Below are 117,207 nucleotides of genomic sequence, written 5' to 3'. Positions count from 1 at the left end.
AATGAGAGCAGGGTGATTGGATGTCAGAGGGAAAGTACGGTGCAGAAGGGTCGCAGGGATATTGGGGTGACTTCCTTGTCGACAATCCAACTCATACTCCCCTTTGAGACAGGAATGGAATCTCCTGAAACATTATTACTTGCCGCATTTTACCCCTGAATTTCTATGGAGATACTCCTGATCTGTTGCTGTAATCGGTTCAAACACTGAAGGAGTGGCTTTGGATATTTACTGTCTGTCACAGATAAAGGCTACTTTTAAAATATTAAAACATCAATTCACCTGTGCAAGAGCATACCTTGTGAAACTGCGGGGTCCCTACCTGCGATTTCCACCCATGAATTTAAAAAATATATTTTTATTAAGGCATTCATATAAACAGTAAATACAGGGGCAGCGGGTGGCACAGTGGTTAGCACTGAGCACTGAGGACCCGGGTTCAAATCCCGGCCCTGGGTCACTGTCCGTGTGGAGTTTGCACATTCTCCCCGGGTCTGCGTGGGTTTCACACCCACAACCCAAAGATGCGCAGGTTCGATGGATTGGCAAATTGCCCTTAATTGGAAAAAAAATAATTGGGTATTCTAAATTTATTTTAAAAACAGTAAGTACAAACCAACATGAGTAAGAACAAACAGGAACATCATAATAAATAACTAGCTAATCAACACCACAACCCCCTTTCCTTCTCCTCCTCCCATCCTGCCTTCCCTGTTTTACCCCCTTCATCCCCCTTTTGTCCTCCCCTCCTCCTCCCTCTGCTGACACCTCAATCCTCCTTGAAGAAGACGAACGGCTTCCATCTCCAGGCAAACCCATCGACCGACCCTCTGAAGACAAACATTATTTTTTCCAACCTCAGGAATTCTGCCAGGACGCTCACCATACCCCAGTTTTGGCGGCTCCGAGTCCCTCCACTCAAGCAAAATCTGTCTCTGGGCTATCAGAGGGGCAAAGGCCAGAACATCGGCCTCTCTTGCCCGCTGGACTCCCGGGTCTTCTGACACTCCAAATATCGCCATTCTAGGCTCGGGTCCACCTTCACCCTCAAAACCTCGGACATTACGTCCGCGAACCCCTTCAGTTTGGGACATGCCCAGAACATGTGAATATGGTTCGTGGGCCACCCCGCACACTGCCCACACCTGTCCTCCACCCCCTCAAAGAACCTGCTCATCCTAGCTTTACTCATTTTTACTTTTATACCTTTTTCAAATTGTGTGTGTCGGGGGGAAACTGAAGTGACATCACAGAAAAGCTGTGGCCTGAGTGGCTGGTTGGGATTCTACACTAAATTAAAAAAAATTGAGCATTGGTAACTAATTAAACATAATTACTTAATTATAATTTAGAGGGATATCTAAGCCAGAGATCGGAGAGTACTATATTTAGCTTTCGCATTTCTATTAGAAATCTAGTGCTAGGAAACAGATAGTTAACAGTAGCTTTGAAATTTAAAAAAAAATATTCAAAAAAAAATTACAAAATTTTTAATTTTAATTTTAATTAATTGACGCAATGTCAGTTAGAGGGGTGCTGTGCTCTGACTGTGAGATGTGGCAGGTCCGGGAGGCTTCCAGCGTCCCGGATGGCTTCATCTGCAGAAAGTGCACCCAACTGGAGCTCCTCACAGACCGCATGGTTCGGTTGGAGCAGCAATTGGATGCACTTAGGAGCATGCAGGTGGCGGAAAGCGTCATAGATCGCAGTTATGTAAATGTGGTCACACCCAAGGTGCAGGCAGAGAAATGGGTGACCACCAGAAAGGGCAGGCAGTCAGTGCAGGAATCCCCTGTGGTTGTCCCCCTCTCGAACAAATATACCCCTTTGGATACTGTCGGGGGGGATAGCCTATCAGGGGAAAACAGCAGCAGCCAGAGCAGTGGCACCACGGCTGGCTCTGATGTTCAGAAGGGAGGGTCAAAGCGCAGAAGAGTAATAGTAATAGGGGACTCTATAGTCAGGGGCACAGATAGGCGCTTCTGTGGACGTGAAAGAGACTCCAGGATAGTATGTTGCCTCCCTGGTGCCAGGGTCCAGGATGTCTCCGAACGGGTAGAGGGCATCCTGAAAGGGGAGGGCAAACAGGCAGAGGTCGTTGTACATATTGGTACTAACGACATAGGCAGGAAGGGGCATGAGGTCCTGCAGCAGGAGTTCAGGGAGCTAGGCAGAAAGTTAAAAGACAGGACCTCGAGGGTTGTAATCTCGGGATTACTCCCTGTGCCACGTGCCAGTGAGGCTAGAAATAGGAAGATAGAGCAGCTAAACACGTGGCTAAACAGCTGGTGTAGGAGGGAGGGTTTCCATTATCTGGACCACTGGGAGCTCTTCCGGGGCAGGTGTGACCTGTATAAGAAGGACGGGTTGCATCTAAACCGGAGAGGCATAAATATCCTGGCCGCGAGGTTTGCTAGTGTCACACGGGAGGGTTTAAACTAGTATGGCAGGGGGGTGGGCACGGGAGCAATAGGTCAGAAGGTGAGAGCATTGAGGGAGAACTAGGGAATAGGGACAGTGTGGCTCTGAGGCAGAGCAGACAGGGAGAAGTTGCTGAACACAGCGGGTCTGGTGGCCTGAAGTGCATATGTTTTAATGCAAGAAGTATTACGGGTAAGGCAGATGAACTTAGAGCTTGGATTAGTACTTGGAACTATGATGTTGTTGCCATTACAGAGACCTGGTTGAGGGAAGGGCAGGATTGGCAGCTAAATGTTCCAGGATTTAGATGTTTCAGGCGGGATAGAGGGGGATGTAAAAGGGGAGGCGGAGTTGCGCTACTGGTTCGGGAGAATATCACAGCTGTACTGCGAGAGGACACCTCAGAGGGCAGTGAGGCTATATGGGTAGAGATCAGGAATAAGAAGGGTGCAGTCACAATGTTGGGGGTATACTACAGGCCTCCCAACAGCCAGCGGGAGATAGAGGAGCAGATAGGTAGACAGATTTTGGAAAAGAGTAAAAACAACAGGGTTGTGGTGATGGGAGACTTCAACTTCCCCAATATTGACTGGGACTCACTTAGTGCCAGGGGCTTAGACGGGGCGGAGTTTGTAAGGAGCATCCAGGAGGGCTTCTTAAAACAATATGTAGACAATCCAACTAGGGAAGGGGCGGTACTGGACCTGGTATTGGGGAATGAGCCCGGCCAGGTGGTAGATGTTTCAGTAGGGGAGCATTTCGGTAACAGTGACCACAATTCAGTAAGTTTTAAAGTACTGGTGGACAAGGATAAGAGTGGTCCGAGGATGAATGTGCTAAATTGGGGGAAGGCTAATTATAACAATATTAGGCGGGAACTGAAGAACATAGATTGGGGGCAGATGTTTGAGGGCAAATCAACATCTGACATGTGGGAGGCTTTCAAGTGGCAGTTGAAAGGAATACAGGACCGGCATGTTCCTGTGAGGAAGAAGGATAAATACGGCAATTTTTGGGAACCTTGGATGACGAGTGATATTGTAGGCCTCGTCAAAAAGAAAAAGGAGGCATTTGTCAGGGCTAAAAGGCTGGGAACATACGAAGCCTGCGTGGAATATAAGGAAAGTAGGAAGGAACTTAAGCAAGGAGTCAGGAGGGCTAGAAGGGGTCACGAAAAGTCATTGGCAAATAGGGTTAAGGAAAATCCCAAGGCTTTTTACATGTACATAAAAAGCAAGAGGGTATCCAGGGAAAGGGTTGGCCCACTGAAGGATAGGCAAGGGAATCTATGTGTGGAGCCAGAGGAAATGGGCGAGGTACTAAATGAATACTTTGCATCAGTATTCACCAAAGAGAAGGAATTGGTAGCTGTTGAGTCTGGAGAAGGGGGTGTAGATAGCCTGGGTCACATTGTGATCCAAAAAGGACGAGGTGTTGGGTGTCTTAAAAAATATTAAGGTAGATAAGTCCCCAGGGCCTGATGGGATCTACCCGAGAATACTGAAGGAGGCTGGAGAGGAAATTGCTGAGGCCTTGACAGAAATCTTTGGATCCTCGCTGTCTTCAGGGGATGTCCCGGAGGACTGGAGAATAGCCAATGTTGTTCCTCTGTTTAAGAAGGGTAGCAAGGATAATCCCGGGTACTACAGGCCGGTGAGCCTTACTTCAGTGGTAGGGAAATTACTGGAGAGAATTCTTCGAGACAGGATCTACTCCCATTTGGAAGCAAATGGACGTATTAGTGAGAGGCAGCACGGTTTTGTGAAGGGGAGGTCGTGTCTCACTAACTTGATAGAGTTTTTCGAGGAGGTCACTAAGATGATTGATGCAGGTAGGGCAGTAGATGTTGTCTATATGGACTTCAGTAAGGCCTTTGACAAGGTCCCTCATGGTAGACTAGTACAAAAGGTGAAGTCACACGGGATCAGGGGTGAGCTGGCAAGGTGGATACAGAACTGGCTAGGCCATAGAAGGCAGAGAGTAGCAATGGAAGGATGCTTTTCTCATTGGAGGGCTGTGACCAGTGGTGTTCCACAGGGATCAGTGCTGGGACCTTTGCTCTTTGTAGTATATATAAATGATTTGGAGGAAAATGTAACTGGTCTGATTAGTAAGTTTGCAGACGACACAAAGGTTGGTGGAATTGCGGATAGCGATGAGGACTGTCGGAGGATACAGCAGGATTTAGATTGTTTGGAGACTTGGGCGGAGAGATGGCAGATGGAGTTTAATCCGGACAAATGTGAGGTAATGCATTTTGGAAGGTCTAATGCAGGTAGGGAATATACAGTGAATGGTAGAACCCTCAAGAGTATTGAAAGTCAAAGAGATCTAGGAGTACAGGTCCACAGGTCATTGAAAGGGGCAACACAGGTGGAGAAGGTAGTCAAGAAGGCATACGGCATGCTTGCCTTCATTGGTCGGGGCATTGAGTATAAGAATTGGCAAGTCATGTTGCAGCTGTATAGAACCTTAGTTAGGCCACACTTGGAGTATAGTGTTCAATTCTGGTCGCCACACTACCAGAAGGATGTGGAGGCTTTAGAGAGGGTGCAGAAGAGATTTACCAGAATGTTGCCTGGTATGGAGGGCATTAGCTATGAGGAGCGGTTGAATAAACTCGGTTTGTTCTCACTGGAACGAAGGAGGTTGAGGGGAGACCTGATAGAGGTATACAAAATTATGAGGGGCATAGACAGAGTGGATAGTCAGAGGCTTTTCCCCAGGGTAGAGGGGGTCAATTACTAGGGGGCATAGGTTTAAGGTGAGAGGGGCAAGGTTTAGAGTAGATGTACGAGGCAAGTTTTTTACGCAGAGGGTAGTGGTGCCTGGAACTCGCTACCGGAGGAGGTGGTGGAAGCAGGGACGGTAGTGACATTTAAGGGGCATCTTGACAAATACATGAATAGGATGGGAATAGAGGGATACGGACCCAGGAAGTGTAGAAGATTGTAGTTTAGTTGGGCAGCATGGTCGGCACGGGCTTGGAGGGCCGAAGGGCCTGTTCCTGTGCTGTACATTTCTTTGTTCTTTGTTCTAGCCACCGTCATGAGCGCTGTATCAACTACCTTGAACTGGAGAAGGCCGAGCCTCGCACACGATGAGGATGCATTCAACCTCCTCAGAGTGTCCTCTCACAACCCGGCCTCCATTTCCCCCCCCCCCCCCAGTTCGTCCTCCCATTTCCATTTGACTTCTCCTATCGGGGCTCCCTGCCAGTCCATTAGCTCCTTATCAATTTCAGACACCTTACCCTCACCCACTCCTTCACTCGATAGCACATTATCCTGCAATCCCACAGGCGGCCAACCGGGAAAGGACGGACCTGCTTCCCCACAAAATCACGAACCTGTAAGCATCTGAACCCGTTCCTGCTGGGCAGCTCATATTCTTTCTCCAAGTCCTCGAAGCTCTCAAAGCTGCCCCCAGAAACAAGTCCCCAAACCGCTCGATCCCTGCCTGTCGTCATCCCCGAAACCTCGGGTCCAACACCCCCGCCCCGGTGCAAATCTGTCATTGTCACAAATCGATCCCCACACTGAAACACATTCCAACCTCAAATGCTTTTCTTTTTTTTAAATAAATTCATAGTACCCAATTCATTTTTTCAATTAAGGGGCAATTTATGTGGCCAATCTACCTACCCTGCACATCTTTGGGTTGTGGGGGCAAAACCCACGCAAACACGGGGAGAATGTGCAAACTCCACACGAACAGTGACCCAGAGCCGGGATCAAACCTGGGACCTTGGCGCCGTGAGACTGCAGTGCTACCACTGCGCCACCATGCTGCCCTCCAACCTCAGATGCTGCCGATACTGCCCCCAAACTCTCAGGGCCGCCACCACCACTCGGCTTGTGGCACGCCTGGCCGGCGAGAATGGCAGAAGCGTCAATAACAGTGCTCCTAAACTCATTCCCCTACACTCCATCCGCCCCCAAGCTGACCCCTTCCCCACTACCCACTTCCTCACCGTTGCGATGTTCGCTGCCCAGTAATAATTCATTATATTTGGCAAAGGCTAGCCCGCCCCCTCACCCTCACCCCAATCCAAAAATGCCTTCTTAATCCGTGGGGTTTTCCTTGCCCACACAAACCCTAAAATCAAAGTATTGATTTCTTAAAAAAATGATTTTGGGACGAAGATCGGGAGGTTCTGAAAGACAAATATGAGCCTCGGCAGCACCGTCATTTTCACTGTCTGCACCCGCCCTGCCAGCGATAGTGGCAGTACATCCCACCTCTTAAAATCCCCCCCTCATCTGTTCCACCAGCCGAGCCAGATTCAGCGTATGCAGCTGCGCCATCCCCGCAGCACCTGATACCCAAGGACCTGGAGCTTGCCTCCACCACCTTGAACGGCAGCTTTGCCGACTTTCTCTCCTGTCCCCTGGTCTCAATCGGGAACACCTCACTCTTCTCCTTATTTAGCTTCTATCTGGAAAACCAGTCAAACTCCTCCAGAATACTCATGACTCCCCCAATACCCCCCAATGGGTCCGAAATATACAGCAATCGGTCGTCTGCTCCACCCATGAGTTTGAATCACCACAGTCAAAATCCCAGCATGAGTTTTCTCCAGCAAGCTTGCTGGTGAAAGATGGAATTAGAGCTGATCTTAAAACACTTTTATATTTATTTACAGTGTTACACATTACGAGTATACAACTCCTAATCCAGCAATTACTATTTTAGTCTGTGTCTATTTATTTGGCCCAAGTAAATGCTTGGTTGTTATTTATTTGATTTGATTTGGTGATTTGAAATAAACCTGTTGGGCTTTAACCTGGTGTTGTAAGACTTCTTACTGTGCTCACCCCAGTCCAACGCCGGCATCGCCACATCATGTTATTTATTTGTTCATGGGATGTGGGCATTAGTATCCCTAATTTTTTTAATTCATTCAAGAGATGTGGGGCTGGATTCTCCAGTCGGTGACGCCGAAATCACGTTTTGCGAACAGCCGGAGAATCCAAATTCGCGCCGACATCGGGGGTGGCGCCGCTTTCACGATGCTCTGAAGCGGCGTACCCGCGCCAGGTATCGATGGCCACAGGCCATTGCCTGAGGCCCGCCCCCCGATGCTCTGCCCCTGACTGGCCAAGTTCCCGATGGTGCGGGACATGTGTGGTCTCATTCGTCGGGAATTCGGCATGGCAGTTGCGGACGCAGTCCAGCGCCACCACAGTCGGGGGGGGGCTGATCCGTGGGCAGGGGGGGACATATTCGGGGCTGGGGGCACTAGGGTGGGGAAGTCTGGGGCGCGCGAGCCGGCCGAATGGGGGGACAATTTTGTGGGTCGGGTCTGCGAGCGGCCTCCGCCATGAAGCACGGCGCGGCCGCTGCAGGCCACCGCTGTGCGCATGCACAGCCACAGACCTGGCAATTCTCCAGGCCGTATCGGCAGCTAGAGCCTGGTGCTCTAGGCTGCCTCCCTGCTAGCCCCCCAGCAGAATGGGGAATCGGTGGCCGTTTTGGCCCAGTTTTCCAACTGTTCCCACGCCAGCGTGGGGACAAAGCCCCAGAATTGGAGAATCCAGCCCGCGGGCTTTTTTGACATGGCCAGCATTTATCGTCCATCCTGAATTGACTTTGAGAAGGTGGTGGTGAGCTGTCTTCTTGCACTGCTTAAATTTATGAGGTGCAGGTACACCCACAGTGCTGTTAGGGAGGGAGTTCCAGCATTTTGACCCAGAGACAGTGAAGAAATGACGAGATATAATTGCCCATGAGAAGGTGGTGGTGAGCCACTTTCTTGAACCACTGAAGTCCCTGGATGTAGAATTAACAGTATTTGTACCCATGTGAGGGAGAGTTTCCGCTGGGAGTCCCAATTTGATATATTTATCCTCTGTTTTTATAATGTCTGAAAACTCCATCCCCTCCCTCATTTGTTAGCACACGAGATGAGGAAATAAACACAAAACAGGTAGGTCAGTTAGCATCTATTGGGGTCTTAGTGTTCTTGGTTTCTCTTTGGATGCTAAGATTGTATAAACGGTGTGCAGCTGTTCGATTTGGCCATCAGGTTATCAAACCTCTCACCTGGGACGGGATTCTCCAATAACGGGGCTATGTCCCCACTCCAGCATCAAAACGCGGGCGTTTCACTGTGGACTTTCCTAAAGTCCAGAGTGATTCCCGGAGTACTCCTTGCAGCTCTGGATGCCGATAAGGGGCCCTGCACTTCCGATCGGGAGTCCGCTCATGCGCACGGCGGCAGCCGCCCTGTGCGACATGGCGCACACTGCGGACTGGCCCCGAAAATATAGGCACCCCCCCCCGAGATCGCGTGCGCCCGCAGATCGGTGGTCCCCGATCGCTAGCCTGACCATCCGTGAGGTCCCCACCCCCGGTGAACGGTTCCCCCGCCCCACACCAGGGCTCCACCCGAGGTTCCCGACGGCGTGGTTCTAACTTGACCAGCTGCACTCAGTGAATCGTGAGGGGGGGGCCTCTGTCAATGCCCCGCTACCCGCGTTGCGTGGACCGCGCACGATTCATGGCCATTCTCCGGGGACCGCGGAGAATCACGGGAACGGCGCCGGCCCCAATTTCCGGTTCGGCGCACCATTCTCCGTCCCCACGCCAAACGTGATTTCGGCACGGAGGCTCAGAGAATCCAGCCCTGGTTCCTCTTGGTTCCAAATTACAACCCCAGGCAGAGGACCTTGTCCAGAGAGTCAGACCGGGTTAATACTCTGCCTCCCCAATCACAATCCTTATCAGTTCATTCCACCTCAAGTGTTGGGTACTGTATAGCCCTTCCCCCGAACACACTTGCAATTTCAAACTGAAATTCATGTTTCCTAATAAAGGAATTGGAAATATTTGCGGAAACTTTGCTCAATATCTTTGAGGCAGTTGCCTAGGTTCTCTCATTACAAACAGGAACCCACTGGAAACAACAATTCTTATCTTGAGTGAGATACCAATAGAACTTCTCAGTCATTAGGATGCAGAATGACTGTGTGATCGAGGACAGACAGTTCTGGAACTTGCTCCATGCTACAAAATAGCTGAGCTAACATGAGGTAACTTTGTTTTACTGTGTGATGAATGCAGACATTGAACATGCGTTTATAGATGACCTTTCACAATCGCAGGAAGCCCCAATTAAGGAATTACTTCAAGTGTTGTCACTGCTGTAATGTAGAAAATGTTGCAGACAATTTGTGAAATAGACTTTTTACAGCAGGCTTTCCCTCGAGGTCTCACAAACCTACTATTTTTAAAATAAATTTAGCGCACCCAATTAATTTTTTTCCAATTAAGGGGCAATTTAGCGTGGCCAATCTACCTATCCTGCACATCTTTGGGTTGTGGGGGCGAAACCCACACAAACACGGGGAGAATGTGCAAACTCCACACGGACAGTGACCCAGAGCCGGGATCAAACCTGGGACCTCGGCGCCGTGAGGCAGCAGGGCTAACCCACTGCGCCACCGTGCTGCCCTAGAAAGCTGCTATTGAGGGCGGCATGTGGCACAGTGGTTACCACTGGGACTGCGGCGTGAGAATCCCGGCCCTGGGTCACTGTCTGTGTGGAGTTTGCACATTCTCCCCAAGTCTGCATGAGTCTCACCCCCACAACCCAAAAATGTGCCGGGTAGGTGGATTCACCACATTAAATTGCCCCTTAATTGGAAAAAAAAAGAATTGGGTACTTAAAATTTTTTTTTTTAATTTAAATTTAAATGTGTCCCCCCATGCGAGAAAATTTGACATACCTGCCCTAGAGTCTTTCTTTCTCATTGAAATGTATTTTTCTGAGGATTCTGAAATATATCCCATTATATATCTCCAGATATATCCCTTGAACCGAATTTCCCAGCTCATTTTAACCAGCTCATCTTTATGCCCTCATAATTGATCTTTGAAGTTACATTTTTGTCTCCACCTTGTGGGAATTTTGCAAACTGCTGTGCGAGGGGCGTGGGTTAGGTGACTGTTTTCTATGTGCCCACTATCAGGCACAGAAGGGCTGGATGCCCCTAAAGGCACTGAGCAGGATTCTCCGTCAGCTGACGGCGGAATTGGGAAACGCAATTTGGTGGAGAAACGGTTCTGACACCGAAATCACGGAGGATGCCGGTTTCATGACAAATCGCAATTCTCCAGTGCCTCGACAGCGGCGTCAATGCGTTCTACTCCGTTCATACAGTAAACACTGTTTGCATATCATTAGCGGGCCTGACCCGATATTCACCATTTCCACGGGGGGAATGTCCAACGGCAAGGTCACTTGTGCTTTCAAAAATCGAGATGAGGGAGCGAGAGGCTTGAGTCACTGTCTGCGGAGTCTGCACATCCTCCCCGTGTGTGCGTGGGTTTCCTCCGGGTGCTCCGGTTTCCTCCCACAGTCCAAAGATGTGCAGGTTAGGTGGATTGGCCATGATAAATTGCCCTTAGTGTCCAACATTGCTCTTAGTGTTGGGTGGGGTTACTGGGTTATGGGGATAGGGTGGAGTTGTTAACCTTGGGTAGGATGCTCTTTCCAAGAGCCGGTGCAGACTCGATGGACCAAATGGCCTCCTTCTGCACTGTAAATTCTATGATAAACACCCATTTCTATGAGATCTTTTTGACCAGTTCACTTACTCAAGGTTTTACCTAGGTGTCTTTCAATAGCGAGGAGAACAAAGCACAAACACAAATACACGTTCAATAATCTTTATTTAACATACAATTAACCCGTAAATTACCCACAAAATATTTCTAGAGGTATCCAAGGTCAGTGTATACTACCTGCAAAGATGGTTTGGTAGGCCTTTGGATCCAATCACTGAGTCCCTCTGGCCCGTCGTCACGAAGGTGGTTCTCGCTGGCAGTATCTTCTTTTTTCCTTCTTTGGTCTGGTCTAGCCAAGGTCACCTCCCACGTCGAGTCTTCGCTGACGAGATATCCGGAGTGTCTATTTTTATCCCCTCTTGGATTTGCGCCCTTTTCCCACTTCTTCTGGCCTTTTGCCAATGGGGTATCGAGAAGGGGTTTCAGTTTCCAATGATTGGATTGATGCCCGATAGACAGGGCACCTGGGTCTGCCCTAGGTGTCCATCTCCAGTGGCGTTATTTGCAAGTACACCTTTACCAAATATGGTGACGGCGGGAACTCTAGGCGCCCGAGAGTCTGTTCCAATCTGGATTTGCAACAATAGATTGCTGCACAACAATTGGATTGATTGACAGGGCAGGTCTGGACATGTCTTGGCAGCATGTCTGACCTCTAGTGTATTTGAACTTGACCAGTTCAAATTCCCATGGGGCTGTGCTGAAGTGACTGTGGCTTTATTCAAAGAGCCCAATTCTTTAATTTAAAATGGCCAATTTTAATCGGGCCTAATCGGGTCCTGGTAGGTCATCACACCTGAAAGGCAGGCATCTTGCTGAGCACCTCACTGACCATCCACCGTGGCCCCTGGTTCTGCAGAGTGACACCGGCCATATGGGTGCCACCACCCCACCTCCCCCACATCCCAGCCCCCACCCTCTACCCACCCATTGCCATACCACCCCTCCAACCGCCCACCACCTACTGGCGGGGCATCACGTGGCCCACAAAAGGGCAATGCCTACAGTAGCCCCGACATGGGGGGTGCCGGGCGGGAGTCGGGGAGCGTACCACTGGAATGGGCAGCGCCAGCCAATGGTACCTGCGGCAGAAGGGACGGGTGCTAGGGCCAAAGGCCCCCACATTGTCGGGCACCAACGGGGCTAGTGGTGCAGGGATGTGGGAGGGCGGACATGCCGGCGGCAGAGTCCGCAGTGCCAACTGGAGCCATTGTGTAGCCCGGTGAATCTGGTTGGGCACGGGGGTACGCACCTTTCAAACATGTTGGCCTTTCACCCCCTACAGACAATGGATATTGGAATACAACCAGCAATGGTGGCCTTCCTCCTAGTCAGCGCAGCCCTGGGGGATGCACTGAGGCTGTACGAGCTGGAGCTGCTCGAGGAGGAGGAAGCTGTAGCAGTGGAGTCTGCCCCAGAGGTACGGAGACAGCCGCTGAGATTAGAGAGCCAGCCGCCCAACAGACCAAGGAGGAGGATGAGAAGGAGGTGCAAAGAAGGAACCGCATGAGGCCTCGTGTATACGGGCAGCGCCTGTCATTCGAGACCCTGCCAGACCGGGCATGCCATTGAAGACTCTGGCTGAGCAGGGAGACAGTGCGACATATCTGCCATGTGATGGTGCACCTGGCACAGCGGGGGAATGGGAGAGGCAACCCGCTCCCGGTGGCCGTCAAGGTGACGGCCTCCCTGAACTTTTACGCTATGGGCTTTTTCCAGGTGCCAAGCGGGGACCTGTCCAGGATCTCACCGAGCTCGGTGCACAGGTGCTTCCGCGCCGTCAGGGAGGCCCTATATGCCCAGTGGGTACAATACATCCATTTCAATGTGGACTGACCCCACCAGGATGCCCAGGCAGCAGGGTTCGCCGAGATGTCCCGGGTCCAAGGGGTGACCGACGGGATGCATGTCGAACATCTGCAGATGACAGGCCGCTCTACACCAACCGAAAGGGGTTCCACTCAATGAACGTGCAGCTGGTGTGTGACCATCAGATGCGCATCATGCACGTCTGCGCCCGATACCCGGGCAGTGTGCACAACGTCTTCTGCAATGAGCTCTGGCTCCTGGCCACGGTAGCACTTTCCACCATCCACGTGGGTGATCCCTGCATGCGAGCTGGCCATTCCATCACATGGTCCCATCGATTCCCTGGGGTGGCGGAGGTGGGGACGGTGGGGAGGAGGTGGGGGACACCGGAGCAGCGAGCACCAGCTGAACTGTCCCCATCTGCCAATCCCCACCCCCACCCCGCGCCCCCTCTGCGGACGGCTCAGACCAGCCCAACCCCCACACCCATCTGACGGAGCACCGAGGCAGGTTAGAACATTATGTACAGATGTTTAATGTGAAAACATATATACAGATACGTGCCTAGCCTCTATCAGTAAATTGTGCCCTGCACCCGTGCCAACTTAACAGGTGTCTACTTTTCTGGCCTTACAGGCCCTAACGCTATGTCTAGGTCGACACCCAGATGGTACATCAAGAGTGGAGACGGCCTGTTGTGATTCCCACACTGCGGGCAGAGGCCCCATCACCTCCTTCTCCCTCGGGGTGCCCAATGGCCCCGGGCTATTCCATGGGACGGGAGCGTGAGTGGAGCTATACCCTGAGGCTTCCTTGCCACCCTGCGCTGCCAGTCCTGGAGGCCCGCAGCCGTCTCAACCATGGTGACTGTGCCACCACCTTCTGGGTCTGTGCCACATCAGGCAGTGAGTGTGCCATCTCCCTCTGGGATTGGGCCACCTCCCTCTGTGTCTGGGCAAAGCCCTCGCCGCTACCAGCCATGGCCCATAGGGTCTAGGCCACGCTCAGAAGCACCGCTGCAATGTCCAGGTGGCTCTGGCAGATGGTTGCCTGCGAGAGGGCAGCCGTGTCCTGGACCTCGTCCACTGCCTGTACAGATTGCCCCAGGCCTCGGATATGCTGATCCATAGTTGAAACCCTCACCTCCAAGGTCTCCACTGCGGACGCCATCAGTAAAGTGTTGGCCTGGGTGGCACGCATGGCCGGCACCACCTCCTGCTCCTGCATGCAGTTGAACTCCTCCACCAGTGCCTGCAGATGCTGGATGCTCGCTGACAACCCCTCATGCAGTCCCTGGCTCTGCGACTGCATCTCCACAGTCGATGGGACCGTCTGTTCCAGAAGCCCAAAACCCGTCATGATGGCAGCTAGGCCCCGGGGGCGGCCTGCCCTCCGACCGTCCGCCCCCTCGGGAGTTCCTACCTCCACCTGCTACACTGGAGCATGGGTGAGGTGCGCACCAGATAGTGTCCCTAAAGTGCCCAACTGGGGTGAGTGTCTCTAGGATAGTGGAGGGTGTTGGAGATAGCTGTGACGGCAAATCCGTGTCATCTTCGGACTCGAGCTCCGGGGTGTCCTGAGTCTCAGGTCTATGGCTCGTGTCTGTGTCGGTGTCCTCATCGCTGGTTGACACCTGGGGCTCTGGCTGGGGAACACCAGAAGGGCATGCAATATTGCATGCAATATCTCCAAATTTGCAGTGGCTGGGCGGCAGTGTGTGCTGTGAGGAGGTTGCATTGTGACTTGGACAGGCTGGCTAAGTGGACAAATACTTGGCAAATGCAATATAATGTGGGTAATTGTGAGGTTATCCACTTTGGTGACAAAAACAGGAAGGCAGATTATTGTCTGAATGGTGGCAGTTTAGGAAAAGGGGAAGTGCAACAAGACCTGGGTGTCATGGTGGAACAGTCGCTGAAGGTTGGCATACATGTACAGCAGGCGGGGAGGAAAGCTAATGGTATGCTGGCCTTCATAGCGAGGGGATTTGAGTATAAGAGTAGAGATGCCTTGCTGCGGTTATACAGGGCCTTGGTGAGGCCGCACCTTGAGTATTGTGTGCAGTTTTGGTCTCCTAGTTTGAGGAAGGACATTCTATAGGGGCGGCAAGGTGGTTAGCACTGTTGCTTCACAGCGCCAGGGACCTGGGTTCGATTCCCAGCTTGGGTCACTGACTGCGGCGTTCACACGTTCTCCCCGTGGGTTTCCTCTGGGTGCTCCGGTTTCCTCCCACAGGCCAAAGATATGTGGGTTCGGTAGATTGGTCATGCTAATTTGCCCTTAGTGTCCAAAAAGATTAGGCGGGGTTACCGGGTTATGTGGTTAGGGTGGAGGCGTGGGCTTAAGTAGGGTGCTCTTTCCAAGAGCCGGTGCAGACTCGATGGGTCGAATGGCCTCCTTCTGCACTGTAAGTTCTACGATTCTTGCTATTGAGGGTGTCCAGCGAAGGTTCACCAGATTAATTTCCGGGATGGCAGGACTGACATATGAGAAAGACTGGATCGACTGGGCTTGTACTCACTAGCAAGGAGCGATATAGGATCAGAAGGCACAGAATCTCTGTGGGTAGAGTTGAAGAATCGCAAAGGTAAAAAGACCCTGATGGGAGTTATGTACAGGTCCCCGAGCAGTAGTCAGGATGTAGGGCAGAAAATAAATCAGGAGATAGAACAAGCATGTAAAAAAGGCAATATCACAATAATCATGGGGAATTTCAATATGCAGACGGACTGGGAAAATCAGGTTGCTTGTGGATCCCAAGAAAAGGAATTTGTGGAATATTTAAGAGATTTCTTTTGGAACAGCTTGTGGTAGAGCCAACTTGGGAACAGGCAATTCTGGATTTGGTGATGTGTAATGAGGCAGACTTGATTAGGGATCTTAAGGTGAAGGAACCCTTAGGGAGCAGTGACCACAATATGATAGAATTTACCCTGCAGTTTGAGAGGGAAAAGCTCGAATCAGATAGTATTACAATTAAATAAGGGTAGCAACAAAGACATGAGGGAGGAGCTGGCCAGAGTTCAATGGAAAAGGAGCCGAGCAGGGAAGACAGTGGAACAGCATTGGCAGGGGTTTTTGGGGGTTATTCGGGAAGCACTGCAGAAATTCATCCCAAGGAGGAGGAAACATGCTAAGGGGAGGACAAGGCATCCATGGTTGACGAGGGAAGTCAAAGACAGCATAAAAGCAAAATAAAAAGCATACAAAGTGGCGAGAATTAGTGAGAAGCCAGAGGATTGGGAAGCCTTTAAAAGTGAGCAGAGGACAACTAAAAAAAAGAATAAGGGGAGAGAAGATGAAATATGAGTGCAAGCTAGCTAGTAATATAAAAGAAGATAGGAAGAATTTTTTCAATATATAAAAGGTAAGAGAGAGGCAAAAATAGATATTGGACCACTGGAAAACGTGGCTGGAGAAGTAATAATAGGAAACAATGAAATGTCAGATGAATTGAATAGTTACTCTGCATCAGTTTTCACGATGGAATACACCAGTGTGATGCCAGAGCTCCAGGAGAATCAGGGGTCAGAGGTGAGGGCAGTGGCCATCACTAAGGGAGAAGGTTCTGGGGAAACTGAAAGGTCTGAAGGTGGATAACTCACCTGGACCGGATGGACTACACTCCAGGGATCTAAAAGAGATGGCTCTTTAAAAAAAAATTTTAGAGTATCCAATTCATTTTTCCAATTAAGGGTCAATTTAGCGTGACCAATCCACCTAGCTTGCACATCTTTGTGTTGTGGGGGCGAAACCCACGCAAACACGGGGAGAATGTGCAAACTCCACACAGACAGTGACCCAGAGCCGGGATCGAACCTGGGACCTCAGCGCCGTGAGACTGCAGTGCTAACCCACTGCACCACCGTGCTGCCCTCTTTATAACAGAGATGAGGAGTAATTTCTTTAGCCAGAGGGTGGTGAATCTGTGGAACGCTTGGCCGCAGAAGGCTGTGGAGACCAAATCACTGAGTGTCTTTAAGACAGAGATAGATAGGTTCTTGATTAATAAGGGGATCAGGGGTTATGGGGAAAAGGCAGGAGAATGGAGGTGAGAGAAATATCTGCCATGATTGAATGGCGGAGCAGACTCGATGGGCCGAGTGGCCTAATTCTGCTCCTATAACTTATGGTCTTATGGAGTTTAGAAGAATGAGAGGGGATCTCAGAAACAAAATCCTGATGGGACTGGACAGGCCAAATGCAGGAAGGATATCCCCAATGTTGGGGGCATCCAGAACTAGGGGTCACAGTCCAAGATTAAAGGATAAACCATTCAGGACTGAGATGAGGAAGAACTTCTCTCGAGTTGTGAACTCGTGGAATTCTCTACCACAGAAAGCTGTTGGGGCCAGTTTGTTGGATATATTCAAGAGGGAGCTGAACGTGGCCCTTGCAGCTAAAGGGATCAAGGGGTATGGAGAGAAAGCAGGAGTAGGATACTGAATTTGCATGATCAGCCATGATCATATTGAATGGCAGTGCAGGCTCGAAGGGCCGAATGGCCCATTCTGCACCTATTTTCTATGTTTCTACGGCCCACCCCATAACCAACAGGCCCTGCCAGACACAAGCCAAGACACATGATCAGATCGTATGTCGGGTGGGATGGGTGTAAAGGGGGGGTGGGAGTGGTGTGGGTGTGGGGTGGTGTAGGCTGAGGGAGTGGTGTGAGGGTGAGGGTCGTGTGAGGGTGGTGTGGGGGTGAGGGTGGTGTGAGGGTGGTGTGGGGGTGAGGGTGGTGTGAGGGTGGTGTGGGGGTGAGGGTGGTGTGAGGGTGAGGGTGGTGTTGGCTGAGGGAGTGGTGTGGGGGTGAGGGTTGTGTGAGGGTGGTGTGGGGGTGAGGGTGGCGTAGGCTGAGGGAGTGGTGTGGGGGTGAGGGTCATGTGAGGGTGGTGTTGGCTGAGGGAGTAGTGCGGGGGTGAGGGTCATGCGAGGGTGGTGTGGGGGTGAAGGTGGTGTGGGGTTGAGGGTAGTGTGGGTGTTGTGTGGGTGTGGGGGTTGACACATGTGTCACGGGGAAGCACAACAGCGCGGTCTCACTTCCTCGCCCTCGGGAGACCTCCACCCCGATGATTGCCCTTTCCTCGGTCCCACCAACCACGCTACGGGCCCTCTGCTCTGCCACGGTGAGGGGCCGCAGGTCCGGTGGTCCCCCTCCAGTCTTTTCCCGCTCCCGGTGGTTATGGGCCAAGGGGGGTGGAGAGAGAGAAAGCGCAGTGTTAGACAGTCCAAGGCAGGCAGCCCAAGGGCCGGGTAGCTGGTGCCTTCATTGGCTAGGGCACCCAGCCATGGCGGCTGGTATGGGTGCCGGCATGTGGTGCAGGGTGGGGGTTAAGATGCCTGCTGGGTTGGGGGAGGGGAGTGGTAGGGTTATGAGTGTGTGGGATGGGGGTTGGTGCCAGGGACAAAGTGCTGCCTACTCACCCTGGCCGCCCTGAGGAGGTTGTGTGGTTTCTTACGGCACTGCTGGCTGGTCTGGACAGTGTTGCTCATGGCGCTTACAGCCTCTGCCACCTGTGCCCTAGCATGGCAAACGGCAGGCCTGGCAGCCTCCTTTCGGGGACAGGGTACAGGGTCACCCGCCTCTCCTCCACGGCATCCAGCAACGTCTCGAGCTTGGCGTCCATAAAACGGGGTGCTGCTCTCCTCGCTGCCTGCCATCTTGTTCACTGGCATGGTGTGTGTGGGGAGTGCAGTGTGTATATGCAACTGCAGCTTGTCAGCCTCCTGCGAATTCCGCACCATTTCCCATTGGGATCGATTATGTTCCACATGGAACCGGTGCTAACCTCATAACGGTCATTGAATCAGTCTAGGTGCGGTGCCAATTTTGCCGTCGGGGAAGTCCGTAAAACCTGCCCTGGTATTTCAGGAACGGAGAATGCTGCCGACTATTTTCATTCAGAACGTTTTTTAAAATATAAATTGAGAGTACCCAATTCATTTTTTCCAATTAAGGGGCAATTCAGCGTGGCCAATCCACCTACTCTGCACATCTTTGGATTGTGGGGGGCAGCACGGTGGCGCAGCGGTTAGTGCTGCCTCACGGCGCCGAGGTACCAGGTTCGATCCCGGCTCTGGGTCACTGTCTGTGTGGTGTTTGCACATTCTCCCCGTGTTTGCGTGGGTTTCGCCCCCACAACCAAAAATGTGCAAGCTAGGTGGATTGGCCACACTTAAATTGTCCCTTAATTGGAAAAAATGAATTGGGTACTCTAAATAAAAAATCTTTGGATTGTGGGGGCGAAACCCACGCAAACACGGGGAGAATGTGCAAATTCCACACGGACAGTGACCCAGAGCCGGGATCGAACCTGGGACCTCGGTGCCGTGAGGCTGCAATGCTAACCAATGCGCCACCGTGCTGCCCTTATTTTCATTCAGAACTAAGGGCCCATTCAGTCTCTGCTGGATCCTGGCTACAAAATGCCCAGGAAAATTCCAGCAAAGCTGCTGGCATGAGAAAAGTGTGAGGTGAAGCATTTTGGGAGGACTAACAATGTAAAGGAATATACAGTGAACAGTAGGACATGAGGAAGTACAGAGGACCAGAGAGACCTTGGGGTGCATGTCCAAAGATTCCTGAAGACAGGAAGACAAGTAGATCGGGTTGTTAAGCAGATATACAATTCCGCTCACTGTTATTTTCAGCCTTTTTTTTGGCTTGTTGCTCAATTTTCTGCACTGTAAATTCTATGATTCTTTGAATTGTTTGTTCCTTTAAATGAATATACGTAGTTCGAAACTAGGCAGAAAAGTCTACTCTAGAAGGTTTTCAAAGCAATGCTTCAAATCATTTGATGAGATCCTGTAATTTTCAGGACTGTAATATTGATCATTCCTTGTGACCATGTCACCCGTGACTGTAACTTGCTATGACACAAAAAAGCCCCATTCCCATAAACCCTTAAGACAAGCGCAATGGAAAGTGAGTGGCAAAACACTGGCTTGAGGCTCAGCAAGGAATACAGTCCAGGAATAAGGAGAAGCACCTGAGGCAGAAGAGAACAAGCATCTGCCAAGGGCTGAGATCAACAACAAAGTTGGGCAGTGGTTAGAGAGGGGAAATGTATTCAGCTCCAAGTGAGAAAATATGATGGTGGCTAATATTTCTTATCTTCTCTCAGCTTAAAACCGATGGAACCTTTTTGATTAATGTTTGGTCCTTCTGTTAATCAGTCAAAAACAATTAGCATCACCTGTCCATATGTTTGATCTTGCAAACTAACAATGTTGCCAATGTGTAATTGGTCCTGCTGTTCCACAATGGAAAACCGCGAGTACAGCCAAACTGCAATAGTCACTGCTAACAGTTGCTGCAATGGGTACTGGTCAGTCTGGCACTTTGGAAAGTAGATTTAAATCATTGCAGATCAGTACAAGCAGAGACCAGTGGAACAGGACACTACTGGACCCCAGGTATGTGAGGGAGTGGCAGGTGGAGAACAGTTAGAATTACCTCGTGTCGCGTGGCTGAGCAATAAAAAAATGTGGTAAGGCAGTAGAGTCAAAGCAGCTATCTGCTAGATTGGATTGAGCTGAATTTTAACTCTGAAAAGGCAGCAAATTTGGGCTGTGTCAGAGGTGAAAATGCAAGAAGTACTGCCTACTTAACAGGTGTAACGAGACACAGACCAAAGCATTTATGGATTGCTTTCAATTTAGCAGCCATTCTATCTTTAACCACTGACTGCCAGGTTTTCCAAGCCTTGGAAAACTTCATAGTTTAATGATGGTGAGAATCCTTCAGGTAAATGACCTTTACAGCACCACTTGTGGGCCAGGAGGATCTGGAGCATTTCATCCAATGCGCTAAACCACCCAGTAAACCCCCTCACTCCACCAAAGCATCCACTTGCCTTCGATATTGCCAAGCAGACTTGCAAAGTTTCCATTCAATCAGAGGGCCCGTGGCTCGGAATGCAACTTCAATGCACCCTGCAGTTTAACTCTGAAAGACGTTGAGCGACCCATTTTGCTAGTTTTCCAAACCTCACAACAGTTCCCCACAAACGCTACAGATAATTTAAATCCAGGGTAGAGAACCAGGGGCGTCATTCTCCGACCCCCCGCCGGGTCGGAGAATGGCCGTTGGGCGCCGTGAATCCCGCCCCCGCCCCCGCCGAAGTCTCCAGATTGGGCGGGGGCGGGAATCGGGCCGCGCCGGTTGGCGGGACCCCCCGCTGGATTCTCCGGCCCGGATGGGCCGAAGTCCCGCCCAGGAATTGCCTGTCCCGCCGGCGTAAATCAAAGCTGGTATTTACCGGCGGGACCAGGTGGCGTGGGCGGGCTCCGGGGTCCTGGGGGGGGCGCGGGGCGATCTGACCCCGGGGGTGGCCCCCACGGTGGCCTGGCCCGCGATCGGGGCCCACCGATCCGCGGGCGGGCCTGTGCCGTGGGGGCACTCTTTCCCTTCCGCCTCCGCTACGGCCTCCACCATGGCGGAGGCGGAAGAGACTCTCCCCACTGCGCATGCGCGGGAAACTGACAGCGGCCGCTGACGCTCCCGCGCATGCGCCGGGAAACTGACAGCGGCCGCTGACGCTCCCGCGCATGCGCCGCATTTCCGCGCCAGCTGGCGGGGCAACAAACGCCATTTCCGCCAGCTGGCGGGGCGGAAATCCCTCCGGCGTCGGCCTAGCCCCTCAATGTTGGGGCTAGGCCGCCAAAGATGCGGAGCATTCCGCACCTTTGGGCCGGCGCGATGCCCGTCTGATTGGCGCCGTCTTTGGCGCCAGTCGGCGGACATCCCGCCGTTGGGGGAGAATTTCGCCCCAGTTATCTGAGTTTGAGCAGCTTTTTCTCATCCTGGACTTCAGTTGTGAGAAGTATCAGATATAATTCACAATGGAAAAACATTCATTGAGATGTGTAGTAGGGTACACTTTGAAGGTTGGATTATGCTGCCTTCTAAGGACTTGAGTAACAGCAGAATTTCTTTTAAAAAGATGTGACAATATAATTCATCTTTTTTATTTGTACCTACAAAGCCCTTTACCGTGACACTTGACATTGAACTTTTCTGAAGGGACTACTGATGAACAAAATATTCAAGTAACAGCATTTACAATGGTCTGCAGTAAACTTTCAAAAAAACCTTGTTTTCTAATCAATGATGTCAGGTATTACTGTGATCATCAAGTCTTCATTTCCACGGCGCACAACAAGGGCCAGAGTGTCACTGTTTTTAATTGCTTCGCTCACTTGTTCTGAAGAAGTGATTGTTTGTCCATTGATGCTGATAATGATATCACGATCTCTTAAACCACCGCTGAAAATAAAGAATTTTGAAGAATTATGTAAGTGCGCTTGTATATAAATACACAAAGTTTGAAAAGTCAACAATAAGGGCAATGACAACAAATTGTGAAAAGGAACTGTATGCAGTACTGACAACATCATGGGTTTCAGTAGCCCTTTGGTTCCCTGGTAAGATTGCTGATTAACCTACTGTAAAAATCAGTTACTTTGGAAAACAAACCATTTCACCACAGAAATATAACCTCTGTCATTTTTGTGCAGAATTATAGTGCAGTGGTAATAGATCAATAGACCACTTAAAAGTAGAAGCTTGGATAGAAGAAGCTTGGGCAGCACGGTAGCATTGTGGATAGCACAATTGCTTCACAGCTTCAGGGTCCCAGGTTCGATTCCGGCTTGGGTCACTGTCTGTGCGGAGTCTGCACATCCTCCCCGTGTATGCGTGGGTTTCCTCCGGGTGCTCCGGTTTCCTCCCACAGTCCAAAGATGTGCAGGTTAGGTGGATTGGCCATGATAAATTGCCCTTAGTGTCCAAAATTGCCCTTAGTGTTGGGTGGGGGTGCTGGGTTATGGGGATAGGGTGGAGGTGTTGACCTTGGGTGGGGTGCTCTTTCCAAGAGCCAGTGCAGACTCGATGGGCCGAATGGCCTCCTTCTGCACTGTAAATTCTATGACATCTATGATATGGGATACTTGCCTTTATTAACCGAGGCATAGAATATAAGAGCAGAGAGGTGTTGATGGAGCTGTATAAAACACTGGTTATGCCACAGCTAGAGTACTGTGTGCAATTCTGGTCACCCCACTATAGGAAGGATGTGATTGTACTAGAAATGGTGCAGAGGAGATTCACCAGGATGTTGCCTGGGATGGAATGTTTCAGCTACGAAGAGAGGCTGGCTCGGCTGAGGTTATTTTCCTTAGAGCAGAGAAGGCTGAAGGGGGACCTGATTGGGGTGTACAAAATTATGAAAGGCATACATAGGGTAGATAGAAAGAAACTTTTCCCTTCGCAGAAGGGGCAATAACAAGGGGCCATTGATTTAAGGTAAGGGGCAGGAGATTTCGAGGGGATCTGAGAAAAACGTTTTCACCCAGAGGGTGGTGGGAATCTGGAACTCACTGCCTGGAAGGGGTTGGATTCGGATCTGGATTTGTTTATTGTCACATGTACCGAGGTACAGTGAAAAGTATTGTTCTGCGTACAGTCCAGACAGATCGTTCTGTACATGAGAAGAAAAAACATAGGACAAACATAAAATACACAATGTAAATACATAGACACAGGCATGGGGTGAAGCATACGGAGTGCAGTACTACTCAGTAGAGAAGATGTGTGAAGAGATCAGATCAGCCCATAAGAGGCCATTTAGGAGTCTGGTAACAGCGAAGAAGAAGCTGTTTTTGAGTCTGTTCGTGCGTGTTCTCAGACTTTTGTATCTCCTGTCCGATGGAAGACGTTGGAAGAGTGAGTAAGCCGGGTGGGAGGGGTCTTTGATTATGCTGGCTGCTTTCCCAAGGCAGCGGGAGGTGTACACAGAGTCAATGGATGGGAGGCAGGTGATCGACTGGGCGGTGTTCACGACTCTCTGAAATTTCTTACGGTCTTGGGCTGAGCAGTTGCCATATCAGGCTGTGATGCAGCCCAATAGGAGGCTTTCTATCGTGCATCTGTAAAAGTTGGTAAGAGTCAATGTGGACATGCCGAATTTCCGTTGTTTCCTGGGAAAGGCACTGTTGTGCTTTCCTGGTCGACGTGGGTGGATCGGACAGATTATTGGTGATGTGGCTGACCTAGGAATTTGAAGCTGTTAACCATCTCCACCTCTGCACCATTGTTGCAGACAGGGGTGTGTGCCATACTTTGCTCCTGAAGTCAATGACCAGCTCCTTAGTTTTGCTGACATTGAGGGAGAGATTGTTGTTGTTACACCACTCCACTAGGTTCTCTACCTCCCTCCTGTATTCTGATTCATCGTTCTTCAAGATCCGACGCACTACGAGATGAGTGTAGGGCCAGGGAGATAGCGTCTGCTGTGGACCGGTTGCGGCGGTATACGAATTGAAGTGGATTTAGGCATTCTGGGAGTTTGGAGTTGATGTACCTCATGATCAACCTCTTGAAGCACTTCATTACGATCGATGTTAAGGCCACAGGACGATAGTCATTGAGGCTCATTGAGGCACGTTGCCTGGTTCTTCTTTGGCACCGGTATGTTGGTGGTCTTCTTGAAGCAGGTGGGTACCTCGGAACTGAGTAGGGAGATACTGAAGATGTCCACGAACACATCTGCCAGCTGGTCCGGGCAGGATCTGGGTGCACGACCAGGGACCCCGTCCGGACCTGTCGTCTTCCGAGGGTTCACTTTCAAGAAGGCCGATCTGACTTTGGAAGTTGTGACAGTGGGTATGGGTGTGTCCAGGGCTGCTGGGGCAGTTGACAGCGGTTTGATGGTTTCCTGCTCAAACCGAGCATAGAATGCATTGAGTTCATCGGGGAGGGGTGCGCTGCTGCCGGAGATTCTGTTCGGCTTTGTAGCCCGTTATGATGTTTAAGCCTTGCCACAACCGACTAGAGTCTGTAACGCTAGTCTGTGGCTCTAGCTTGGTCTGATATTTCCTCTTGGCATCCCTGATGACTTTGCGGAGGTCGTACCTGGATTTCTTGTATAGGTCAGGGTCGCCTGACTTGAACGCCTCAGAGCTGGCCTTCAGTAGGAGTCAATCTGCCGATTAAGCCATGGTTTCCAGTTGGGGAACATATGTACTGCTTTCTTTGGCAAGCAGTCGTCTACATATTTGCTGATAAAGACTGTGACGGTGGTGGCATACTTGTTTAGGTCAGTCGCTGAGTTGTTAAATATGGAACAGTCCACTGACTCCAGGCAGTCATGTAGGAGCTCTTCTGTTGCCTCGGCCAAGTACAGCACGACCTTCTGAAACGGATTCTCCGCTTAGGATTCTGCTCTATGCCGGGAGAAGGAGCACCGTCTTATGGTTCGATTTTCCAAAGTGCGGTCGGGGGATGGATCGGTAGGCACCCGTGATTTTTGTGTAGCAGTGATCGAGAGTGTTGTCGTCCTGGTGGGATAGGAGATATATTGGTGGAATTTTGGCAGTACACTCTTGAGGTTGGCTTTGTTGAAGTCCCCGGCCACAATGAACAAGGCATCCGGGTGTTCTGTTTCATTGTTATTTACACCAGCAGCAACCAAGCCGCCCCCGGTACCACAGTAGAAAACAAAACAGGGAAATCTATTGTCAACTTGTTGGACTACACCCTTCAACCAGATGAAATGTTAAGTTGATTTGAATTACTATTTTTAAATTTGACTTAAATAACTATTTTGGGTTGATTTAAATTACTATTTTTAAGTTGATTTAAATAACTATTTTAATTTCAATTAAATAACTATTTTAAATTTGTTGTTAGATCAAGAGGGATAAATACTCAGTTTATCTAATTAAATGTGTACGGGGATTGGATTTAACCTGACTTAAAAACATCTTTCTAAAGTTCAATTTCAAAGGTTTAATTTAAAGGAATAATTCATGGCAGGACAGCTCCAAGGCGTGGTCTGCTCCTCTTGCCCCATGTGGCAGGCTGGGGACAGTTCCAGTCCCCAGGATCAGCATGTGTGCAGGAGGTGTCTCCAGTTACAGCTCCTGGAAGCTCGAGTTTCAGAGCTGGAGTGGCGGCTGGAGACATTGTGGAGCATCGCAAGTCGGAGAGTATTGTGGATAGCACATATAGAGTGGTGGTCACACCGCAGGCTCAGATTCCACGGGCAGGAAGGGAATGGGTGACCACCAGACAGAGCAAGAGAGCGAGGCAGGTAGTGCAGGAATCTCCTGTGGCCATTCCCCTGCAGAACAGATGTACGATTTTGGATACTGTTGAGAGGAATAACCTATCAGAGGAAAACAGCAACAGCCAAACTCATGGCACCACGGTTGGTTCTGCTGCAGACGGGAGGGGTGATAAGCGTGACAGTGCAATAGTTATAGGGGATTCAATTGTAAGGGGAATAGACAGGCGTTTCTGTGGCCGCAAACGAGACTCTAGGATGGTATGTTGCCTCCCTGGTGCTAGGGTCAAGGATGTCTCGGAGCGGGTACAGGACATTCTGGAGGGGGAGGGTGAACAGCCAGTGGTCGTGGTACACATCGGTACAAACGACATAGGTAAAAAAAGGGATGAGGTCCTAAAAGCAGAATACAGGGAGCTAGGAAGGAAGTTAAGAAATCGGACCTCCAAGGTAATGATCTCAGGATTACTACCGGTGCCACGTGCTAGTCAGAGTAGAAATGACAGGATATATAGGATGACACATGGCTGAAGAGATGGTGTCAAGGGGAGGGTTTCAGATTCCTGGGGCATTGGGGCCGGTTCTGGGAGAGGTGGGACCTGTACAAACTGGACGGGTTACACCTGGGCAGGATTGGAACTGATATCCTAGGGGGGCTATTTGCTAGAGCGGTTGGGGAGGGTTTCAACTAATATGCCAGGGGGGTGGGAACCTACGCAAGGAGTCAGAGAAAGAGGGAGCAAGGACAAAAATAAAAGGTAGAAAAGTGATAGGTGGAGAAACCAAGGACAAAATTCAAACAGGGCAGTAGAGAAAAATATTGGGGGCAAGACAAGCATTGTGAAAAAGACAAACTTAAAGGCTCTGTGCCTTAATGCACGGAGCATTTGCAATAAAGTGGATGAACTAATCGCGCAGATAGATATAAATGGGTATGATATAATTGGGAGTACGAAGACATGGCTGCAGGGTGAACAGGGATGGGAACTGAATGTCCCAGCGTTTTCAGTATTTAGGAAGGACAGGCATAAAAGAAAAGGTGGTGGCGTGGCACTGCTGGTTAAAGGGGAAATTCACACAGTAGTGAGAAAGGATATTAGCTCTGACAATGTGGAGTCTGTATGGGTAGAGTTGAGAAATACCAAGGGACAAAAAACATTAGTGGGTGTCACATATAGACCCCCAAACTATAGCGGTGAGGTTGGGAATGGCATTAAACAAGAAATTAGAGATGCATGTAATAAGGGAATATCGGTGACCATGGATGATTTTAATCTTCACATAGATTGGGCAAATCAAATTAGCCACAATGCTGTAGAGGAATTCCTGGAGTGTATACGGGATGGTTTTTTTGACCAATATGTAGAGGAATCAACTAGCGAGCAGGCCATCTTAGACTGGGTACTGTGTAATGAAAAGGGAATCATTGCCAATCTGGCTGTGCGAGACCCCTTGGGGATGAACGAACATAACATGATAGAATTTTTTATCAAGATGGAGAGTAAAGTAGTTGATTCGGAGACTAGTGTGCTGAATTTTAATAAAGGGAACTATGAGGATATGAGGTATGAGTTGGCCTTGATAGATTGGGGAGAGTTACTTAAAGGGAAGACAGTGGATAGAAAATGGCAAACATTCAAGGAACGCAAGGGGGAACTACAGCAACTGTTCATTCCTGTGGCACAAAGGCAAAGGGGGTAAGAGGGCCAATCCATGGCTTACAAAGGAAATTGGAAATAGTGCAAGGAAGAGGCGTACAGATTGGCCAAGAAAAATAATAGGTCTGAGGATTGGGAGCAGTTTAGAATTCAGCAAAGAAGGACAAAGGGATTGATTAAGAAGGGGAAAGTACAGATGCCCGGTGGCGGCTATGAAGAAGTAAGTCGCACATTTGGTGGCTCCCGCTCTGGTCGGACTTTTGGACATTTCCCCCATTTTTCTATCGAACTTGAATTGTAAAACGGATGTTAGTGGTAATTGTTTACTGAATTCCCACTTTGGTGCATGGAGAGAAGGACTAGAAGTGTTCGTAAGGGCAGAAACAAAAAGATAGAGAAGGCTTGGGCTGTAGCTGCAGCAGAAGACAGCATGGCGGAGGTTCAGACCTCGGGCTTGTCGACCCAGCAGTCTATGGAGCAGCTGATGCAAGTCATTCAGGAAGGCTTTACTACACAGAAACGGGATTGCTTGGACTCAATAAAAAAGAGTCGATTGAGCGGTTGGAGCATAGATTGGACGCCCAGGATCGGGCGATCCAGAAGGTGGAGAAGGCACTAGCTGAGCAGGAGGAACATCAGACTGCGGGGAGCTGGAGGTGGGGATGCTGAGGGACCAGCAGAAGAAGCTCCTGGAGAAGATGGAGGACCTAGAAAATAGATCCTGCCAGCAGAACCTAAGAATCGTTGGGCTCCCAGACATGTTTATGAAGCTGCTGGAGGATGGGGCATTCTCCTGGCCCTTGGAGGTGGATAGGGCTCACAGAGCACTCGCGAGGAAGCCGCGAATGGGAGACCCCCCCCCCCCCGAGGGCAATGGCGGTATGATTCCACAGGTTCTCGGATAAGGAGCGCATTTTACAGTGGGTCAAGCAGACACGGAGCTGTAAGTGGGACAATAGCATCCTGCGGGTTTACCAGACCTGAGTGTAGAGGTGGCCAGGAGGAGAGCAGGCTTCAACCAGATCAGGTCGATCCTTTTTAAGAAAAAGGTGAAGTTTGGACTGTTATACCCAGCCCGTCTCTGGGTCACGCATGAGGATCAGCACTTCTACTTCGAGTCGCCTGAGGACGCGTTGGACTTTGCGAAAAAGAAAGGGCTGGTGATGGATTGAGAACTTTTGAACTTGGCAGCAACGTTCATGTTTTTGTTTTTTCTTTTTGTTTCTCTGTTTTTGTAAAAAGTTTCCCATTTTGCATTTCATGGAAGATGTTTGTGATGCCGTTTGCTTGATTTGTAACCAGCGGTAGAGCTGAGTGAGTTAAGGTTTTCGTTTGCACTGTTGGGGGATGGAGGTGTGCTTGTTTTGATCTTGGTGTTTTTCTGTTGGGCAATTGTGTGGGGATTGTTTGATGTTGGAGTTTGTTTGTATGAGCGGGGTGGGGGTGGGAGGGAACAATAGGTGGGAGACTATCTGGCACCGGGGATGGTGGGGGCCACCAAGCTAGCTGGGTGAGCTAGCTCTCGGAAGCGCAGTGGGGGGTGTGCATATGTTTGGTTTAGTAAAGGGGTTGGATTTCTGGGTGTTGTTACCGGGGGGGGGGGGGGGGGGGTGTTCTGCTGATGAGGGAGGGACTTGGGCTGAGGGACAGAGAGGAGGTTGAGTGCGGGGGCTGCCTGGGGATGGACCGGTGGAGGTGCGGAGCACGGGCTGGAGGTGGGCCCCTAAAAAAGTGATGACTGATTGGCGGAGGGGGGAGGGAAATGAGCCCCCCAACTAGACTGATCACCTGGAATGTTTGAGGGTTAAATGGGTCGGTCAAAAGGGCACGTGTGTTCGCGCATCTTAGGGGATTGAAGGCGGACGTGGTAATGTTGCAGGAGACACACCTTAGAGTTACGGACCAGGTTAGATTGGGGAAAGGCTGGGTCAGTCAGGTCTTTTACTCGGGACTAGATTCAAAGACTAGAGGGGTCGCATCGCGATCCTGATCAATAAGCGGGTGGTGTTTGAGGCAGGTAGAATAGTCTTGGATGTGGGAGGTCGGTACATTATGGTCAGTGGGAAGCTAGAGGGGGTGCAGGTGGTATTAGTAAATGTGTATGCGCCAAATTGGGATGATGTGGAGTTTATAAAGAGGATGCTGGGGAAGATACCGGACCTGGACTCGCACAGATTGGTCATGGGCGGGGACTTCAACACAGTTATTGACTCTGGCTTGGACCGGTCAAGCTCAAAAACGGGCAGGGTGCCAGCAATGGCAAAGGAACTAAGAGGGTTCATGGAGCTGATGGGGGGGTGGATCCATGGAGATTTGGGCAGCCGAGGGTGAAGCAGTTGTCCTTCTACTCACATGTGCATAAAGTGTATTCCCGGATTGATTTCTTTATTTTGAGCAGGGCCTTACTGGCAGGGGTGGTGGACACGGGGTACTCGGCGATCACAATCTCAGACCATGCTCCGCACTGGGTTGACCTGCAGGGTAGTAAAAACAGTAACCAGCGCCCGCACTGGAGGTTAGATGTGGGACGTTTGGTGGATGAAGGGGTGTGCGAGCGGCTGAGGAAATGTATTCAGAACTACCTGCAGGTCAATGACACGGGGGAAATTTCAGCAGCGATGGCCTGGGAAGCACTGAAGGCGGTGGTCAGGGGGGGCTGATCTCGATCCGGGCCCATAGGGAGAAGGTGAACAGGGCGGAGGCGGACCGACTGGTAAAGGAGATACTACAGATTGATAGGTGGTATGCGGAGACCCCAGAGGCAGGGCTTTTAAGGGAACGACGGAGGCTACAGGTGGAGTTTAGCTTGCTGACCACAGGGAGGGCGGTGGAGGAGTTGAGAAAGGTGAGGGGGGGCGATCTATGAACATGGAGAGAAGGCCAGCAGAATTCTTGCACAGCAGCTTAGGAAGAAGGAGGCAGCGAGGGAGATAGGGAAAGTAAAGGATGGAAATGGGAACCTGGTTGGTGATTCAGTAGGGGTGAATAAGGCGTTTAGGGATTTCTACAGCAGGCTGTACAGGTCGGAACCCCCTACGGGGCCGGAGGGGATGAGGCACTTCTTGGAGGGGCTGAATTTCCCAAAGGTGAACAGGGAGCAGGTAAAAGGGCTGGGGGCCCCAATCAGGCTGGAAGAGATAGTGGAGGGCTTGAAGGCTATGCAGGCGGGTAAGACCCCGGGTCTGAACGGGTATCCAGTGGAGTTTTATAAAACGTTCTCGGGGATATTGCGGCCGGTGTTGTTGAGGATGTTCAATGAGGCAAAGGAAAGAGGGGTGTTGCCCCCGTCGATGTCACAGCCAACAATTTTGCTGATTCTTAAGCGGGACAAGAACCCGGAGCTGTGTGGGTCCTACAGGCCGAACCCCCTGTTGAATGTAGATGCCTAGTTGCTGGTCAAAATCCTGTCCTCCAGGATCGAGGATTGTGTTCCGGACGTTATTGGGGAGGACCAGATGGATTTGTTAAGGGCAGGCAGTTGGTGGCCAATGTAAGAAGGCTGTTAAATGTGATCATGATGCCCCCGGAAGGTAGGGAGGTGGAGGTAGTGATCGCAATGGATGCAGAAAAGGCTTTTGATCGGGTAGAATGGGACTATCTGTGGGAGATACTGGGACGGTTCGGATTTGGGCGGGGCTTTATTGACTGGGTCAGGTTACTGTATCAGGCTCCTGTGGCAAATGTACGGAATAGGACAACATCGGACTATTTTAGACTGCACTGGGGGACGAGACAGGGATGTCCCCCCCTCCCCACTATAGAGCCGTTGGCAATTGCTCTGAGAGCCTCGAGGGGCTGGACAGGACTGGTCCGGGGGGAGGGGGGTTTCACTCTATGCGGATGACCCGCTTCTGTACTTTTCGCACCCAATAGAGGGGGTGGAAGAAATCATGAGGACTCTAGGGGAATTTGGCCGGTTTTCGGGGTATAAGCTTAATATGGGAAAGAGTGAGATGTTTGTGGTCCAAGCGAGGGGACAGGAGAGGCGACTGGGAGAGCTGCTGTTTAGGTTAGTAGAGGGAAGCTTTAGGTACCTAGGCATCCAAATGGCGCGGGAATGGGACAAGCTGCATAAATTGAATCTGACCCGGCAGGTGGACCAAATGAAGGACGATTTTCGGAGATGGGACGCGCTTCCGTTGTCTCTGGCTGGGAGGGTGCAAACGGTGAAGATGACGGTCCTCCCGAGATTCCTATTTGTATTTCAGTGTCTCCCCATCTTTATCCTGCGGATCTTTTTTAAGCGGGTCACGGGCTTCGTCTGGGCGGGCAAGACCCCGCGAGTGAGGAAGGTAATGCTTGAGTGGAGTCGGGGAGAGGGCGGGCTGGCGCTGCCACATTTTAGCAACTATTACAAGGTGGCTAATATAGCCATGATCAGGCAGTGGGTGGTGGGGGAGGGGTCGGCATTGGTGCGTATGGAGGTGGCTTCATGTAAGGGCACCAGTTTGGGGACGTTGGTAACTGCGCCTCTGCCGTTCCCGCCGGCACGGTACTCCACCAGTCCAGTGGTGGTGGCAGCCCTGAGAGTTTGGGTCCAGTGGAGGCGGCATGTGGGAGCAGTAGGAGCATCGGTCTGGGCCCCAATTTGTGATAATCACCGGTTTGCCCCGGGAAGTATGGATGGGGGGTTCCAGTTGTGGCGTAGAGCAGGGATTGAGAGGCTGGGGGATATGTTCATAGAGGGGAGCTTTCCGAGTATGAGGGTGTTGGAGGAAGAGTTTGGGTTGGCTGGGGGAAACAAATTCAGGTATCTGCAGGTGTGGGACTTCCTTCGTAAACAGGTGTCAACCTTCCCGCTCCTACTGCTAAGGGGGATTCAGGACAGGGTAGTTTCCAGAGGGTGGGTAGGAGAAGGGAGCGTCTCAGACATTTATAAGAAGCTTATGGGGTCGGAGGAGACGCAGACCGAGGAGCTGAAGCGCAAGTGGGAGGAGGAGCTGGGAGGTGAGACAGAGGATGGTTTATGGGCGGACGCGTTGAGTAGAGTCAACGTGTCTGCAACATGTGCCAGGCTCAGCCTCATACAATTTAAGGTTGTTCACCGGGCTCACATGACAGTGGCCCGGATGAGCAGATTCTTTGGGGTGGAGGACAGGTGCGCAAAATGTGCGGGAGGACCGGCGAACCATGTCCACATGTTTTGGACATGTCCAAAGCTTAGGGGATTTTGGCAGGGGGTTGCGGACGTCATGCCAAGGTGTTAAAAACAAGGGTGGTGCTGAGTCCAGAGGGGGCGATTTTCGGGGTGTCAGAAGACCCGGGAATCCAGGAGGAGAAAGAGGCAGATGTTCTGGCCTTTGCTTCCCTGGTAGCCTGGAGACGGATACTATTGGCTTGGAGGGACTCAAAGTCCCCGAAGTCGGAGACCTAGCTATTGGACATGGCTAGCTTTCTCTGTTTGGAGAATATCAAGTTCGCCTTGAGAGGGTCACCGTTAGGGTTCACCTGGAGGTGGCAACCGTTCGTCGACTTCTTTGCAGGAAATTAATCGTCAGCAGACGTTCGGGGGGGGGGGGGGGGGGAGTTCTTTAGATTAGGGGGTCAATAAGGGTGGGACCTGTACGAGAGGTAAATGGCTTCTGCACTATGTTTATGGTTTCATGTATATTGTTTATTTTGTTGTTGTCACTATACCAAAAACACCTCAATAAAATGTTTATTTTAAAAAAAGAAGGGGAAAGTACAGTACGAAAGGAAGCTTGCAGGGAACATAAAGACTGACACTAAGAGTTTCTACAGATATGTGAAGAGAAAGAGATTGGTGAAGAGAAATGTAGGCCCACTACAGACAGAAACAGGGGAATGCATAATAAGGGACAAAGAAATGGCTGAGCAATTGAATACATACTTTGGTTCTGTCTTCACAAATGAGGACACAAATCAGATCCCAGAAATGTCGGAGAATGAAAGGTTTAGTGAGAGGAAAGAACTGAGGGAGATCAACATTAGTAGAGAAATGATGCTGGGAAAACTGATGGGATTGGAGGCGGATAAATCCCTAGGGCCTGAGAATCTGCATCCCAGAGTCCTTGAGGAGGTGGCTCTGGAAATAGTGGATGCATTGGTGGTCATCTTCTGGGATTCTATCGACTCTGGAACTGTCCCTGGAGGGTAGCTCATGTCACTCCAATATTCAAAAAGGGAGGTAGAGAGAAAGCAAGGAATTATAGACCAGTCAGCCTAACATCGGTAGTGGGGAAAATGCTTGAATCCATTATCAAGGACTTTATAGCGTAACAGTCAGAGTCAGCATGGATTTATGAAGGGAAGATCATGCTTGACAAATCTGTTGGAATTCCTTGAAGAGGTAACCAGTACAGTCGACAAGGGGGAGCCAGTCGATGTGGTATATTTGGACTTTCAGAAGGTGTTTGACAAAGTCCCGCATAAGAGATTATTGTGCAAAATTAAAGCGCATGGGATTGGGGGAAATGTATTACGGTGGATAGAAAACTGGCTGGCAGAGAGGAAACAAAGAGTAGGGATTAATGGGTCCTTTTCAAATTGGCAGGCAGTAACTAGTGGGGTGCCATAGGGGTCAGTGCTGGGAACCCATCTATTCACAATACATATTAATGATTTGGATGAGGGAACAAAATGTAACATCTCAAAGTTTTCAGATGATACCAACTTAGGTGGGAGGGTGAATTGTGACGGGGATGCAGGGATCCTACAGCAAGATCTGGACAGGTTGGGCGAGTGGGCAAACCAATAGCAGATGCAGTATAATTTGGATAAGTGTGAGGTTATTCATTTTGGAAGCAAAAACAGGAAGGCAGATTACAACCTGAATGGTTGTAAATTGGGAGAGGCGAGTGTGCAGCAGGACCTGGGTGTCCTTGTGCACCAGTAGCTGAAGGTCAGCATGTAGGTGCAGCAGGCGGTAAAAAAGGCTAATGGTATGTTGGCCTTCATTGCGAGGGTTTTCGAGTATAGAAGCAGGGATGTGTTGCTGCAATTGTACAGGGCCTTAGTGAGGCCACACTTGGAGTATTGTGTGCAGTTTTGATCTCCTCTGAGGAAGGATGTTCTTGCTCTCGAGGGAGTGCAGCGAATGTTTACCAGACTGATTCCAGGGATGGCGGGACTGTCATATCAGGAGAGATTGACTAGGTTGGGATTGTTCTCACTGGAGTTCAGAAGAATGAGGAGGGATCTCATAGAGACTTATAAAATTCTGACAGGACTAGACAGGGTCGATGCAGGGAAGATGTTACCAATGATGGGTGTGTCCAGAACCAGGGGTCACAGTCTGAGGATTCAGGGTAAACCATTTCGGACAGAGATAAGGAGACATTTCTTCACCCAAAGAGTGGTGAGCCTGTGGAATTCATCACCACAGGAAGTAGTTGATGCTAAAACTTTGAATATATTCAAGAGGTGGCTGGATGTAGCACTTGGGGAAATGGGATCAAAGCAGGATTAGGCTATTGAGTTGGATGATCAGCCATGATCGTGATGAATGGAGGAGCAGGCTCGAAGGGCCAAAAGGCCTCCTCCTGCTCCTATCTTCTATGTATCTATGTATCTGTGAAATCAGAGTCCTCAGCAGAGGGCTCAATTTCTGCACCACCACCAAAATGGACCCCATCAGTCTCACGGCAGACATGGAGGAATTAATCAGGCGAATGAGGCTCCAGGAATTCTTCCACAGACCCCAAGAGGCCGATTGCGAACCCAATGAGACAACCAATGAACCGGAACAGCAGACCGAGAGATCTGCGGTGCGGCAACCGAAGAGGAAAGAGTCGAATTGGGCCCCTCCAGAAGGCCGCTGCCCTAGACTTGATATGTATGCTCAAGCCGTCAGGAACAAAAGAACAAAGAACAAAGAAAAGTACAGCACAGGAACAGGCCCTTCGGTCCTCCAAGCCTGCGCCGACCATGCTGCTCGTCTAAACTAAAATCTTCTACACTTCCGGGGTCCGCATCCCTCTATTCCCATCCTATTCATGTATTTGTCAAGATGCCCCTTAAACGTCACTATCGTCCCTCCTTCCACCACCTCCTCCGGCAGCGAGTTCCAGGCACCCACTATCCTCTGTGTAAAAAGTTTGCCTCGTACATCTCCTCTAAACCTTGCCCCTCTCACCTTAAACCTATGCCCCCTAGTAATTGACACCTCTCTCTGGGAAAAAGTCTGGGAAAGAGTCGCGTCAATGCCAGATTCATCAGTCGCATTCAGACCCGAACGTCACCCAAGCACAACGCAACGCCATCCGCGCTCTCAAGACCAACCGCAACATCGTCATCAAACCAGCAGACAAAGGAGGGGCCACCGTCATACTGAACAGAACGGACTACTGCAAAGAAGTATACCGACAACTCAACTACCAGGAACACTACAGACAGTTACCCACAGATCCAACCAAGGAGCACACCCGCCAACCCAACAGACTGATCAAGACCTTGGATCCAGACCTTCAGAGCACCCTACGTGCTCTCATCCCACGTACTCCCCGCATTGGAGATCTCTACTGCCTCCCGAAAATACACAAGGCCAACACACCAGGCCATCCTATCATTTCAGGCAATGGGACTCTGTGTGAGAACCTCTCTGGCTACATTGAGGGCATCTTGAAACCCATCGTACAAGGAACGCCCAGCTTCTGTCGCGATACAACGGACTCCTTACAGAAACTCAGCACCCATGAACCAGTTGAACCAGGAACATTCCTCGTCACAATGGATGTCTCGCCACTGTACACCAGCATCCCCCATGATGACGGCATTGCTGCAACAGCCTTAGTACTCAACACCGACAACTGCCAATCTCCAGACGCAATTCTGGCAACTCATCCGCTTCATTCTGGATCATAACGTCTTCACCTTCGACATTCAAGCTCTTCATCCAGCCACAAGGAACAGCCATGGGGACCAAATTCGCACCTCAATATGCCAACATCTTCATGCACAAGTTTGAACAAGACCTCCTCACCACACAGAACCTTCAGCCGACATTATACACCAGATACATCGATGACATTTTTGTTGGTCTTTAACCTGGTGTTGTAAGACCTCTTACTGCTCACCCCAGTCCAACGCCGGCATCTCTGCATCATTGTTATTTGTAACTGTGTACAATTCGTCCAGCGCCTTCTTTGCTTTTGCCTGGGGTGGGATGTAGACCGCTGTGATAATGGCTGAAGTGAACTCCCTTGGAAGGGAGTACGGGAGGCACTGCACAGTCATGTATTCCAGGTCTGGGGAGCAGTCGGTTGCCTGGGTCACATCCGAGCACCAGGAGGTGTTGATGAGGAGGCAAACCACTCCACCCTTTGCTTTGCCTGATGACGCCGTGCGGTCCATCCGGTGCATTGGTGATAGAGGCAGGAACCCTCACAACATTTAAGAAGCAATTAGATGAGCACTTGAAACGCCAGAGCATACAAGGCTGCGGACCAAGGGCTAGAAAATAAGATTAGAACGGAGAGGTGCTTGATGGCCAGCACAGACATGATGGGCCGATGGGCCTCTTTCTGTGATTCTAACTGGGGAGACACCAGATAAGAAATATAATAATGCAATGCCCATGTTCACATTCAGTATCCTTTAGCTTTTAGAGAGAGGTGTTTTTAAAAAAAATATTTTATGAAGGCATATATAATTTTAACAATTTTCAAGATGGAAAAACAACCTAACGAATAACACCCACCCAACCAACAACCAAACCCAGCCAACATGGCTTACACACACAGTTCCCCACTCCCCCTTTCCCACTAACTATTTCCCACCTCAACCAGCCCCCATGCCTCCCTTTCCCTTTACCCTCCCCCTCCCTTCTATCTGCTGACAGGTTAATTTTCCCCAAAGAAGTCGATAAATGGCTGCCAACTCCAGGTGAACCCTAGCATCGATCCCCTCAGGGCGAACTTGATCTTCTCAAGCCTGAGAAAACCGGCCCTGGGGTAGCACAGTCGCGCAATGGTTAGCACTGGGACTACGGCGCTGAGGACCTGGGTTCAAATCGCGGCCCTGGGTCACTGTCCGTGTGGAGTTTGCACATTCTCCCCGTGTCTGCGAGGGTTTCGCCCCCACAACCCAAAGATGTGCAGGGTAGGTGAATTGGCAACGCTAAATTGCCCCTTAATTGGGAAAAAATATATAATTGGGTGCTCTAAATTTATGAAAAAGAAAGAAACCCGGCCATGTCACTGACCCATAGCCCCGATTTTGGGGATTCCGGGTCCCTCCACACAAATAAAATCCGTCTATGGGCTACCAAGGAAGCAAAAGCCAACACAGCGGCCTCTCTTGCCGCTGGACCCCCGGGTCTTCCAACACACCAAAAATCGCTGCCTCTGGACTCGGAACCACCCATGCCCGCAATACCGCCGACATGACATCGGCAAATCCTTGCCAGAATCCCCTAAGCTTCGGACATGCCCAAAACATGTGGACATGATTCGCGGGCCCACCCGCACACACCTATTCTCCACCCTTTCGAAGAACCTGCTCATACCGGCCACGGTCATAGGCGCCCTGTGGGCCACCTTAAATTGTATCAGACTGAGCCTGGCACACGACGAGGATGTATTGACTTTACTCAGGGCATCCTCCCATAACCGCGCCTCTAATTCCCTGTCCAATTCTTCTTCCCACTTTCACTTCACTTCCCCTATCTGGACTTGCTCCCACTCCATCAGCTCCTTATAAATTTCCTAGACCTTCCACTACCTTATCCTGTATCCCCTGGGGTGGTAGGTGCAGAAAGATCGAGACCTGCCTCTGTGCAAAGTCCTTCACCTGCAAGTATCGGAACCCATTCCCCCCCGGGCAGCTCAAACCCCTCCTCCAAATCCTCCAAGTAAGGAAGCTGCCATCAATAGACAGGTCCCCAAACCGCTCGATCCCAGCTAGCTGCCACCTCCGAAACTCCCCAGCCAGCCTCCCCGGCGCAAACCAATGGTTGCCACAAATAGGTGTCCATACCGACGTCCACTCCACTCCCATGTGCTTCCGCCACTGTCCCCACACCCTCAAGGCAGCCACTACCACCGGGCTTGTGGAATACCGAGCTGGCGAGAACGGCAGAGGTGCCATTACCAGTGCCCCTAAACTTGTGCCCCTACATGATGCCGCTCCCACACCGACCCCTCCCCCACTATCCACTTCCTAACCATTGCTATGTTCGCCGCCCAGTAGTAGTTTCTGAAAATTTGGTAGGGCCAGCCCCCCCTCCCCTCGAGCCCACTTCAGCAGCGCCTTCTTTACCTGCGAGGTTTTACCTGCCCACACAAACCCAGAGATCACCGCATTCACCCTCTTAAAGAAAGTCTTGGGGATAAAAATAGGCAGGCACTGAAATACAAACAAAAACCTCGGGAGAACCATCATCCCCGCCAGTGACAACAGGACGAATCCCACCTTCTGAAGTCCCCTTTCATCTGCTCCACCAACCGAGCCAGATTCAGCTTGTGCAGCTGCTCCCACTCCCGCGCCACCTGGATGCCTAAATACCGAAAGCTCCCTCCCACAACCTTGAACGGCATCCCCCTGTAGCCATGTAAAATGGCTGCGTTCCGATTAATCTGGCCAAAACCCAGTTTAAAACGGCTAACCCGAAAGACTGCTGGGAAAAGCAGCCAAGAAGACACAAGCAGGCAGCTGCAGACAGGTTTGCATATTCAGCTCTGGGAACGTAGCCCAGATCGATACTCAGGGCTATCAACAGCCCATCAACCCAGGTATCCGCAGTTGCATTCAGGACTGTTTACACCTAATCTACTCAGACATCCACAGTTAAATCGGCTATCCCCGGGAACAATTGCAATATATTAGCAATTGAATCCCGGGCCAGACCTGTCGGCGCCTGCAGTGGCCGAAACAAAGACAGGTGAGCGACCACCCCCCGATCGAGGAATCGCCTCACCATTGGACACATCGACCCCAGAGACTGGGTACAGAATTCAATCACTTGGGACTCAGGGTCAAGGGCCGCCCCGGGAGGCGGGAAGCCCCATGGCCCTATAAAAGTGAAGGTCCAAGTTCAGATCTCTCTCTCTCTCATCTTCGCCTGCTCGAGACCTTCGCAAGACCAGCCACCGTGTATAGTAAGTTTGAATCCAGCGATCGCTATCCGGTAGAGACACCTAGCCACCGACCTGTAGCAGCCTTTTGAATCCCGCGGGCCAGATCTGATTGGACAAGCCATTCGTTTCCCTGACCTGGTGGGCTCTTCCTAAGTTAAGTATTGGCCAGTAGTGATAGGTTTATTATATAGAAAGTAGTATTAGGGTATTAATATTGCTTGTTGTATATAATAAATGACCGTTGTTTTAATCCTTACTAAGTGGTGTGCTGTGTTATTAATCATAACCTGAACTTTAACCACGTGGCGGTATCATAAAGATACCTGGCGACTCATGAGCAAAGGTGACCTAAACAGAGCAAATAGACTAAGGTTAAAAAGAGCAACACCCCCCAATCTCCTCTCCTGTCCCCTTGCCAGAATCGCAAAGATCTCACTCTTGCCCATATTCAATTTGTACCCCTAAAAACGGCCGAATTCCCCTAGAATCCCCATAATCTCTCCAATCCCCCCCCCCCAAGCGGGTCAGAAATATACAAAAGTAGGTTGTCCACATATAGCGAGACCCAATGCTCCAACCCCCCCGGTACTACCCCCTGCCAGTCCTTTGCCACTCTCAGCACCATCGCCAGTGGCTCTATGGCCAAGGCAAACAACAGTGGGGAGAGTGGACATCCCTGCCTCGTCCCCCGGTACAGCCTGAAATAATCTGAGCCCACTTGGTTCATCCGCACGCTCACCCCCGGTGCCTGGTACAGCAGCTGGACCCAATCCACAAAACCCTGCCCAAACTCAAACCGCCCCAGGACCTCCCATAGGTATTCCCACTCCACTCAGTCAAAGGCCTTCTCCCCATCCATGGCGGCCACAACCTCCACCTCCTTACCCTCAGAGGGCATCATAATCACATTTAGCAGCCTTCTAATGTTCGCCGCTAAATGCCTCACCTTCACAAACCCCGTTTGGTCCTCCACTATCACCCCTGGCACACAATCCTCTATTCTCGAAGCCAAGGTCTTGGCCAGTAACTTGGCATCTACATTTAGAAGGGAGATTGGCCTGTAAGACCCGCATTGTTCCGGGTCCTTGTCCCGTGTCAGGATGAGGGAGATCGGGACCTGTGACATCATCGGAGGGAGTAGCTCTCGCTCCCTAGCCTCATTAAATGCCCTTACCAGCAAGGGCCCCAGCACTCCGGAAAACTTTTCATAAAACTCCACTAAATACCTGTGGTATTATCAGGTATTGCAGTACCTGAGAGGCTGAAGTTCCATGGGTTAAACCTGGGGGTTTACCATTGGCTGTATAGTATGTAGCTCCGCCCTGATAGGCGGGGTATAAGAAGCAGTGCCGTCCCAGCAGACCTCATTCTGTACCTGAGCTGCTGGGGAACAGTTCTAGTCTATTAAAGCCTTCAGTTGTGCTACAACCACGTTTTAGTAGTTATTGCATCAATTTAATAGACTACACTGAAGTAGAAAGGATGGATCTCCGAATCAAGTCAGAGTGTCTGCAACTCAGTCCCCACGCGACGAACTCAGCGGCGATTTTCAAGCACTGGCTGGCATGTTTCAAAGGCTACCTTGAGATGGCTGGCGGCACACCCTCGGGGGAGCAGAAACTGCATCTCCTGCACTCAAGGGTAAGCCCTGGGATTTACACCCTCATCGAGGAGGCGGAAGACTTTGATGCAGCAATCAAGCTTTTCAAAGGACATTATATCCGCCCAGTAAATCAGGTCTACGCACGTCACCTGCTTGCAACGAGACGACAAAGCCCCAGGGAATCGTTGGGCTACTGGTGATGGGCAGAAGCTGTGGCTGCCCACAAGTTTCGGCGAGCGATCACACGGAACACCTAGTCCGGGTTGCCTTTGTAGCAGGTATGAGCTCCTCAGAGATCCGCCAGCGTCTTTTAGAGCAAGACACCCTGGGACTTAGGGAGGCACGGGCCCTGGCAAGGTCCATGGACGTTGCCTCCAGGAACGTACAATCCTACGTGCCCGACCACGCGGCGGACCACTGGGCAGCGTGGAATCCCGCAGCGGCAACCCAAAGACCTTCCCCGTGTCCCCACAGGCCTGCGCTGTAAGACGGCCCGCCAACTCCAATGGGCCCCGCTGTTTCTTCTGCGGGCAGGAAAAGCACCCCCGCCAACGCTGCCCAGCCCGCACATCCACCTGCAAAGGGTTCGGCATTTTGTGGGGGTCTGCCAGGCACGAGCGGTGGCAGCGGTCTCCAGCGGCGACTCCGTATGCCACAGCGAACTTCTCCTCGGGCTCCAGGCGGCCAGCAGTCACCGCCACCCCCGCATCCTAGGGCCACGTGCGGCCCACGGGCGCCGCCATCTTGTTCCCCGGACACCGCGCTGGACGGATGGGCGCCGCCATTTTGTCCATTTCCGACCACCATGTGCGACCCATGGGAGACGCCATCTTGGATGGGGCCCCAGGACCCCAGCCCGGCCGACTACACACTGCCCAATCAAAATTCACAACTACTGCGTCTGGCCTCGGTGACTCTGGACCAAACTCAATATCGAACACTCTCAACAGCAACTTCAACGGTCTTCATCAAGGGCCATGAGATGTCCTGCCTGATCGACTCTGGGAGCACGGAGAGCTTTATGCACCCCGACATGGTAAGGCGCTGTTCACTTTTTACCCACCCTGTAAATCAAAGAATCTCCCTGATCTCCGGTTCCCACTCAGTGGAGATAAAGGGGTTCTGTCTAGCAAACCTCACAGTCCAAGGAAGGAAATTCAACAATTTCTGCCTTTATGTCCTTCCGCACCTCTGCGCGGCTACAGTCCTGGGGTTGGACTTCCAATGTAACCTGCAAAGTCTGACCTTCCAATTCGGCGGCCCTATACCCGCTCACTGTCCGCAGCCTCACGACCCTTAAAGTCGACCTGCCTTCCCTGTTTGCGAACCTCACCCCGGATTGCAAACCCATCGCCACCAGGAGCAGACGGTACAGAGCCAGGACCGGACCTTCATTAGGTCGGAGGTCCAAAGGCTACTGAGGGAAGGGGTCATTGAAGCAAGCAACAGTCCCTGGAGAGCTCAAGTAGTGGTGGTAAAGACCGGGGAGAAACATAGGATGGTCATTGACTACAGTCAGACCATCAAGAGGTTTACGCAGCTGGACGCATACCCTCTCCTCCGCATATCCGACCTGGTCAACAGGATCGCGCATTATAAGGTCTTCTCCACGGTGGATCTTAAGTCCGCCTACCAACAGCTACCCCTCTGCACTAGTGACCGCAAATACACTGCCTTTGAAGCAGATGGGCGGCTCTATCATTTTTTAAGGGTCCCTTTCGGTGTCACTAACGGGGTCTTGGTCTTCCAACGCGAGATGGACCGAATGGTTGACCGGTACGGCTTACGCGCAACGTTTCCGTATCTCGACAACGTCACCATCTGCGGCCATGACCAGCAGGACCACGACACCAATCTCTGAAAATTTCTCCAGACCGCTAAAATCCTTAACTTAACGTACAATGAGGATAAATGTGTGTTTAGCACCGACCGTCCAGCCATTCTCGGCTACGTAGTGCGAAATGGAGTTATAGGCCCCGACCCTGAACGCATGCGCCTCCTCATGGAGATCCCCCTCCCTCACTGCCCCAAAGCCCTGAAGCGCTGCCTCGGGTTTTTTTAGTTACTACGCCCAGTGGGTCCCTAACTACGCAGACAAAGCCCGTTCCCTGATCCAGTCCACAACCTTCCCCCTGTCGACGGAGGCCCGCCAGGCCTTCAGCCGCATCAAAGCAGACATTGCAAAGGCCACGATGCACGCCATCGACGAGTCCCTCCCCTTCCAGGTCGAGAGCGATGCGTCCGACGTAGCTCTGGCGGCAACCCTCAACCAAGCGGGCAGACCCGTGGCCTTCTTCTCCCGTACCCTCTATGCTTCCGAGATCCGCCACTCCTCAGTCGAAAAAGAGGCCCAAGCCATAGTAGAAGCTGTGCGGCATTGGAGGCATTACCTGGCCGGCAGGAGATTCACTCTCCTCACTGACCAACGGTCGGTGGCGTTCATGTTCGATAATGCACAGGGGGGCAAGATAAAAAACGACAAGATCTTGCGGTGGAGGATAGAACTCTCCACCTACAACTACGAGATCTTGTATCGTCCCGAGAAGCTGAACGAGCCTCCTGACGCCCTGTCCCGCGGCACATGTGCCACCGCACAAGTGGACCTTCTCCGAGCCCTCCACAAGGACCTCTGCCACCCGGGGGTCACTCGTTTCTTTCATTTCATTAAGACCCGCAGCCTGCCCTACTCCATCGAGGAGGTTAGGACAGCCACCAGGGACTGCCGAATGTGCGCAGAGTGCAAACCGCACTTCTACCGGCCAGGGAGGGCGCAACTGATAAAGGCTTCCCGTCCCTTTGAACGCCTCAGCATGGATTTCAAAGGCCCCCTCCCCTCCACCGACTGCAACACGTATTTCCTGAACGTGATTGACGAGTACTCCCGGTTCCCATTCGCCATCCCCTGCCCCGACATGACCGCAACCACCGTCATCAAGGCCCTCCATAGTATCTTTGCACTGTTCCGTTTCCCCGCTTACATACACAGTGATAGAGGGTCCTCCATTATGAGTGACGAACTGCATCAATTCCTGCTCAGCAAGGGCATCGCCTCAAGCAGGACGACCAGTTACAACCCCCGGGGAAACGGGCAGGTAGCGAGGGAGAACGGAACGGTCTGGAAGACCGTTCCACTGGCCCTACGGTCCAGGAACCTCCCAGTCTCCCGCTGGCAAGAAGTCCTCCAGGAGGCCCTCCACTTCATCCGGTCACTGCTCTGTACGAGCACCAATCAGACACCCCACGAACGTCTCCTTGTCTTCCCCAGGAAGTCCTCCTCCGGGACCTTGCTCCCGACCTGGCTAGCAACACCCGGACCCATCCTGCTCCGAAAACACGTGCGGGCGCACAAGTCGGACCCGTTGGTCGAGAAGGTCCATCTGCTCCATGCTAACCCCCAGTACGCCTACGTGGCGTTCCCTGACAGCCGACAAGATACGGTCTCCCTACGGGACCTGGCGCCCGCCGGAACCCCACGCGCACCCCAACCACCCCCCCCCCCCCACCCCCCCCTGGGCCCTCCCACCCACCGACGCCCCCTACAGGTGCCCCCCTCCCAGGTCAACCGCTTTCCCCACCAGTGCCGTCTAGGGGTGACAAAGCTGCCATGGAGGCCGAAGCCACGCTCCCGGAGTCGCAGACGCCTGGACCCCCACCGGAATCACCACCGAGGCTCAGACGATCCCAGAGGACGACCAGGGCACCCGACCGACTGATTGCTTCATTTTAACCGATCTGTAACTGTAAATAATAAACAGTGACGGTATATATCTGCCATGACTGTAAATATCCTCTAAACATGGTAAGGAGGTATCACGGTACCTCCATATTTGATCATACCATGTTGAATACAGTTGTAGCCGCTGGCCACCACCCCTGCTAGACTCCTTTTTTAACAGGGGGTGAATGTGGTATTATCAGGTATTGCAGTACACGAGAGGCTGAAGTTCTATTGGTTAAACCTGGGGGTTTACCATTGGCTGTATAGTATGTAGCTCCGCCCTGATAGGTGGGATATAAGAAGCAGTGCCGTCCCAGCAGCCCTCATTCTGTACCTGAGCTGCTGGGGAACAGTTCTAGTCTATTAAAGCCTTCAGTTGTGCTACAACCTCGTTTTAGTAGTTATTGATCGTGCATCAGTACCCGTCCGGCCCAGGGCTTTGCCAGATTGCATCGCCTCCAACCCCTCCACCACTTCAACCAGCCCCCCATAGGCCCTCCAGCAGCTCTTCTTCCACCCTCGGAAACGCCAGTGCCTAGATCCAATTCCCTCCTTCCTCGCTTCTCCTTATTTCAGACCTTCCACAAACCCCTCTCTTGATAAAGACTTTGACTGCGTCATCTAATCATTCCTTTTCTGGTATGGGTAAAATTGTCTCTGATTACACACCTGGTGCTTAAGGATGTTTTCTATCTTAAAAGTGTTATATAAATCTAATATAGATTGTTGAGTCCAACCCATGGAACCAGGTAGCAGGTGACAAGTAGTTGAAAGGTGTTTGACGCAGCCAGAAGTGGCGACTCTGTAATTACAGACATGCAGAAGACTTCTGGGCAGCAGGTACATATTCACAGTCTTTAACAGAGGTGTGACTGTCACTCTGCATGGTTTCTAAGTGCTGGTTCAAGTGACGTATCGGATAACTCATTAATTTACGGTCCAATGTACATATTCATTTCAATGTCATATTCTCAACCACAGTTGGAGAGCTTTCATCTGAAAAGCAAATGCCACGTTATTGACAACAATGCACCTCCAGCAAGAATGGTCCCCCTTTTCTCTCCCCCTCCTCCCCTCCACCCCGCTCCCCGTTCTCTCTCCTCCCCGTCCCTCTCCTCTCCCCCTCCCCCATCCTCTCTCCACATTCTCTCTTCCTTCTCTACAAATTGGAACCCATCCAGCTGGTTCCTTTAGCCTCTCTTTAGCAAACATCCTTTGTTTCAAGGGGTTGGAAATGCCATTGTTTGCTGCTTGTGTGGACCAATGACAGCACAGAGCCACAAAGATGTATCCAGACCAGTGATTGGGAGACACAGTAGGTGACGGGGTTGGTGTTCCAATCACTTATGCAGTCGGGACAGATATACAGGATGAGAGGTGAGTAAAACACAAAACATTGGGCAATTGCTAGATTTTCCAATGCAAGTTGAACAATATTTGAATGCATAAACATTAGGATTCAGTGTAATAAGGATGTAGAAAATGTTGAGGGTGACTGAGTGAGTAAAAGAAGAGAATGCAGCCGAGATTTGTCAGATTTAAATGGGCTTTAGATTTCTTGCCAGATCTTTAAACATTTTGACGAAGTTCACTTTGGGACAATACAGTAACTTTGTAAATCCACACTCACTCCTTCTGAAGAATCCAATAAATTAAACAGAAAGAACTTCGATCACAGATTATAAAGGGCCAAGGTTTAGGGATTTCAGAGTGTGGACAGAGAGGCTGGTGGCATTAAGCCGCTAAAACCATGCAGCTTATCAGCACAGGGTTATGACAAACCAGATTGTCCAGTTAGGAGAACTTGGGCCCTTGGCTTTAGGGATTGGAGTTGAGCCAGAAAACACCCAACTCCTCAGTAATCCATCTATCCTAATGGCTCACAGTAGTGAATCAGCCTGATTGGTTGATGTTCAGCCCTGCTGATCTGGTTAATCACCAGCACTGACCATGTGATCAAGATGTGACCTTTAGACTTAATTACCTGCTAAGACTGGCTTTCAAAGTATCGTCTTGCATCTTTGACTTTGTCTATATATATGTTTCTGGGACCCACCTCTTCATTCACCTGAGGAAGGAGCAGTGCTCCGAAAGTTAGTGATTCAAAACAAACCTGTTGGACTTTAACCTGGTGTTGTAAGACTTCTTACTTGCGTAGACTGGTCCAGCCTGCCTCAGATAACAAATTACACATTCAGTTGCAGAAGATTGACTTGCCTTTAATCTCCTCTGACTAAGTATTTCATCTTGGTGCCAATTTGACCCCAAAGAGACACCTCACTACTGAACAACAGTTTGCATTTATATAGCACCTTTAATGCAATGACATTCCCCAGGACATGCTTGGTACATCAAATTGTAGCACAGGAGACTGATGTAGAAGCTTCAGCGCCTGGTTTAGCACAGGGCTAAAGAGCTGGCTTTTAAAGCAGACCAAGGCAGGCCAGCAGCATGGTTCAATTCCCGTACCAGCCTCCCCGAACAGGCACCGGAATGTGGCGACTAGGGGCTTTTCACAGTAACTTCATTTGAAGCCTACTTGTGACAATAAGCGATTTTTATTTAATTTCATTAATTTTGTTAGACATATACAGGAACAATGTTTTAACTACAGAAATTCAGGAATGTTTGATTTGAATCATGGGGCGGGATTTTCTGTCACTTCCCACTAACGGGATCATTTGGTACACCTGAAGTTGAATCCTCCCTGCCCCCCACACTGTGAGCCATGCAAATTGCCATTGACCTTGGTGGGTCGAGGCCCTGCCATGCAAGCCAGAGCCAAGAGGTAAGCAGAGCAGCAGCCAGGAGATGTGAAGAGTGCCAGACAAGCATTGGCGTTGTGTCTTGGGGAATCAGGGAGCAGTGGCCACCGGGGTGACTCAACCAGAAGCCAACCAGGCAGAGCTGAGAGTGAGAGGGCTGGGCTGGGCTGGGCAGCAACTGGACCGGGCAGCGAGGGTAAGAGAGTGCAGAGGCCAGGCCAGATAGCAAGCAGCAGGAACCAGCCAGGAGCACACGTGGTCATGCATCGAGGGTCAAGGCTCGAGGCTTTGCCTTGCCTTGAATTGTATGAGCTCAGGGTGGCAGGGTCAGGAGGTCAGGAGCGTGGTGGGGTCAGAATTACATAATTTGTGGTGGGACTCAACATCATTTGGGGCGCAACTTTACACCGTTGGGGTCAGAGCTTGACATAATCGGGGACGGGGTTTGACAATAATTGGGGGAAGGGCTTGACATCATTGGGGTGGGACTGGACACCATTTGGGGTGGAGCATGACATAATTACGGCGGGGCTTGACATCATTGGGGTGGGTTCGACATAATTGGGGCAGGGCTTGACATCATTGGGGGTGGGACTTGATGTGACCAGGGGCGGGGGTCAATACCATTGGGGCAGGACTTGACAGCATTGGGGCCAGGGCTCAACATCATTGGGGGTGGGGCTTGAGATTACTTTGGTGGGGCTCTAAATCTGTTGAGCGCGACTTGACATCATTGGGGCGGAGCTCGACAACATTGGGCAGGGCTTGACATAATTGGGGGCGGGGCTCAATGTCATTTGTGTGGCGCTCAACGACATTGGAGGTTGGCTGCCACATGACCAGGGAGCAGGTCATGATGTGGAGCCTCCTCAAAGAGGGAGAGCGTGGGTCCCCCAAATGTGTAAGTCAGCCTCTGCTTTAAGTGGAATGACGCCCCTGAATCTATAAGCCTCTGGTGACAGACCAGCAACCAGTTCCAGGTAAAACCTTGCCTTGGGAACTGATGAAAGTCTACCTTGTGCACCATTGGGTGTGGGAAGAGAGACAACAATAGTCTGTTTCTGTTCAATGTTAAGGTGATAAGGACTTCCCGTGGCGGCCATGAGCTGTGCGGTCACACAAAAGGTGGCCCTTGTCTAGAAACCTTGGTTAAGGCCCTTTAACCCCAACAAACGAGCACCAAATGTACAAACAATCCCACAAATCAACCCCCCATCAACCACAATGCCACCCAAAGCATCAAGGAACTAGCGATCCAGCCGAAAAACTTCCAGAGGGGAGGAGAGGGAAACCTCAGCCTCGGAGGGATCCCGTGTGGTGGCAAGGACCCAATGACAGACGGTCCCACAGGCTTTCCAGTGCAGGCCCAGGCACTGTTGGAAAAAAATAATGGGTTTCATCACCTCTGAGCTCCAGAAGCTTAGAGAGGAGATAAAGGAAGACCTCATGATGGCCGTGGGGGCGGCAGTTGAAGCCGCGATGCCCCCCCATGAAGGAGGCCATGAGCAAAATTGAGCGAAGGCTTGAGTCCCAAAAGGCAACAAACGGGTCTCGAGAAAGCCGCCACGGACCTGGCGGATCGGATCACAGGTGGCGAGGCTGGTCAAGACACAGAAGGGGCTGAAGGAGAAAATAATCGATGACCAAGAGCACCGATCACGTCAGCTAGGCCTGCAGATCGTGGGGCTGCTGGAGGGCATGGAGGGGAGGAACCCCACGGAGTATCTGGCAGCGATGCTCGGGAAGCTGGTCAGCGAGAAAGGCTTTGCCAAGGTCCCGGAGGTAGATCATGCCCACAGACCGCTTCAGCAGCAGCCCACAGAGCAGGCGAGCCACCGCGGGTGATGATTGTGAGCTACCACCGGTACCAGGATAAGGAGCTGATCCTAATGACAGCGAAAAGCGTGAAGGCGTGCAAGTGGGAAGGACATTTTTTCCACTTGTACCAGGCCATTGGAGCAGACCTGACCAAGCAGCGGGCAGAATTCAACGGGGCCAAATCTGCACTGTACAAAAGCAAGGTGCGGTTTGGCATGCTCTACCCCGCCAAACTTTGAGTCACCTTTCAGGGCATGGACTACTACTTTGACGACCCGTAGGAGGCCAACAAGTTAGTGCAGAAATAATAGTAGAGGGCAATGAATGCAGAACAAGTCTTAGGGATCCAAGTGGGGCAGGGGTGACAAACACTGGTGGGGGCGGGTGGGGGGGGAGCGGGCGGCGGGGGGGGAGTGGAGTGAGGGGGGACAGGGTGAGAGACGTATACGGGGTTATTTGGGGAATTTGACCATTGAGGGGAGCCACTAGCAAATAGGTTGGTGTACAGATGTCTAGCGAAGGAGGAGGCAGCGGCGCACTCCCGGGAGGGAGGGAGAACCTGGCATGAGGGAAATAGAAGTTCAGGGGAAACAAAAAATAAGAAGGGAGCAAATCAGGGGGGTTAGAGAGTGGGGTAAAGCCAGGGGATGAGGAAGGGGGAAATCACATGGATAGGGGGCTGGGGGGTGGTGGCAGGGAGCAGGTGGGGTAAAGGGGGAGGGGAAAGGGGGAAATTGAAGGCTGGCTACAATAGGTTGCTCATGGCTACGATGAAAAGGAGGAAGTAGACATGGGCCATCTTGAATGGCCTGAGAGCGAAGGCAGGCTTCAGCGAACAGGACCGGGCCCACAGGGTGAGTATGGTTGACCCCACAGGAGCAGGGTGGTCAGAATAGCCTCATGGAACATGAGAGATCTCAACGTGCTGGTGAAAAGATCCAGAGTCCTCACCCATCTCAAAAGCCTGAGGGTGGACATAGCCTTCCTACAGGAGATGCATCTGAGAGAGAGGAACTGAAAGTGGTGATCTGGGAGGAAATAATTGCATTTGGACCCTTAGGGACAAGTCCGAAAGGACAGTCAAGCAACGGCTGATTGGCTCCGGACTGGAGGTGGGTCGGCGGTACCCCTCAGCCCGAATCGTGGAAGTGCTGGCGGAAAGCAAAAAAGCTGCAGATGGAATTTGTTTTTTTAAAAATAGATTTGGAGTACCCAATTATTTTTTTCCAATTAAGGGACAATTTAGCGTGGCCAATCCACCTATGCTGCACATCTTTGGATCGTGGGGGTGAGACCCAAGCAGACATGGGGAGAATGTGCAAACTCCACACATTCAGTGACCCGGGGCTGGGATCGAATCCGAGTCCTCGGTGCCGGGAGGCAGCAGTGCTAACCACTGCGCCACCGTGCCACCCGCAAGCAGTGGAAACTTTATTAGAGACACAGTGGAGGAAGAATTAAGAAAGATGATTGAAGGCAGTTGCTACTACATTTGCAGACATGACGCCCGATGTATCCACAACAAATATTAGATAATGTCTGCACTCCTGAGGGATAAATGTAGCCAGGATATTGGGGAATTCCATGTCCTTTTTCAGTCGAGTTGTGTGTGGTGGTATGTATTAGGGGTAATACGGTACACCATGAATGCCGAGAAGCCATTGGAGGACAGATGCTGGATCCCGATTGGATCCGCCGCCTACTGGGCTTCACACAGATAGGCGGGGTATAAGAACCTGGGTTTAATCCCCGCAGCTGCATTCTGTGACTGAGCTGCTGGGGAACGAGTCTGAACAAGTCTGCTCAATAAAGCCTCGATTGAAGTTCTTTACGTCTCGCCTCGTGTGTGATCGATGGTGCTACAATTTATTGAGCAGACTTAAAAAGGAATATGGAGCTCCGGATCACCCCGGAGTGCCTGCGAATCAGCCCCCACGCAGCAAACGCAACATCCGCGTTTAAGCACTGGCTGGCGTGCTTTGAGGGATACCTCCGAACAGCCCCCGGCAGAGCAACAGAAGACCAGAAGATGCAGGTCCTGCATTCCAGGGTGAGTCCTGAAATCTACTCACTCATCGAGGGCGCGGAAGAATTCCCAGCGGCGCTCAACTTGCTGAAGGAGATCTACATTAAGCCGGTCAACCAAGTCTACGCACGCTACCAGCTCGCGACGAGGTGACAAATCCCCGGGGAATCGCCAGACGATTTCTTCAATGCTCTAATGATCCTGGGACGAAACTGCAACTGCCCAGCGGTTACGGCGAACGAACACACGGACCTCCTGATCAGAGACGCTTACGTAGCAGGTTTGGCATTGTCGCCAATTCGCCAGAGACTTTTAGAGAAAGATTCTCTCGGACTCACAGAGGTACGGGCCCTCGCAGCCTCCCTCGACGTGGCCTCCCAAAACGCCCGCGCCTATGCCCCCGACCGCGCTGCAGCCCCTTGGGCTCCGTGGACCCCCGCCGCGACCGACCCCCCCCCTGCAACCCCAACCCCTCCGCAAGCGTGCGCAGCCAGAATCCCAGACCACCCGGGGGTGCCCCGCTGCTACTTTTGCGGGCATCCAAAACACCCCCGCCAGCGCTGCCCGGCCCGTTCGGCCACCTGCGGTAAAAAGGGGCACTACGCAGCGGTGTGCCAGTCCCGTGGGGTCGTCGCTATCTCCAGGGAACAAATGGGACCACGGGCTCAACCCCCCCAGCGACCCACAGGCGGCCAACGGGCGCTGCCATTTTGGACCCCGGACACCACGAGGGGGGGACAGGCGCCGCCATCTTCCTACCCACGGGCCGCGTGCGATCCATGGGAGTGGCCATTTTGTCCACCCCCGACCGCGTGCGATCCATGGACGCCACCATCTTGGCTGACAGGCAAGCACCCCAGCGTGGATGGCTCCACACTGCCTGAAGACAACGATCTGATACACCAACCACATTTGGCATCGGTGACCCTCGACCAGTCACGGCCCCGGACGCTCCAGACGATAACGACAAAGGTGCTGGTGAACGGGCACGAGACGCCGTGTTTGATCGACTCGGGGAGCACGGAGAGTTTTATTCACCCGGACACGGTAAGACGCTGTTCCCTTGTAATTCGGCCAAGCACCCAAACAATGTTCCTGGCGGCGGGGTCCCACTCCGTTGAAATCAAAGGGTTCTGTATCGCAAACCTAAAGGTGCAGGGGAGAGAGTTCAAAAATTACCGGCTGTACATCCTTCCCCACCTCTGCGCTCCCACCCTCCTGGGGTTGGACTTCCAATGCAACTTCCAGAGCTTAACATTCAAATTTGGCGGCCCTATACCCCCACTGACTATCTGCGGCCTCGCGACACTCAAGGTCGAACCGCCCTCCCTGTTTGCGAACCTCACCCCGGATTGCAAACCCGTCGCCACTAGGAGCAGACGATACAGCACCCAGGACCGGATGCTTATCAGGTCCGAAATCCAGCGGCTGCTGAAGGAAGGCATAATCCAGGCCAGCAATAGTCCCTGGAGAGCCCAGGTGGTAGTAGTGAAGACAGGGGAGAAGCAAAGGATGGTCGTAGACTACAGTCAGACCATCAACAGGTACACGCAGCTAGATGCGTACCCTCTTCCCCGCATATCCGACATGGTCAATCGGATTGCACAGTACAAGGTCTTCTCCACCGTGGACCTTAAGTCCGCCTACCACCAGCTCCCCATCCATCCCGGTGACCACAAGTACACTGCCTTCGAAGCAGACGAGCGGCTATACCACTTCTTAAGGGTTCCATTCGGCGTCACGAACGGAGTCTCGGTCTTCCAACGGGAGATGGACCGAATGGTCGACCAGCACGGTTTACGGGCCACGTTCCCGTACCTCGACAACGTCACCATCTGCGGCCACGACCAGCAGGACCACGACGCCAACCTCCGCAAATTCCTCCAGACCGCTAACGCCCTCAACCTAACCTACAACGAGGAAAAATGCGTGTTTAGCACCGACCGTCGAGCCATCCTTGGCTACGTAGTGCGTAATGGAGTGATAGGCCCCGACCCCGAACGCATGCGCCCCCTCATGGAGTTCCCTCTCCCCCACTGTACCAAAGCCCAGAAACGCTGCCTGGGCTTCTTTTCTTATTACGCCCAGTGGGTCCCCCAGTACGCAGACAAGGCCCGCCCACTAATCCAGTCCACTACTTTTCCCCTGTCGACAGAGGCCCGCCAGGCCTTCAGCCGCATCAAAACGGATATCGCAAAGGCCACGATGCGCGCCATCGACGAGTCCCTCCCCTTCCAAGTCGAGAGCGACGCGTCCGACGTAGCTCTGGCGGCCACGCTCAACCAAGCAGGCAGACCCGTGCCCTTTTTCTCCCGTACCCTCCACGCTTCAGAAATCCGCCACTCCTCAGTGGAAAAGGAAGCCCAGGCCATAGTGGAAGCTGTGCGACATTTGAGGCATTACCTGACCGGCAGGAGATTTACTCTCCTCACTGACCAACAGTCGGTAGCCTTCATGTTCGATAATGCACAGCGGGGCAAGATAAAGAACGACAAGATCCTGCGGTGGAGGATCGAACTCTCCACCTACAATTATGAGATCTTGTACCATCCCGGAAAGCTGAATGAGCCTTCCGATGCCCTATCTCGCGGCACTTGTGCCAACGCACAAGTGGACCGTCTCCAAGCCCTCCACGAGGACCTCTGCCACCCAGGGGTCACTCGTTTCTACCACTTCATAAAGGCCCACAACCTCCCTTACTCCGTCGAGGACGTCCGAACAGTCACCAGGAACTGCCAAATCTGCGCAGAATGCAAACCGCATTTTGTCAGGCCAGATAGAGCGCACCTGATAAAGGCTTCAAGTCCCTTTGAACGCCTCAGTTTGGACTTCAAAGGCCCCCTCCCCTCCACCGATCGCAACACGTACTTTCTTAACGTCGTTGACGAATACTCCCGCTTCCCCTTCGCCATCCCCTGCCCCGACATGACCGCGGCCACGGTCATTAAAGCCCTCGGCACCATCTTTACCCTGTTCGGTTTCCCCGCCTACATCCGTAGCGACAGGGGGTCCTCCTTCATGAGTGACGAGCTGCGTCAATTCCTGCTCAACAAGGGCACAGCCTCGAGCAGGACGACCAGCTACAACCCCCGGGGGAACGGGCAGGTAGAGAGGGAGAACGGAATGGTCTGGAAGAACGTCCTACTGGCCCTACCGTCTAGGAGTCTCCCAACTTCCCGCTGGCAGGAAGTCCTCCCGGATGCGCTTCACTCTATCCGGTCCCTGCTGTGTACCACCACTAACCAAACGCCTCACGAGCGCCTCCTTGTCTTCTCTAGGAGGTCCGCTTCTGGAACGTCACTTCCGACCTGGCTGGCAGCCCCGGGACCCATCCTGCTCCGGAAACATGTGCGGGCGCACAAATCAGACCCGCTGGTGGAAAAGGTACATCTACTCCACGCAAACCCGCAGTACGCCTACGTAGCGTACCCAGACGGCCGACAGGACATGGTCTCTCTGCGGGACCTGGCGCCCGCCGGAGCTCCCCCCCCCCCCAACACAAATCACCTCCCCCTACTCCCGCCGGTGCACCCCACAGCCACCCCCTTCTCGGGGGGGATCAGTTCTCCTCCCAGGCCCATCCAGGAGTAAGGAAACAGAGGGGGACAGCGCGATGCTCCCAGAGTCGACCGGACCCGAGCCTGCACCACCACCCGGGCTGAGACGATCGGAAAGGGCGACCAGAGCACCATCTCGACTCATCGAATCGACTTAAGATGTATATAATTCAGTGGCCCAGTAAAGCGGCATTGTTGTAAATAGTTAACGCTGCTATTCGGGTGTAGCGCACAAAGACTCCGTGAGACGAATAGAGTGAAGTCGATGAGGCTTTATTAAGCGTGTCTGTTCCCCCGCAGCTCGATAGTAGAATGGCCTGCGGGGGAGGACTCCGGCTTCTTATACTCCGCCTTCAGGGCGGAGCTAGAGGTCAACGGCCAACCAGGACCCGGGATCTGTCAGCCAATGACATTAGGGCTTCCAGTCCCACATGACCCCTAATACATACTACCACATTCACCCCTTGTCAAAAATGAACCCGGCGGGGTGATGCTTCGCATGGTGGTAAGGGTTTACAGGGCTGGTCCTGGGAGGAAAACATTCATATGGCAATACAGTATGTACAATTTTGTCCTGTTTCAACTATTTACAGAAGGTATCGGGAGAAAAGCAAAATGTTCTTGTGAAAAGTCCATATATTGATTTAGATCGACGCCACGAGTCGGTCGGGCGGTCTGGTCGTCCGTGTCGATCGCCTCGGCCCCGGTGGTGGTGGTGGTGCTTGTACCGGTGTTGTCGTCTCCGGAAGCCTTACGGTTTCAGCTTGGGCTTTATTCTTGGTCGGGCCTGAGGGGAGGGGAACCGATCCTCCTTGGAAGGGGGCGGTCGCGGGGTGCGGCAGTGGCAGGAAGGGGGGGGTTGGGTGAATGGTGTCGGGGGGGTGTGTGTGTTGCCGGCGGGCGCCAGATCCCGCAGGGAGACCGTGTCCTGTCGGCCGTCGGGGTACTCCACGTAAGTGTACTGCGGGTTCGCGTGGAGGAGGTGAACCCTTTCGACCAACGGGTCCGCCTTGTGTGCCCGCACATGCTTTCGGAGCAAGATGGGTCCTGGGGCCGCCAGCCAGGTCGGCAGCGATGTTCCAGAGGAGGACCTCCTAGGGAAGACAAGGAGACGCTCATGAGGCGTTTGATTAGTGCTCGTACAAAATAGCGACCGGATGGAGTGGAGAGCGTCCGGGAGGACCTCCTGCCACCGTGAAACTGGGAGGTCCCTGGACCGTAGGGCAGACCGTGCCGTTCTCCCTCTCTACTTGCCCGTTCCCCCGGGGGTTGTAGCTGGTCGTCCTGCTTGAGGCTATGCCCTTGCTGAGCAGGAACTGGCGCAGCTCGTCACTCATGAAAGAGGACCCCTTGTCGCTGTGGACGTATGCGGGGCAACCGAACAGTGTGAAGATGGTGTTCAGGGCTTTAATGACTGTGGCCGCGGTCATGTCAGAGCAGGGAATGGCGAATGGGAAGCGGGAGTATTCGTCCACCACATTAAGGAAGTATGTGTTGCGGTCGGTGGAGGGGAGGGGCCCTTTGAAATCCAGACTAAGGCGTTCAAAGGGGCGGGAAGCCTTAATCAGGTGCGCACCATCCGGCCTGAAAAAATGCGGTTTGCATTCCGCAGATGTGGCAGTCCCTTGTGACTGTACGGACCTCCTCTAAAGAGTATGGGAGGTTGCGGGACTTGATAAAGTGGAAAAACCGAGTGACCCCCGGGTGGCAGAGGTCCTCGTGGAGGGTTTGGAGGCGGTTAATTTGTGCGTTGGCACATGTGCCGCGGGATAGGGCATCGGACGACTCGTTCAGCTTTCCGGGACGATACAAGATCTCGTAGTTGAAGGTGGAGAGCTCGATCTTCCACCTTAAGATCTTGTCGTTTTTGATTTTGCCCCGGAGTGCATTATCGAACATGAAGGCTACCGACCGTTGGTCGGTGAGGAGAGTGAATCTCCTGCCGGCCAGGTAATGCCTCCAATGTCGCACAGCTTCCACTATGGCTTGGGCTTCCTTTTCCACTGAGGAGTGGCGGATTTCTGAAGCGTGGAGGGTTCGGGAGAAAAAGGCCACGGGTCTGCCCGCTTGGTTAAGGGTGGCCGCTAGAGCTACGTCGGAGGCGTCGCTCTCGACCTGGAAGGGGAGGGACTCGTCGATGGCGCGCATCGTGGCCTTTGCGATATCCGCTTTGATGCGGCTGAAGGCCTGGCAAGCCTCTGTCGACAGAGGGAAGGTCGTGGTCTGTATTAGGTTGGAAGACCGAGACCCCGTTTGTGACGCCAAATGGGACCCTTAGGAAATGGTATAATCGCCCGTCTGCCTCGAAGGCTGTGTACTTGCGGTCACTTGGGCGGATGGGGAGCTGATGGTAGGCGGACCTGAGGTCCACGGTGGAGAAGACTTTATATTGGGCAATCCGATTGACCATGTCGGATATGCGGGGGAGAGGGTACGCGTCTAGTTGTATGTACCTGTTGATGGTCTGGCTATAGTCTATGACCATCCTTTGTTTCTCCCCTGTCTTCACTACTACCACCTGTGCTCTCCAGGGACTATTGCTGGCCTGGATTATGCCTTCCTTTAGTAGCCGCTGGACTTCGGACCGAATGAAGGTCCGGTCCTGGGCGCTGTACCGTGTGCTCCTAGTGGCGACGGGTTTGCAATCCGGGGTGAGGTTCGCAAACAAGGACGGGGGTTGCACCTTGAGGGTAGCGAGGCCGCAGATAGTGAGTGGGGGTATTGGGCCGCCGAATTTGAACGTAAGGCTCTGTAGATTGCACTGGAAATCTAATCCCAGTAATGTGGGGGCGCAGAGTTGGGGAAGGACGTGTAGTTTGTAGTTTTTGAACTCCCTCCCCTGCACCGTTAGGGTAACTATGCAGAAACCTTGGATCTGCACGGAGTGGGATCCTGCAGCTAGGGAAATCTTTTGTGCGCTGGGATAGGTGGTCAAGGAACAGCGTCTTACCGTGCCGGGGTGGATAAAGCTCTCCGTGCTCCCGGAGATGACTAGGCATGGTGTCTCGTGCCCGTTTATTAGCACCGTTGTCGTCGTCGTCTGGAGTGTCCGGGGCCGAGCTTGATCGAGCGTAATTGAAGCGAGACGTGGTTGTAGTAGTGGAGCGTCTTCCTCGAACCCCGTGGAGCCGTTGACACTGGGGTCCGTTGTTGCCGTCCAAGATGGCGTCAGGGATGAACAAAATGGCTGCCCCCATACATCGCACATGGCTGGGGGGTCACAAGATGGCGGCGGGGGTGGACAAAATGGCCGCCCCCACGCGTCGTACAGGTCTGGGGTGGTCCAAGATGGCGGCGCCCTTCCTCCCCTCGTGGTGGCCGGGACCCAAAATGGTGGCGTCTGCGGGTCGCACATGGGGCGCTGGGGGGGTTGGGGAGCGTTAGGACCGCGCGGGGCTCCCTCATCTCTGGGGACAGCGGTGGTCGGGACCCAAATTGGTAGCGCCGGCGGGTCATACGTGGGGACAGGGGGGGGGGGGGTTGGGGAGCGTAAGCGGCGTGCAGGGCTCCCTGTTCTCCCAGGACCGCGGTGGTCGGGACCCAGAGCGGCTGCGCCTGCGGGTCGTACATGGGGTGCTGGGGGGGGGGGGTTGGGGAGCGTAAGCGGCTTGCAGGGCTCCCTGGTCTCCCGGGACAGCGGCGACCTCGCGGGACCAGCACACAACCGCGAAATGGCCCTTTTTCCCGCAGCTCTTGCAGATTGCTGCGCGGGCTGGGCAGCGCTGCCGGGGGTGTTTCGCCTGGCCGCAGAAATAGCAGCGGGCGCCCCCGGTGCGACTTGGCGTTTGGACTGCGCAAGCCTGTGGGGAGTCCGGGGGGGGGGTTTGTCGCGACGGGTACGTACGGAGCCCAATGGGCTGCCGCGCGGTCGGGGCCGTAGGCGCGGGTATTACGCGCGGCCACGTCTAGGGAGGCTGCTAGGGCCCGTGCCTCTGAGAGTCCTAGCGACTCTTTTTCTAGAAGTCTTTGGCGGATTTGGAAGGAATTCATACCTGCCACAAAAGCATCGCGCATTAACATGTCCGTGTGTTCATTTGCGTTCACCGAAGGGCAGCTGCAGGCTCGTCCCAAAATCAGCAGCGCGGCGTAGAATTCGTCCATCGATTCTCCGGGACTTTGCCGTCTCGTCGCGAGCTGGAAGCGAGCGTAGATTTGGTTAACTGGGCGGACATAGAGACTTTTCAGTGCTGCGAACGCCGTCTGGAAATCCTCCGCGTCTTCGATGAGGGAGAAAATCTCCGTGCTTAACCTCTCAAGTGCAGGACCTGTAGTTTTTGGTCTTCTGTGACCCGGCCGGTGGCCATTCTGAGGTAGGCCTCGAAACAAGTCTGCCAGTGCTTGAAGGCTGCTGCCGCGTTCACTGCGTGGGGGCTGATCGTCAGGCATTCCGGGATGATCCTGAGCTCCATAGTCCTTTTTAGGCACGCTTAATAAATTGTAGCGCACAAAGACTCCGTGAGACGAATAGAGTGAAGTCGATGAGGCTTTATTAAGCGTGTCTGTTCCCCCGCAGCTCGATAGTAGAATGGCCTGCGGGGGAGGACTCCGGCTTCTTATACTCCGCCTTCAGGGCGGAGCTAGAGGTCAACGGCCAACCAGGACCCGGGATCTGTCAGCCAATGACATTAGGGCTTCCAGTCCCACATGACCCCTAATACATACTACCACATCGGGTAAAATGTGAATAATTTGGTGGCCCAGTAAAAGCGGCATGATTGTATATAGTTCAATGGTTAAGGTACCGACCCTGTAAACCCCTACCACCATACAACCCACCACCCCGCCGGGTTCTTTTTTAACAAGGGGAGAATGGGGTGGTATGTATTAGGGGTAATACGGTACACCATGAATGCCGAGAAGCCATTGGAGGACAGATGCTGGATCCCAATTGGATCCGCCGCCTACTGGGCTTCACACAGATAGGCGGGGTATAAGAACCTGGGTTTAATCCCCGCAGCTGCATTCTGTGACTGAGCTGCTGGGGAACGAGTCTGAACAAGTCTGCTCAATAAAGCCTCGATTGAAGTTCTTTACGTCTCGCCTCGTGTGTGATCGATGGTGCTACATTGTGAAATCCTTTTCATCACCTGGCCATGCAGACAGAGGCCTGATTTAATACCATGTTTGAAAGATAGCACCTCCAACATTGCAGCTCTCCCTCAGCTTTGCTCTGGAGTGTTAGCCTGGGTCATATTCTCAAAATCTGAAATAGAGCTTGAACTCCTGACTTTCTCTTTTTACAGATCCTCCCAGCCGCTGTGGAATCCAGTGCTTGGGATAGTTTATGCTCTCGCTGTGGAATCATGCTTTGTTGCACTCGGATGTGAAACCAAACTAATTTAATCACTGACGAAAGACGGAACATCTTCGCTGTTTAAGTGACAAACACAATGGAGCAAAACATTAACCAAGAGACAAGGTTCAGTGTGGACTATATATAGTGATGGGGATCAGAAAAGGTTAAACCACTCACTGGCAGGTTTGAGTAAGAAATTGTATCATAGTCTGAGTTATGTCTTTGGTCATTGAGGTTACCTGAAATTGTACAGTCCAGGTAAATTTCAGGTAAGGTAATAGCAAAAATGCCTGAAGGGAGACATGGTGCAATTTTTTAAAATGCAGAGATTGGCGTGATTTGGAATGAGCTGCAGAAAGAGCAAAAATAATTTTCCAACAGGAACTGGATAAATACTTGAAAAGAAAAAAAAATGCAGGCCTATGAGGAAAGAGCAGGGAAATGGGACCAATAGGATAGCTCTTTTAAAGAGCCAGCAGAGAAATGATGGATGAGTGGCCTCCTTCATGTATGATTCTATGATTCCGTATGCACCACAGGATGGACTTTACAAAACTGTGCTTGTATGGTAGTAACTGGATGGATGGGATTATGGATCAGAGAAAAAGCCAACGAGATACATGTGTCCAACCCTGACTTCCCACACTGTGACTTTCATTTTATTTTTAAAAGGTATTTATTTATTTATTTTTAAATTTAGAGTACCCAATTAACTTTTTCCAATAAAGGGCAATTTAGCCTGGCCCTGCTCATCTTTGGGTTGTGGGGGTGAAACCCACGCAAACACTGGGAGAATATGCAAACTCCACACGGACAGTGACCCAGAGCCAGGATTGAACCTGGGACCTTGGCGCCGTGAGATTATCATAGATTATCATAGAATTTACAGTGCAGAAGGAAGCTATTCGGCCCATCGAGTCTGCACCGGCTCTTGGAAAGAGCACCCTACCCAAGGTCAACACCTCCACCCTATCCCCATAACCCAGTAACCCCATCCAACACTAAGGGCAATTTTGGACACTAAGGGCAATTTATCATGGCCAATCCACCTAACCTGCACATCTTTGGACTGTGGGAGGAAACCGGAGCACCCGGAGGAAACCCACGCACACACGGGGAGAACATGCAGACTCCGCACAGACAGTGACCCAAGCCGGAATCGAACCTGGGACCCTGGAGCTGTGAAGCAATTGTGCTATCCACAATGCGACGGTGCAGCCTCATTTTCAGTTTATTGAATGGATATCTTATCAACTGAGATCTCTGCTGGAGCTAGTTTTCACTAAATTTACCTTTATTTTCTAGCAACCTGTCCAGATCAGTTTCTAGAACTCTGTGCATATGGATCCTCCACCAATGTGGAGTTCCTGTTAGCTTCCTCAGAGAATCCCAAAGGAATATCCAGGTGGCACCTCATTTTCAAGCCCTTTTGCTATTCTTCTGTTGTGAATCCAGTGGAAATACTGTGCAAATTCACCGAGCCTGGTGTGAACAGGTTTCCAAATGGCTTAGCCCCTTCAGGGTTAGGACTAGACTCCTGGATTTCGCAATATCCCACTAAGAGGAGAACCCTCGTGGGAATTCGGCCTCTTGTTCCTGTTGATTTATCTTGGTTTGTTTGAAGGTCAAAGCACAAACAGTGGCTCAGTTATCAACCAAGCCATCTGTCTTCATAAACCCTATCCTAAATTATTTTGTTTTATCTTGTCTCCTAACTATGTTCCCCTCACTAACCCTTCCAATCCCGTCCATTTCTGTTTCAGTCTTCGTTGACTCCATTCTTCTTCCCATCCCCACTAACACAACAACAGTTGGAAAGTGAGATTATACGGATGTAAATTGTGCCTCTGCTCCCCTCTCCCTCCTTCTTCCTCCCCACTCCTCCACTCCCCCCCCCCCCCCCCACCACTCATAACCCCTTACCTCTCCCCTTCTATCAATGTAAAGTAGGTTTATCGTAAACTGATCATGAGAGGGACAAATTTTTGTTGCACATGGAATCAGTGACTAGCTCAAACTAGCTAGAATGTTATCTGAGCTTCAAGCTGAATGTAACGTATTGCCCTTTCTGGTGAAGTAGAGAATATTTAGTTGAGTTAGTAGCAGATTTATTGGGTATTCATGCATGCATCGGGATTACTAGTTACATATTGCTCACAAACTAAATATTTGATGTGCTTATTCAAAAGGAAGCAGAGAAACGGGGACTCTCAAGTGGAGGACGATGTAATTAATGACCCATTCCAGCCTGTTTACAATGAGACTCTTGCACTAACCCAGGTGATTATTACTGCTCTTCTATCAAAATCTGCTGAAAAATCGCTATGTTTGTATTTTTTCCAAATCACCTCAAAATTGTTATAAATGATTAAACAACTGTTACTATACATGAGGCAGGATTTTGGATAGGGAGCCAAACATCAGGGTCCACACCGCACTGTTTGGGAAACAGTCACCGGGGCAGTGGTTTTCCATGAATTTGCCAGCGAGTGTCTGGAGGGCACCTGTCATCTAAATAAGGATGGCAAAGGGCTTCAGAGCTTTAGGGCCAGAAGGTGGTTGTCTAATTGGGAAAGAGGTGCAGCCAGCTATTCCAGTAAGAGAGAGAGTGAGGTGCCTTCCTGCAACTTTTAAGAAGTTTAAACTAAAAAATGGCCTTAGCAGCCAGACCATTATTGTGAAGGGACTTCCTCCAGAGGGTGTCCTGTGGCCACAACGGAGATTAAGCAGGTGAGGAGGGTCTCAGGGTCTGCTTGAAATGTTGACCTCCCAGGTCTGCCACTGGAAGGATGCTCGCAGGCAGCTGGTCAATCCCTGATGCCTCGGGGGCCCAAAGACCCACTGGAGATTTCCATTTGGCCTCTGACAATAGGGTTTTAACAGCCATTATCTTCTTTTTTTTAAATATTTTATTAAGGCATTTATAATTTTAACAATTTAAAACATCAGGTTGCAACAAAAACAAAACAATATAACTAACACACACCTCCAGTAACAAACCCCATCCAACATGGCTTACACAAACAGGACCACCTTCCCCAGCCCCATTTCCACTGGATCTCCTGCCCTTACTCGCCCCCCCCCCCCCCATGCCTCCTCTACCTCCCCCTCCCCCCTGCTGACAGCTTAATTCTTCTAGAAGAAGTTGATGAATGGCTGCCACCTCTGAGCAAACCCCTGCAGCGATCCCCTCAAGGCAAGTTTAATTTTCTCGAGTCTAAGAAACCCTGCCATGTCGCTAACCCATACCCCCGACTTTGGGGGCTCCGAGTCCCTCCACCCTAGTAAGATCCGTCTCCGGGTCACCAGGGAGGCAAAGGCCAGGACATGAGCTTCTCTCACCGCCTGGACTCCTGAGTCTACCGACATACCAAAGTTCACCACCTCTGGACTCGGCACCACCCTCACCTTTAATACCTCTGACGTGACGCCAGCAAACCCCTGCCAGAAACCCCTTGGCCTCGGACATGCCTAAAACATATGGACATGGTTTGCAGGCTCCCCCCGCAGAGCGCCCACACCTATCCTCAACCCCCTTGAAGAACTTGCTCATCCGGGCCACCATCATGTGTGCCCTGTGGACCACCTTAAATTGTATCAGACTGAGCCTGGCATAGAACGAGGATGCATTGGCCATCTTAGGGCCTCCTCCCATAATCCGGCCTCCAACTCCTCACCCAACTCTTCTTCCCACTTTCACTTCACCTCCTCTATCAGGGCTCCCTCCCACTCCATCAGTTCCTTATAGATCTCTGAAACCTTCCTCTCTCCTACACCTGTTCTCGACACCACCTTATCCCCCTGGTGCGGCAGGTGCGGGAGGGTTCGAAACCTGCCTCCTCACAAAATCCCTCACGTACAGATACTGGAACCCATTCCCACCCGGCAACACAAACTCCTCCTCCAACTCCTCCAAGCTCGGGAAGCCCTCATCAATAAAAATATCTCCAAATCTCTCGATCCCCGCCTGCTGCCACCTCCGGAACCTCCCATCAAGCCCCCCGGAGCGAACCGGTGGTTACCGCATATCGGTGCTCATACCGACACCCCATCGAGCCCCATGTATTGTCTCCACTGTTCCCACACCCTGAGGGCTGCCACTACTACTGGGCTTGTGGAGTACCAGGCCGTCGAGAAAGGCAAAGGTGCTGTTAACAGTGCCCCAAACTCGTGTCTTTACATGATGCTGCCTCCACCCCTACAAACCGACCCCTCCCCCACTACCCACTTCCTGACCATTGTTATATTCGCCGCCCAATAATAATTCATAAATGGCATCTCACCCAATCGCCTCTCCTGCCCCCTCGCCTGAATTGCAAAGACCTCGCTCTTGACCTAATTCAATTTATACCCCGAGAACAAACCAAATTCCTCTAATATCCCCATAATCCCTCCAATCCCCCCAGTGGGTCTGAAATATATAAAAGTAAATCGTCTGCACAAAGCGAGACCCTGTGCTCCACACCCCTCCCCTGTACTATCCCCTGCCTGACCCTCAACGCTCTCAGTGTCATTGCCAATGGCTCTATAGCCAGGGCAAACAGCAGTGGGAAAAGTGGGCATCCCTGCCTCGTCCCCCGGTATAACCTGATCTCACCCGGTTCATCCGCACACTCGCCACTGGTGCCGAATACAACAACCGGACCCAGTCCACAAAGCCCTGCCCAAAGCCAAACCGCCCCAGGACCTCCTATAGGTATTCCCACTACACTCGATCAATGGCCTTCTCTGCATCCATGGCCACCACCACCTCTACCTCGCATCTCTCTGGAGGCATCATGATCACATTAAGTGAACATCCTGATGTTGGCCGCCAAATGCCTCCCCTTCACGAACCCCGTTTGGTCCTCCCCTGTTGCCCTTGGCACACAGTCCTCGATGCCAAGATCTTTGCCAATAGTTTGACATCTACATTTATCAGGGAAATCGGTCTATATGACCCACATTGTCCCGTGTCTTCATCTCGCTTCATCTCTCCAGCTCCTTTGCCTCATTGAAAGTCCTTACCAACAGCGGTCCCAATACCGCTTAGAACCTCTTGTAGAATTCCACTTGGTACCCATCCGGTCCCGGGGCCTTACCCAATTGCATCGCCTCCAGCCCCTCTACTACTTCTACCAGCTTAATTGGGGCCCCCACCAGCTCTTACCCACCTTCGGGAACTGCAACCTCTCCAGAAATCGCCTCATTCCCTCCACCCCGCTGGGGGTTTTGTCTCGTATAGCTTACTATAGAAATCTCTAAACACTCCGTTCACCCCCGCCAGGTCCAAGACCGCATTCCCACCTGTGTCCTTCACTTTCCCAATCTGCCTTCTTGAAGTTCTTCACTGCAGTCCATGTGATGTACATACACCCACAATGCTGTTAGGGAAGGAGTTCGAGGAGATTGACCGAGCAAAATCTACAGCAGAACACTGGGGGAGCGTTCAAAAAGGAAATGAGGAGAGTACAGGCCCAACATGTTCCCTTTAGGGTGAAATGTTGGAACAACAAGCCCAGAGAACCTTGGATGTTGAGGACCATTCAGGACTGAATAAGAAAGAAGAGAGTGGCGTTTCACAGGCACTAAGAGAGCAAATCAGCGGAGGCCTTAGTGGAGTATAGAAAATGCAGTGAGGAACTTAAGAAAGCAATTAGGAGAGCAAAGAGGAGGTATGAAAAAGCATTGGTGGGTAAAATTAGGGAGAATCCCAAGATATTCTCTGTATATTAAGGGGAAGTGGATAACTAGGAAAAGAGTATGGCCCATTAAGGACCAAGGGGGTAATCTGTGCATGGAGCCGGAGGTCATTGGTAGGTTGTTAAATGAGTACTTCACATTTGCCTTCACTCATGCGAAGGAGGCTGTGGGTACAGAATTTGGGGAGAGGGACTGTGAGATTCTTGAACAGTTTGACAGAGGGCGTGAAGAGGTATTGTTGGTTCTGACGGACTTAAAAGTGGACAAATCCCCAGGTTCGGGCGAGTTGTATCTCGAGCTGCTGTGGAAGGCAAGGGAGGAAACTACAGGGGCTCTGCCCCAATTTTTAAATTCCACGCTGGCCACAGGAGAGGGACCAGAGGATCGGAGGACAGCTGATGTGGTTCCACTTTTTAAGAAGGATACTAAGAATAAACCTGGAAATTACAGACCAGTGAGTCTCACATTAGTGGTCGGGGAACGATTGGGAGAAAGTTTTGAAGGACAGAATCAATCTCCACTTGGAGAGGCAAGGTTTGATCAGAGACAGTCAGCATGTCTTTGTCAGAGGGAGGTCATGCCTAACAGATTTGATTGAGTTTTTTGAGAAGGTAATTGGGTGTGTAGATGAGGGTAGTGCAGTTGATGTAGCTTATATGGATTTCATCAAAGTCTTTGACAAGGTCCCACATGGGTGACTGATAAAGAAGGTAAAAACACATGGGATCCAGGGTAATGTGGCAAGTTGGATTTAATTATTGTTAGTGATAGGTATAATTGATAGAGATGACAATGTGGAGGGAATGATAAGCAAGTTTGCAGATGACACAAAGATTGGCAGGGTGGTTAATAGTGAGGAAGAAGAGGCAGTCCCGAGTCCAGAAGTGGCAATCTTTGGAGTGTCGGAAGACCCGGGAGTCCAGGGGGCGAGAGAGGCCAATGTACTGACCTTTGCCTGCCTGGTAGCCCGGAGACGGTTTTTGCTGGGATGGAGAGATTCGGGGCCCCAGAAGCCGGGGGTATGGGTAAGCGACCTCGCGGAATTCCTCAGGTTGGAAAAGATCAAGTTTGCCTTGATCAAGTTGAGAGGGGATGGAAATCGTTTACTTCAAGAATAGTTAAGAATTGAGAGGGGGGGGCGGCGGCGGCGAGGCTAAAACAAAAAGGAGGTAGGAGGGGGGAGACTAGCGGCAGGGAGGGTGGACAGTGGAGTGTTAGATATTTATTTGCCATGTGAATTCCTGTTTGCTCTCTGTGATGAAAGGTTATTTTATTACTGTACCCTTATCATCATGTAAGATGATGGCACCTTTAAGACCGGGCTTGGAACCCTGGGGGACTCCACCTCCGGCTCCGCCCACCTGGGAGTCATATATAAGGGGCCGCCTTGTGGGCGGCACTCAGTTAGCACCCGTCTTGGCACCAGGCTAGTTCTTAGCTTATTAAAACCTTCTTTACCGTTTACTCTCTAAGCGTCGTTATTGAGGGTACAACAATTTAATAAGCTAAACTACATCAGGATGGACGCAGGCCTAAAGCCAGAGAAGCTCAACCTGGAAGCACGGACACCGGAGGCAAAATAAATTTTTAAATACTGGCTCCGATGCTTCGAGGCCTACCTGGACTCCTCAGAGACTCCCATCTTGGGCCACGCAAGCTGCGCCTACTCCACGCCTGGGTGAGTCACAGAATTTCCGCCACGCTCGAAAAGGCGACTACTTATGAAGAGGCGGTTGAGTTACTCCGCAAGCGGTTCGTCAAACCCATCAACGAGGTACATGCCAGGCACCTGCTCTCTACCTGCCGGCAGCGCTCGGGGGAATCGCTAGACGAATTCGTTGAAAACTCACCGCGCTTGCCAGGGACTGTGACCATCAGGATGTGACAGGGGAAACCCATATGAACCTGCACATCAGAGACGCATTTGTGTCCGGCATCCGCCCGACCTACATCCGGCAGTGGCTACTCGAAAACGGGGCAAAAGATCTCCAGGACACGCTAACGTTTGCCTCCTCGCTGGAGGTGGCCCGACATAATTTGGGCACGTACCCCACAGACTCTATGAGCCCACCTCGGACTTCCTTAGACTCAGCCACGTTACGGGCCTGCACCGCGCGGCGACCCGCTCATCCTGGGGGCACACCGTGCTACTTCTGCGGGCAGGCCCAGCATCCACGCCCACGCAGCCCAGCCCGCTCCGTCCGCTATCTGCAGCAACTGCGGGAAGAAGGGGCATTTTGCGAGGGCCTGCCTGGCCAGGCCCAGGGGCCAGAAAAACAAAGAACAGCCAGCCCGAAAATCAGGATCTCAGGCCCGCAGGCCTCGCAATGCGGCTACGCATCGACCCGACACGCCCCCTTCTGACGCGTCATCCGCCTCGTGCGAATCATGGGAGCGGCCATCTTGTCGGTGGCCATCTTCTCGACCCGACACGTGCGGCCGACGGCGGTGGCCATTTTATGAGTCCGACTCGGCTGAGGACTCGGACTACCCGCAATTGGGAGCGATCACCCTCGACCAAACTCGGCCAAAACATCTGCAGAACTCGATGATGAAGGTCCAGATCAACGAGCGCGACACTGCATGCCTCTTCGACTCCGGGCGCACGGAGAGCTTTATTCATCCAGAAATGGTAAGGCGCTGCTCCTTGCGCACCCATCCCGCGTCCCAAACCATAACCCTCGCATCCGGGTCCCACTCGGTACAAATCACGGGGTATTGTATTGCGGATCTCTTGATTCAGGGCGCCGAATACACCCGTTTCAAACTTTATATCCTCCCCCACCTCTGCGCCCCCCTACTGCTCGGACTGGATTTTCAGTGCAGCCACCGAAGCCTGACACTGAAGTTCGGCGGACCCTTGCCCCCCCTCACGGTATGCAGCCTTGCGACACTGAAAGTCGCCCCCCCCTCTCTATTCGCGAACCTCACTCCCGACTGTAAGCCCGTCACCACCAGGAGCCGGCAGTACAGTGCCCAAGACATGACTTTTATCAAGTCAGAGGTCCAGCGTTTACTGGGAGAGGAGGTCATCGAGGCTAGCAACAGCCTCTGGAGAGCACAAGTGGTGGTAGCGCGGTCCGGGGATAAGAAACAGATGGTCGTGAATTATAGCCCCTTCCTCGCATAGCAGAAATGGTAAATCGGATCGCCCAATACTGCGCCTACCACCAGCTCCCTATCCGACCGAAAGACCGCCCCTATACCGCTTCGAAGCAGCCGGCCGGCTCTTCCACTTCCTCAGGGGCCCCTTCGGCGCCACAAATGGGGTCTCCGTCTTCCAAAGGGTGTTGGACCAAATGGTGGACCAGTACGGTTTGCGGGCTACATACCCGTACTTGGACAATGTCACCATCTGCGGCCATGACCAGCAGGATCATGACGCAAACCTCAAAGTTCCTCCAGACCGCCCGAGCCCTCAACCTGACTTATAACGAGGAAAAATGCATTTTCCACACAACCCGGCTAGCCATCTTCGGCTATGTCGTGGAAAACGGGGTCCTACGGCCCGACCCCGACCGCATGCGCCCCCTAAAGGAACTCCCCCTTCCCCGCAGCCTCAAGGCCCTCAAACGGTGCTTGGGGCTCTTCTCCTATTACGCCCAGTGGGTCCCCCAATATGCGGACAAAGCCTGCCCACTCATAAAGACCACGATATTTCCCCCGTCAGCTGAGGCTCTACTGGCCTTCAACCGCATCAAGGACGATATCACCAAGGCCGCTATGCGCGCGGTGGTCAAAACTATCCCCTTCCAGGTAGAGAGCGATGCGTCAGACATCGCCCTGGCTGCTACCCTCAATCAGGCAGGCAGACCAGTAGCGTTCTTCTCCCGGACCCTCACCGCCTCTGAGATTCGGCACTCTGCAGTCGAGAAAGAGGCACAAGCCATTGTGGAGGCTGTACGGCACTGGAGGCACGACCTAGCTGGTAGGAGGTTCACCCTCGTCACCGACCAACGGTCGGTCACCTTTATGGTCGATAACGCACAACGGGGCAAAATAAAAAACGATAACATTTTGAGGTGGAGGATCGAACTCTCCACCTATACGTACGATATCAAGTATCGACCAGGGGAGCTCAACGAGCTCCCAGATGCCCTGTCCCGTGGCATGTGCGCCAACGCGCAGGAGAACCACCTGCAAGCCATCCACAATTACCTCTGCCACCCGGGGTAACCCAGCTCGCCCACTTTATCAAGTCCTGCAACCTACCTTACTCAACCAAGGAGGTCAAGGCCATGACCAGGGCCTGCCAGGTCTGTGTGGAGTGCAAACCGCACTTCTACCGGCCAGACAAGGCTCGGCTCGTGAAGGCCTCGGGGCCCTTTGAGCGACTAAGCGTGGACTTCAAGGGCCCCCTCCCGTCCACCAACCGCAATGCCTACTTCCTCACCATTATCGACGAGTTCTCCCGCTTCCCATTTGTGATTCCCTGCCCCGACATGACCTCTCCCACCGTGATAAAGGCACTGCACAGCATCTTCACCCTATTCGGTTTCCCCGCTTATATCCGCAGCGGCCAGGGTACATCGTTCATGAGTGATGAACTGCGTCAGTATCTGCTCAGCAAAGGCATCGCCTCGAGCAGAACGACCAGTTATAACCCACGGGGAAACGGGCAGGTGGAGAGGGAGAACCCGTCAGTGTGGAAGGCTGTCCTTCTGGCCCTACGGTCGAGGAGTCTCCCAACCACCCGCTGGCAGGAGTTCCTACCACACGCCCTACACTCCATTAGGTCGCTCCTCTGCACGGCCACAAATGAGACCCCTCACAACCGATTGTTTGTCTTCCCCAGGAAGTCTACCTCCGGAGTCTCGCTTCCACCTTGGCTGACGGCTCCGGGACCTGTTCTTCTCCGAAGGTACGCGAGGAGCCATAAAACGGACCCCCTGGTTGAGAAGGTCCGATTACTACACGCAAACCCCAATTACGCCTACGTCAAGTACCCCGACGGCAGGCAAGATACGGTTTCCCTCCGGGATCTGGCACCCACTGGTTCCCCCACTACAGACTCCCTTGCAGCTCCCCTGCAGGATCCGGCACCCACTACTACAACCCCGCTCCCGGCCCCACTCCCCGTTGGTGGGCATCTACCGTGCGCGCCCCCATTCACCCCCCCTCTACACACCTCGCCGGCGCCGGTACCAGCGCCGGCCCCAGCCCCAACTATCCCCCCTGCGCCCCAATCCCCTACCCTGACCTGGACCAAGGCTCCGACCACCGTGCTCCCGGACATACCCTCAACTAAGACGCCCGGGACTGCCGCACCACCACCCGAGCTGAGGAGGTCGATAAGGACGATCAGGCCATCGATACAAATGGACTTATGATGGCACTTCACCCCGCCGGACTTTTTTTAAAAACAAGGGGTGAATATGATGAACGGTTACTGTATTACTGTACCCTTATCATCATATAAGGTGATGGCCCCTTTAAGACCGGGCTTGGAACCCTGGGGGACTCGTCCTCCGGCTCCGCCCACCTGGGAGTCGTATATGAGGGGCCACCTTGTGGGCGGCACCCAGTAAGCACCCATCTCGGCACCAGGCTAGTTCTTAGCTTATTAAAGCCTTCTTTACCGTTTACTCTCTAAGCATCGTTATTGAGGGTACAACACTCTCTTTTTGGTTGTGTTTGATGTATATATACAAATATCTAAGTAAAAGCTGTAACATATTTAGTTCACCCTGGAACAACTTAAATAAATTGCAAGAAATGAGGTTTATGTTCTTGTTGGATGGTGAACATTTTTACAATGAAAAATACTTTCCAGAGTGAAATGATGCTGCATACCTTGTCTCAAACATTATCAGAGTGTTCCAGAGCCAAAGGGTCTAATGATCGAAGAAGAAACCAGCAATGTCTTCATACCAGGCCTGACTACAAAAAGGAAGCATATGAAGAAAAATAAAATTGCAGTAAGCCTAAAGGAGAGTCCACAGAAAGAATTGTTTGAGCGAGTGCAAAACCACAGCACCCCTGATGTCACACCAGATAAGGGTAAGTGCAATAAAAGCACAGCTTCTTCACAGGGTGAATCGGGAAGATGTTTGCATTACCATTCAATGGTTACAGCAAAGAACACCGTGCCTGGGATGGCCCTCTGAAGGAGCATTTCATCTAGAGCCACTCTCCTGTCTTTTCCCCATAGTCCTGCAAATTCTTCCTTTTCTGATAATAATGCACTTCCCTTTTGAAAGGCTCAGTTAACCCTGCCCCCACTACACACTCAGGCAACGCATTCCTGATCCGAACCACTTGTGTGAAAAGGTTTTCCTCATGTTGCCATTTCCTCTTTTACCAATTACCTTAAACCTGTATCCTCTTGTTCTCAATCTTTCCACAAGCGGGAACAGTTTTTTCCGATCTACTCTGTCCAGACCCCTCATTATTTTTCAATACCGCAACCAAAGCTCCTCTCAACCTTCCTTTCTCCAAGGAGAACAGCCCCAACGTCTCCAATCTTTCTCCCTAAGTGACGTTCCTCATCCATGGAACCATTGCCGTGAATCTTCCCTGCACTCTCTTGAATGTCTTCACATCCTTCCTAAAGTGTGGTGCCCAGAATTGAACACAATACTCCAGTTGAGGTTGAACCAGTATATTATACATGTAACCTTTGTGTGTCTGCATACTGTACATTCTGTGCACCTATTGATAATGGCCAGGATGATGTATACTTTATTAACCACTATTTCAACAAGTCCTGCCGCCTGGAATGATTTATGCATATTTCAACACAGGACCTTCTGCTCATGGACCCCCGTTACAGTTGTATTTTATTTTATTGTAAATTTAGAGTACCCAATTCATTTTTTCCAATTAAGGTGCAATTTAGCGACTTCCGGTGACGGTGGGCAGGAGGCGGCTGCACAATGGAGGGCTCCCATTCGGGAATGGCATTTTCAGGGCTTTAAGCCTGGTCCCAGGGTCCACGGAGGCAGCAAAAGCAGGAAGAAACAGTGAAGGCACAGTGAAGAAGAAGAAAAATGTCGAGGGTAAGCAAAAAATCATCCGTAAAGAAAACAGCTGAAGGTCCGTCGGGGAGTGGAAAGGTCACCGTGGGGTCACCAAGGAAAATGGAGGCTGGAGCATCAGTGGAGGCCGCATTGCTTACGGCTGAAGAAATAACTAAGCTGATGGCTGCGGAATTCGAAAGGCAGTTTACAAGATACATGGAGACAATGAGGAAGGAGATGAGAGAGGTTTTGAATGCGTTGGTGGAGGAGACGATTTCCCCGGTGACGAAGGCGGTGGCGAGCGCAGTGGTGGAGGTGCGAGAGCAAGGGGAGGCGCTGAAGGAAGTGGAGGAGACATTATTGCAGCACGGTGATCAACTTGCCTCGATGGGGAAGGAGTTGCGGAAGGTGATGGACATTAACAAGGATCTGCGAGGAAAAATGGAAGACCTGGAAAACAGATCCAGGCGACAGAATTTGAGGATTGTGGGGCTGTCCGAAGGAGTTGAAGGACCGAGGCCGATTGAGTATTTTGCCGTGATGCTGGCGAAACTATTGGGGGAGGGGGAGGATCCCTCCCGATATGAACTGGATCGGGCTCATTGGTCGTAGAGGCCTGTACCAATGGCGAGTGAGCCGCCAAGGGTAGTGACTCTGTGCTTCCGTAGGTAGTGTGAAGGAGAAGGTCCTGAGCTGGGCCAAGCAGAAGCGGGTGGTGCAGTGGGCTGGAGCTGGTATGCGTGTATACCAGGACTTTACGGTAGAGCTAGCGAGGAGGCGGGCTGCCTTCAACCGGGTGAAGAGGGCACTGTACATTAGCAAGGATGTATATCCAGCGAAGCTGAGGGTGACTTACAAGCTCAGGGACTTTTATTTTGGAACGGCGGAAGCAGCGGAGGAGTTTGCGAAGGCAGAAGGACTGTGGCAGAACTGAGAAATTGAGAAATGGCCATGTGCCGATGTGACCTCATGACTGACTGTATTTTCTTCTTTTTTGTTTTGCGGGTGTAGGGGCTAAAGGAGCCAATGTTGTATATATTTGGACAAGGGAAGTGATGGGACTTTCACTCGAAATGAGGGCTCTTTGGGTGTAGGTGGATATGCGGGGTTTGTGTGCTATTAGGGGATTTCTGGGCTTTCCTTGAGCCGGGCAAGGGGGAAAGGGACCCGGGCGGGGGCCTCCACGCTGGCCGGTTTAAGCCGGCCAGTGAACGGGAGTGAGGTGGGGGGAGGGGCTGCGGCCATCGGAGCCTGGCAGCACAGGGTCCGAGTGGTCTAGCCGGGGTGGAAAGTTGGGGGGAAGGAACCGAGGTTGGGAGGAGGAGTTTTACAAGAGGCCGTGGACGGGAGGAGTTGGAGACTGGGCGGGGGGGGGGGGGGGGGGTGTACAACTCTTGGGTATCATGTACGGTACTCTTTCAGAGGTTGGATGGCGTTGAGTGTAGCGGGGGGAGGGGGAGTGGACTCTATAGGTCAATGGTGACCATGGGCTGTCCCGGACTCCTTTTTCTTTTTCTCCTTTGTTTTTTGTTGCCACCGTGGGAGGGTTTGTTTTATTGGATGCATATATTGACAGGTGGGCCGTTGTTTGGGGTGGTGGGAGGATGGGATCGTTGGTATTGTTAAGGGGATTGATTTTGTATTTGTTACCATTTACTGTTTGTGGGAGGGGTGTAGATTTTGAAGGAAAATGTGAAAATGGAGAATAAATACATTTTTAAAAAAAGGTGCAATTTAGCGTGGTCAATCCACCTACGCTGCACATCTTTGGGCTGTGGGGGCGAAACCCACGCAAACACGGGGAAAATGTGCAAACTCCACACTGACAGTGACCCAGAGCCGGGATCGAACCTGGGACCTCGGCGCCGTGAGGCAGCAATGCTAACCACTGTGGCACCATGCTGCCCACAGTTGTATTTTATATTGGACACGATTCAGCAGACTCAAGGAAAGGTCCGCTGAACGGCGTGTTTAGCGGGGTGTTTCTCGGCGCCAGCATCACCAAGAAAAAGCCCGCTATTCAACGGCACTTTGCCATTTTGACTCCCCTCTGCACCCCCATTTTGGCCTCCGGACCCCCCTCCACTTTACCCAACCTACCACTTCCGGGTCCTCGAGCCCCCCTTCAGCCCACCTCTTATGCGCAAGGCCCCCCTGGGGCTGACCCATGGCACAGGCAACCTGGCACCTGGACACCTTGGCACTGACAGCATGGCACCCTGACAGTGCCATGTGCAGATTGCGATGCGCCATGAGATTCCATTGAATATTACGAGTTATTTTGAGCATCGCAAATCTCATTGCAGGCCTCTCACTAGATTCAATGGCTTCGTCTGACACCAAATTGGGCGCAACGAGGCTGCTGAATGCCGCTCATTGTCTTTCCCTGTTCTTTCTAAAAAAAAGCAACACTTCACACTTCTGTGTATTAATTTTCATCTGCTAATTGTCCACCCATTCCACCAACTTGTCTATGTCCTTTTGAAGTTCTACACTATCCTCCTCATGGTTTACAATTCTTCATATCATCCACAAATTTGAAATTGTGTCACATACCCCAAGATCTAGGTTATTAATATATTCACCAGGCAGCACCGTTGCACAAGTGGATAGCACTGTGACTTCACAGCGCCAGGGTGCCAGGTTCGATTCCCTGCTGGGTCACTGTCTGTGCGGAGTCTGGACGTTCTCCCCGTGTCTGGGTGGGTTTCCTCCAGGTGCTCCGGTTTCTTCCCACACTCCAAAGACGTGCAGGTTAGGTGGATTGGCCATGATAAATTACCCTGAGTGACCAAAAAGGTTAGGAGGGGTTATTGGGTTACGGGGATAGGGTGGAAGTGAGGGCTTAAGTGGTTCAGTGCAGACTCGATGGGCTGAATGGCCTCCTTCTGAACTGTATGTTCTATGTTCTAAATATTAGAAAGAACAGGGATCCTATCCCTGAGTAACCATCCTACAAACCTTCCTCCAACCCAAAAAACAACCATTCACGCCTACTTTTGTTTCCTGTCAATCAGCTAATTTCATATCCATGTTGCTACTGTCCCTTTTATTCCATGAGTGCACAACTTTGCTCACATGTCTGTTGTGCGGCACTGTGTCAAACGCCTTTTAAAAATCCATGTCAACAGCATTGCCTTTAACAACCTTCTCTGTTCCCTCCAGCAAGTTTGTTAAACACCATTTGCTCTTAAATCCTGCTGACTTTCCATAATTTAACTTTTCTGGTGCCTTATTTTTTTATTGGTTCATGGAATGTGGGTGTCACTGGCTACGCCAGCAGCTATTGCCTATATCCCTAACTCCCCTTGAGAAAGTGGTGGGAGCTGCCTTATTAAACCACTGCAATCCATGTGGTGTCGGTCCACACTCAGCAATGTTGGGAAAGGAGTTCCAGGATTTGTGTTATACGGTGTAATATGTTCTAAGTATTACTAGACTCATTTATGTTTTTGACCTTGTACACACCCCATTATCAGCTGGATGTCTTGTCGAACAGGAGCCATGAGTATTAGGGGTCCACAAAAACATCTTTAGCACACTATGATGTGGGGCTGGCTTCCCTCTCTGAGTATGGACTCTTCCACCCCACCCCAACCCCCCCCCCCCATTTTCACTCCTTCCAACCATTTCCAGCAAGAACTGTGTACCCTCTTGAAGAAGGAGGCTAAATTGTATAAGTTGAGTTTTATTTTTGCTAGTGATGTTCTGCTTCAGTTATATTTAGCTTACATGTACATATATATGATTGTTAAATTTTAGACTGAATTCAACCTTTTGGAATGGACAAGAAAGTACAGAGGCGGTCCCATGTGGTCTTTGGTGCTGAGGAACATTTTTCCAGTGTTATTCCTGTGGCAGGTCTATTCATTTATGGCAAAATGATGTCTGTTATACTTCAAAGAGGAATCCGCTTCTGTGCTTTGAACACAAATGCAGAAACTTCCAAGAATGCTAATTTCTAACAATAATAACATATTTTAGATTCTGATGGAAATGTTCTCACTACCATCAGGAAATATACAATTTGCTTTACTTTTTACAACTTTTTCTTGCTTCACATAATCTCAACATTCAGTTCATCGCCACACAACCTTTTTGCCAGTTCCCAAGGGAGCTGACGACTGTATCTTGGCCAACATTGAGAGTCAAACTTGAAGCTGAGGATTACACAGGAAATACAGCACCTAGGCAGGCCATTCAGCCCAGCCAGTATAGATTCCTGGATAAAAGCAAATTACTGCGGATGCAGGATGTTGCAGTGAAGCTCAACGCAAACTGGAGGAGCAACATCTCATCTTCCGGTTAGGCACGCTGCAGACTTCTGGTCCCAACATCAAATTCAACAACTTCAGATGATTAGCTCTACCCCACCTCGACCCATTTGTTTTCATCCCATCCCATTTCATTTTAACTGTCTTCTACCATTTCTTTCTTTCTTGGCTTTCTTTATATATATTTACCCCCCCCCTCCCATCTTATCCACCTTTCCTTACCCTTTCTCCCCTTTGCTTCCCCCTTCCCCTCCCCCACAGACCAACGGTGTTCACTTTTAACTGCCGGTAGTAGCCTAGCGAGTCAATCAGATCACTAGCCAGACCAACATAAGTGCTGGTGACCCTGAGAATGAATAAATAGTAATGGATGGGTTAGAACAAAGAACATTACAGCACAGGAACAGGCCCCAAGCCTGCATCGATCCAGATTCCTTATTTAGACCTACTACCTATTGCCCAAACAATCTGTAACCCTGTGTTAGTGTTGTTTAAGTATTGATCTCCTGGGATTGGTGTGTGCCACAGGCTATCAGAGCATCAGTGGGTGACTGGTATTCAGGTCTCTGTGTTATTTGGAAAAGAACTACAGTAATGGTTTTCCTCTTGTCTCTGTCGTGTTGGGTGTTCCGCTATACAGACGAACCAACACGGTTGTAGATGGTACAACTCTGTTTTATTACTCTTAATAGCAACATCTGTAAACTTATGACTGGTTCATAATTTACCTGTTAACCTGTGGACCTAGTCCTAACACTATCTCAGAGAGGCACTCAGCACATGGTGTATGTCTGAGTGGCATGCTGTGAGCTCTGTGCTCTGAGCTGTCTCCTGCTGGAATCAGCAGGAACTGTGGTGTTCCCCGTTTTATAGTGTGTGTGCTCTCACTGGTGATTGACTGTGACGTTGCGTGTGTGTTGATTGGTCCGTTGATCTGTCCATCAGTGTGTATGTGTGTTTGCACCATGATCTGTTTATCTGAATATCATGACAGTCCCCAGCTCTTCACTATGATTAGAAGCTCGGTGTAGGAGGAATCACAAAGCTTTCTGGCATCCTGAACTCACAGTTATTAAACCATCTTCTACTTTTCCTTTTGCAGGTTGCAGAAAGAAGAAAAATAAAAAATTCTTCAGGTACAAATTGCTGTCAATTTTTGTCTGACTCATGCCCTTGTGAAAAGCCTTGGGACATTTACTCTGTTAAAGATTCTGTCTAAATGCAAGTTGTTGCTGTATTGTTTGTTGTTCCTACAGTTCATTGCAGCCAAAGTTTTATTTATGGTGTCTCTGAGATAATATGCAGCCCAGTTCCAGACCGACCTTCACCTTTTCTTAATCTCATCCAGCAGGTTCTAATTAGCCTGGGTCGGTGCAGCTTCTTGGAAAAAATATACACCACTAAAAAATACACTACTACACTGAGCTCACGGGCAGCTTTCACAAAGTGCACAGCGTGAAATACACCAACATATTATCCACTGTGAAGCAGCTGTGTGAAACATTCTGTGCGTATTTAAGAAGATGTTTGTTCTCCTCAGGGAAAGCAGCAATAGCAGCACTTTGACTGAATGGTCTATCAACGCTTTATGGTTCATACTCCTTATTTCAATTGTAGAAACGTTTATAATAAAGCAGCATTGTCATAAAGTATTGTTTTAGGAAGCTGACCAATTGTAAAAACCTTAATTGAATTTTCCTCGTGTTTAGCAACTGGAAAATAGCAGATCCAAGGAGCCATATCAGACACGTGGTTTAGAACCAACAACTGGTCTTATCGATCAATAACCGTTTGTCATTAATTAACTATCTTTAAATCAGATCAGCTTTCAGAAGTTTGACTGTACATGATTTGTTCTTGTGTCACCAAAAGCATGAATCTATATAATTAAAATTTTAACTCCAGAGAATGATTGTTGCATCAAAACTTACAAAAGATGTCATGCCTGAAGGTATGACATCAAAATTGAAAACCATCACACCTCAGGGAGTCTCACACCTCAGGGGGTCCCACACCTCAGGGAGTCTCACACCTCAGGGGGTCTCACACCTCAGGGAGTCTCACACCTCAGGGAGTCTCACACCTCAGGCAGTCTCACACCTCAGGGAGTCTCACACCTCAGGGAGTCTCACACCTCAGGGAGTCTCACACCTCAGGCAGTCTCACACCTCAGGGAGTCTCACACCTCAGGGAGTCTCACACCTCAGGGAGTCTCACACCTCAGGGAGTCTCGCACCTCAGGGAGTCTCACACCTCAGGGAGTCTCACACCTCAGGCAGTCTCACACCTCAGGGAGTCTCACACCTCAGGGAGTCTCACATCTCAGGGAGTCTCACACCTCAGGGAGTCTCACACCTCAGGCAGTCTCACACCTCAGGGAGTCTCACACCTCAGGCACTCTCACACCTCAGGGAGTCTCACACCTCAGGCAGTCTCACACCTCAGGGAGTCTCACACCTCAGGGAGTCTCACACCTCAGTGAGTCTCGCACCTCAGGGAGTCTCACATCTCAGGGAGTCTCACACCTCAGGGAGTCTCACACCTCAGGGAGTCTCACAGCTCACGGAGTCTCACACCTCAGGGAGTCTCACACCTCAGGGTCTCACCTCTCACGGAGTCTCACACCTCAGGGTCAAACACAAAAGACGGTCTCACATCTCACGGAGCCTTACACTTCAGGGTCTCGCACCTCAGGGAGTCACACATCTCAGGGTGTTTCACACCTCAGGGAGTCTCACATCTCAGGGTCTCACACCTCAGGGTGTCTCACACCTCAGGGAGTCTCGCACCTCAGGGAGTCTCGCACCTCGGGGAGTCTCGCACCTCAGGGAGTCTCACACCTCAGGGAGTCTCACATCTCAGGGTCTCACACCTCAGGGAGTCTAACACATCAGGGAGTCTCACACCTCAGGGAGTCTCACACCTCAGGGAGTCTCACATCTCAGGGAGTCTCACACATCAGGGAGTCTCACACATCAGGGTCTCAAACCTTAAGGTCTCACACCTCAGGGAGTCTCACACCTCAGGGTCTCGCACCTCAGGGAGTCTCACACCTCAGGGAGTCTCACACCTCAGGGAGTCTCACACCTCAGGGAGTCTCACACGTCAGGGAGTCTCACACATCAGGGTCTCAAACCTTAAGGTCTCACACCTCAGGGAGTCTCACACCTCAGGGAGTCTCACACCTCAGGCAGTCTCACACATCAGGGTCTCAAACCTTAAGGTCTCACACCTCAGGGAGTCTCACACCTCAGGTGGTCTCACACCTCAGGAGGTCTCACACCTCAGGGAGTCTCACACCTCAGGTGGTCTCACACCTCAGGAGGTCTCACACCTCAGGGTCTCGCACCTCAGGGAGTCTCTCACCTTAGGGTCTCACACCTCAGGGAGTCTCACACCTCAGGGAGTCTCACACCTCAGGGAGTCTCACACCTCAGGGAGTCTCACACCTCAGGGGGCTCGCAGCTCAGGGAGTCTCGCAGCTCAGGGTCTCACACCTCAGGGAGTCGCAGCTAAGGGGGTCTCGCACCTCAGGGAGTCTCACACCTCAGGGAGTCTCACACCCCAGGTTCTTGCACCTCAGGGAGTCTCACACCTCAGGCAGTCTCGCACCTCAGGGAGTCTCAAACCTCAGGGAGTCTCACACCTCAGGGAGTCTCGCAACTCAGGGAGTCTCGCAGCTCAGGAAGTCTCGCAGCTCAGGGTCTCACACCTCAGGGAGTCGCAGCTAAGGGGTCTCGCACCTCAGGGAGTCTCACACCTCAGGGAGTCTCACACCCCAGGTTCTTGCACCTCAGGGAGTCTCACACCTCAGGCAGTCTCGCACCTCAGGGAGTCTCACACCTCAGGGAGTCTCACACCTCAGGGAGTCTCGCACCTCAGGGAGTCTCACACCTCAGGGAGTCTCACACCTCAGGGAGTCTCACACCTCAGAGAGCCTCACACCTCAGGGTCTCACACCTCAGGGAGTCTCGCACCTCAGGGAGTCTCACACCTCAGGGAGTCTCACACCTCAGGGAGTCCAACACCTCAGGGAGTCTCACACCTCAGGGTCTCGCACCTCAGGGTGTCACACACCTCAGGGAGTCTCGCACCTCAGGGTGTCACACACCTCTAGGAGTCCAACACCTCAGGGTATCTCACACCTCAGGTTCTCACACATTAGGGCTTCACACCTCGAGGAGTCTCGCACCTCAGGGAGTCTCACACCCCAGGTTCTTGCACCTCAGGGAGTCTTACACCTCAGGGGGTCTCACACCTAATAATAATTGCTTATTGTCACAAGTAGGCTTCAATTAAGTTACTGTGAAAAGCCCCTAGTCGCCACATTCCACTGTTTGGGGAGGCCGGTACGGGAATTGAACCCGCGCTGCTGCCCTTGTTCTGCATTACAACCCAGCTGTTTAGCCCACTGTGCTACACCAGGGAGTCACCAATCTCAGGTCTCACACCCTCAGGGTCTCACAGCTCAGGGTCTCACACCTCAGGGAGTCTCACACTGCAGAGTCTCACAGCTCAGGGTCTCACACCTCAGGGAGTCTCACACCGCAGAGTCTCACACCTCAGGGTCTCACATCTCAGGGTCTCACAGCTCAGGGTCTCATACCTCAGGGAGTCTCACACTGCAGAGTCTCACATCTCAGGGTCTCACACCTCAGGGTCTCACGCCTCAGGTAGTCTCACACCTCAGGTAGTCCCACACCTCTGGGAGTCTCACACCTCAAGGGGTTTCACACCTCAGGGTCTCACACCTCAGGTAGTCTCACACCTCCGGGAGTCTCACACTTCAGGGAGTCTCACACTTCAGGGAGTCTCACAGCTCAGGGAGTCTCACACATCAGGGAGTCACACACCTCAGTGTCTCGCACCTCAGGGTCTCACACCTCAGAGTCTCGCACCTCAGGTAGTCTCACAACTCTGGGAGTCTCACACTTCAGGAAGTCTCACACTTCAGGGAGTCTCACAGCTCAGGGAGTCTCACACATCAGGGAGTCACACACCTCAGGGTCTCACACCTCAGGGTCTCACACCTCAGAGTCTCGCACATCAGGGAGTCTTGCAGCACAGGGTCTCACACGTCAGGGAGTCTCACACCTTTGGGAGTCTCACACCTCAGGGAGTCTCACACCTCAAGGTTTCACATTTCAGGGTTTTGCATCTCAGGGATCTCGCACCTCAGGGTCTCACATATCAGGGGGTCTCACACCTCAGAGTATCGCACCTTGGGGGCCTCTCATCTCGGGGCGTCACTGTTATATTCTCTTAGTGCCATAAAGAAAAAAGGTGTGGAGATGTCACACACTGGGATGACCTTTATTCAACCCAAAGGTTGTCATCCAGGATTGATGATCCATTAAAAGAGTAAAATGACATCCATAAAGGTAGTGATGAAACTTTCTTACATCGATAATGATGCTTGAAGCCCTTTTTCTAGCTAAGCGTAATTCATTTCTGCATCAGTAAGAGTTTGTGAAGCAAATGCTATTGGTCGGTCCTCTCCTGAAGCATTCTGTGCACCAATCCCATAGAATGACGCACTGCAAGCAAGTTGTAACTTCAGCTGGGAATTGTAGTGATCCAACAGCTCTGACTTCGGCAAGGCATCTTTTACCTCTTTATATGCAGTCATATATTTTTCTGACCAGTGCTAAACCTGTTTGGCACATAACAAAGTGTGTAATGGTTCCAATCATGTCAAATTTGGAACAAATTTGCCATAATAATGGCAAATTTGCTCGTACCTGGAAAATTCATCAACTTCGCTTCCAGTTTCCACCCCTCCATCCTTTTCACCTGGTCCATCTCAGACACTTCCCTTTCCTTTCTTGATCTTTCTGTCACCATTTCCGGCAATAGACTATCCTCTAATATCCACTACAAGCCCACTGACTCCCACAGAAATCTGGACTACAGCTCTTCGCACCCTACACCCTGTAAGGACTCCATCCCTTTCTCTCAACTCCTTCGCTTCCGTCGCATTTGTTCCGATGATGCCGCTTTCCAAAATGGTGCTTCGAAAATGTGTTCGCACTTTCTCAACCGTGATTTACCACCTACAGTTGTGGACAGGGCCCTCAACAGTGTGCGGTCTATCTCCCGCGCCACTACCCTCGCCCCCTCCACTCCCTCCTGTCATGATATCCACATCAGCATATCATGGTGCAATCACACACACATTGATGGACAGGCAGTTGGACCAACCAGCACACACAGAACATTGCAGCCAATCACCAGTGAGAGCACACGCACTATAAAATAGGGAACACCACAGTTCCCGCTCATTCTACCAGGAGATAGCTCAGAGCACAGAGCTCACAGCGTGCCACTCAGCCATAGACCATGTGCTGAGTGCCTCACTAAGATAGTGATAGGGCTGGGTCCACAGATTAACTGGTGAAGCACGTACCCAAGCCAGTAGTTAGTTGTTACCGTTGTTAGACAATAAAACAGAGTTGTACCATCTACAGCCGTGTTGGATCATTTGTGCATCAGAACACCCAACACGACATGATACCAGTAGTGGACGCAAACCAGCGACTGTGAGACCTACCTGCACCCTTTCAGAAATCCGCCATCCTGCTCCATGGAAAACATCAGCCCGCCGCATCCACTCCGAATCGCTGGTAATCTCGGCTTAAACTGGAAGCTGTTTAAACAGCGCTTCCAGCTCTTCCTCAAAGCCACAGACAGGGCGAATGCATCGGACACCAAGAAGATCACCCTCCTCCTCTCCACGGCGGGGAAACACGCCATCCACATCTATAACTCCCTGGCATTCGCGGAAGGCGAGGACAAAAAATAAATAAGACGGTGCTTCTGAAGTTCGATGAACACTTCAGCGTGGAAGTCAATGAGAGCTTCGAAAGGTACCTATTCCAGCAGCGCCTGCAGGGTAAGGATGAGCCTTTTCAATCTTACTTAACACCCCCCCCCGAATCCTCGCGCAGTCCTGTGGCTATGGGGCCACCTCCGACTCCATGATACAGGATCAGATAGTTTTTGGGGTAATCTCGGACACTCTACGCCAGCAGCTCCTTAAAATAAAGCGCCTCACCCTAGCGACTGCCATCAAGACCTGCGTCCTCCATGAGGACGCGACCAGCCGGTACTCCCAAATCCAGGTGACCGAAACGGCACAGCACGGGTCCCACGAGGCGGAGCGGGTCCAGTCGATCGAGTTCCTCCCGGCCCGCGGCCCGGACGAGGGCGGCCATTTCGCGCACTTTCCGAGGCCTCCCGCACTTGTACGCGGCAAAAGAGGGGATGTTGACGCAGAGGAACGTGATGCGCAGGCGCGCTCTATGCAGGACTGCACCGCGCATGCCCAGTGGCGCAACGAACCCCATGACGTCACGACGTGCGGCAACTGTGGCTCCGCCCACTTAAAGCGGCAATGTCCGGCCAAAGCGCGACAATGCCTTCGATGTGGCAGGATGGGCGACTATGCTGCCTGCTGTCGAGCAGCTCAACCTGCCCACTCCCAACAGTTCCGCCAGCCTCGCAGAGACGTGTGGGCGATTCAGCCCCCCTACACTGAGTCATATCCAGATAGCATGCAGACCAGCGATACCAAAGACAGGGAGCCCTTCCGCATTGCGGTAATCCACAAGAACCGGATGTCCCCAAGTCAGAACCACCAGCCGCTGCCAGTGCACAGCATTGATCCGGGCGATGAGTGGTGTGCCACCCTAAAGGTCAACCGATCACAGATCACATTTCGCTCGGACACTGGTGCCTCTGCCAATCTCCTTACATGGTCAGCCTTCTAGACCTTGACGATTAAACCACCGATTCTGCCATCCCACTGTCAGCTGGTTGACTACAATGGAACGTCATCCCGGCCACGGGGTCCTGCCAGCTCGATGTTACACACAACTCACACAAAGCCACATTATCATTTGAAATCATAGGATCCTCGAAGGACTCTCTGTTAGGCGCACAGGCGTGCAAGATCCTCCACCTCGTTCAGCGGGTACACACTCTGTCTCCAGAAGGCACATCCGATTTCCCGGATGCAGACTTTAGGGCGCAGCTCCACTCACTCCTCGCGCACAAACAGGAGGTTTTCGAGGGCATGGGCACACTGCCCTACACGTACAAAATACGTCTCAAACCCGACGCCATCCCGGTCATTCACGCACCTCGCAGGGTCCCAGCACCACTCAAGGACCGCCTCAAGCAGCAGTTGCAGGACCTGCAGGACCAAGGAGTGCTTTCCCGGGTGACGGAGCTAACGCCATGGGTCAGCTCCATGGTGTGCGTCAAGAAGCCCTCCGGCGAGCTCCGGATCTGTATCAACCCAAAAGATTTAAATCACAACATTATGAGGGAACACTACCCCATACCCAAATGAGAAGAAATCACGAGCGAGATGGCTCGGGCAAAAATATTCGCCAAGCTTGATGCCTCAAAGGGCTTTTGGCAGATTCAATTGGATCAGTCCAGCAGGACGCTGTGCACTTTCAACACTCCATTTGGCAGATGCTGCTACAATAGGATGCCATTCGGCATCATTTCGGCCTCCGAAGTGTTCCATCGCATCATGGAACAGATGATGGAGGGCATCGAAGGGGTACGCGTCTACGTAGACGACGTTATCGTCTGGTCCACCACACCACAGGAGCACATCAGTCATCTCCAGCGTGTCTTTGTACGGATACGGGATCAGGGTCTGCACCTTAACCGAGCCAAATGCTCTTTTGGCCAGACTGAGCTAAAGTTTTGGGAGGACCACATCTCCCGGTCGGGTGTGTGGCCGGATGCCGAAAAAGTGGCAGCCATCGCAGCCATGCAGCAGCCGTCAGACAAAAAGGCAGTGCTGCGTTTTCTCGGGATGGTCAACTTCCTGGGGAAGTTACATAAGAACATAAGAACTAGGAACAGGAGTAGGCCATCTGGCCCCTCGAGCCTGCTCCGCCATTCATTGAGATCATGGCTGATCTTTGTGGACTCAGCTCCACTCTCCGGCCCGTACACCATTTCCCCAAATCCCTTTATTCTTTAGAAAGGTATCTATCTTTTTCTTAAAAACGTTTAAAGAAGGAGCCTCAACTGCTTCACTAGGCAAGGAATTCCAGAGATTCACAACCCTTTGGGTGAAGAAGTTCCTCCTAAACTCGGTCCTAAATCTACTTCCCCTTATTTTGAGGCTATGCCCCCTAGTTCTGCTTTCCCCGACCAGTGGAAACAACCTGCCCGCATCTATCCTATCCATTCCCTTCATAATTTTATATGTTTCAATAAGATCCCCCTGCATCCTTCTAAACTCCAATGAGTACAGTCCCAGTCTACTCAACCTCTCGTCATAATCTAATCCCCTCAACTCTGGGATCAACCTAGTGAATCTCCTCTGCACTTCCTCCAGTGCCAATATGTCCTTTCTCAGGTAAGGAGACCAAAACTGAACACAATACTCCAGGTGTGGCCTCACTAACACCTTTACAATTGCAGCATAACCTCCCTAGTCTTGAACTCCATCCCTCTAGCAATGAAAAACAAAACTCGATTAGCCTTCTTAATCACCTGTTGCACCCGCACACCAACTTTTTGCGACTCGTGCACCAGCACACCCAGGTCCCTCTGCACAGCAGCATGTTTTAACATCTTACCATTTAAATAATAATCCATTCTGCTGTTATTCCTCCCAAATTGGATAGCCTCACACTTGGCAACATTGAATTCCATCTGCCAGACCCTAGCCCATTCACGTAACCTATCCAAATCCTTCTGCAGACTTCCGGTATCCTCTGCACTTTTTGCTTTACCACTCATCTTAGTGTCGTCTGCAAACTTTGCCACATTGCACTTGGTCCCCAACTCCAAATCATCTATGTAAATTGTGAACAACTGCGGGCCCAACACTGATCCTTGAGGGACCCCACTAGTTACAGGTTGCCAACCAGAGAAACACCCATTTATCCCCACTCTCTGCTTTCTGTTAGTTAACCAATCCTCTACCCATGCTACCACTTTACCCTCAATGCCATGCATCTTTAGTTTATACAGCAACCTTTTGTGTGGCACCTTGTCAAAAGCTTTCTGGAAATCCAGATATACCACATCCGTTGGCTCCCCGTTATCTACTGCACTGGTAACGTCCTCAAAAAATTCTACCAAATTAGTCAGACACGACCTACCCTTTATGAACCATGCTGCGTCTGCCCAATGGGACAATTTCCCTCCAGGTGCCCCGCTATTTCCTCCTTAATGATAGATTCCAGCATTTTCCCGACAACCGAAGTTAAGCTTACCGGCCTATAATTACCCGCTTTCTGCCAACCTCCTTTTTTAAACAGTGGTGTCACGTTTGCTACTTTCCAACCCTCTGGGACCACCCCAGAGTCTAGTGAATTTTGATAAATTATCACTAGTGCGTTTACAATTTCCCTAGCCATCTCTTTTAACACTCTGGGATGCATCCCATCAGGGCCAGGATACTTGTCTACCTTTAGCCCCATTAGCTTGCCCAATACTGCCTCCTTAGTGATTACAATCATCTCAAGGTCCTCACCTATCATATCTTTATTTCCATCAGTCACTGGCATGTTATTTGTGTCTTCCACTGTGAAGACTGACCCAAAAAACCTGTTTTGGGAGGACCACATCTCCCGGTCGGGTGTGTGGCCGGATGCCGAAAAAGTGGCAGCCATCGCAGCCATGCAGCAGCCGTCAGACAAAAAGGCAGTGCTGCGTTTTCTCGGGATGGTCAACTTCCTGGGGAAGTTACATAAGAACATAAGAACTAGGAACAGGAGTAGGCCATCTGGCCCCTCGAGCCTGCTCCGCCATTCATTGAGATCATGGCTGATCTTTGTGGACTCAGCTCCACTCTCCGGCCCGTACACCATTTCCCCAAATCCCTTTATTCTTTAGAAAGGTATCTATCTTTTTCTTAAAAACGTTTAAAGAAGGAGCCTCAACTGCTTCACTAGGCAAGGAATTCCAGAGATTCACAACCCTTTGGGTGAAGAAGTTCCTCCTAAACTCGGTCCTAAATCTACTTCCCCTTATTTTGAGGCTATGCCCCCTAGTTCTGCTTTCCCCGACCAGTGGAAACAACCTGCCCGCATCTATCCTATCCATTCCCTTCATAATTTTATATGTTTCAATAAGATCCCCCTGCATCCTTCTAAACTCCAATGAGTACAGTCCCAGTCTACTCAACCTCTCGTCATAATCTAATCCCCTCAACTCTGGGATCAACCTAGTGAATCTCCTCTGCACTTCCTCCAGTGCCAATATGTCCTTTCTCAGGTAAGGAGACCAAAACTGAACACAATACTCCAGGTGTGGCCTCACTAACACCTTTACAATTGCAGCATAACCTCCCTAGTCTTGAACTCCATCCCTCTAGCAATGAAAAACAAAACTCGATTAGCCTTCTTAATCACCTGTTGCACCCGCACACCAACTTTTTGCGACTCGTGCACCAGCACACCCAGGTCCCTCTGCACAGCAGCATGTTTTAACATCTTACCATTTAAATAATAATCCATTCTGCTGTTATTCCTCCCAAATTGGATAGCCTCACACTTGGCAACATTGAATTCCATCTGCCAGACCCTAGCCCATTCACGTAACCTATCCAAATCCTTCTGCAGACTTCCGGTATCCTCTGCACTTTTTGCTTTACCACTCATCTTAGTGTCGTCTGCAAACTTTGCCACATTGCACTTGGTCCCCAACTCCAAATCATCTATGTAAATTGTGAACAACTGCGGGCCCAACACTGATCCTTGAGGGACCCCACTAGTTACAGGTTGCCAACCAGAGAAACACCCATTTATCCCCACTCTCTGCTTTCTGTTAGTTAACCAATCCTCTACCCATGCTACCACTTTACCCTCAATGCCATGCATCTTTAGTTTATACAGCAACCTTTTGTGTGGCACCTTGTCAAAAGCTTTCTGGAAATCCAGATATACCACATCCGTTGGCTCCCCGTTATCTACTGCACTGGTAACGTCCTCAAAAAATTCTACCAAATTAGTCAGACACGACCTACCCTTTATGAACCATGCTGCGTCTGCCCAATGGGACAATTTCCCTCCAGGTGCCCCGCTATTTCCTCCTTAATGATAGATTCCAGCATTTTCCCGACAACCGAAGTTAAGCTTACCGGCCTATAATTACCCGCTTTCTGCCAACCTCCTTTTTTAAACAGTGGTGTCACGTTTGCTACTTTCCAACCCTCTGGGACCACCCCAGAGTCGAGTGAATTTTGATAAATTATCACTAGTGCGTTTACAATTTCCCTAGCCATCTCTTTTAACACTCTGGGATGCATCCCATCAGGGCCAGGATACTTGTCTACCTTTAGCCCCATTAGCTTGCCCAATACTGCCTCCTTAGTGATTACAATCATCTCAAGGTCCTCACCTATCATATCTTTATTTCCATCAGTCACTGGCATGTTATTTGTGTCTTCCACTGTGAAGACTGACCCAAAAAACCTGTTCAGCTCCTCAGCCATTTCCCCGTCTCCTATTATTAAATCTCCCTTCTCATCTTCCAAAGGACCAATATTTACCTTAGCCATTCTTTTATGTCTTATATATTTGTAGAAGCTTTCACTATCTGCTTTTATGAGCAAGTTTACTTTCATATTCTACCTTACTCATCTTTATAGCTTTTTTAGTAGCTTTCTGTTGTCCCCTAAAGACTTCCCAGTCCTCTAGTCTCCCACAAATTTTTGCCACTTTGTATGTTTTTTCCTTCAATTTGATACTCTCCCTCACCTCCTTAGATATCCACGGTCGATGTTTCCCCTTTCTACCGTCTTTCTTTTTTGTCGGTATGAACCTTTCCTGAACACTGTCAAAGATCGCTCGGAAGACTCTCCACTGTTCCTCAACTGCTTCACCATGAAGTCTTTGCTCCCAGTCTACCTTAGCTAGTTCTTCTCTCATCCCATTGTAATCACCTTTGTTTAATCACAAAACACTAGTGTTTGATTTTACCTTGTCATCCTCCAACTGTATTTTAAATTCCACCATATTGTGGTCGCTCCTTCCAAGAGGATCCCGAACTATGAGATCATTAATCAATCCTGCCTCATTACACAGGACCAGATCTAGGACCGCTTATTCCCTTGTAGGTTCCATTACATACTGTTCCAGGAAATTATCCCGGACACATTCTATAAACTCCTCCTCAAGGCTGCCTTTACCAACCTGGTTAATCCAATCGACATGCAGATTAAAATCTCCCATGATAACCGCTGTACCATTTCTACATGCATCCGTTATTTCTTTGCTTATTGCCTGCCCTACCATCCTGTTACTATTTGGTGGCCTATAGACTACTCCTATCAGTGACCTTTTTGCCTTACTATTCCTGATTTCCACCCAAATTGATTCAACCTTGTCCTCCATAGCACCAATATCATCCCTTACTATTGCCCGGATGCCATCCTTAAACAACAAAGCTACATCACCGCCCTTACCGTCCATTCTATCCTTTCGTATAGTCTGATACCCTTGGATATTTAACTCCCAGTCGTGACCATCTTTTTTAAAAAATATATTTTATTGAAATTTTTTTTCCCAAACAACAATTTTTCCTCTTACAAAACGAACGCAACAGTAACAATACAGAAATTTTTAACCATACACAAGTAACAAAACCCCCTTATCTATTGACCTAAACTAAACTAAACCCCCCCCCTCCCCCCTCCACCTGGGTTGCTGCTGCTGGTCATCTGTCTTCCCTCTAACGTTCCCCTAGGTAGTCGAGAAATAGCTGCCACCGCCTGGTGAACCCTTGAGCCGATCCTCTCAGGGCAAACTTTATCTGCTCCAGTTTAATGAACCCTGCCATATCGTTTACCCAGGCCTCCAGTCCGGGGGGTTTTGCCTCCTTCCACATGAGTAGGATCCTAGGCCGGGCTACTAGGGACGCAAAGGCCACAACGTCGGCCTCTTTCGCCTCCTGCACTCCCGGCTCTTCCGCAACTCCAAATAGAGCTAACCCCCAGCCTGGTTTGACCCGGGCCTTCACCACCTGCGAAATCACTCCCGTCACTCCCTTCCAATGCCCTTCCAGTGCCGGGCACGCCCAAAACATATGTGCGTGGTTTGCCGGGCTCCCGCCACACCTCCCACATTTGTCCTCCACTCCAAAGAACCTGCTCAATCTTGCTCCCGTTTTGTGTGCTCTATGTAGCACCTTAAATTGAATCAGGCTAAGCCTGGCGCATGAGGAAGAGGAATTCACTCTGCTTAGGGCATCAGCCCACATCAGTCGTGACCATCTTTTAACCATGTTTCAGTAATGGCCACTAAATCATAGTCATTCACGATGATTTGCGCCATCAACTCATTCACCTTATTCTGTATACTACGAGCATTCAGGTAAAGTACACTTATGCTGTTTTTTATGTCTCTGTTATGAATCCTAACGCCTTGATCAGTAACTTTTCGCAAATTATTTTTCCTCTTACCCTTTCTCCTAATTTTCCTTGTCTTTGAACCCATATCTCTACATAACCTGTCACATAACCTGCTGCCTTGCTCTCCATTAACCATTATACTGTCCATAGCTTTACCCTTCCCTTCCCCCCAACTTGCTAGTTTAAAGTCCTTGTGACCAACCTATTTATCCTATTCGCTAGAACACTGGTCCCAGAATGGTTCAGGTGAAGACCGTCCCAACGGTACAGGTCCCTCCTGCCCCAGTACTGATGCCAATGCCCCATGAAATGGAATCCCTCTTTCCCGCACCACTCCTTTAGCCACGTGTTAAATTCCCTAATTTTCTCAACCCTATGCCAATTGGCACGTGGCTCGGGTAGTAATCCAGAGATTATAACCCTGGAGGACCTGTTCTTTAATTTAATCCCTAGTGTTTGATAATCCCCAAACAGGTCCTCTTTCCTAGTCTTACCTATGTTGTTAGTCCCAACGTGGACCACAACAACTGGATCCTCCCCCTCCCTCTCCAAAATCCTTTCAAGCCGATCAGAGATGTCCCTCACCCTGGCACCGGGCAGGCAACGTACCATGCGGGACTCACGATCTGGCTTACAAAGGATGCCATCAATACCCCTAATTATAGAATCCCCTACAACTACCACTTGTCTTTTTGCTCCCTCCTCTTGAATGGCTTCCTGTACCACGGTGCAGTGGTCAGTCAATGCATCCTCCCTACAGCCCTCTTCCTCATCCACACAGGGAGCAAGTACCTCATACCTGTTGGACAAGGTCAAGGGCTGAGGCTCCTCAACTCCTAAACTCAGGATCCCCCTACCTGCCTCCCTTGCAGTCACACCACTCTGTCCCTGACCACTGACCGAATTACCAGTGCTTATTCTACCGGGTGTGACTGCCTCCTGAAACAAAGCGTCCAGGTAATGTTCCCCCTCCCTGATGTGCCGCAGTGTGTGCAGCTCGGTCTCTAGCTCATCAATTCTGAGCCGAAGTTCCTCGAGCAGCCAACACTTGCTGCAGATGTGGTCACTGACGGTCTCAATGGGATCCACCAGTTCCATCATCATACAGCAACAGCACATCACCTGTCCAGCCATATTCAACTAGTTAATTAATTTAAATAATTTTTAAATTTTTTATAGAACCTCAAGGATAAACTCGAACACCAACAAAAACACAGCCCTCTCTCGCCACTCACCCGAACTCAGTCACTCACCTAAACTCAGATGCACTCTGTTCCAATCAGCACTCCTGACTAAAGGCACTCCTGCCACACCTTTTGTGCCCTGCCTGATTTCCAATGAGCCAATAGACCCGCTCCAGGAAGTGAAGTCTCCAACTGCCACTCGACCTGTAAACTAAGCACTTTTAAATATGCACTCACCTCTCCCAGCAACCCTGCAGCCTGTGGCCTGCTCCAGGAACTGAAGTCTCTTTTAAATATGCACTCACCTCTCCCAGCAACCCTGCAGCCTGTGGCCTGCTCCAGGAACTGAAGTCTCTTTTAAATATGCACTCAGCTCGCCCAGCGACCCTGCATCCTGTGGCCTGCTCCAGGAACTGAAGTCTCTTTTAAATATGCACTCACCTCTCCCAGCAACCCTGCAGCCTGTGGCCTGCTCCAGGAACTGAAGTCTCTTTTAAATATGCACTCACCTCTCCCAGCAACCCTGCAGCCTGTGCCCTGCGCCAGGAACTGAAGTCTCTTTTAAATATGCACTCACCTCTCCCAGCAACCCTGCAGCCTGTGGCCTGCTCCAGGAACTGAAGTCTCTTTTAAATATGCACTCACCTCTCCCAGCAACCCTGCAGCAAGTTCATTCCTAACCTTGCTTAGCACACGACTGCTCTTCGCCACCTGGTCAAAAAGACAACGGAATTCCAGTGGCTGCCCGCACACCAGAGTGAATGGGAGGAGCTTAAGGTCAAGCTCACCACCGCCTCGGTACTGGCGTTTTTCGATACCACACGGGAAACAAAGATCTCAACTGACGCCAGCCAATCTGGTATTGGGGCGGTATTCCTCCAACGGGACGACACCGCATCATGGGCCCCGGTCGCCTCTGCGTTGCGGGCCATGACCCCCACAGAACAGCGCTATGCGCAGATTGAGAAGGAGTGCCTAGGCCTGTTGACTGGCATCGACAAGTTTCACGACTATGTATATGGCCTTCCACAGTTCACTGCGGAGACCGACCATCGCCCCCTGGTCAGCATCATTCAGAAGGACCTCAACTACATGACCCCCTCGCCTCCAGCGCATTCTGCTCAAGCTCCGGAGGTACGACTTCCAACTTGTCTACACCCCGGGCAAGGATCTCATCATCGCAGATGCTCTGTCCAGGGCGGTCAACACACCGCCCGACTCGGAGGGGTTCGTTTGTCAGGTCGACGCACAAGTAGCCTTCACATCGGCCAATCTGCCGGCCACTGATGCACGTCTGGCCCACATTCACCGTGAGACTGCGGCTGACCCCCTTCTACAACGTGCGATGCACCACATGACGGAAGGGTGGCTCAAGGGGCAGTGCCCACAATTTTACAACGTCCGGGACGACTTGGCCGTCATTGATGGTGTCCTCTTGAAGTTGGACCGGATCGTGATCCCACACAGCATGCCCCGGCTTGTCCTCGAACAACTGCACGAAGGCCATCTTGGAGTTGAAAAGTGCAGGCGGAGGGCCCGAGAGGCTGTGTACTGGCCGGGCATCAGCGACGACATTGGCAACACGGTGCTCAACTGCCCCACCTGCCAAAGGTTTCAGCCGGCGCAACCCCCTGAGACACTTCAGCCCCATGAGTTGGTCACGTCCCCCTGGGCGAAGGTGGGCGTGGACCTCTTTCATGCGCTCGGCAGGGACTACATCATTCTGATTGACTACTTCTCAAATTATCCGGAGGTCATACGCCTGCAAGACACGACGTCATCAGCTGTCATCCGGGCATGCAAAGAAACCTTTGCTCGCCATGGGATTCCGCTCACCGTCATGTCTGACAACGGGCCTTGCTTTGCGAGTCAAGAATGGTCTTCCTTTGCCACTTCATACAACTTCACACACGTGACATCCAGTCCCTTGCATCCTCAGTTGAATGGCAAGGCGGAAAAGGGCATCCACGTTGTGAAGCGGCTCCTCTGCAAGGCTGCTGATGCCGGATCTGACTTCTGTTTAGCCCTGCTGGCCTATCGCTCGGCCCCACTGTCCATGGGCCTCTCGCCAGCCCAGCTGTTGATGGGTCGCACCCTCAGGACCACTGTGCCGTCCATTCATGTTCCTGACCTCGACCATGCTCCAGCACTGCGAAGGATGCAACAACAGTGTGCTCAGCAGAAGATGGCACATGACGCTCGGGCGACTGATCTTTCTGCCCCGGCGCCTGGAGACAACGTCCGCATACACCTACCGGAGAGTGGCTGGTCGGCAACCGCCAAGGTTCTCCGCGACGTGGCTCCCCGCTCATTCCTGGTTTGCATGCCTGATGGCTCCATTCGCCGCCGTAATCGGCGGGGCCTTCCTCGGGTTCCGCGCTCGCTATGAGATCATGCATCGGTGCCACGCCCTCCTGTTATCCCTGATGTTGACTTTGTTGAGCTTCCTGCCACTCTGCCTCTTCCTCTCTCGCCCGTGGCCAGGCCCATTCCTCAGCCGGTGGATCCTGACCCACCCTTGAGGCGGTCAACCAGAATTCGTCACCCACCTGAGAGACTTGACTTATGAGCCTGTTAGCACATTGGACTCACTGAACTGTTTTACAGTACTGTTAACGAGTTTTTTTTTCTTGTCGTTCATTGTTCCAGAAGTTGCACACACATACTCAGATGCACTCACTACACATTTCTATTTATTATCATGTAGGTACATATCCTTTGTGAAAGGGGGGGATGTCATGATATCCACATCAGCATATCATGGTGCAATCACACACACATTGATGGACAGGCAGTTGGACCAACCAGCACACAAATAACATCGCAGCCAATCACCAGTGAGAGCACACGCACGATAAAACAGGGAACACCACAGATCCCGCTCATTCTACCAGGAGATAGCTCAGAGCACAGAGCTCACAGCGCGCCACTCAGACATAGACCATGTGCTGAGTGCCTCACTAGGATAGTGATAGGGCTGGGTCCACAGGTTAGCTGATGGAGCACATACCCAAGCCAGTAGTTAGTTGTTACCGTTGATTAGACAATAAAGCAGAGTTGTACCATCTACAGCCTTGTTGGATCATTTGTGCATCAGAACACCCAACACGACGCCTCCCAGAACAAGGATAGAGTCCCCCTCGTTCTCACATTTCATCCCACCAGCCTCCGTATGCAAAGCATAATCCTCCGCCATTTTCGCCAACTCCAGCGTGATGCCACCACCAAACACGTCTTCCCTTCACTCCCTCTGTCAGCATTCTGCAGAGACCGTTCCCTCCGAGACAATCTAGTCCACTCCTCCACCATACACAGTACCTCTCCCATCACCCATGGCACCTTCCCATGCAATCGCAGAAGGTGTAACACCTACCCCTTTACCTCTTCCATGCTTAACATCCCAGGCCCAAAACACTCATTCCAGGTTAAGCAGCGTTTCACTTGCATCTCTTCCAATTTGGTCTACTGCATTCGCTGCTCCCAATGTGGTCTCCTCTATATCGGAGAGACCAAACGCAGACTGGGTGATCGCTTTGCTGAGCATCTTCGGTCTGTGCGCATTCAGGACACGGACCTTCCTGTTGCTTGCCATTTTAACAAAAGACCCTGCTCCCATCCCCACGTGTCTGTCCTTGGCTGCTGCAATGTTCCAGTGAAGCTCAACGCAAACTGGAGGAACAACATCTCATCTTCCGGTTAGGCACGCTACAGCCTTCCGTTCTGAACATCGAATTCAACAACTTCAGATGATTAGCTCTACCCCACCTCGACCCATGTGTTTTCATTTCATTTTAACTGTCTTTTATCATTTCTTTCTTTCTTTATATATATTTAATTTCCCTCCCCCAATCTTATCCACCTTTCCTTCTTTGCTTCCCCTTCCCCTCCCCCCATATCTACAGTTCATCCTCTGATGTTAGTTTCCCTGCTGTTTGACCTTTCACATATTTTGTTCTCTCTGGGGACTGCCATTAGCACTCTTTCCCTTGGTTTCTGTGGCCATCAGCACCCGGTTTCCCTGGGTTTCTGTGGCTATGACTCATCTTTCATCCTCACTCCACAGTATAAATATTTCCCACTTTCTCTGTCTGTTAGCTTTGACAAAGGGTCATCGGACTCGAAACGTTCGCTCTTTTCTCTCCCTACAGATGCTGCCAAACTTGCTGAGATTTTCCAGCATTTTCTCTTTCGTTTCAGATTCCAGCATCCGCAATAATTTGCTTTAATCCAGTTTTTTGCCATAATAATTGATTGATCCCAGAAACAGTTTTAAAGGACATCACATTTTGAGGACATGATGCTTCTAAGATTACTGTCATCTTATTCAGCTCCTTGTGTAAGCCATCTTTATTGATGATGTGACCCAGGTAATTTAAGGATGCCTTAAAAAAGTAACACTTTTCCTTTATAACTCTGAGGTTATGGTTTTATAGATGTTCCAGTGTAGCTTCCAAGTTTAAAAAAAAAAAATTTAGAGTACCCAATTATTTTTTCCAATTAAAGGGAAATTTGGCGTGGCCAATCCACCTAACTTGCACATCTTAGGGTTGTGGGGGTGAAACCCACGTAGACACAGGAGAACGTGCAAACTCCACACGGACAGTGACCCAGGGCCGGGATTCGAACCCGGGTCCTCAGCGCCGTAGACAGCAATGCTAACCACTGTGGCACCGTGCTGCCCTGTGTAGCTGCCAAGTTGTTCAAGTGTTCTTGTTCACTCAAACTGGTGATGAGAATGTCATCTAGGTAACATTATATCATAGATCATAGAATTTAGAATGCAGAAGGAGGCCACCTGGCCCATCGGGTCTTCACCGGCCCTTTCAATGAGCATCCATTCAAGCCCACAGCTCCACCCCATCCCCGCAACCCAATAACCCCACCTAACATTTTTGGACACTAAGGGCAATTTATCATGGCCAATCCACCTAACCTGCACATCTTTCGACTGTGGAAGGAAACCGGAGCATTCGGAGGAAACCCACGCAGACACAAGGAGAACGTGCAGACTCCACACAGGCAGTGACCCAAGCCAGAAATCGAACCTGGAACCCTGGAGCTGTGAAGCAACTGTGCTAACTACTGTGCTACTATGCCACCCCATTTAGCACACTCAGAATGTGATCCATAGATGACTGAAAAAGAGCGGGGCAGATTTAATCCAAATGGAAGTCTCCTTCAATGGAACAGAACTTTGTGTAATAGTGAGTAATGGCTGTGATTTTTCAGCCACATTCATATGTAAATAAGCCTGCGATAAATCAATTTTGCCGAATTCCTACTCCAGAAAGTCCAACAAGTCTTCAATCAGCAGCAATAGATAGTGATCAGCGTACAATTCCGAGCGAATAGTTGTTTTAAAATCTCCCCATATTCTCATTGAACCATCGCGTTTCAACACAGGAACTATTGGTGTTGCCCAATCACTTGCAGCAACTGGCTCAATGACTTTTGTTTGAAATAGCCTTTCTCGTTCTTGATTTTTGGCCTGATGGCGTATGGTACAATTCTAGCTTTGAGACATTTTGGTGTTTTAAGTTGAACTTCAACTCCTGTCATTGAGCCCAATGGGGTGGGGTGGGGCGGCGGCGCAGTGGTTAATACTGCTCTCTCACAGCCCTGTGGATCAGGTTCAATCCCCGCCCCAGTTCATTGTCCGTGCGGAGTTTGCAGTCTTTCCGTGTCTGCATGGGCCTCCCTCCCACAACCCAAGAAGATGTGCAGGGTAGGTCAATTGGCCATGCTAAAATTCCCCTTCATTGTAAAAAAAAAAGAATTGGATACTATATTGAGCGCAATGAATCTTTAAACACCTTTGTATACTGTTGTAGATCATTCTTTGAATCCACTAATTGATTCACTGCTCCCCAGTTGAGTTTAATTTTTTCCAACCATGAAAGAATTCCAAGGATAATATGATTGGATTGGATTGGATTTGGATTTGTTTATTGTCACGTGTACCGAGGTACAGTGAAAAGTATTTTTCTGCGAGCAGCTCAACAGATCATTAAGTACATGAGAAGAAAGGGAATAAAAGAAAATACATAATAGGGCAACACAACATATACAATGTAACTACATAAGCACTGGCATCGGATGAAGTATACAGGGTGTAGTGTTAATGAGGTCAGTCCATAAGAGGGTCATTTAGGAGTCTGGTGACAGTGGCATATGAAGAGGCAACTCCACTGTTTGCCCATTTATTTCTACTTTTACTGTAATATATCCTTTTAATGGTTTGACCTCTTCTGCCCATTTCCACTTTTACCATAATGTCTCCTTTTAATGGTACTTCCTTACGATAATATTCATGGATTTAAAGGCAGATGCTTCGAATTCTGATTATAAATTGAGGTATTAATGATAAAGCCCGGTTTGACTTCCATTTTGACTTGGTTACCATTGTAAGAGTCCTTTTGTGTATTTCCTTTGTTCTCATTTCTTTTATTTTTATTATTTTGGTCCGTGGACCCATAACTGGGATGTGCCTTTAAGCAGAACAGTCTGTTAAAGCAGCCTGCTTGACAGGACACTGTCCCTAGGTTTTGTATTTTCTGCCTCAGCGTCAGGGTCCCAGGTTCAATTTTGTTGGGTGGCAGTCTGTGTGGAATTTGTACTTTCTCACCATGTCTGCATGGGTTTCCAGATCCTCCAGTTTCCTCCCACAGTCCAAAGATGTGCAGGTAAGGTGGATTGGTCATAATAAATTGCCCATTAGTGTCCAAAGATTAGGCGGGGTTATGGGATTACAGGGATAGTGCGGGGGAGTGGGCTTGGGTAGGGTGTTCTTACAGAGGATCGGTGCAGACTTGATGGACTGAGTGACCTCCTGTCGGGATGCTGTGATTCTATGTCAACTTGACCCAGTTGCTTCTGAGGCAGAAGATTGTGGGTTCAAGCCTCACTCCATGACGTGAACGCAAAATCCAACTTTGCACAGGAGAGACCCTTTTATTGGGCTGATGGAAGCAGAGTTAAACAGACGCGGGGCCAGGGATGTGCACTGGCAATGACGTAAAGGTGGGGCGGGGTCAGTGACGTACGCACGAATAGAGTGAGTGACGCGCAATTGGGGCGGAGTCAGTGACGTACACAGGAATGGAGTGAGGGACGCGCGGTTGGGGCGGAGTCAGTGATGTACACAGGAATGGAGTGAGTGACCAATGCACGAACAGTGACTGATGCGCGGTTCAGGCTGAGTCAGTGACGTACACAGGAATGGAGTGAGGGACGCGCGGTTGGGGCGGAGTCAGTGACCAATGCACGAATAATGAGTGATGCGCGATTCGGGCTGAGTCAGTGACGTACAGAGGCGGGTCAGGGGTTAATTACGGCCTGGTCTCCCACACCCAGGGGATTCTGAGCCGCGGCTTTGATTTGCGGATCCTCCTCCAACGCTGGATTTCCCTCCAATCATCACGGTGGAATCAGCAGTGAAATCCCGTAATCGGGGCCTGGGGAGGCGTATGGCGAAGCGGATGAAGACCGAGTATATGAAGCAGTTTAAGGGGCCGCAATGGGAGATGTACAGCACCTGCTACTCGGACGGGCTTCAATACCGCAACATGAGGCGGCTGCTTGAGCAGGCCCACATCCCCTTGATCTGGAGCGGCTGGGACTCAGACTCCAGCTCGGGCTCCTCCAGCCCCAGGGAGCGCAGAGAACCGCATCCCCCAGAGCCCGAGCAAACGTCCCGGCCTCAGGACCACACTGCGGCCGCGGAGCCGCCCGCTCCCGAACAGCCGCAAGGTAAAGAGCCAGGTAAACAGCACCCCCCCCCCCCCAGGTAAACAGCATCCCCCCCCCCCAGGTAAACAGCATCCCCCCCCCCCAGGTAAACAGCATCCCCCCCCCCCCCAGGTAAACAGCAACTCTCCCCCCCCCCCCCAGGTAAACAGCATCCCCCCCCCCAGGTAAACAGCAACTCCCCCCCCCCCCCCCAGGTAAACAGCATCTCCCCCCCACCCCCAGGTAAACAGTATCCCCCACCCTCCCAGGTAAACAGCATCTCCCCCCCCCCCAGGTAAACAGGATCCCCCTCCCCCCCCCCAAGGTAAACAGCATCCCCCCCCCCCAGGTAAACAGCATTCCCCCACCCCAGGTAAACAGCATCCTCCTCCCCCCCCCCCACCCCCAGGTAAACAGCATCTCCCCCCCCCCCCAGGTAAACAGCATCCCCCACCCTCCCAGGTAAACAGCATCTCCCCCCCCCCCCCCAGGTAAACAGGATCCCCCTCCCCCCCCCAAGGTAAACAGCATCCCCCCCCCCCCAGGTAAACAGCATTCCCCCACCCCAGGTAAACAGCATCCTCCTCCCCCCCCACCCCCAGGTAAACAGCATCCTCCCTGCCCCCCGCCAGGTAAACAGCATCCCCCCCCCCAGGTAAACAGCATTCTCCCCCCCCCCCAGGTAAACAGCATTCTCCCCCCCCCCCCAGGTAAACGGCATCCTCCCCCCCCCCCCCCAGGTAAACAGCATCCCCCCCCCCAGGTAAACAGCATCCTCCCCCCCCCCCCCCAGGTAAACAGCACCCTCTCTTCCCCCCCCCCCAGGTAAACAGCACCCTCTCTTTCCCCCCCCCAGGTAAACAGCCCCCCCCAGGTAAACAGCCCCCCCCCAGGTAAACAGCACCCCACCCCCAGGTAAACAGCACCCTCCCCCCCCCCCCCAGGTAAACAGCATCCTCCCTCCCTCCCCCCCCCCCACCAGGTAAACAGCATCCTCCCTCCCCCCACCAGGTAAACAGCATCCTCCTCCCCCCCCCCCCCAGGTAAACAGCATCCTCCCCCCCCCCCCCAGGTAAACAGCACCCTCTCTTTCCCCCCCCCCCCAGGTAAACAGCACCCCCCCCCCAGGTAAACAGCACCCCCCCCAGGTAAACAGCACCCCCCCCAGGTAAACAGCACCCCCCCCCCCCAGGTAAACAGCACCCCCCCCCCAGGTAAACAGCACCCCCCCCCCCAGGTAAACAGCACCCCCCCCCCAGGTAAACAGCACCCCCCCCCCAGGTAAACAGCATCCTCCCCCGCCCCCAGGTAAACAGCATCCTCCTCCCCCAGGTAAACAGCACCCCCCCCCCCAGGTAAACAGCATCCCCCCCCCAGGTAAACAGCACCCTCTCTTTCCCCCCCCCCCAGGTAAACAGCACCCCCCCCCCCAGGTAAACAGCACCCCCCCCAGGTAAACAGCACCCCCCCCCAGGTAAACAGCACCCCCCCCAGGTAAACAGCACCCCCCCCCAGGTAAACAGCACCCCCCCCCCAGGTAAACAGCACCCCCCCCCCCCCAGGTAAACAGCACCCCCCCCCCCAGGTAAACAGCACCCCCCCCCCCCGGTAAACAGCACCCCCCCCCCCCCCAAGGTAAACAGCACCCCCCCCCAGGTAAACAGCACCCCCCCCCCAGGTAAACAGCACCCCCCCCCCCAGGTAAACAGCACCCCCCCCAGGTAAACAGCACCCCCCCCAGGTAAACCGAACCCCCCTCCCCAGGTAAACAGCACCCCCTCCCCAGGTAAACAGCACCCCCCCCAGGTAAACAGCATCCTCCCCCGCCCCCAGGTAAACAGCATCCTCCCCCCCCCCCCAAGGTAAACAGCATCCCCCCCCCAGGTGAACAGCATCCTCCTCCCCCACCCCAGGTAAACAGCATCCCCCCCCCCCCCCACCCCCAGGTAAACAGCATCCCCCCCGCCCCCCCCAGGTAAACAGCATCCTCCCCCCCCCCCCCCCAGGTAAACAGCATCCTCCCTCCCCCCCCCCCCCCCCGGCCGGTAAATAGCATCCCCCCACCCCCCGAGGTAAACAGCATCCTCCTCCCCCACCCCAGGTAAACAGCAGCATCCAACCCCCCCCAGGTAAACAGCATCCTCCCCTCCCCCCCCAGGTAAATAGCATCCTCCCCCCCAGGTAAACAGCACCCCCCCCCCCCCCAGGTAAACAGCACCCCCCCCCCCAGGTAAACAGCACCCCCCCCCCAGGTAAACAGCACCCCCCCCCAGGTAAACAGCACCCCCCCCCCAGGTAAACAGCACCCCCCCCCCCAGGTAAACAGCACCCCCCCCCCAGGTAAACAGCACCCCCCCCCCAGGTAAACAGCACCCCCCCCCCAGGTAAACAGCACCCCCCCCCAGGTAAACAGCACCCCCCCCCAGGTAAACAGCACCCCCCCCCAGGTAAACAGCATCCTCCCCCCCACCCCCAGGTAAACAGCATCCCCCCCCAGGTAAACAGCATCTCCCCCCCCCAGGTAAACAGCATCTCCCCCCCCCCAGGTAAACAGCACCCCCCCCCCAGGTAAACAGCATCCCCCCCCCCCCAGGTAAACAGCATCCCCCCCCCCAGGTAAACAGCATCCCCCCCCCCCCCCCCAGGTAACCAGCATCCCCCCCCCAGGTAACCAGCATTCCCCCCCCAGGTAAACAGCACCCCCCCCCCAGGTAAACAGCATCCCCCCCCCCAGGTAAACAGCATCCCCCCCCCCCCCAGGTGAACAGCATCCCCCCCCCCCAGGTGAACAGCATTCCCCCCCCCCCCCAGGTGAACAGCATCCCCCCCCACCCAGGTGAACAGCATCCCCCCCCCCCAGGTGAACAGCATCCCCCCCCCCCCCCAGGTGAACAGCATCCCCCCCCCCCCAGGTGAACAGCATCCCCCCCCCCCAGGTGAACAGCATCCCCCCCCCCCAGGTGAACAGCATCCCCCCCCCCAGGTGAACAGCATCCCCCCCCCCAGGTGAACAGCATCCCCCCCCCCCAGGTGAACAGCATCCCCCCCCCCCAGGTAAACAGCATCCCCCCCCCCCAGGTAAACAGCATCCCCCCCCCAGGTAAACAGCATCCCCCCCCCCAGGTAAACAGCATCCCCCCCCCAGGTAAACAGCATCCCCCCCGCCAGGTAAACAGCACCCCCCCGCCAGGTAAACAGCACCCCCCCCCAGGTAAACAGCACCCCCCCCCAGGTAAACAGCACCCCCCCCCAGGTAAACAGCACCCCCCCCCAGGTAAACAGCATCCCTCCCCCCAGGTAAACCGCATCTCCCCCCCCCCTCAGGTAAACAGCATTTCCCCCCCCCCCCCCAGGTAAACAGCATCCCCCCCCCAGGTAAACAGCATCTCTCTCCCCCCCCCCCAGGTAAACAGCATCTCTCCCCCCCCGCCCCCAGGTAAACAGCATCTCCCCTCCAGGTAAACAGCATCTCCTCTCCCCCCCCCCCCCCCAGGTAAACAGCATCTCCCCCCCCCCCCAGGTAAACAGCATCCCCCCCAGGTAAACAGCATCCCCCCCCCCCCCCCAGGTAAACAGCATCCCCCACCCTCCCAGGTAAACAGCATCTCCCCCCCCCCCCCCAGGTAAACAGCCCCCCCCAGGTAAACAGCCCCCCCCAGGTAAACAGCCCCCCCCCAGGTAAACAGCACCCCACCCCCAGGTAAACAGCACCCTCCCCCCCCCCCCAGGTAAACAGCATCCTCCCTCCCTCCCCCCCCCCCACCAGGTAAACAGCATCCTCCCTCCCCCCACCAGGTAAACAGCATCCTCCTCCCCCCCCCCCCCCAGGTAAACAGCATCCTCCTCCCCCCCCCCCCCCAGGTAAACAGCATCCTCCCCCCCCCCCCCCCCAGGTAAACAGCACCCTCTCTTTCCCCCCCCCCCAGGTAAACAGCACCCCCCCCCCCAGGTAAACAGCACCCCCCCCAGGTAAACAGCACCCCCCCCAGGTAAACAGCACCCCCCCCCCCAGGTAAACAGCACCCCCCCCCCAGGTAAACAGCACCCCCCCCCCCCAGGTAAACAGCACCCCCCCCCCAGGTAAACAGCATCCTCCCCCGCCCCCAGGTAAACAGCATCCTCCTCCCCCAGGTAAACAGCACCCCCCCCCCCAGGTAAACAGCATCCCCCCCCCAGGTAAACAGCACCCTCTCTTTCCCCCCCCCCAGGTAAACAGCACCCCCCCCCCAGGTAAACAGCACCCCCCCCCAGGTAAACAGCACCCCCCCCCAGGTAAACAGCACCCCCCCCAGGTAAACAGCACCCCCCCCCAGGTAAACAGCACCCCCCCCCAGGTAAACAGCACCCCCCCCCCAAGTAAACAGCACCCCCCCCCCCCAGGTAAACAGCACCCCCCCCCCCCCAGGTAAACAGCACCCCCCCCCCCCAGGTAAACAGCACCCCCCCCCACCCCGGTAAACAGCACCCCCCCCCCCAGGTAAACAGCACCCCCCCCCAGGTAAACAGCACCCCCCCCCCCAGGTAAACAGCACCCCCCCCCCCCAGGTAAACAGCACCCCCCCCAGGTAAACAGCACCCCCCCCCAGGTAAACCGAACCCCCCTCCCCAGGTAAACAGCACCCCCTCCCCAGGTAAACAGCACCCCCCCCAGGTAAACAGCATCCTCCCCCGCCCCCAGGGAAACAGCATCCTCCCCCCCCCCCAAGGTAAACAGCATCCCCCCCCCAGGTGAACAGCATCCTCCTCCCCCACCCCAGGTAAACAGCATCCCCCCCCCCCCACCCCCAGGTAAACAGCATCCCCCCCGCCCCCCCCAGGTAAACAGCATCCTCCCCCCCCCCCCCCAGGTAAACAGCATCCTCCCTCCCCCCCCCCCCCGGCCGGTAAATAGCATCCCCCCACCCCCCGAGGTAAACAGCATCCTCCTCCCCCACCCCAGGTAAACAGCAGCATCCAACCCCCCCCAGGTAAACAGCATCCTCCCCTCCCCCCCCAGGTAAATAGCATCCTCCCCCCCAGGTAAACAGCACCCCCCCCCCCCCAGGTAAACAGCACCCCCCCCCCAGGTAAACAGCACCCCCCCCCCAGGTAAACAGCACCCCCCCCCCCAGGTAAACAGCACCCCCCCCCCAGGTAAACAGCACCCCCCCCCCAGGTAAACAGCACCCCCCCCCCCCAGGTAAACAGCACCCCCCCCCCAGGTAAACAGCACCCCCCCCCCAGGTAAACAGCACCCCCCCCCCAGGTAAACAGCACCCCCCCCCCAGGTAAACAGCACCCCCCCCAGGTAAACAGCATCCTCCCCCCCACCCCCAGGTAAACAGCATCCCCCCCCCCCAGGTAAACAGCATCTCCCCCCCCCAGGTAAACAGCATCTCCCCCCCCCCCAGGTAAACAGCACCCCCCCCCCCAGGTAAACAGCATCCCCCCCCCCCAGGTAAACAGCATCCCCCCCCCCAGGTAAACAGCATCCCCCCCCCCCCCCCAGGTAAACAGCATCCCCCCCCCAGGTAACCAGAATTCCCCCCCCAGGTAACCAGCACCCCCCCCCCAGGTAAACAGCATCCCCCCCCCCAGGTAAACAGCATCCCCCCCCCCCCAGGTGAACAGCATCCCCCCCCCAGGTGAACAGCATCCCCCCCCCCCCCCAGGTGAACAGCATCCCCCCCCACCCAGGTGAACAGCATCCCCCCCCCCCAGGTGAACAGCATCCCCCCCCCCCCAGGTGAACAGCATCCCCCCCCCCCAGGTGAACAGCATCCCCCCCCCCCCAGGTGAACAGCATCCCCCCCCCAGGTGAACAGCATCCCCCCCCCCCCAGGTGAACAGCATCCCCCCCCCCCAGGTAAACAGCATCCCCCCCCAGGTAAACAGCATCCCCCCCCCAGGTAAACAGCATCCCCCCCCCCAGGTAAACAGCATCCCCCCCCCAGGTAAACAGCATCCCCCCCGCCAGGTAAACAGCACCCCCCCGCCAGGTAAACAGCAACCCCCCCCAGGTAAACAGCACCCCCCCCCCAGGTAAACAGCACCCCCCCCAGGTAAACAGCACCCCCCCCCAGGTAAACAGCACCCCCCCCAGGTAAACAGCATCCCCCCCCCCAGGTAAACCGCATCCCCCCCCCCCTCAGGTAAACAGCATTTCCCCCCCCCCCCCCAGGTAAACAGCATCCCCCCCCCCAGGTAAACAGCATCTCTCTCCCCCCCCCCCAGGTAAACAGCATCTCTCCCCCCCCGCCCCCAGGTAAACAGCATCTCCCCTCCAGGTAAACAGCATCTCCTCTCCCCCCCCCCCCCCCCAGGTAAACAGCATCTCCCCCCCCCCCCCAGGTAAACAGCATCCCCCCCAGGTAAACAGCATCCCCCCCCCCCCCAGGTAAACAGCATCCCCCACCCTCCCAGGTAAACAGCATCTCCCCCCCCCCCCCCCAGGTAAACAGGATCCCCCTCCCCCCCCCCAAGGTAAACAGCATCTCCCCCCCCCCCCCCAGGTAAACAGCATTCCCCCACCCCAGGTAAACAGCATCCTCCTCCCCCACCCCAGGTAAACAGCATCCTCCTCGCCGCCACCCCCAGGTAAACAGCATCCTCCCTGCCCCCCCCCCCCCAGGTAAACAGCATCCTCCCTCCCCCCCCCCCCAGGTAAACGGCATCCTCCCCCCCCCCCCCCCCCCAGGTAAACAGCATCCCCCCCCCCCAGGTAAACAGCATCCTCCCCCGCCCCCCCGAGGTAAACAGCATCCTCCTCCCCCACCCCGGGTAAACAGCATCCTCCCCCCCCCCCCCCAGGTAAACAGCGTCCTCCCTCCCCCCCTCCCCCCCCCCCCCAGGTAAACAGCATCCTCCCCCCCCCCCCCAGGTAAACAGCACCCCCCCCCAGGTAAACAGCACCCCCCCCCCAGGTAAACAGCACCCCCCCCAGGTAAACAGCACCCCCCCCCAGGTAAACAGCACCCCCCCTCCCCCCAGGTAAACAGCCCCTCCCCCCAGGTAAACAGCCCCCCCCCCCAGGTAAACAGCACCCCCCCCCCCAGGTAAACAGCACCCCCCCCCCAGGTAAACAGCACCCCCCCCCCCAGGTAAACAGCACCCCCCCCCCAGGTAAACAGCACCCCCCCCCCAGGTAAACAGCACCCCCCCCAGGTAAACAGCACCCCCCCCCAGGTAAACAGCACCCCCCCCCCCAGGTAAACAGCACCCCCCCCTCAGGTGAACAGCACCCCCCCCCCCAGGTAAACAGCACCCCCCCCAGGTAAACAGCACCCCCCCAGGTAAACAGCACCCCCCCCCAGGTAAACAGCACCCCCCCCCCCCAGGTAAACAGCACCCTTCCCCCCCCCCCCCCCCCCAGGTAAACAGCACCCCCCCCCCCCCAGGTAAACAGCACCCCCCTCCCCAGGTAAACAGCACCCCCCTCCCCAGGTAAACAGCATCCTCTCCCCCCCCCCCAGGTAAACAGCATCCTCCTCTCCCCCCCCCCCCCCCCAAGGTAAACAGCATCCCCCCCAGGTAAACAGCATTCCCCCACCCCAGGTAAACAGCATCCTCCTCTCCCCCCCCCCCCCCCCCCCCAAGGTAAACAGCACCCCCCCCCCAGGTAAACAGCATGCTCCCCTCTCTTCCCCCCCCCCCCAGGTAAACAACATCCTCCCCCCCCCCCCCCCCCCAGGTAAACAGCATCCTCTCCCCCCCCCCCCCCCCCCAAGGTAAACAGCATCCTCCTTCCTCCTCTCCCCCCCCCCTCCCAGGTAAACAGCAACCTCCTTCCTCTTCCCCCCCCCCCCCTGCCAGGTAAACAGCATCCTCTCCTCCTCTTTCCCCCCCCCCCCCCAGGTAAACAGCATCCTCCCCCCGCCGGGCAAACCCTTTCCTCCCCCCGCTGGGCAAACCCCCCCCCCGGTAAACCGTCCAACCTCTTTCCCCCCCCCCCCCCGGTAAACCGCCCAACCTCTCTTTCTCCCCCCCCCCCCCCCCCCCCCCCCCCCGAACAGCCCGATCCGCCCTGTGTCAGGTAAACATTCCTCACCCCAGGTAAACACTTACCCCCACCCCATGTAAACACAGTTTGACCATTTGTTTTCTTTTTAAACAGGGAATGAAACAACTTTTGTGACAAATCAAAAAGATCCAGATGATGAACAGACAAAGAGTGAATTGTGCATCCAATCTGCTGTGGATCGACACCCTATAAAGAATGCAAATTTGGAAAAATCACGAAAAGCTTCCCAATTTCGTACACTGCCTGCCGCAAAAGAGACCAAGCCTCCGTTTGCAATGTTTGGCTGGGCGGAGAGGGAGGCTGAAGTGGGCTGTAAAAAGACCTACAACGTCAGTGCTTCTGCTTTGAGAGGACAGGTAAACTGGAAAAATAACAACAGAAAATACTCAGTAGGCAGGCAGCATCTGTGGCGAGAGGGAAACCGAGTTGGGGTGCCGTTTCAGAATTAGGTCTCCCATTGAATGAGAAGGAATCTCTACTTTCAGTAGATTAGTCTTTGAAATTCTCTTTACCAAAGAGCAGTAGAGGCTGGGTCATTAAATATATTTAAGATTTTGACCTATAAGGTAGGCTTGATGGATGGGCAGCAGGAAAGTGGAATTGATAGGATGGAAGGCAGAAATCAAATGATCAAAAGCAAATTACTGCGAATGCTGGAATCTGAAACCAAAGAGAAAATGCTGGAAAATCTCAGCAGGTCTGGCAGCATCTGTAGGGAGAGAAAAGAGCTAACGTTTCGAGTCCAGGCGACCCTTTGTCAAAGCTATAATACAGAGAAAGTGGGAACTATTTATACTGTGGAGTGAGAATGAAAGATGAGTCATAGCCACAGGAACCCAGGGAAGCGGGATGCTAATAGCCACAGAAATAGTACTAATGGCAGTCCCCAGAGAGAACGAAAGGCCAAACAGCAGAAAAATTAACATCAGTGGGTGCACTGTGACAGATGTGGGGGGAGGGGGAAGAAAGTGGAAAAAGGGTAAGGAAAGGTGGATAAGATGGGTGGGGGTTAAATATATATAAAGAAAGATCAGGGAGAAAAAAATGGTTAAAAATAGTTTAAATTTCTCTATTATAGCTTTGACAAAGGGTCATCTGGACTCGAAACATTAGCTCTTTTCTCTCCCTACAGATGCTGCCAGACCTGTTGAGATTTTCCAGCACTTTCTCTTTGAAATCAAATGATTGTTGAAGATAGGAGATGGTCATGGGTTAAGCAAAGAAATAGAATCACAGAATTGTTACAGTACAGAAGGGGGCAATTTGGACTATCATCTCTACACTAGCTGTGCAAAGAAAATTCACCTAGTGCCATTTACCTGCCTTCTCACCATGTTTCCATTTTAAACGTCTCATTCCCTTTTGAATGCCTTGATTGAACCTTACTCCACCACACACTCGGGCAATGCATTCCAGATCCTAACCACCTGCTACACGAAATAGCTTATCCTCATTTCTCTTTTTTGCTTCTTTTGTAAATTACTTTAAATATGAGCCCTCTTGTTCTTGATCTTTTTACGAGCGAAACGTTTTCTCCCTATCTACTCTGCCCAGATCTCTACCCACCCTCTCAACTTCTCCACCCTCTCAACTTCTCCAATCTCTCTTCATAATTAAAGTTCCCCATCTCTGGAACCATTTTTTCCCAATTAAGGGGGCAATGTTGCATGGCCAATCCACCTATCATGCACATCTTTGAGTTGTGAGGGTGAGACCCATGCAGACATGGGGAGAATGTCAAACTCCACACGGACAGTGGGCAGGGATCGAACCCGGGTCCTCGGCGCCGTGAGGCAGCCGTGCCCAAGGAACTGTTTTTGTGATTTTTTTTTTTCTGCACTCTAATGCCTTCACATCCTTCTGAACTGTGATGCCCAGTAGTGGATGCAGAACTCTAGCTGAGGCCAACCCAGTGTCCTATACAAATTCAACATAACCCCCTTGATCTTGTACCCAATACCCTTATTTCTAAAGACTGCCCATCCCAAAAGCAAGAGCCCTAACACCGATTTCCTGGGGAGCTCCACTGCAAACTTTCCTCCTGCCCGAGAAACATCCATTAACTACTAATGATGGAGGAGATGTAAATGGGAATAACCTTCATTACTGTCTGAAAAACTGGGGGCAGCAATTATGATCTGAAAGGTGTTGGGCCCAGGTTGTGCCCAAAACAAAACTCTTGGCTGGTTTCTTGTACTTGTTGATCTTGTTTCAAATGTAGACTGCACACGTTTTCCACAGTGACATTTTTCTCTTTGACAGATTTATGAGTCGGCAGTACGTGCCCATGACAGACGTCAGGTACAGAAAGTGATGTGCATGCCTCAGAGACGACCCCGGGGCAAAGTACCACAGGCCACCCACACATCTAACTGGCAATGTAAATCTTCCCCAGGACACAGATCACTTTCTGAGCACTTCCAAGTTCGTGTGTTGAAGCCTGCTGGGGCAGATGATCCCTGGCTGTCTGAATACATGAGATGTTACTCAACACGGTCCCTCTGAGTCAAGGTAGTTGGGCTGGTGACTTAGTTCATTTATGCTGGTGTGTATTGGACTTGAATCAACTCCTGGCAATACAGATTTGAGTCAAGTATAATTTCCATAATTTGCAAACACAGAATAGTTTTGCTGACTGTAGAGTAGCCCAGTGATGATGTTCGTTTTCTACAGGGCTAAAGAGATCCCTTTCGGAAAAGGGAATTTTTCAATTGTGTTGCTTAAACAGAAACCACTCCTGCGGTTATTTTCCAGACTGATGGCGGTTGACTCTTCTGATTACTCTGAACTGCAAGTGTACAATGGTTAAGGTTTCATTAATGTGTATACAATGAGCTGTTGGTACAGATTGATTGCACTTAAATTTCTGTAAACTCAGTATTACTTTGCACAGCACAAATGGCACAATTTGTATTGGTGTGTTTTATTATCTGTGGATTTGTCAGTGACCTTTACATAGTTATACTCATTACATAATGAGAGTGCACTTTCAGGGAAAATACAAGTGGGTTGTTTTCTACCACAGTTCACTTTTGTAATCTTTGTACACCTGGGATTTTGTCTTTTGTAATTTACGTAAATTATCTGGTCATTATTACTTGTTTTGTACAGTACTGCAGTGATTACTCTTCAAATGTATTTTAATGGTTTGTAAAGTACTTTGGGGCAGTCTGAAGTTGAGAAACTGGCTGTGATTTTTAATAAGGACTCAAACTTGTTATGATCTGTTCATGCTGCTTCTGTGTAAAAGTGCAATCGGCAAATATGCTCAATAAATGTATTTATATTTGTGATTGTGTGTTTTTTGTTTTGAAAAGATGAGACCATATGATGTAGGAGCAGAAGTAGGCCATTTGGCCCATCACGTCTGCTACGCCATTTAATGAAATCATGACTGATCTGATATAATCCTCAACTCTGCTTCCCCACCTTATCCCCATAGCCCTCGATTCTCTTACTGATTAAAATTTTGTCCATCTCAGCCTTGAACATAGCAACCCAGCCTCTACCGACCTCTGCGGTAATGAATTCCACAGATTCACGACCCTCTTGAGTGGACGTCGCCCAGATATTCCTTAGCATTCCCTGCTGCCGTCCGAAGGTGGAGGCCCCTCTACAGAGGAATCCTCTCCCTCAATCTTGGGAACCTGGGCTGGAGGGTGTTGCATGCAGCAGCATCAGTTTAGGGACTCCTATGATGCTTTCCTGTTCTGTGGCCTTGTGGAATCTATGGACCATGTTTATGTTAAATATTTTAGGCTGCACCATTCCCCCCCCCCCCCCTTTTTAAAAAAGTTTCTGAGCATCCTGCCGGCGGAGAATCCAGCCCCAGGTGTCTGTGACACGAGTTGAACAAACTGCGTAGTTGGAAATAGGTCGAGGGAGTTGGATAAACTCTGTGGGAGGGAATTTAGTGTAAACCGGACCTCTACTCTGGTCGATTCTCACATGCCCCTGACAAACCCTAGTGAGTGTTAGACATGGCCATCCGTGCCGAATGGAAGGAAACCCTTAGGAGTCATTTAAGGGCGGCACAGTGGCGTTGTGGTTAGCACTGCTGCCTCACCGCTGAGGACCAAGGTTCGATCCCAGCGCTGGTCAGTGTGTGGAATTTGCACATTCTCCCCGTGTCTGCGTGTGTCTCACTCCCACAAACCCAAAGATATGCAGGGTTGTGGATTGGCCATGCTAAAATTGCCCCTTAAATGGAAAAAAAAAAGAATTGGGTACTTTAAATTTTAAAAAAGTTTTATATTTATATATATATATATATGTGGGCTAACACTCTGATATCGGATCTGGAATCTGAAGGCAAAGTTTGTTGGGACCTTGCCCATAGAGAAATGGGTAGACAGATTTCCAAGATGAGTAAGGCGATTGCAATCGCTAGTTGTTTGGAGGAGCTCAGTAGGAGAGAAGCAGAGATTTTTAAAATCAAACACAAGTTAGGTTGCCACACAGCGTATACAGAAACTGGAAAATGAGGTAGGAATGAGAGAGGATGGGAACTAAGCCAGCCTGATTCACATGAGCCAGTTTCAGGCTCAGTACGAGAAGGCTTAACAACTGGACATCGAACCGAGCGTGTGACAATGGCAGGCCTCACCAACTTGGGTGTATAATGCCAAGTGGGAAAGTGTAGGGAGACCCCTAGTAAAAGGTGAGATAGGAGGTCGCCTGTGGGACACCGAAGGATCCCTCAGTATCCCTCAATACATACTGCGACCTAGGTCACACATGGCGCATTTGAAAAAAGATAATGTTGAGTGGTTTCAGAGGCCACTTGCAGGAAGTGTCGGAGACCGATCCATTGGAATTCAGGAAAGGAGACATGGTGTGCTTCCACTCAGTCACCTTAGTCCACCCCCACCCTAAAGTAGAACACATCCTAGGTTTGGATCATATCCGAAGTGCAATCTTGCTTTTGACCTTGCAAATTGCTGCGTATGATTAATGGCCCAGACAAATGAATCACCAACAGGGAGCCACGGATTTCCACCATCAGGGAGTTGAGGAAAAAACTCACCGACATGACAGATGACTCAGGGGCACAGAATACTAGCGAAGCACATACAGGCATTCGCAAACCGCAAACACGACTGGCCAGATGATAGTGGAAGTCATTAAAGAAGGTCCGGATCCAAAATACCAAAGACAGTACTGCTTCCCCAAGCAAGCCGAGGGGGAGGTGGCCAAACGTAATTAGCAGTTTACTGCAACTAAGGATCCAACACCCGGTTGCCCGCCCTCCCCCCAATAATTCCCCTATTTAGCTGCTTAAAAAAACAGCCGGGTGATTGAGGCTAACGATCGATTACTGGGAATTAAATCGAACCACCCCGATCACATCTCCCACAATAGTGACTACTCCCCAAGCCATGGTGAGACAGGCTTCATACACCAAGCATTTCATGGTGCTGAACATCAACAGCTGGTCGATTTCCCCTAGACCAGCAATGCCAATATTAGTTTGCCTTCACATTTCAGGGGCAACAATATACTTGGACATGCCTGTCACATGGCTTCTATAACTCACTCTCCATATTCCACCAAAGACTTACAAAGGGTCTGGACAGGTATTCAAGCCCCGAGTGTTTGGTTCAGTATGTGGACGATCTCTTCCTCCAGACTGAAACCAGGGGGAAGTACCTTAAACTGCTAAAAGAACTGCTGAACCTCCTCACTACGCTGGGCCTAAACGTCAACCCCAAGAAAGCTCAGATCACAAGTCTCATAATAGGGGACAGTAGTGATTGAGGGGAAGTATGAAAAAGAAAGAAAGCGAATCGAGTCGGTGACATGCCTTTTCCTGCCAAAGGACATGAGCTTGTTGCACTCCTTTCTAGGCTTGCTGAGGTACTGCCAAAATTACATTGATGGTTTTGCCACTGAAGCCGCCCCCTCGGTCAGATCTTTTAAAAAAGAATACTCAATGGGAATGGACCGAGCACCACACACGGGTTGTCTCGGAGCTAAAACAGGCCCCAGGACTACAAGTATTCAACGCAGACTTCCCTTTTGCATTGGAATAGCGGCCATGGACTTGTAGCCAAACGTCTACATGAACGCCACAGGAGACTCGGGCCGGTGTACCCTGCCTCCCAGTTCCTAACCCCAGTCGAACAGGGTATCTTGTTGTGCGAGAAACACCTTTTTTTTTAAAATAATATTTTATTGAAAATTTTTGGTCAACCAACACAGTACATTGTGCATCCTTTACACAACATTATAACAATACAGATAATAATGACCTTTTTTATTTAAACAAGAACAAAAGAAAACAACAACAAATAAATAAATATTAAATAACAAAAATAAAAACTAGCCCTAATTGGCAACTGCCTTGTCTCAGGCCACACCCCCCCCCCCCCCCCCCCCCCCCCCCCCACCCCCCAAGTTCTGGGCTGCTGCTGCTGCCTTCTTTGTTCTCCCCTATCTATCTTTCCGCAAGATATTCGACGAACGGTTGCCACCCGCCTTGTAAACCCTTGAGCCGACCCCCTTAGGACGAACTTAATCCGCTCTAACTTTATGAACCCCGCCATATCATTTATCCAGGTCTCCACCCCCGGGGGCTTGGCTTCTTTCCACATTAGCAATATTCTGCGCCGGGCTACTAGGGACGCAAAGGCCAAAACATCGGCCTCTTTCGCCTCCTGCACTCCCGGCTCTTGTGCAACCCCCAAATATAGCCAACCCCCAGCTTGGTTCGACCCGGACTCCTACTACTTTCGAAAGCACCTTTGTCACCCCCATCCAAAACCCCTGTAGTGCCGGGCATGACCAAAACATATGGGTATGATTCGCTGGGCTTCTCGAGCACCTCGCACACCTATCCTCCACCCCAAAAAATTTACTGAGCCGTGTTCCAGTCATATGTGCCCTGTGTAATACCTTAAACTGAATCAGGCTTAGCCTGGCGCACGAGGACGACGAGTTTACCCTGTTTAGGGCATCTGCCCACATCCCCTCCTCAATCTCCTCCCCTAGCTCTTCTTCCCATTTCCCTTTTAGTTCGTCCATCATAGTCTCCCCTTCGTCTCTCAATTCCCTATATATATCCGACACCTTACCGTCCCCCACCCATTTCTTTGAGATGACTCTGTCCTGCACCTCTTGTGTCGGGAGCTGCGGGAATTCCCTCACCTGCTGCCTCGCAAAAGCCCTCAATTGCATGTACCTGAATGCATTCCCTTGGGGCAACCCATATTTCTCGGTCAGCGCTCCCAGACTCGCAAACTTCCCATCCACAAATAGATCTTTCAATTGCGTTATACCTGCTCTTTGCCACATTCCATATCCCCCATCCATTCCCCCCGGGGCAAACCTATGGTTGTTTCTTATCGGGGGACCCCCCCAGTGCTCCGGTCTTTCCCCTATGTCGTCTCCACTGTCCCCAAATCTTCAGTGTAGCTACCACCACCGGACTCGTGGTATAGTTCCTTGGTGAGAACGGCAATGGGGCTGTCACCATAGCCTGCAGGCTGGTCCCCCTACAGGACGCCCTCTCTAATCTCTTCCACGCCGCTCCTTCCTCCTCTCCCATCCACTTACTCACCATTGAAATATTAGCGGCCCAATAATACTCACTTAGGCTCGGTAGTGCCAGCCCCCCCCCTATCCCTACTACGCTGTAAGAATCCCTTCCTCACTCTCGGAGTCTTCCCGGCCCAAACAAAACCCATAATACTCTTTTCTATCCTTTTGAAAAAAGCCTTCGTGATCACCACCGGGAGACACTGAAACACAAAAAGGAATCTCGGGAGGACCACCATCTTAACTGCCTGCACCCTCCCTGCCATTGACAATGCTACCATGTCCCATCTCTTGAAATCTTCCTCCATCTGTTCCACCAACCGCGTCAAATTTAGCCTGTGCAATGTGCCCCAATTCTTAGCTATCTGGATCCCCAGGTAACGAAAGTCTCTTGTTACCTTCCTCAACGGTAGGTCTTCTATTTCTCTACTCTGCTCCCCTGGATGCACCACAAACAGCTCACTCTTTCCCATGTTCAATTTATACCCTGAAAAATCCCCAAACTCCCCAAGTATCCGCATTATTTCTGGCATCCCCTCCGCTGGATCCGCCACATATAGTAGCAGATCATCCGCATATAAAGATACCCGGTGTTCTTCTCCTCCCCTAAGTATTCCCCTCCATCCCTTGGAACCTCTCAGCGCTATCGCCAGGGGCTCAATCGCCAGTGCAAACAGTAATGGGGACAGAGGACATCCCTGCCTTGTCCCTCTGTGGAGCCGAAAATATGCCGATCCCCGTCCATTCGTGACCACACTCGCCACTGGGGCCCTATACAACAGCTGCACCCATCTAACATACCCCTCTCCGAACCCAAATCTCCTCAACACCTCCCACAGATAATCCCACTCCACTCTATCAAATGCTTTCTCGGCATCCATCGCCACTACTATCTCCGTTTCACCCTCTGGTGGGGCCATCATCATTACGCCTAACAACCTCCGTATGTTCGTGTTCAGCTGTCTCCCCTTCACAAACCCAGTTTGGTCTTCATGAACCACCCCCGGGACACATTCCTCTATTCTCATTGCCATTACCTTGGCCAAGACCTTGGCATCTACATTGAGGAGGGAGATTGGTCTGTAGGACCCGCATTGTAGCGGATC

General features: G+C 51.9%; 1 protein-coding gene across 8 annotated transcripts; it reads left to right on the top strand.

Moving 5' to 3' along the window:
• Positions 1-20,202: 20,202 nt before the first annotated feature.
• Positions 20,203-111,858, top strand: LOC140422364 (centriole, cilia and spindle-associated protein-like). 8 transcript variants are annotated; one of them, XM_072507412.1, is made up of 6 exons: positions 20,203-20,223; positions 60,298-60,473; positions 62,540-62,630; positions 78,368-78,401; positions 108,659-108,921; positions 110,828-111,858. In XM_072507412.1, exons 2-6 carry the CDS (start codon positions 60,445-60,447, stop codon positions 111,068-111,070), a joined length of 660 nt encoding a protein of 219 aa, XP_072363513.1. In that variant the 5' UTR covers positions 20,203-20,223; positions 60,298-60,444; the 3' UTR covers positions 111,071-111,858. The 8 variants fall into 8 exon arrangements, with proteins under 8 accessions (XP_072363513.1, XP_072363531.1, XP_072363522.1 ...); XM_072507430.1 differs by lacking the exons at positions 20,203-20,223; positions 60,298-60,473; positions 110,828-111,858 and adding exons at positions 46,066-46,265; positions 60,890-61,022; positions 71,846-72,032 and having other exon boundaries at positions 108,659-108,784; XM_072507421.1 differs by lacking the exons at positions 20,203-20,223; positions 60,298-60,473; positions 108,659-108,921; positions 110,828-111,858 and adding exons at positions 46,070-46,265; positions 60,890-61,022; positions 71,846-72,032; positions 78,614-79,174.
• The last annotated feature ends 5,349 nt before the right edge of the window (positions 111,859-117,207 follow it).

This window comes from Scyliorhinus torazame, chromosome 1 (assembly GCF_047496885.1).
Source record: "Scyliorhinus torazame isolate Kashiwa2021f chromosome 1, sScyTor2.1, whole genome shotgun sequence".
Classification (NCBI taxonomy): Eukaryota; Metazoa; Chordata; class Chondrichthyes; order Carcharhiniformes; family Scyliorhinidae; genus Scyliorhinus; species Scyliorhinus torazame.
This window is presented reverse-complemented; position numbering and strand designations above follow the sequence as displayed.

Coding starts and splice junctions, on each gene's coding strand:
- LOC140422364 (XM_072507386.1), top strand. CDS start 100,305: ATGGCGAAGCGGATGAAGACCGAGTATATGAAGCAGTTTAAGGGGCCG. Junction 100,600..108,658: donor GCCGCAAGGTAAAGAGCCAG/GTAAACAGCACC, acceptor CTTTTTAAACAG/GGAATGAAACAACTTTTGTG. Junction 108,922..110,827: donor CTTCTGCTTTGAGAGGACAG/GTAAACTGGAAA, acceptor TCTCTTTGACAG/ATTTATGAGTCGGCAGTACG.